The sequence below is a fragment of the Amia ocellicauda genome, chromosome 6 (assembly GCF_036373705.1).
Source record: "Amia ocellicauda isolate fAmiCal2 chromosome 6, fAmiCal2.hap1, whole genome shotgun sequence".
Taxonomy (NCBI): domain Eukaryota; kingdom Metazoa; phylum Chordata; class Actinopteri; order Amiiformes; family Amiidae; genus Amia; species Amia ocellicauda.
In genome coordinates, this window is record NC_089855.1 from 48,367,725 (window position 1) to 48,470,769 (window position 103,045).

At 45.1% G+C, this 103,045-nt stretch overlaps 3 protein-coding genes across 10 annotated transcripts; 1 reads left to right on the forward strand and 2 right to left on the reverse strand.

The window, feature by feature from the left end:
• Window positions 1–26,371: 26,371 nt before the first annotated feature.
• Window positions 26,372–32,953, forward strand: LOC136751629 (uncharacterized). Its single transcript, XM_066707389.1, has 4 exons — window positions 26,372–26,626; window positions 28,736–30,403; window positions 30,620–30,679; window positions 30,972–32,953. Exons 1-4 carry the CDS (start codon window positions 26,602–26,604, stop codon window positions 32,117–32,119), a joined length of 2,901 nt encoding a protein of 966 aa, XP_066563486.1. The 5' UTR covers window positions 26,372–26,601; the 3' UTR covers window positions 32,120–32,953.
• Window positions 32,954–33,592: 639 nt separating this feature from the next.
• ubn2a (ubinuclein 2a) lies at window positions 33,593–51,732 on the reverse strand. 4 transcript variants are annotated; one of them, XM_066707426.1, is made up of 17 exons: window positions 51,234–51,732; window positions 50,344–50,451; window positions 49,749–49,850; window positions 48,530–48,661; window positions 48,151–48,260; window positions 47,572–48,055; window positions 43,640–43,710; window positions 43,350–43,479; window positions 43,158–43,264; window positions 42,853–42,960; window positions 40,195–40,338; window positions 40,039–40,089; window positions 39,903–39,945; window positions 37,019–38,518; window positions 36,577–36,784; window positions 35,117–35,185; window positions 33,593–34,925 (listed from the first exon to the last, which is right to left on the reverse strand). In XM_066707426.1, the coding sequence occupies exons 1-17, from the start codon at window positions 51,504–51,506 to the stop codon at window positions 34,879–34,881; spliced, it is 3,687 nt and encodes a 1,228-aa protein (XP_066563523.1). In that variant the 5' UTR covers window positions 51,507–51,732; the 3' UTR covers window positions 33,593–34,878. The 4 variants fall into 4 exon arrangements, with proteins under 4 accessions (XP_066563523.1, XP_066563522.1, XP_066563525.1 ...); XM_066707425.1 differs by having other exon boundaries at window positions 48,151–48,263; XM_066707428.1 differs by lacking the exon at window positions 35,117–35,185 and having other exon boundaries at window positions 51,234–51,731.
• Window positions 51,733–62,787: 11,055 nt separating this feature from the next.
• On the reverse strand, window positions 62,788–102,727 carry LOC136751649 (GTPase IMAP family member 8). 5 transcript variants are annotated; one of them, XR_010817043.1, is made up of 9 exons: window positions 102,640–102,727; window positions 102,065–102,183; window positions 98,652–98,765; window positions 90,918–91,031; window positions 79,179–79,509; window positions 76,413–76,500; window positions 70,376–70,550; window positions 68,144–68,220; window positions 66,531–66,670 (listed from the first exon to the last, which is right to left on the reverse strand). XR_010817043.1 is itself a non-coding variant. In XM_066707430.1 (8 exons), the coding sequence occupies exons 2-8, from the start codon at window positions 102,121–102,123 to the stop codon at window positions 64,157–64,159; spliced, it is 2,229 nt and encodes a 742-aa protein (XP_066563527.1). In that variant the 5' UTR covers window positions 102,124–102,183; window positions 102,640–102,727; the 3' UTR covers window positions 62,788–64,156. The 5 variants fall into 5 exon arrangements, 3 of the variants coding, with proteins under 3 accessions (XP_066563527.1, XP_066563526.1, XP_066563528.1); XM_066707430.1 differs by lacking the exons at window positions 68,144–68,220; window positions 70,376–70,550 and adding an exon at window positions 62,788–65,088 and having other exon boundaries at window positions 66,041–66,670; window positions 79,179–79,470; XM_066707429.1 differs by lacking the exons at window positions 68,144–68,220; window positions 70,376–70,550 and adding an exon at window positions 62,788–65,088 and having other exon boundaries at window positions 66,041–66,670.
• Window positions 102,728–103,045: the final 318 nt, after the last annotated feature.

The window sequence follows — 103,045 nt, forward strand, 5'->3', positions numbered from 1 at the left end:
CGATACATGCCCGTCGCGCCGGGGAGCCACGCTTGCTGCGGGGACAGTAACTGGAATCAACAGGAGGCACGCACGAGGAGCGAAACCAAACCAGGAACCCACAGTGACTCACCAGTGCAGCGGCCACGTCCCTCACGAAGGACGGGAAGTCCAAGGTCTCCTGGCTCAGGTGCCTGTCGATCAGCTCCGTGAAAGTCGGGCAACCCAGCGCCGGTGCGCACTGCCGCAGGGTCCGCTGGCACGCCTGGGGGGACACCACAACACCGCACTGTTCATTCAGGCACTGGTCAGACCGCTGGGAAAGGGTTAACACTTTGAGGAAGACCACTTGAGCCGCCGTTGGGTTTCCTTCTTTCTGAGCTCATCAGCCGGCGTGTTCATATTCAATCTCCACACGGTGCCGTCCACAGAGAAACCACTCGTCCCTGTCCCGAGATCAAGTCGCCCTCTTTTTCACAGTTTACGCAGCAGAGATTAAGACCCTTTCCTTCCGATTCCTTTCACTCCACAGAGTTACGTTTGTGAACCTGTCAAGCTGACGACCCCACGATTTGCCCTGGAGCACGATTTTGAAGAACGACTGGCTACCAAAGCTTCCACCGAGATAAAGACACACGGTGGGTCTCTGCGGCCCGGTGCACTTACCTGGGAGACGGCCGGGCGCGGGTCCTGCAGGTGCAGCAGCAGCATGGCCAGTGAGCCGTGGCACTGCTTCTGGAGAGATCTGTTCACAGAAGCCACCTTCACCAGCTGCCCCAGCAGCAGCACGGTGGCCCCGCGGACCTCCGAGTCCGGCTGCAACAAGCACAGACCTGTCAATCTCAATGGCAGAAAGCTCGGGATTCGATCCGCTCCAGTGATGGAAACTCTGTATAAAATCCTCTTCTTTAATTGAGGATGCCGCATGAGTATATATTATAAACAGGCACGTCTTCCACATGGGATAGGACTGCAGTGTTCAATCCTGGAGATATTCCATTGTGTTTCACAAAGCTGTCAAAATACAAAAAAAAAGTTGGAGGTTCTAACAAACAACCTTTTTAACAAACTGTCAACTGTCACATTACAACATAGGAATCATTAACATACAACACTTCTTGACAAGAAACAGGTTTCATATTCTTGATAGAGCATCAGCAATAACATTATCCACTCCCTTGATATGCTTAACGATTAAATTATACGCCTGTAAAATTAAACTCCATCTTAACAACCTTTTCAAAACACTGAAAATATTGATCAACGTCTTTTTCTTGAAATGGTGGTACTAAATTTTGCATATCGTGTAACATCAAACCTCCGTGCTTGTGTCTCCTTTAGTTTAATTCTCTCCATTCCCAAATCCTTTTGTATATTCAGTTTCTCTCTCTCTAAACTCAGTCTCTTTATCAAATTCATTTTCAGAACTCTAACTTCTCTCTCTCTAACCCAATTTTAGATTCCTCGATAAAAGGCATTTCATGTAACACTGCTGTAGATAACATCTTTTGTTCAACATAGTGTTCAGCAAGAACCTTCAGAATTTCAGCCTTCTGTACGGCAATCCTAACATCCAACTCCAAAGGTCTGCCTACCGCTAAAAGGTCTGACTTCCTTAGGTTAGCCAAATCAAACTGGTTTATCTGAAAACACAGTTACAAACTGCTCAACAGTAAATTGGTGTGTCATTATAAAAGAAGCTGCCTGCTGACCTGCACACAACGAATAACATGACAGCAACCAACTAACTCAAACAACCAATACAAATCTTAGCACAATGAGATGCATTTGGAATAAGTTACAGCACATTTAAGAAGAGGAGAAAAAGATCATGAAAAGGGAGGACAAAAGTCATAACAAAACAGACACTATTACAAACTACGGCGTCACGGAAAGTCCAAAGTGAAGTTCCCCCAGTCCTTTACCAGTTCGTATCACAACCAAAGCAGAGGTGCCGTTGAAATCATGGGAGTGTTGATAACATGTCCATCTTGGGCAAAGCTTCCAAAGTGGGCGAAAGTTTCATTCAGCTGTCTTTTGCACACTCAATCCACAGTTGAATTATCCACCACCACGCCGTCTCCTCTCTCTCGTTCCTCTTCCCTTTCTCCTTTTATATCCATTCCATAAATGAGGTCCATCCATAAAGAGAGTCCACCACATCCTCACCTTGCACCATTTATGCACCACAGCGCCACCGGGGGATAGTGGTCACCACGATACACACCCATTAGACTCACGCTTGCCCATTTTTCCTGCTTCTAACACATCAACTTTGAGGACAAAATGTTCACTTGCTGCCTAATATATCCCACCCACTGACAGGTGTCATGATAACGAGATTATCAGTGTTATTCACTTCACCTGTCAGTGGTCAAAATGTTATGGCTGATCGGTGTATACTCACCTAAAGGATTATTAGGAACACCATACTAATACTGTGTTTGACCCCCTTTCGCCTTCAGAACTGCCTTAATTCTACATGGCATTGATTCAACAAGGTGCTGAAAGCATTCTTTAGAAATGTTGGCCCATATTGATAGGATAGCATCTTGCAGTTGATGGAGATTTGTGGGATGCACATCCAGGGAATGAAGCTCCCGTTCCACCACATCCCAAAGATGCTCTATTGGGTTGAGATCTGGTGACTGTGGGGGCCAGTTTAGTACAGTGAACTCATTGTCATGTTCAAGAAACCAATTTGAAATGATTCGACCTTTGTGACATGGTGCATTATCCTGCTGGAAGTAGCCATCAGAGGATGGGTACATGGTGGTCATAAAGGGATGGACATGGTCAGAAACAATGCTCAGGTAGGCCGTGGCATTTAAACGATGCCCAATTGGCACTAAGGGGCCTAAAGTGTGCCAAGAAAACATCCCCCACACCATTACACCACCACCACCAGCCTGCACAGTGGTAACAAGGCATGATGGATCCATGTTCTCATTCTGTTTACGCCAAATTCTGACTCTACCATCTGAATGTCTCAACAGAAATCGAGACTCATCAGACCAGGCAACATTTTTCCAGTCTTCAACTGTCCAATTTTGGTGAGCTTGTGCAAATTGTAGCCTCTTTTTCCTATTTGTAGTGGAGATGAGTGGTACCTGGTGGGGTCTTCTGCTGTTGTAGCCCATCCGCCTCAAGGTTGTACGTGTTGTGGCTTCACAAATGCTTTGCTGCATACCTCGGTTGTAACGAGTGGTTATTTCAGTCAAAGTTGCTCTTCTATCAGCTTGAATCAGTCGGCCCATTCTCCTCTGACCTCTAGCATCAACAAGGCATTTTCGCCCACAGGACTGCCGCATACTGGATGTTTTTCCCTTTTCACACCATTCTTTGTAAACCCTAGAAATGGTTGTGTGTGAAAATCCCAGTAACTGAGCAGATTGTGAAATACTCAGACCGGCCCGTCTGGCACCAACAACCATGCCACGCTCAAAATTGCTTAAATCACCTTTCTTTCCCATTCAGACATTCAGTTTGGAGTTCAGGAGATTGTCTTGACCAGGACCACACCCCTAAATGCATTGAAGCAACTGCCATGTGATTGGTTGGTTAGATAATTGCATTAATGAGAAATTGAACAGGTGTTCCTAATAATCCTTTAGGTGAGTGTATATGTTAGATAAACAATTGAATAACTGAAACAGTTATTTTTACGTAAACACAATAAAACATATATATCCTCAAAGATAAAATGATATTGTACACATATATACAAACTGTTGTCCAGGATTAAAACACAGTCAAATGATTTATTCCCATTCTGCTCCTCAAGAAAGCATCTGCTCAGATTACAGCCACGATGTTTCTGAGACAGAGCGAATCAGTCCAACACTTACATTCTCCAGGCACTCCTTGGCCGTGTGGTACAGCTTGGGGATGATCCTCTGGGCTGTGCTGTCCTCACAGAAGTGCAGGATGGTGCCCAGACTGGAGACAGCCTTCAGGATGACCGGCTTCCTTTCCACGGCCCACTGGGACAGGGCGCCGCTCAGCAGCTTCAGCTGCTCCTTGGCGTATCTGTGCATCTGAGCAGTGACAATGTAAGAGCACGGTGAAAGAGTGCATTAACAGCATCGATGTCAACACAGCACTGAGGCGGGAACGCCACACACCCAGTCAAAACCACATGGACACCAACAGGACAAGAATGAGCCTTGAAGCATGACGGGTGGATGAAAGACTCACAGCTTCTCCTCCTCTTGCACACAGATATGATCCCCAGAGAGAGGATCCATCGCTGGTCCGATTCTCTTTACCTCTGTGGGCTCAGCCTTCAGCCCCTGCATGGCCAGAAGGCGGATGTCCTCCAGGGGGTCCTCGCACATCTGCAGCATCAGGTTCCTGACCTCGGTCAGCAGACAGCGGTCGGTCAGCTGCGGCGGTCGCAGAAGCTGTGAAAGGGGGAGAAGACGGGTGAGTCTGGAGACACTCCGCAGATGGCGGGACATTCACAGGACACACGCATGACAGGATCACATGACAGTCCCGGGCCTGACACTCACTGCGGCGAAGAAGGCAGCTATGCAGATCCTCTGGCCTCGGTCTGCGCTGCCGTATCACTGCCAGAGAAGCCGCACCACCTCCGGCAGGATGGGGGCAGCGAACGTCTTCTGAGCCCTGTGGATCAACAGCACGAGGATCAGGGTCCGTTCACTGATTTTGCAAGTTTTCTCTCTAAAGATCAATGTCTCCCTGTTGGGGGTTGATTATGAAGGTGTGTATGCACAGTTATAAGCCTATTAATCTCACATTAATGAACGCCTGTGAAGAAGGTTTCTGGATCTGCTCTGGGCCTAACGCTCGGGCCCGGCTCCTCTTACCTGGTCAGCTGGAAGATGCCCTTGGGCTGCTGGCCTGGTTCCCAGATCAGGCTCCAGTCCTGTTGTAGACACACCTCATCCAGCTGTGCTCTGGACAGCAGAACCTTCAGCAACTCCACGACAAAGCTGGAGAGAGGGAGGGACAGCGTCAGCGGAGATAAAGGGAGACACGTGACACAGGGAGTGGTTCTCTTCTGGTGCGATGCTTTGGCTCCCCACACACACTCTTACCCCTGGACAGCGAAGCCTCCGTCTGAATCCTTGGCACCCAGGAGAGCCAGCAGGGCAGCAAAGACCTCACCAAATGTGACCACCTCCACTCTGAGCTTAGCCACCACGTTCTATACAGCACAGGTCTGGAAATGGAAAGACAAACAAATTGCTTCAGGGAGAGCGCTCTGTGTGTCCTCGTCATGTGCGGCTTTCTGGACACTTACCACGAGGGCTGACTTCTTGTCGCCGACTGGAGCTTCTCCACCAGCACCCTGAACGTACACAAACAGGTTATGTTACCACCACTGCTGGTACCAAATGGTGCTGGAAAACACAAACAGACACTCAGTGTGTGCTGACCCACACCATGACCGACCTCGCCTTTTGCCAGACCTCCTTTGTCCCCGTTTGCCATCCCCCGAACCCTTTGTTAGTACGACACTGCCTGATCTCTGCACCTGGGTCTTGTACCCCATCCCATGCAATAGGTGACAGAAACACAGACACACCCAGCCCTCGGCCTTTGACACGGCAGACCTAAAGGACTCAATATCGCTTGGGGTTGGACAACAATACGAGTACGACACAGACGCCCCTCAGTGCGTGACGCTGGGCTCTGTGGGAGGAAGACCGTGGTCCCGCTGTGGAGACGGCAGGGCTGGACGTAGGCCTCAACTGGACGAGAGCATCGCAGGACTCCGAGCCCGAGGACTCGTCCTTAACTTAGTCCTTCTTTTCCTTGTCAATGTGAGCACCTTTAAAGAAGAAAAAAATATTTAGCCGACAGACAAGGCTTTGTACGCGGTCAGGCGCGCACACACACACACGTACACACGCGCACACACATACGTGCACACACTGGTCACTTAATAGTAACCATTATGTCCAGTGCCATCTTTATGCTGTTCACAGCCTGTTGAGCGACCACCGGCGCAGGGTCCCAGCATCTTGGGACAAGCGAGGCCAGCAGACTGGCGACCGGGACCATCCCTGACCCCTGCAGGAAAGAACAGCCACCCGGAGATCAATGCCAACACCAGTTTGTTGTCCCAGTATCAACATGTGAACATAAGCCTTACTGCACCGCTTACTAACAAAAGCTCAATCTGACTCACCTGGGAGATTTCCTCCATCCTGTAGATGCCCAGGATAGCGCTCACCAGCCTCATGGCCGTCACTTTTGCCACGTCGCACGGAGAGGAACAGGCGAACTGCAGGGGCTGAGGAGGGAGTGATGCCAGAGAGAGGGAGTGAACACAAGCAGAACTACACCTGAATAAAGACTTTTAAAATCTCACCAGATTCATCTCGCATTCCTCTCATGTCAGGGTTCTTTATGGGACAGAGAAACACAAACGACGACTTCCACAGAGATGTGACATTGATCCAAAACGGTGCTGGAAAGCAAGAACACCACAGCGCCACTGAAGGAGTCAATCTCTGCAGTATCCATATTAGTCTTATAACATCACTGCCCCTCACTAAGCAATGGCATCTGTAGACACAGGGGTTTGTTCATCGATTGCTGTCCTATTGTAATGCGCACAGAACACAAGAGTCCAGTCTCTCGGACAGCCGACTGCGCGGCGGTCACTCTGCTGTGAGGTGAGGTGAAATGGCTGACCTCCAGCAGCTCCTCCAGTGTTACGAGGCAGACGTCCAGAGTCAGCGTGGCTGTGAGCAGCACAAAGAGGCTACATGTGTCACCTGAGAACACCTCGTACACAAGACAGACACAAGCTGTTAGATACAACCACAGCACAGTATTCGTGTGACACACGTTTAAGGAAGGTCCGTAGATTGAACACTTGTGATCATATTTAATGCCGTTATATCAATCTCATCATTTCTGTTACAACTCTGTGGCTGATCTCTCTTTCCTAGACTCCCATTTCTGGTCCATGTTTCTCACAGGAGTTACAGGACAAATGATTGAATAGCATTGTTCATTCAACATCACACTTATTATTGATGACTCACAAAAGTCATTGTCAGCTCTGGACGTATTTCAGTATTAAAGGATGAACAGAATGAGTGTAACAGGATGAAGTGTGCATGAGGATTTTCCCGCAGCTCCCCAGTCATCATGTCGAGACAGTCGGCACAGGCTCCACAGATCCTACTTCGGATTAAGCCTCGCTGAAGGCCTCAAGACACAGCCGCACAAGACGGGCCTGCTTCACATTGAAGGAGGGTCCCACTTGGCTGCGGAAACAAGAGCACAAACATCAAATCCACGTTGCTTTAAATTGATCATTTCAGCCACAACACTGAGCTGATGCCACCCATCAGACACTCATCACAGAAGAGCCACTGTGATTCAGGTCAGGTCTCTCTATGCAGCTACTTTGGGGCTGATCTGTCAACAGCACACATCCAGTGTTTTAACAGTCAGAGGTGTTTCCACTGGGTTCAGGCCCTGACCCGCAATGACCCATCAAGAGTCGAAACACATCTCAGCCATCTGCGGCACTGAGAGACGGACAGCTGCAATGAAGTTGCGTCTCTAAGGGAGAGTTACCTCAGACGGATGCAGGCGTGCAGGACCTGCTGGCAGTAGAGCGGGCTGGCAGCCACCATGGGACGATCCCTGATGTATTCCTGTGGGCGGGGGAAGAAAGCACCTTCGCTTTGTGAGGGAAGAACACCTCAGCGCTCTTGACTGCCTGGGCCATGATGCTCACGATGAAACACACACTGGCCCTGACGGTGAGGTCCTGCAGGAGAAGACACAGCATCTCAGTCTCTGACGGTCCTCACCAGCAATGAACAGGCAGGTGTGGACAATCACACTCTCTCGTTTAAGGCACATCATGCCCACCGGAAGAGAGGAAGGGTCGCAGTTTGGGCAGGATGTGGCACCTCAGGTACACCCGCCGTTGTTCTTCAGGTATCCGCCGGGTTACGAACCCATATCAGAGAATCACTCTCCTGTAGAGCTGGGTCTGCAGGAGAAAACCCAGCAGGTTATCCAAGATGGTGGCCGTGTTTTGCATGTGAGCATCCTTCGCTCTTTAGGGGGAAGGTCTGACCCACGGGCTCCATCCCTCAGGACTCAGGTCCATTTGGTCTTCGATAGTGGCAGCTGTGTTATGTATCAGCAAACAAACACAGTCTGTGTCCTGTGGGTGGGTGTGGACAGTGTGACCAGGCTGTGGATGATGTACCTGATCGGCGCAGCGGACACTCAGCTTCCTCAGAGACTTCCAGCGGGCAAGACAGCGGCTGTTTCCTGGCCACCGTCTCCACTGCCTTGCGTATGACTTGCCAATGCTCGAAAGGCACCAGTGTGAAGAGCAGATTCCTGTGCAGGTGTTCAGTGGGTGGAAAGAGCCGAGGAGAACTGAGCCAGGAGATGACTTCATTTGAACCCTATTCTTTAAAACAGTGAAGTGAAATTATACAGTGAGGTAAAAAAGTATTTGATTTTGTACTTTTGCCCACTGACAAAGAAATGATCAGTCTATAATTTTAATGGTAGGTGTATTTTAACAGTGAGAGACAGAATAATAATAAAAAAATCCAGAAAAACGCATTTCAAAAAAGTTATAAATTGATTTGCATGTTAATGAGGGAAATAAGTATTTGACCCCTTCGATTTAGTACTTGGTGGCAAAACCCTTGTTGGCAATCACAGAGGTCAGACGTTTCTTGTAGTTGGCCACCAGGTTTGCACACATCTCAGGAGGGATTTTGTCCCACTCCTCTTTGCAGATCCTCTCCAAGTCATTAAGGTTTCGAGGCTGACGTTTGGCAACTCGAACCTTCAGCTCCCTCCACAGATTTTCTATGGGATTAAGGTCTGGAGACTGGCTAGGCCACTCCAGGACCTTAATGTGCTTCTTCTTGAGCCACTCCTTTGTTGCCTTGGCTGTGTGTTTTGGTTCATTGTCATGCTGGAATACCCATCCACGACCCATTTTCAATGCCCTGGCTGAGGGAAGGAGGTTCTCACCCAAGATTTGATGCTACATGGCCCCGTCCATCGTCCCTTTGATGCAGTCCAGTTGTCCTGTCTCCTTAGCAGAAAAACACCCCCAAAGCATAATGTTTCCACCTCCATGTTTGATGGTGGGGATGGTGTTCTTGGGGTCATTCCTCCTCCTCCAAACACGGCGAGTTGAGTTGATGCCAAAGAGCTCGATTTTGGTCTCATCTGACCACAACACTTTCACCCAGTTCTCCTCTGAATCATTCAGATGTTCATTGGCGAACTTCAGACGGGCCTGTACATGTGCTTTCTTGAGCAGGGGGACCTTGCGGGCGCTGCAGGATTTCAGTCCTTCACGGTGTAGTGTGTTACCAGTTGTTTTCTTGGTGACTATGGTCCCAGCTGCCTTGAGATCATTAACAAGATCCTCCCGTGTAGTTCGGGGCTGATTCCTCACCGTTCTCATGATCATTGAAACTCCACGAGGTGAGATCTTGCATGGAGCCCCAGACCGAGGGAGACTGACAGTTATTTTGTGTTTCTTCCATTTGCGAATAATCGCACCAAATGTTGTCACCTTCTCACCAAGCTGCTTGGCGATGGTCTTGTAGCCCATTCCAGCCTTGTGTAGGTCTACAGTCTTGTCCCTGACATCCTTGGACAGCTCTTTGGTCTTGGCCATGGTGGATAGTTTGGAATCTGATTGATTGATTGCTTCTGTGGACCGGTGTCTTTTATACAGGTAACGAGCTGAGATTAGGAGAGTCCCTTTAAGAGAGTGCTCCTAATCTCAGCTCGTTACCTGTATAAAAGACACCTGGGGGCAGAAATCTTGCTGATTGATAGGGGATCAAATACTTATTTCCCTCATTAACATGCAAATCAATGTATAACTTTTTTGAAATGCGTTTTTCTGGATTTTTTTGTTGTTATTCTGTCTCTCACTGTTAAAATACACCTACCATTAAAATTATAGACTGATAATTTCTTTGTCAGTGGGAAAACGTACAAAATCAGCAGGGGATCAAATACTTTTTTCCCTCACTGTATATATGGACGTAGTAAAAAATATTACCCAATACCCATGACTGTCTGTATGTATGTAGGCTGTCTCACTGCAGGATCATGCATCATTTCAGCCACTGCCCCCATATTGCACCTTGCATACAATTAGTGGGTGAACGGCAGGGTTTTAAATATGGAAAATCATGGCATTAATGCACGATAGCCATATGCAACATGCCGTAGACCCCTCTGCGTGGCGCGCAAACACTTTGAATATCAGGCCCACAGTACGTTCTCCGGTAGGGTTCATTTCTGTCATTGTTTAATTCTTTCAATTCTTCTGCAGAATACAATAGAAAAAGACAGGTAAGCAAAGCAAACACAAACAGGTTATATTACCATGTAAACCAGCCGAATAATTGGTTAAGTCGTTTAGAACCCATGCAAATCAAGGTGATATACTCATTAACACAATGAATAACAAATTATAACTATGTTAAATGAAATGTAAATAAATATGTACGTGCTTTCTTCATTCAAATTGATTTTATATTTGGAATTTCATAGTGTGTAAAAACACATTTTAAATGCCTGCTGGTAATAGTAACGCCAGGGTTGCATCAGGCAAATTACACTATTAATCCTTTATTCCTATCTGGTTTTAGAAAATGCTTTGCACTCCAAACACACGAACACACTCCCCAACACCAATTGCGTGTTATGACACACATGCCTATATTAAGACCATAGTACATCAAAAAAACACCTGTAGATAACTCACAGGATTTACAGCGCAATCACCGCACCATGTAAAAAATATATTCTACGAGAAAGGGACAGTGCCTAAGACCACCTGTAGATAACTTATCATGCAGCATTTACAGCATCATCTCATAAATCTAATATTGCACCAGAACATCTCCAATAATATGCAACAACTGAGATCCACTATATTGAAGCAATAATAATAGCAAAACAAGTGCTTTGATGAAACACAGGAAATGTTCTGCCAAGTGTTCAGTAGTAATTCCTAATAGTAGGCTGTCCAATAAACCATAACCAGTGCAGGACAGTACACAGTGTCATATAGAAGTCTCTTCTTCCTGCTAGCAAACTCATCCACCGCTTCATGAAGTCAAGCTGTCAGACGAGGTGCGCTTCTCAGACAGCTGCTCATCTCTCACTCCGCAGCTGTCCATGCTCATCTGTCCCGTTGTTTTAAAAACACTCAGACGTTTCCATCAAAAAGAAAACCCCACTTGGGTTTATTGGATGTGTCTCTACACCTCCAGAAGATGAGCGGCAAGCGCAATTGCGCGGTTATAATCTAATGCACTTCAATGCGTTCAAGAGGGGTCCGTTTAGAGGAGAAATGGCCGGGCTACTGCTTAACATATAGATCCTGCAGGTCAGTTTAGAAATATATTACAATACCTGCTTTAATTAGGTAGCTAAAAGCACTGGACACTGACTGTTCAGGGTTGGCTACTTGTGTTTTGATCCCTTTGTAGTTTTCTTCAATTCCAGTCATGGACTAGATGCATTGTATTTGCATTGTCATTTAACTGCCAATTACCTATTTGTGTTGATTTGACCAATCTAACTGTGAGAGACCTTGCATTGGAAAACATGTGTCCAGGGTATTAAAGGTAAGAAAACATAGAATATGGGATGGTCAGAAGAATAAGTGACAAATCAATTTTAAGACAAATTTGGATAATCTCCAATGTGCATTTTCATTAGTAGTTATAAGACAAACATAATCCACAAAACAATGCTGTGGGGACTGCAATATTTGTATTGAAAACATTCTCATCCACTTACAGCCAAACCTTAACAAAGACAGGAGGTGTATGAACAGTTGTTATATCACGTTGACTGCTTTTCATCTTGAGAACCCCCTCTCCCTAAAAGTAACAACTTTTAAAGTTTAAGACTCTTAACAGAAAATAAGTGTAATCAATATATTAAAACCACACCGTTTAAATATATTGCTGGTAATCCATTTCAGACGTCAACCCAATGGCATTAGCCAATATATCTTTTCTAATAATTAGAATAAAATTTACCATAAATCTGTCAAAAGTCTTTGCATTAAACAAGAACATTTTGTAAAACATTTTGTACAGTAAAGCCATTAGAGAAATCCTCAGCATTCTATACTGTTGTTTCAAGTGGTGTTTTCTGAACAGCCACCCTTCAGAATAAACATTGCTTTAATTAGTTTAGGCATAAGTGAACCAAACAACCAAAAGTAAATGCCCTTAACAGCAAGACATTGTAAAAGAACTCAAATGTTTAAGTTATGTTGTTCTTGTAAGACATGCACAGTACAGTTGTGACGTCCTCAAGGACCAAAGGAAAGGATCCAAGTGCAGGCTTAGAGATGAAGCAGATAATCCGATAAGGGCAAAACAAGAAAGAGAGTAAACAGGGACAGTCCAAGGTCAACTGATCAGGCGAACAGGCTAGTGGGGAGATCCAGAAGGGGTAAACGAGAGAGGGTAGCAAGAGGTCAAAATAAACAGTACGGCAAACACAAAACAAGGCTCAGCATTGATCCAGGAGAGAATGCAAGACTTCACAATGAAGCTATGAAACAGAGGGTTTTAAATACTGTGTAGGAGAGAGGGTTTGAACGAGGTGAATGAATGATTAACCAATGAAAGGAGAGGAGGACAGAACAGGTGCACCTGGAAGGAAAGAATATGGAAAAACTGGTTGGACTGGACAAAGGAAAGGAAAAGCACTAGATTTAGTATTCGGGAGAGGGCGACCTCTGGTGGTGAACTAAGGTAGAAACAGGGGAGACCGTGACAACAGTACACTATCCTATGTGTTGAGGAGCATAACGTAATTAAAAAAAGGAATGTCCTTAAGAGACATTTTTGTAAAATAACCTTTTCCTTTAACATCACTACAAAACGTGACTACCAACTGCAGTTATATGCCACGTGCTCTGGAGCTAGAATGGCATCGCAATCACAACTTATCATGAGTTTTTCACAGAGGTTTTTACAAAAGAAAAAACAGATGACATGCCACAGGTTAACAAACCAGTCCAGTCAAACCCTAAGAGAGATCAGGATAAATGAGGAGGAGGTACTAAAGGGACGAGCAGAATTAAAAACAAACAAGTCACCTGGGCCAGATGGGATATTTCCAACAGTACTTAAAGAAATGAGGGAAATTATTTATAGGCTGCTAACTCAAATATTCCAAATGACACTTAGAACAGGGGATGTGCCCACTGACTGGAAGACAGCAAATGTCATACCAATCCACAAGAAAGGGGACAAAACTGAGCCAGGAAATTACAGACCAATCAGTCTCACCTGCATCAACTGTAAAATGTTGGGAAAAATTATTAGACAGAAAATAGAGGAGCATCTTAATGAAAACCATATTCTTGGAGATAGTCAACATGGGTTTAGACGAGGCAGATCATGTCTTACTAATTTATTGGAATTTGTTGAACATGCAACTGCAGCTGTAGATCTTGTGAAAGCATATGATATGATATACTTAGATTTCCAAAAAGCTTTTGATAAGGTTCCACACCAAAGACTGATCCTCAAATTGGAAGCTGTAGGCATTCAGGGTAATGTAAGTAGATGGATTATGAACTGGTTGATGTATAGGAAACAGAGGGTGTCGATTAGAGGAGTCGCTTCTAACTGGAGTGAGGTTGTTAGTGGAGTTCCACAGGGATCAGTACTAGGGCCTGTGCTTTTTCTAATCTATATTAATGATCTGGACTCTGGGATAGTTAGCAAACTTGTCAAATTTGCAGATGATACTGAAATAGGTGGCTCAGCAGATACAATCTCGGCAGCACAGGCTATTCATAGGGACTTAGATAATATTCAGTTGTGGGCGACACCTGGCAGATGAAATTCAATGTGGACAAGTGCAAGGTAATACATGCAGGTAACAAAAATGTCCACTATAATTACTCTATAGGAGGAATAGATCTAGATGAAGTAACGCATGAGAAAGACCTAGGAGTCTATGTGGACTCCTCACTTTCTCCATCGAAGCAATGTGGGGAAGCAATAAAAAAGGCAAACAGGATGTTAGTGTATATTGTCAAAAGTGTAGAATTGAGCACAAGGGCAGTGATGTTCAGACTGTACAATGCACTAGTTAGAGCTCATCTGGATACTGTGGACAGTTCTGGGCTCCACACTTCAAGAAAGATATCGCTGCTCTAGAGGCAGTTCAGAGGAGAGCAACCAGACTTATTACATTATTACTTATTTGTTATTTAGCTGACGCTCTTATTCAGGGCGACTTACATTTGTATCCATCTATACAGCTGGGCATTTTACTGGAGCAATCTAAGTGAACAGCACTGCCACACCCAGGATTTGAACTTTCCACTTATTAACCCAGAGCCCTAACCACTACTCCACAGTGCAGCCTATTCACTTTATTCCAGGTCTGAAGGGAACGTCCTACTGAGAGACTGAGGACCTGAACCTTTTTACCCTGGAACAGAGGAGACTACGTGGGGACTTGATTCAAGTCTTCACAACCATGAAAGGCATCGACCACATTAAACCAGAGGAGCTTTTCCAGATCAGCAGGGACACACGCACCCGGGGACAGGAATGGAAATTGGGCTTCAAGGCATTCAAGACAGAAAACAGGAGACACTTCTTCACACAGAGAGGCGTCACAATCTGAACAAACTCCCCAGCGATGTGGTAGAAGCTGAAAATTTGGGAACATTTAAAAATAAACTGGATAGGATCCTTGGATCACTTAGATATTAATGCACACCAAACGAGCACGATGGGTCGAATGGCCTCCTCTTATTTGTAAACTTTCTTATGTTCTTAAACAAAATGCATTAAACCTACAGAAAAATATAGTTCTAAGGAAACATGCACATACATTTCAGCATAGGTTGTGCATGAATGGAACATCCAAGATTTACAGACGGCATTCACAGTATGTCCATTCTGTCACAGTCACCATTCACAATATTTTGGAATTCACTCCGAATTTCCGGATAGGAATTATAGGTGCATGGCACTTCCAAAAGTGAGCCACAGGTATGTGTAATTGGCCTTCTCTCTAGGACTCTCAGGGTTGTAAATCACACTTCAATTCTCTCAACACATATAACTTCTGCTCCTGTTACAAAGCGCAAGAATTTGTGGAGTTGTCCATCATCAAATGAGCAAATGAACTGCTTTAGGAAACTAAATGCCTTGTTCTGGGCTGCAGTTTGAACATCTACTTCTATCAATTGTAGCAATCCCTTTACTGTGGGCTTTTTGGATTCATACATTTTTTCTAATTCTGAGATATCTGGAAAAAACATTTGCAGTGAGCTACATGTAACATAGGATATAATCTCCAAAGCATATTTGGGTTATTGTATCAGCTGCTTGTGGGCTACTTGCAAAATTGTGCTCTTCATATCATCAGGAGAGGGGACTGTGTGACAACCCAATCTTGACAGAATTTCCAGCAACTCATTTGGCACCTCTTCTTCAATGCTACCATTCATTGCAGCTTTGATTACATCTTTCTCAAACAAAGCGACGTAGCTGGAAAAAGAATCCAGGAGTACCTTTGGCATAACTGCAGACTCACCATGGACTACAGCAACCACAAATGCAAATGAAAGTTGTGCAGGGAAATAGAAATGGTCAACATATCCCTGTAATAATATCCTACCAAATGATTCCCATTCGTCTCTGCCACACTCTGGAAAGAGTGCCAGAACTCATTGCAACTCCCCTTCAGCATGGTTCTGCAGAAAACCAGCCCAAAAAGCAGCATATGCATCCCGCCAGACACCAGACGCATCAGCAGCTGCTTCATTAGCAAAGCAATTTTCAGAGAAGCATTCAAAATACTTGGATCTTTAAATGCTTGCATCATATCTTGAACTATGACAACCCTGTGTAAAGTCAGGTAGCACATATCTGAGTGTGGCAGTGGAGACGAGCTGCAGCAGCTTTGAGTTTGGTGGCAGCTGCTGCATCTCTTGCAGAGAACTGTTAGTTAGAGGTGTTGAGGTGTTGAAAGTGATTTGTTCTTGGCTTACAGGTGAGTTTGATGGCCTATGTTCATATGTAGAACATAGATGGTTATTGGGCTCAGCCAACTGGTCAAGGGAAGGAGAAACCAGTTTGTATGAATCAGGAATGGCTGGTGCCACCCAAGGCACAGTGTCATCACATATTGAACTTTTAACACATAATGGATAAAATTCAATTTCCAAATCAGGCTAATATACCACTTGCACAAGCAGCAGAATATATGTAACTATGTACATAGTTTTCAGCGCTGCTGAGACCTGAGTGACTTTTAGTTTCAGAGGAATCAATTGCAAAGCAGGTGTCGGGTATTTCTTTCAAAGATTCAGCTGTTAATGGTTTTGTGGAACTAGGTGGAGATATTGTCTTAATGCCATCTTTTCTGCTCAAGGGAATTCGTGAAAATGCTGTCATTTGAAGGTATACTGCAAGCTGCAGCACTTATCATTACATTGTTTCCAGGTGATTCAGGTCTTTCGGGAACTAGAGACGCCAAATAAAAATGAACAATTCCCATTTTTACTTTCTGATACACATCCCCTACAGTCACACCTGCTGGCAGTATGTTCTCTTTGAAATCCCAAATTTCAAAACTGAACTGATTTTCATTACATTTTGGACTCTCCATTAGGGACCATCATGTTCCATTGTCTTTGGGACCGAGATCTTGCGAGTTCCACCAGCCCCACGAACGCAGACTTGTCTCCCTTGATGTATGCAGCCCCTAATTTAGCCAGTCTAATCCAGTCTAATTTAGCTGCATGCTTTTTTCCAAACATTTTACATGTTTTTCTTTGTGAGATATTCTCCTCCTTGCTTGATTCAGAGCTTTGTGATGATGGCCTTAGCTTCATTTTTTTTCTGAGTTTCTCAAAAAGAACAGTCTTCCTTGCATGGGTTGTTGTCTGTACTTCAGGTAAATAACTGCCACTTTTTTGCAGTGATTTCGCAGTGCCACTCTGTCCCCTATAGCTGGCAGACACCTGGAGGGTCATCCTCAATCAGCAAGACGGTTGAAGCATCAATCTGTAAAAGACTTATCAATGAAGTGGTAAAATGAAAAATATAGTTATGCTTGTGTATTACTCTTCTGAACTCTGTATTTTTGAATATTCCCTGCTTTCTGTGGCTAAATGTGTTCTAGTGCTGTTGAAGGTGCACTGTAATGTCTTGATAGTAGATATTACTGTATTTCTTGATAAGTTGTGTAAGTCATTGTGGCTAAAGGTGTCTGCTTTCTAAATAATAACTATTTAATGCTTTCTTTAAATATTAAACATTCCTTGAAAAATTTACCTTCTGACTTTACATCTGCTGAATGACCTCATCATCAACTCTACGCTCCCGAAGAAAAACAAGTATGTCCTTTTGAGCCGCCATTCTCGTACATCATCTTAAACCTATAAAGGTATTTTTTTATTAAATTAATATAGGTCATACATTAATCAGAGTCAAACATCTGCATGGGTGATGTTCGGCTTTTCTTATTCATTGTGATGTTAAATGTAGATTTTGAATCTACAGTTTGCTTAGAGGATACAATCGATTACTAGAGTGAAGTAAACTACATTTATGCTACACGTATACTTGAAGTGGCATTGAAGTAATGCAAAAGGAAACCTATACTGCTATTTTACTTTAATTCAGCACTTCATACATACTTCGCTATACTACTTTGGTCCTAAATTGAACCATCTGAGAATGTGTACTTTAAGTTTACTTTAAGTATGTTAAAGCAAACTGTCAATATAGTTAACAATATCAAAATATACATGTATACTGTGTACAGCAATGTAAGATTACCATGCATGTAGTAGAACTTGTGCATAATATAGAAGTACAGTGAGGGAAAAAAGTATTTGATCCCCTGCTGATTTTGTACGTTTGCCCACTGACAAAGAAATGATCAGTCTATAATTTAGGTAGGTAGGTGTATTTTAACAGTGAGAGACAGAATAACAACAAAAAAATCCAGGAAAACGCATTTCAAACAAGTTATAAATTGATTTGCATGTTAATGAGGGAAATAAGTATTTGATCCCCTATCAATCAGCAAGATTTCTGCCCCCAGGTGTCTTTTATACAGGTAACGAGCTGAGATTAGGAGCACTCTCTTAAAGGGACTCTCCTAATCTCAGCTCGTTACCTGTATAAAAGACACCTGTCCACAGAAGCAATCAATCAATCAGATTCCAAACTCTCCACCATGGCCAAGACCAAAGAGCTGTCCAAGGATGTCAGGGACAAGATTGTAGACCTACACAAGGCTGGAATGGGCTACAAGACCATCGCCAAGCAGCTTGGTGAGAAGGTGATAACAGTTGGTGCGATTATTCGCAAATGGAAGAAACACAAAATAACTGTCAGTCTCCCTCGGTCTGGGGCTCCATGCAAGATCTCACCTCGTGGAGTTTCAATGATCATTAGAACGGTGAGGAATCAGCCCAGAATTACACGGTTAATGATCTTGTTAATGATCTCAAGGCAGCTGGGACCATAGTCACCAAGAAAACAATTGGTAACACAGTACGCCGTGAAGGACTGAAATCCTGCAGCGCCCGCAAGGTCCCCCTGCTCAAGAAAGCACATGTACAGGCCCGTCTGAAGTTTGCCAATGAACATCTGAATGATTCAGAGGAGAACTGGGTGAAAGTGTTGTGGTCAGATGAGACCAAAATCGAGCTCTTTGGCATCAACTCAACTCGCCGTGTTTGGAGGAGGAGGAATGACCCCAAGAACACCATCCCCACCGTCAAACATGGAGGTGGAAACATTATGCTTTGGGGGTGTTTTTCTGCTAAGGGGACAGGACAACTGTACCGCATCAAAGGGACGATGGATGGGGCCATGTAAATCTTGGGTGAGAACCTCCTTCCCTCAGCCAGGGCATTGAAAATGGGTCGTGGATGGTATTCCAGCATGACAATGACCCAAAACACACAGCCAAGGCAACAAAGGAGTGGCTCAAGAAGAAGCACATTAAGGTCCTGCAGTGGCCTAGCCAGTCTCCAGACCTTAATCCCATAGAAAATCTGTGGAGGGAGTTGAAGGTTCGAGTTGCCAAACGTCAGCCTCGCAACCTTCATGACTTGGAGAGGATCTGCAAAGAGGAGTGGGACAAAATCCCTCCTGAGATGTGTGCAAACCTGGTGGCCAACTACAAGAAACGTCTGACCTCTGTGATTGCCAACAAGGGTTTTGCCACCAAGTACTAAGTCGAAGGGGTCAAATACTTATTTCCCTCATTAACATGTAAATCAATGTATAACTTTTTTGAAATGCGTTTTTCTGGATTTTTTTGTTGTTTTTCTGGATTTTTTTGTTGTTATTCTGTCTCTCACTGTTAAAATACACCTACCATTAAAATTATAGACTGATCATTTCTTTGTCAGTGGGCAAACATACAAAATCAGCAGGGGATCAAATACTTTTTTCCCTCACTGTATACTTTTAAAAATATTTAAGTACTGACATTTTTCAGAAAGTATGTGCATAGTATTAAAACACACTTAAAGTATATAAACTCTGAAATACATGGAAACAGTATAAATACAATGCAGGCTAATATTAGTATCTATATATTTTAAGTACATTAATACTATACTTTAGAATAATACTTTTTACTAACAGTTTGTTTATCGTATTAACATATTGAAAAGGACTACGCTTGCACAATAGTTCAGTATATTTAGATATAAAATAAAACATCTGCAATACAGGCATACATTGTTGATTCTGGTACTGGAAACAGAAAGGGATAGCTTACGATGTGTTCGAGCGATTGAAAACATGCACCGTCGTCAATTAGTTCCACATTTTTAATTAATTGACATATACATTCTTAAGAGAGTCCATTTAGTTATGTAATTCAAGTAAACATGCAGCGGAACCCAAGTTCCTCAATAGCAGAAGTAGCAGAAATGTATGCTTAGCAAATGATGTGTAATGACGCAGAAGTGATGTGTCTTCAGTTTATTATCTCATTTGGCAGCAATACGCTTCCGTATTATGGTATCATCCTCCAAGCTAGAGCGGGCTATGAGAAATGGTGAGGAGAGGCGTCTGTGGTCAAATATGAAAGTGTCTTTCCTGGGGACAACCGAGCGCTCCTGGGATACTTCTGAGACACAAGCTCGGGCTGATTGTTCAGGGGTGAGACGACGACAAAACAAACAAAATCATGTGGAGGATGTGCCTAAACAACACATTTGATAATGATGCTATTATTATTGTATTAAGAATCATATTATGCCATATCATATCATATTATAGAACATTATTATTCAGCCCAGACTACACTGTGTGAAGGCCTGCCATTTCAAAATATACTTCTACAGAAACAATGGAGATGTTTTGCCCACTGTAATTTTGAATTAGTATTGCTATAGAAAAAAAAATAAAAACATATAAAATAATAAATCTGACATAATGTTGTTTTACAGTTTCAAATATAGATATTACTATCTGAATATTTGTTTTAATAATCACATAGAAAGGCATCCCTGTCTACTGTTTAAACACATATATTTTATTTTAATCTCAGTAAGAACAGACATATTTATTTCCCTCAAAATATGTTCTATGGAATTTTATGGCAATCTGTATCTTTTTGAGGTTGTATCCAATCTGCTACGTTTGTTTCCCCTGCAAAACCAATTCTACTTTTGGGAATGAGAAGGAAAAAAACTGCTATTTTACAAATAGGGAAGGGCATGTTATATTGGGATTATTGTTGTGCCAGTTTCACATCATATATTCAAATGCCCCAGATTCAGAATTGCATCTCCAGCATTTACAATTATCCATTACATTTACATTGAAATAACTTTGCTGGGGTGTAAAATGACTTATGAATAATTGTATACTGTATTGATCTGCACCTAGCATTAGGAGGAACTCCTTTCCTATGTATATAACATAACAGTCTTTTTTACCAGTTTATTTTTAAATCCACATGCATCAATACAGTTCAAACTCAGTGGAGAAAATATTCCCGGCGTTGTTGGGAATTTTAATTTGGGTGTAAAATAACTGATTTGAGTTTCTAGTTTGATTGGAATCCAAAATTACCATGATGCAATTTAAAATGTTCCAGTGCGGGTTTAAATGACATCCCATTATTTCTTCCCAGAAGCATCTGATTCCATTATCTTACCTATCGACACTAATATATATGTGTGAGTGTGTGTGTGTGTGTGTGTGTGTGTGTGTGTGTGTGTGAGAGAGAGAGAGAGAGAGAGAGAGAGAGAGTGTGTGTGTGTGTGTGTGTGTGTGTGTGTGTGTGTGTGTGTGTGTGTGTGGGCGGGTTTATGTGGTTTTAGGTTACAAACTGGTAATTACAATGTTATTATGCTATAAAGGTGGTTTATGAGGACATTGCCAATGTCTCCATAATTCAAATCGCTGAAAAACATAGTAAATGATGTTTTATTGAAAATGTAAAAATGCAGAAAGTTTGTGATTAGGGTTAGGGTTAGGGGATAGAATCTATACTTTGTACAGTATAAAAATCATTATGTCTATGGAGAATCCCCATAATGATAGCGGCACCAACATGTGTGTGTGAGTGTGTGTGTGTTAATGTGGAGCAGTGTGTGTGTGTGTTAATGTGGAGCTGTGTGTGTGTGTCTTAATGTGGAGCAGTGTGTGAGTGTGTGTGTGTTAATGTGGAGCAGTGTGTGAGTGTGTGTGTGTTAATGTGGAGCAGTGTGTGTGTGTGTTAATGTGGAGCAGTGTGTGAGTGTGTGTGTGTGTGTGTGTGTGTTAATGTGGAGCAGTGTGTAGGTGTGTGATGTGGGTGTACTGATTGCTCTGTAGTGATATGTGATATGTTATCTGAGTGTTAATTGACTGTGCAGAGCACCCTGCCTGCCTGAAGACCTGGGAGTGTCTTCAGTGCAGCTGGCAGGGGGGCCAGTGTGGGGTGGGAGGAGACTGCTGGCACCTAGGCTGTGGGGCCCCAGACACCTCTCTCCAGCGCTGCACCAGAGCAGCCCTCCTCCTGCATGGTGTCGGGTGAGGCAGCTGTGATTGCTGGGCTGCTCCACAGAGGAGCCGACCCTGGTAGCCATGGTGGCTGATCTGGTGCAGCTGTCCAGGGAGCGTCTCTGTGTTGACATTACCTCTGTGTTCTGATTGCTGGGGCTGTGAGACAACGAGACGCTGCAGACATCAAGAGGGACATGTTCATCTGAGTGAAAACTACTGTCTGCTGGTCTGCTGCTAGTGATAGCGGCACGCCTCCGTCGTCTTGTCCTGCAGCAGAAAACAGGCACCTCTGCAGAGAGCAGCCCAGTGAACAGCACGGACAGCGAGAGCGGAGGGATCCAGACATGGAAATCACCTTAGCTGCTTTCAATTTGAGATTTTGTAATTAGATTCAGTACATGAACTGTACTACTGTTTAAGCAAGAAAGGACATGCCATATACATCCATACCCTAACCCTCCCGCTGGTCAGATGTATGTGGTTCTGGTGCAGCAGCAGAAACCAGTCAGAGAGAGAGAGAGAGAGAGAGAGAGAGAGAGAGAGAGAGAGAGAGAGAGAGAGAGAGAGAGAGAGAGAGAGAGAGACGCTGTCACGTACATTTTTTTGAATCTTTAATTTACATAAAGAGAAGAATGCAAATTTAGCATTTACCTTTTGGCCAGCACCACAGTTCCTTCTGAGTGTTTTACTCTGTGTGACAATGTTGTACAACATCACGTCTCTAATCCAACACTGGCTATTATTGTTTTAGGTCAGACACAAGGCTCTTGTCTTCGCAAGGTTGTGTGATTAGTGTATTTAGCAGCTCCTCCTCTCTCTGTCTCACGCTCTCTTTACTTCTTTACAAGCTGCCCGTATTACCATCTCACACAAGTTCAAATGGGGCAGGGTTTCAAATTAAGACAAAATATGTTGAGCCTCCATTTAATGATACGGGTGTCCACGTCATATGGTGCCGAACAACACAGATATTGACACTGGCTGACACACAGTAATATCATGTCTATATCGTATGAAGAAGTCCAGTACAGTAACATTAGCATGATCAGGCAATGGGGATTCGGGGGAGAACATGTGACACGCAGTTGTCTGTCAGCAGTGTAGTCTCCCGCTGTGGGTAACACACTGCCACACTCACACACAACAGACAACTCCTCCCCGTGCAGAGCGCAGAATAAAGACAGAGCCTTCAACAGAGAACAAGTTTGACAATTTATAATGTCTATTATATTCATCACACCTGGATTTCAACCTTTATTTTACATTGAAAGCAAGTGTCTGAGGACAGTGCTGGACCATCTGACATGAACCTAAAAGGGGATAGTTTGATGAAAACCCTTTCAAAAAGGGTGCGGTCATGTGACACGATCAACCCTTATAAACAGGGCCCTTCTAAAGTATTGAGCCACTGGTCACGTTTGAGGCGTGTGTCCAGTGATCGTCTGTGTGTAACAGATGTTCAGTTACTGGGACGCTGCTGGGCACACAGGCAGGGTGTCCTCTGCTCTGCTGGTCCCAGTGATGCTGCGCTCAGAGCTGAGGGCAGCGGAGTGGCACAGAGTACTGCTGGCTCTGTGTGTAATAGTGATGAGCACAGGGAGGCCACACAGGCGCACTGTAGAGGGGGTTGTGTCTGCAGTTGTTGTGTTTGTACCGTTTGTCTTAAACAGGTTCTACAAGTGCTGGTCAGTGGACGTGGGTGGGTGGGTGTCTGAGTTGCTGACGAGTGATGCGGTCTGTATTGGGGGATTGAGCCCTGTCTGTGCTGTCTGTAAAACAAGCCACAGGTGTCCTGGTAAAACTCCACTCACAGCAGTCACAGTGTGTCCTGACCACGGACTGGGATTTGCAGTGTAAGGCACAGAGAAACTGATAAGGATGCAATGCGCGGATTCAGACAGCATGGCTGCAGTAAGTGAGTTTCATTCATGTAGCAGTATTTGTTGCATTGGCCATCAGTGGTCAGGAAAAACAGTCACGTCAAATCAGGGCCGGAGTGGGACCCATTTTCAGCCTGGGAGTCTAATGCCCAAGACCAGCCCATCCCCCAATCTCACCCCTGTCCCACCCCCTCCCACCGTGGTGGAACCTGGATAAATGAAGTGACAGATCTGTTCTTACTATCCTGTTATATTTATTTCTGACATGTTTCAACAAAAAATATGAATAATATAAATATGGCCATAAATATGAATAACAAATGACATACAGCGTTTTCTGCTACAAAGAGTCCAACTGTTACATTATGAAAAAAACAAATTGCAGTAAGAAATATACTTTTTTCACTATTGTTTTTATATTATTATTATTATTATTATTATTATTATTATTATTATTATTATTATGATAATATCAATATCAATTTCATAAATAAAATAATGAAATTAATTATATTAAACATTTCTGCTTCATCAAAAAAATGTTTGCATTCAAAAATGAAAACTGCAAAGCCGTCATCCATAACTAAATGGAAAACCTCCTACCAGCATCTCACTACCTGTCCTTACAAAGCTACCCTCCAGAGGGGACTCAGTCTCTCCTACTGCAATGCCAAGCCAGACAGCTAAGCATGCGGGGTGCCAGCAGGGCTCTGTCGTCAGATTTACGCAGACACTTGCTGATTTCTTGGAGAGCTGAGCGAGGGAGCCATTTACCAAGACAAGCAAAATCTGAGAAAAGTTCTGCATTTGCTGAACACCTTGTATGTATGCTACCTGCCAGTCTTTTAGTACTAGCCCCGGGTCTTTTGATCCAATTCAAAAATAATATTTGTACTCCGATTATTTACCATAACGGCATTGACCCCCCCCGGGGCTTTGGCCCCCTAAACCTGGAGTCTAGCGACGCCCTGCTATAGTCACTGGGCATCGAGTTGTCGGTTCCTGTGTGCTGGTTTGTCGTCTTGAAAACATATCTGTCCGTTTGGCACATTTGGCCGCGTCATGCTCCAATGCCTTTCTTTTTCTTAACCTGGCATTGTCAGCTCCTCCTGGATCATTTTACCCTCCATTTTACCCTCCACTCCCGCCACAGCACTGGCAAGGACCGGGCTACACGCGCTTGTGCTTGAGAGAGGGAGAGTGCATGCGCTTTTTAATGCACGATCCGATAATGCGCTGGTTTAAATTAAAATCTAGTGTAATTAGCTTAGTTATCAGTCAAACAGTAACTTAACACATACACGTTTTTCTGTGTGTGTGAAAAAACGAATAGAAAGCAGGCAAGTGTGCCGGCCCAATTAATGAGCGGGCAGAGCAGCCCCCCGGGAATTCTCCCGATTCTCCTGATGGCCACTCCGGGCCTGCGTCAAAGACTTCATGGGACGCAAACGTGTTTTAAAAACACATTTCACTCAGATTGGGGAATAAAAGCCCAGTGGCAATTTGCCACTGTGCACTGCAGTGCTGCAGGGGGCAGCGCTGAGCCTCCGAGGGGATTTGGGTCCAGGTGGAGGGTGTTCCTGTTCCACACTGCGGACAGACAGACTGGTGTGTCGTGTGTCCCTGGCTAGGCTAGGGACAAATGAGAGCATGCAGTTTGTCCCAATCATTTACACACTAAAACTCAATCTATCAAACCACACAATATCCCAAACCATTAGTTTCGGCACCAAAAGAATGACAATTTCAACACAACTAAGCGTGATTCACCTGTTTGCACACAGATTGAAGATTCAATAGAACATCCTTGCACAGCTCTCTATGTAAAGCACAGCCTTTGAAGAGAACACATTTCTGAGTCTCATTTCGTCTGAGAGCCCGGAGGTTTGGCCAGTGCGGTGTGGGCTTTCTGTTTTGTGTTTATAGTTTTGAGGAAATGGAGTATAATTTCAGGAAATGTGAGTTGAATGGTTGTGAAAACGAAAAATGATAAAGTTACCTCTGATAATAAATATTCTACTCGTTTTTTTTCATTGTTTGATTTCTTTCCCTTCAAGGACAACAACAACAACAACAACAACAACAATAATAATAATAATAATAATAATAATAATAATAATAATAATAATACAATTTTAGTGAGACTGCTACTATAAACTAGAGAAGAGAGCCAGAGAGAGAGACCATGAGCCTGTGAGCAAGTGAGTGACTGAGTGATGGATTGAATGAATGAATGAGAGAGATTGAGTGAGTGAGTGAATGAATGAGAGATTGAGTGAGTGAGTGAGTGAGTGGATTAATGATCGTGGGGGGGATTCCAGGGGAAATCCAGGTGGTGGAGGAATGTCACGGACTGGGTGCTGCAGGGTCAGGGATGAGTGAGTCACACGTCTTTCTCTCCGCCCAGGTCGGGAATGGACGGAATGCGAGAAAGAGGAGAGAAAATGAAAGAGAGGGAGGGTGAGAGAGGGAGGTAAGGAGGAGGAAGTGCAGGTGAGCGCTGGAGTGCTGGGTGCCACTCCCATAGCTGCGTGGCGAAGCAGAGAGAGAGAGAGAGGAGAGAGATAGAGACAACTGGAGAGAGAGAAAGAGGGAGAAATAGAGACTGGAAAAGACCAGCAACAGAGAGGAGACGAACAAACATTGAGAGAGGACAGGACAGTGACGCAGAGAAGAGGATAGGACCCTCACACAGCCAGAAAGAGAGAGAGAGAGGCATGTCGTTCATTAATTCAGACTCAGGTGAGTGAGCTGCAGGCACTGCTGTTGTGAGGTTAGGATATTGCTGTTGCTCTTGTGAGGTTCTGGGATTGTTGCTGTTGTTGTGATATTAAGGGGTTGTCATTACTGTTGTGTAGAAGAAACACAACAACATAAAAGCTGACAGAGACTGAACCAAAATATCTGCTGAGCTCTGTGTGTATCTGACTGACTGACTCACTGAATGGCTGACTGATACACTGACTGACACACTGATACACTGATACACTGACTGACACACTGATACACTGATACACTGACTGACACACTGATACACTGATACACTGACTGACACACTGATACACTGATACACTGACTGACACACTGATACACTGATACACTGACTGACACACTGATACACTGATACACTGATACACTGACTGATGACTGATACACTGACATGCTGACTGACTGATACGCTGAAACATTGACACGCTGACTGACTGATACACTGACTGACACACTGATACACTGAGTGACAAGTCAGTCTAGCAGACAGGTCGCTGGCACGGATTTAAAACTGTGCCCTTCGCAGTAACTCACAGTGAGAGCATGACTGAGAGCACAGCACACTGAAACACAGCCTGAGACACTGTGGAGGAGAGCCTACCGAGACACCCACTGTGCCTGGTACCGTGTCTGTTGAGTCTGAACGGGCCTGGCAAATGCACACACAGACTCTGTGTTAGCCCTGCTCCTGCGTGTGGCTGGGAGTCTGGCGCTGGCTGCCGAGCTGCAGAATGCAGTCTGACGGGTCAGGCAGGCTGGGGTGGGGCAGGAACCAGGAGGGAGAGGGAGAGGGAGAGAGGGAGGCGATGGCAGCCACAGTATAGGAATGTGAGCCAGCGGGACAGGGCTCCCCGCCCCACACTCCAGTCTGCTCTGTCACAATACACACACTGCACACTGCGCAGCCAGAGCTAGGCTGGCTGTGTAATCTGTTTCTCTGTCTCTCCCTGCCTCTCTCAGTCTCTTCTCTCTGTGTCTCAGTCTCCTGGGTCTCAGGTATCACAGTGTGTGCGTCTCGGGGAGGTGGGGGGGCTGTGGTGATGGTGAAGGTGGAGCAGTGCGGAGAGAGGAGATCGTACAGCCGTGACAGACAGAGGAATGTCTGAGAAATGACCGAGAGGAGTGACAGAGAGAGAGTCACATTCCTGAGGCTGTTCATGGAGCAGGAATGCTGTTTATTCTCATCACACCAGGCTCAGTGTGTATGGAAAATAAGGAAATGGTTCAGTTTTGCCTGCAAATATGGTTCTTTGGTGTCAGGTTTTAAGTTTCCTTAAACCAGAAAAGCTGCTCTCAGCTGAAGCGGATGAGCCAAGTGAAACCCGTCAGATCTGAGGTGTAACACACACTGTGATAAGTGCACGTGTGTCAAGATAATCGAGGCTTGATACAAACGGCACAAAACTCTGTCTCAGTCTCAGGTGTGTTTGTCAAAGACAGAGCACTTCCAATCTGTTTCATATTGCAGTTTCTAAAGGTCTCTAAAGTCAGGTTCTGTCTTATTCTCGTCATTTTAATCAGCCTCATTTTGCCCGCTTCCCTCCCAATGCTGCTTCTCGCCTCAATCAGTATTTTTATTAATTTACCGACCGCCTGTTTGTGCTAACAGGTTAATAAATATAGCATTCGTTTTATGTGCATTATTTTATTTGTATAATATTTCTTACATGTTTAAAATCCTGCCCATCCATGTCAGGTCATTAAATATTAGATCATCAGTCTTCTCCACCACTGCCTGTTTAAGTCAATCGGTTAATAAATGAATATAAAATCCTGTCGATTCGCGTGATTTCTTTTTTATAGATGTCATCATGTAACATGACAGGGACGAATAGATTTCTGCACAACATTATTGCACGCGAACACTAGTTACAAATGTGTTTTTTTAAATAATCATTATGTTGATTACCAATTATTTTTTTCAGTTATCAGTGACCAAAAATAGGGGGGACAAATAGTTTTCTCCCCTTCAAATTAAAAGTGGGTGGTGTCCTGTGGTGTCAGCCTATGCCTCCCTCTCTCTCTGATGATGGTGAGCAGTGTGTTGAGTATTAACTCTCTCTCTCTCCCTCCCTCTCTCAGGTCATGGCTCCTCCGAGCTGCGGCTGCTGCTGCTGGGCACCATGAGCTCCGGCAAGAACTGCTCAGCCGCTACCCTGCTGGACCGCCCGGCCATCCAGGGCACCTGGGGGGAGGGGTCTGGGGCGGAGCAGCTGGGGCGGAGGCGGGGCCAGTGCCTACGAGGCATGACAGAGGGCCGGCGGCTGACGGTGGCAGTGGGGCCACGCTGGTTCTGGAGCGTGGGGCGGCTGGAGGAGGGCGTAGCGCGGGAGACAGAAAGGACTCTGCAGCTGTGCCACCCGGGCCCCCATGCCCTGCTGCTGGCGGTGCCCGTGGGCCAGTTCACACCTGTGGAGGCCCAAGCGGCGGCAGAGGTGCGGCGGCTGTTCGGGGAGGGGGCTCTGCTGCGGCACGGCCTGCTGCTGTTCACCTGTGGGGATTATCTGGGCGGACGCAGCGTGGATGACTATATCGCCCGTGAGGACCCTGGCCTACGGGAGCTGCTGGCACACTGCGGGGGGCGCTATGCCGTGCTCAACAACCGGCGGCCCCAGGAGCGGCTGCAGGTGCGGGGCCTGCTGGAGGCGGTGGAGGGGATGGTGGCGCGCAATGGAGGGGCCTGTCTGCATTGTGCCATGCCCAGGGAGGAAGAGGAGGAGTGGCAGGAGGAGAGGAAGGTCGTGGTTGTGGAGAGAGTGATGGAGGAGAGGAAGATGGGGGTAGTGGAGACAGTGAGGGAGGGAGTGGAGGGTTTGAGAGAGAGGGAGATGCGGGCAGAGATGGAAATGAGAGAGAGGGAGGCGAGGGAACGGATGGAGGGAGAGGAGCGGGTGTTCAGGGACAGAGCGCTGGAGAGAGAGATGCGACCGAGCAGGGATTTGGAGGTGGAGAGGGTGAGGGCGGAGAATGAGCGGAAAGAGAGGGAGTTCCAGGAGCTGAGGGAGCAGAGGAAGAGGGAGATGAGGGAGCTGATCGAGCGAGAGAGAGCAATGGAGAGGGAGAGGATGAGGCTGGAGTCGGAGGGAGAGATGGAGAGGGAGGTAGACACCCGCAGACGTCAGTTCCAGCTGGAGGAAGAGAGGGAGAAGCTGAAGGAGATGCAGAGAGAGAGGGAGAGTAAAGAGCGAGAGCTGGAGGAGCGTAGGTTCATGCAGGAGAGGGAGATGCAGATAGTGAGGGAGCGAGAGACAAGGCAGAGGGAGACAGAGATGGAGAGGGAGGCACAGAGGGAGAGGGACAGAAGACAGAGGGAGGCAGAGAGAGAGGCGCAGGCCCAGAGGCAGAGGCTGGCAGAGAAAGAAGCTCTGGTCCAGAGGCAGAGGATGGCAGAGAGAGAGGCTCAGGTCCCGAGGCAGAGACAGGTGCAGATGAGGAGAGACAGCGAGGGGAAGACGGGCCCTCAGGGGCTCCAGCAGGTGCGGGAGGAAGAGAGGGATGAGGGGGAGGTGGTGGAGGGGGAGAGCAGGCGGAGGAGCAGCCGGGAGGCGGAGGCGCTGCTGCTGCGCCAGGGGAACTCCGCTCAGCATTCCCGGAGGTCAGAGCCACTGAGACAGGGGTCCCGGCCCCTGGAGGGCGAGGGCCGGGTGTCCCAGCGTCTGCAGCAGCAGAGGGAGGTGGAGGAGAGTGTGCAGCAGCTGCAGAAGAACGGCCTGCAGGCCCAGCTGCCCCAGACTGGCACAAACACAGCAGGTGAGCAACAATGACTGTTACGGTGTCATTATTACTGCTAGTAGCAGCAGTTGGACACTTGTTGTTGTTGTTCTTATTGTTATTATATCTTTTTGATTATGACTTATTATGATTATTGTTATGATCATTTCCCTTGTTGTTGTTACTGTATATTATTATAAGATGTAATAATCTAGTGATAGTATAATCAGAGCAGCGCTGTTCTCTGTCCTGTAGATGGTGCTCTGCAGTCCCTGCTGTCTGAGAACAAACCCAGCGACGGCCTCATCAGCAGATGTAAGATCTCCCGCCTCCCTGTAGCTGCTTTACAGCACAGCACAGCACACAATACAGTACAGCACAACATAACGCAAACAAACACAGCACAGTACACTACTCTATAGTTTACCACAGCAAACTACAGTAGAATGCACTATAATGAACTACATGAAGATACAGTACAGCGTATGTGGCAATGCACGTGTGTTCAGTAGAACAGTACAGTGCAACAGTCTGGTGCAGTGTTCTATCAAAGCTCCTCACCTCCCTCCCTCTCTCTCTCTCAACCTCCCTCTCTCACCCTCCCCAGTGTTCCAGCGCATCTCCCCACTCTTCTCCTCGCAGACAGAGGCACAGGCAGACCCCTGCGCGCCCCTCCCCGGCCCCCTGCTGGAGGCCCAGGACCCAATGGAGTTGCGGCTGGTGCTGCTGGGCAGCTCGGGTGCGGGAAAGACCTGGGTGGCCAACTTGCTGATGGGGGCGGGCTCAGAGGCCTTCCCGGGGGAGGGGGTACCCACACAGGCCTGCGCCAAGAGGCGGGGGGGGGCCTGCGGGAGGCGGCTGGCAGTAGTGGACACGCCTGACTGGTTCCGGTCTGAGCACCCCGCCGCGGAGGTCAGGGACCAGGTGGGGCGCTGCGCGGTGCTCTGTGCCCCGGGGCCCCATGCCTTCCTGCTCTGCGTGCCGCTGGACCGCCCCCCCCACCAGGAGCTGGCCGCCTTGGATGCCCTGACCGCCGCTTTTGGGTTGGGGGTGCCCCGGCACACACTGGTGTTGCTGACGCGCGTCGAGGGACTCCCGGCGGGCTCGGGCAGCGTGGAGGATTACATCATCAAGGAGCGCCCCGACCTGCAGGAGCTGGTGCACCGCTGCGGGGACCGCTACCACGCGCTGGGGCAGAGAGGGGTGGTGGGGGACTGGGCGCAGCTGCAGGAGCTGCTGGAGAAGGTGGAGCAGCTGGTGGCTGAGAACAGAGGGCAGTGCCACACCTGCCGGCTGTTCCAGGAGGCCGAAGCCAAGATCCGCCAGCGGCAGAAGGAGATCCTGAGGCAGAGGGGGCAGGGCGAGGAGCGGGGCGGGGGGAGCAGGGAGACGCTGCTGAGGGAGACCCGGACCAGCGGGGTGCTCCTGGAAGAGGAGGAGGGTCTGCAGCGGCGCAAGAGCAGGCTGGAGGAGGAGAGGGCCCGGGCCGAGGCGGAGGCCTGCGAGTACCAGCTGTCCGTGCCGCCCCTCGCCAGCCCCTCCGCTCTGGCCGCCGCCCCCGCCACGCTGGCCGCCAGGGTCGGCGCCCTGCTGGTGGCCCTGCTGAGACGCATCCCCCAGGTCACGGGCGCGGCGGGGGTGCTGGGGGGGCTGACGGGGCTGTTCGTGGGCGGGCCAATGGGAGGGGCGGTGGGGGCCACGGTGGGATCAGTGCTGACGGAGGTGGGCAGACGGAAATACAGAGTGGAGCAGTGAGAGAAACGCCCGTTCCACTCCTCATCCCTCTCCTCGTCCTTCTTTCAACCTCCACCCCAACCCATCCTTTCCTCTTCCTCCTGTCTCTCCTCCCCCTTCCTCCTATGCCATCTCTTCCCTCTCCCTCTCCTGTTATTCAGGTAACATTACAGAATCATAGGAAAATGTAAATTTTTGTAAATAAAACTTCTCAGCGCTGCCTGCACGGTCACGCCTGCACCAGCTCATTACTTGTTAGGAACAAGTGATGGGAATGTGGGTCTCAGTGCCTCCTGGGTTTGACCAAGCACAAACCTGGACTCTGCACTATATTTCTATTATTATTCATTGTCTTCATTGTTGTCATTATTGTTCCCATTGTTGCGGTTGTTGTGCTGTATTTTGATGGGGTCTAACTCTGGGAAATCTACACACCCTGTATCACACCGACACACACAGGCATGCACTACACACTGGTGTTTTATCAGGTGGAAAATAAAGAGTACATTAATACAAATCAGTCCCGTCTATTGTAACCGGACTGAGAGTTGTATTGTTGACCAGGAGCTACAAAATAGTTGTATGTTTCCACCTGCTCTGAAGGAACTTCAGCTCTTTACTGCAGTCAGTAATAGACAAGTCACTCAAGAGTAAATAAACCAGGAGTGTTCAGATACATTATAGACATGCATGTGTGTGGATAAAATACTGCAGAGGGCAGTGTGCAGATTTCACTCTGGAGTTTATGTATGCATGTAATATACAGTATTAGACATAGCTGTGTATCAGTGGGCTGTGGCCACGATGTGAAGAGACTGTGGTCTCACATGACCAATAAAATAGGTTTAAAAGGGACTGGGTGCTTCTATTAAAGGACCTCATTCTGAGACTCGCATAATAAATACAAAGCTCTGAATTAGTATTAGTTCCTATATATGCCTATAAATTATATTACAGCTTTTGATATATTTATTGATTATATATATATATATATATATATATATATATATATATATATATATATATATATATATTATACATACATACACACACACACACAGCTAAGAATGGCTTCTAATAAAATGATGTAAACACATCTAATTGCATGAACACATTGATGCACCCATGCAGATATCGATGCCCATGTAATCCACATCCACACATGGGAACATACAGTGGTCATACCCTGCATCGACAGAGGAAAGGGAAGAAATGCAAGTGTGCAAATCTTCCACACCCGGCCCAGAGCAATGGTTTTGTAAATACCCCACCCCAATGAAGTTATTCACACCTGTAACCATCGGTCAATATAATCCTGCATCAACCTGCTGTTCGTCTGGAAGTCAACAGGAAACATCTATGGATTGTCTACCGGGTCCATGTATCGGGCTGTGAGTATGCGTGGGAGCCCCTGTACCCCTATAGGCTGTACGAGTACCCGGTGTGTCCAGATCCGCAGCAGCTCAGGGCTGACAGAGACTCGGATGCACCTGCGGCCTTTAACTCATTTTATTAAGAAACAAAAGAACCAACAGAACTAAAATAACACAAAAACAAACAAACAAAAAAAAAAAAACAATTTTAAAAACAAAACAAAACTCAAACAGCTACAGTCCCATTACCCCCCGCATCTCACACACAGATATCCACCCCTCACTCACTCTCTCTCGCTCACACACAGCGGTGGCAGCACTCGTCACCATCGACGGGGGCATCCGCAGACACCGGAAGCATCGCTTTTATGATCCCAGACAATCACACCATCCTCCCAGAGCAAACGCTAAAATCATCAGAAGAGTAATAACAGTATTCTGGCAGCAGCAGCACCTGCTGCAGTAACAGTCAGCGACCGCGATCAGAGGGTCAAGTAAGAAGGAGTGTGGAGACTCCGCCCAGCACTGAGAGACTACAGCTCCAACGATGCACTGCGCTCTCACCCACCGGAGAGGGCCAGACCATCTCCGCACCTAAGAGGGGAGGGCCGGCTGGGTCTGCTGTGTTGGAGCTCTGAAATTCATTGGGTTTAAAAGAAGAAACAGACCAGATGGCAATTTCTCCTGCTGCTGACCCACAGTAAACCCTCAACTAACCCCGTCTGGCATTAAAATCACTTCATTTCATTGAGTTTTTATTTTGAATTAAGAATCACCCCACCACCCCCTGAAGCTACACTGACACCTGCTGGACAGAGAGGTCCCTCCCCTGCACCGCGAGTGAACTGGCCTGGGGTGCGACTAGCCGCACTGTGCCATTTTGTGTTTGCGTGTCCGACTGCGTGTGTGAGCGATTGCATGCGTGTGTGTGTGTGAGATTACGTGTGTGTGTGTGTACGTTTGTGTATGTCTGTGATTGCATGCGTGTTCGTGAGATTGTGTGTGTGTGTGTGTGTGTGTGTGTACACATGTATGTGCCTGCAGTGCAGACCCCTCTCGGCCCCCTCTCTGTAATAAACCCATTGCCAGACCGCCACCTCCCGCTGAAGGAATTCCCTGGCGACAGTGCCCCTTTGCACAGTGTTGGGGTCTCGTGTGTGTAAACACAGCCTGGAGACAGACAGCGCCGCCTCCACAGCCACACATACAATAATAATAATAATAATAATAATTAGAACAGTAATATTCATGTTATTAACTGGTGTTCATTCCTGTACGACCAGCAGACAGCTGACCAATCAGAGTAGGGAACACCTGCCCCCAACCCCGTTCCCCGCCTCGTCCCTGATTCGTACAGGCAGTCCTCCCTGGGGGCGGGCTCTGTCACCATGTCTGCATGTTGATTGGTCAGTGAGTTTTCCTCTTCACCTCTCCTCCCTGGCTTTGGCTCGAGTCTGTGGCACAGGAAGCAGAAAGGAGGGGAACAGGCAGTTAGCACAGCCTGAGGGAAAGAGTGGAGGGGGACATGTGGGGACCTGTCAAGACAGAGACAGACAGACAGACAGCATGCTAGGACACGCAGGCAAGCAGGCAAGACAGACAGACCGACCAGGCAGACAGGCAGGTGAGGGGGAGGGGAGGTTACCTGTAAACATGTGCTGCAAGTGAGGAGGAAGAGCCGCTGGAGACCCTGACTGCAGACTCTTTAACAGATCTGCAGAGACGGAGGAGAGAGGAGAGGAGGAGGGGAGGGATGTAAGAGGAAGTAAAGAGATGGACAGAGGAGGGAAGAGAAGGGGTGGGGGGTGAAAGGAACAGATGGCAAGAGATTGAAAGGATTGAGATGGAGGGAGGAGAGGAGTGCAGTGGAAAACAGGGACAGAGGGAGAGGAGGAAAAGAGAAGGAATAAAAGGAGAGAAACATGAGGCAGACTGCAAACTGGACAGACAGACATTGCAATGACAGTGCAGCAGCAGAAACTATCAGAGGAGCGACAGACAGACAGACAGGCAGGCAGGCAGTCACTATCTACAGTTGCAGGATCAGCATCTCTACAGTGCAGGATCAGTGTGATCAGTGTGTCTACTGTGCGGCTGTGTATCGTTCCCCCTGACCATTCGATAGGCATCTAGATATATGGTCACCGATAACATTCAGGAAAGATGCGGTTAGAAAAATTTACGATTTGATAGAAACGTACAAAGCTCTCAGTCAGTGCAGAGACGCAGCGCTGCCCCGGGGACTCTGCGCAGAGCCGAGCAGCCATTCAGTGCTTGGGATTTACAGTGAGGGAAACAAGTATTTGATCCCCTGCCCCCTTAGCATTAACATGCAAATCAATTTTTTGAAATGCGTTTTTCTGGATTTTGTTGTTGTTATTCTGTTTCTCACTGTTAAAATACACCTACCATTAAAATTATAGACTGATCATTTCTTTGTCAGTGGGCAAACGTACAAAATCAGCAGGGGATAAAATTCTTTTTTCCCCTCACTGTACATGGGATTGCTTTGTGTTTTAATCCCAGTTACAAATATTTTACAAATAAAATGGAGATGGTTCAGATTAAGTTATTTTCCATAAATGCAAAAATGTAAAGTTGCTTTATGTTGCAAATCAATATTTAGTCCACAATACATCCGTATGAAGATCCCAAGACTAGCTTAGACTAGTTTTTGGCAACACCATCCCATTTCCTCGTAAACCCACCTTGTACCTCTTCATCGGCCAGTCATGCACATGCTCAGCAAGACAGACAGGCGTCTCCGATTTTTGATCACAAATCACTTGGCTTAACCCCCCCCCACCACAGCACTGCTGCTGGGTCAAAAGTATCATCAGGAGAAGCCAGCGACACATTATGATCCAATCTGCAATTGCTGTATCGGTTTGTGACGAGCAGATCGATATTTAACAGATTCATTAATAAATATGGACCAGACTGGGGAATTTGAATCGGTGCAGTCGTATCTCAAACAGCTGGACTAGCGCATCGCTTTGAGTTGGTGAATCGTTACACCCCTAGTATACAGTGAAGTGTGTCAGTGCGTACTCTTTGTGCCAGTGTGTCAGTCTATACACAGTGCAGTGTCAGTGCCGTACTCACTCTGTGCCAGTGTATATCCTGAGTTGGGTGAGGCAGAGGGCGTGCTGGCACCGCTGGGGGAGAAGTTCAGCAGGTCCAGGGGGAACTGGAAGGGCAGAGAGACGGGCACCAGCCCCCCCAGCATGCCGAACGCCCCCAGCCCACCCCCCCCCGCAGACAGCAGGGGCAGAGAGGGAGGGCTGCCCAAGAGACTGGCGGCTGAGGTCACCTGAAGAGAGAGAGAGACTAGTATTGAGACCAACTTACTTACTCTTACCACCTTACACCCCAATCGATTTACAATCACACGCTTTACACCCACACACATAGCCATCCCATACTTACACACACACCCACCCCAGACTTACACACACACATACCCCCTAGACTAACACGCGCGCACGCACGCACACCAGATTCACATACACACACCCACCCACACCAGATTGACACTCCCACTCACCTGAGTTAGTGTTGTCTGCGTGCTGGGGGCCGTGCTGGCCACTCTGCTCGGAATGGGCTTGACCCCCGACCCCACGATCCCCGACGACCTCTGGGCCGGAGAGGGGCAGGAGCGCCTGTGATTGGCCGAGGGGGACTGGGAAGGGGCGGGGCGAAGCGGGGAGGGGGTGGGGTTACTGCTGGTATTGCTACTAGTGTTGCTGCTGCTGCTGGGGGGTGCACACTTAGGCCCCCCCACAATGAGACCGGAGCCCTGCCCGGCTTTCCCTGCCACCCCCTGCACTGCATAAGGGGGCCGGAAATTGGGCTTGCAGGAGGAGGAGCTCACTGCCGTCACCTGCGCCCGGGGGAGAGAGAGAGAGGGGGAGGAGGTGGTCTGGGAGGGCACGGAGGACGGGGGGGGGGCGGGGGCAGAGGTGGCGGGGGGGGGGCGGGGCGTCTGCAGGGCGTTGGTGAGCTTGACGATAGGGGGAAGGCTGCGTGACGCCTTGGTGAGGGTGGCCTGCATGGGGGTGATGAAATTGGACTGGTGGTGGTGGGGGGGCCGGGCAGAGGGAGAAGGGGGGGTGTTCTTGGGGTGGCCTTGGGGGGGCCGCGAGGGTGTGCTGGGCAGTTGCTGGGCCTTGTGTGCAGGGGGGGTCAGTCTGTGTTGCAGGGGAGGGGTGGTGCCATGGCCGGCCTTGGCTCCTCCGCCTCCAGTGGGGGTCAAGCTCTTGCCCGAGGGTGGGGGGTACAACTTGCTCTGAGCGCCGCTTGGGGGCAGCAGGGGGGAAGCGGTGGGGGGGGGGCGGGGCTTCTGCAGGGCGGAGGGGGATGCGGCGGAGGCGGCAGGGGAGGAGTGGGGGTGGTGCAGCAGCAGCTTGGGGGTGGGGTTGGCAGAAGTGGCGGGGCGCTGGAGGTGGGGGTGGGCGTGCCGGTGCTGCCCATGGGCGCTCGCCGTGGCCACAGTGGCCGCCATCGTGCTGGCTGTCGTCCGGACCAGCGAGAAGCAGTCAGTGCGCGTCGCCCCCGAAACACCGGAGATGGAAAGAGAGGAGGTGGGGGGGCGGGCAGAGGGAGAGGAGGCGGGGGGGCGGGCAGAGGGAGAGGGGGAGGAGACTGAGGGAGAGGTGGAGGTGGCGGGAGGTGTGGGGGCCTCTCTCTTCACAGCGTAGGAGGGCGAGGGGGTGGGGGGTCGTGGCCTCTTGGCAGGGGGGGCAGCGGGGGGCTGCGGGGCCGGGGGCGACGGGGGGCTGCTGTCGCTCTGGACCAGCCCCCGGGCCGCGCTGCTCAGCAGGGCCAGCGCGTGGGAGATGGAGTCCAGGGAGGGGGCCGCCAGGGCCTCGTCCAGGGAGTCGTCCAGGCAGATGGTCTCAGGGGGTGAGGAGGAGGTTGGGCGGCGGGGCTGGGACTGGGAGGGGGCCGGCGCAGCAGCAGACACACCCAGGGGCTGGGGGGTGGAGCAAGCAACAGGGGGCGTGTGGGGGGGCTGCTGGGGTGTCCGCTGCATCCACATCCCATCCTATGGGGAAGAGAGGGGTGAGAGATTGAGCAATTAGTACATGTTACATATTGACACTCCTACTGAGCACTGAGACTGAGAGAGAGAGGGAGAGAGGGATGCCCCGTTTCCACTGGCGGACGCATCCGTGTATTGTGGAGGGTTAACAATCTGGTGCTAGACGCGTCCGTCCCTACTGAGGACATGATTCGCTTTCAGCTGTGGAGGTGTGTGTTTGACTTGTAGACAGAGAGGGAGGAGATCAGATGCATTGTGTCGGAAGATATAATCTCAAGTGTAGTGTGCGATCACGAAGAAATTAGTTTTATTAGCAGCATGGAGTGAAATCCACGTACAGAAACAATGAAATGTTTTACTGCTTACAGTTAATATCCGAGTGCATTAAAAACTTGGATTTCGTAGGACCAGTGCAGGATACTGAAGGATAATGATCGGATGGTAGCAGCCGATTTTATTAATATTTCATGAACAGCTGGCCGGTGTTTCAGGCTGTGTTGTGTGAATGGTGTGCAGGACAATCCACAGAGACAATCAGTATGAAGGCGAAGACGATTAGTTAACATGTCCATTTACAAGTTAAATTAATGAATAAATAAATACAGCAGATCTGGGTTTCCCTCTAAAACATTAAGGACTGGTTTAATAAATGCGTCCATAAACGCCATGACCGAGACACGCGCTTTAGTTCAATTATAACCGGCTATATTGTATCTGGATGATTCATCGTGAAACGTGTGTATTGTGTTTCAACTGTAACTTGCCCTGGTTAAGGACGTCTGATAAGTAAATTATAAATAATACAGCAAAAAGTGTTGTTACAAATCTGCAGAAAGAGTAATAAGTTAAGGGAGTCATGCTGTGCCATTTAAAATACATATATACTCGCACAAATGATGACGATAATAATAACAAAACATTCGCTATTTAGTATTATTGCTGCACATGGAAACGTATTCTTATGGGAACATGCTTGTCTGAATATAATGTCTCTACACGTTTAGCTCTTCCAAATATCTCTGAACAGAAACGTGTTTATTACACTTTTAAATCATGTAAAGCACAAATAATAAAATGGACAAAGTCCTCTCCATGTCAGGCTGTATCACTCGTAGTGTTTCCTATCTCTGTTTAACACAAACACAAACCAAACCCTCAGTCGCTGCTCCTCCTATCAGAGGGACGGACGTCACAACGGCCTGGTTTTGCAAAAAAAGGTCTGGGACGCGTCTGAGGATGGACGCGTCCGGCACAGCATGGCACGACACAGACACTTAAGCCAGTGGAACCGAGGCAAGAGAGTGCTGGGGAGGGAAAGCAGGAGACAAGGAGTGTGAAGAGGAGTAGGGCAAGTGAGAGTGAAGAGGGGGAGTGTGACAGTTCTTACCCTGGGTTTAGTTTTGGGTGTGGGGACAATCTTCTTCTTGGCTCTACAGGAGAGAGAGAGCAACATTGAATGTGTGTTTTTAAGTGTAGCATGACAGAGAGGAGATTGTCATTGTGGGACAGTGCGAAAGACTCACAGGTTTCCAGTGAGGTGACTGTGCACAGAGCGACTCTCTTTAAACAGCATCCTGAGGGAGGGAGAGAAAGAATATTGATTCATATCAAAAACACTAAAGGAGAAATTGGCAAAGACAGTGTTGCGGAAAGAAAGAGACAGAGAGACGCACACTGACCTGGCCTGCATCCAGCCCTTTGGCCACAGGGGTTTGACCTCGGCCTCCATGAAGCTTTTGAGGTAGTCCTCCGGAGACAGGGTGCACTGCGACTCCAGCGCATAGCAGCCCAGCTTCACCCTCACCAGGTTACACAGCAGCGTCCTACAACCACACACAGGAATTCATTACCACTAACACTGTAATAACAGGACTATTACCGATGTAACATTGTTGTATCACCACTATAACACTAATAACACACACATACTGTAATACAAGGGGAGCATTATGGTTCCTGGACATAGCGGCCCAGCTTCCCCCTAACTAGTTTACACAGCAGCACTTGTAACCACACAGGCATCTATCACCACTGTAATAACACCATACTATTACCACAAGCACCGTAATAACAGAGCTATTACCACTATAACAACACCATACTATTACCATAAGCACTGTAATAACATAGCTATTACCACTGTAACAACACTAATCCAACTGTTGTACCACTAACACACAGGACTATATTACCACTGTACCACAAATAACATGACTATTACCATTGTAACACTAATAACAGGACTATTACCACTGTAACACTAATAAAACCTGGCCATTACCACTACAACCCTGTAATAACAGGGCCATTACCACTGTAATAACACAGGGCTATTACCACTGTCAATTGTAATAAATAACACTAATAACACATTACTGTAATAAACGGGTAGCACTGCGGCTCCAGGGCATAGCAGCCCAGCTTCACCCTCATCGGGTTACACAGCAATGCCCTGGGGCACAGCACTAATAAAGCATTCGATATTCTAATAGACTAGTATCTGATTACTTGTGAGAGTAGGGAATCAATCTGGGAGATTGCGAGGTGGCACAGCTAGAGCAGCCCATTTAGAAGGAGGAGCAGCTCTTTTCAAGGTCATCCTTTTTGGCAGAGGCCACTTCCTAATACTATGGATAAAGGATGGATGGATGTGATAATGACCTGCATATAATCACTTAATGTGAATGCAGTTTAATGTAGAAAATGCTTAACGCGGACTGATGTAATTAAAAATACAGCAACCCAATGTGCACAACTCTTAACACACAATGACAAACGTGGTAAGATGCATCCATCTAAACATTTTTCCATGCTACCATACAACATGCATAACTGTAAATCTCTTCCAAGTCATAACGTTGCCCTGTCAGCCATTAGGACTCGTGTCAAATGCCAACACGGTAGATAACTATCTGATCACCTGGTAACACTTGAGCCTCATAATTGAAAATAGCTTTCTCCATGTGAATGAAATATAGTGTGATTGGTCATTCATTCATCACTACATAAAGCTCTGAGGAAATAAACTGTGATGTTGATGAAAATCTTTGGCCAAATGCAGAGCAGAGAACAGATCTCCGATGTCAATATCACTGAATCACTATCTAATTGTCTATAGTTACTGTAAGCACTTCGTGTTCATTTGTAATTTTGATTTTATGTATTCTACATTGCACAACAAAATGCCAGCATACTTTACTGTAGGTTTCCATTAGTGTACTGTAGTGCGTTTTCCACCAGCAGGATTCATTACTGTTACTGTAAGACATTTACTTTTGGAGGACTACATAAGAGATGATACAATTGTGTAGAATATCACTGAATGCTTACTACACATTAGTGAGAATAGTTTTCCACTTGTCATTTTGCTCAGGGTAATCTTGATCAGTAGCAAATTACACTTTTAGACTGTATGGATTTGAATGATTGTGTGCATTATTTTTTAACGGCTGCTACTACACAGCGCTTCGATGATTAAACTTCAGTGATCAGCGCATCTGATATGTTGGTACCATTTGCGATGTATCTCACTTGACACAGCAGTATGTATCTTGCACTCTGCGTGGGATTTTGACCCCAAAAATGAGCTGCATCTTGTGTTAAGAGATGAACACATTGGGTTGCGAGTCAAAGCAATTGTAAAAAATATTTATACACAAACATTCTTCATTAAAAATACTACATTCAAGAGAGTAAGTCTTTATGGTTATATTAAAAGCATAATCATCACGTTAAGCCCTAATAACATTAAGTGAAATTGGTTACAATAGGAAAACCCTTTATAATGCTGTGGAAGGAAAGTTAGAGTTAGAAAATCCTCTCTCAAACCTGTTTTCTTCATTGTACACTTAAGAAAGATAAGGTCAAGCTAGAAGGTCAGGCCAGAAGGTAGTTTGATCTCCGTTTGTTATTTACGATGAACATCTTGGAGACAATTACAAACAGTATGATTTGAGTGTCTGCTCCCTAAACCATGTACTGACCTATGAACTCTGTCCTATAATGATATATATTCTGCATAGTTAGCCTTTAAGATAACATAGTAATGACTTTCTAATTATAACCAGATCTTTGACTTCTGTGTGTATAAAAGCCTCTGACTTTTACTATGGAGTCAGAGCAACTTTGGAATCTCATGATGCTCTGTTCTTCTCCAGGCTGCGTGTAATAAAGGCATTGCAACAAACGCTCCAACCTGATTGAAGACTGAGTTTCTTCCACAATGTCCATTTCTAGCGGTCACGTCTGTAATAATGTAACACGCATGTCACTGCAAGAGGAGTGACCCTGTCATAGCAAAGAGCACAACGGAGAACCACAGCAGCTGCCCCTCGTACCGTAGACCGTCGTCCCAGACGAATTTCTTGCGCGGCCCCATGACCCTGCGGCCCGGCCTCTCCTCGTCATCGTCCTCCGAGCCGACCTTCTCGCCCTCCTCACTCTGTCTGTTCACACACAACAATACACTGTTAACACACATACACGAGCCGTTCTTCTCACCCTCATCACTCTCTGTACACACACAATACACTTCACACACACCATTCTTCTTGTCCTCCTCACTTTCTATATACAGACAACAATACACTTAACATACACACAGTTCACATAGCCATACACCCCTGTCCCGCTCCGTGCGTACTTGGCTGCGTGTGCCTGGCAGTGCAGGTTGTAGCGGGCGATCTGCTCGGGCATCACGCTGCACACCGCCAGCTTGAGCTTCAGTAGGGGGGTCCTGAGACGGTCGTCCTGGGGGAGAGAGAGGTCAGTACAGTGCGGCGCAGCACGCGGCGCAGCACGCTGCGCAGGAGCGCAGCGCGGCTCGCTCCACTACCTGAATGTTGAGGTTGAGCTTCTTGAGTCTCTTCAGTAGCGTGTCCTTGTTGCAGGGCACGAAGGCCTCCAGGTGGGAGTACACGGCCGCACGCACCTCCGCCGACTGCTCCTGCACCTGCAGCTCAATACTGAGAGAGAGAGGGGGGGGGGTTCATACACACGCATGCACACACTGTACAAGGACAGAGAGGGATTGATGCACCATCGCAGAGAGGGAGAGACAGGCACACACAGATGCATAGAGAAACAGGGAGGGAGACGCACAGACGCAGAGAGGAAGACACTCACTCCAGCAGGATGTTGTTCATGTCCAGGGTGAAGAACTTCTTCCTTCCCTCCTCATCGAACTGACGAGATGCCTGAGGGGGTGGGGGGGGGGGTTGGACAGCATCAGTAAAACACTATTAAACTCCTCCAAAACATACTCGCACACACTTCTCTTTCTTTTCCTGGTCACTGACCTGGAACATAAACCTGCTTCTCTCCATCTCTCCCTCTCTTTCTCTCTCTGAGATCTATCAGCTGCCTCTCTCTCTCCCTCCTCTCTTCCCTCAATATCTCCTGCTGGAAAACACGCTGCAGACAGCAGTCGGCATTCACCATGTTTGGCTGTGCTTAATACTCTGCAGCTGCGATACAAACTAAACCCTTCATGGCGAGACAGTGGACCGCGGTCCGGCAGGTGCATCACAGCTGTAGCCTCCACATGTTGCTATAAGGACTCTTCAGACGACCCTGTTTGAAGCTGTGTGGCTGCAGCGACTGACGCGTCAATCACAGGCAGCAAAGCGCCTCACACTCAGCATCTCAGTTACTCGCAGGAGTGCAACACGCCTTTTCCATGGCAACATGATGCTCTGCAGCAGTCTGTCCCCCCCAGCACTGCTACCGAGCACCAGAGGCCAGGCCAGCACTGCTACTTTTTTGTAAACCAAAAAACAAAACAATGTATCGAAAGCAAAAAAACTAAAACTTGAAAGCAAAAAATGTTAAAATCGAGAGCAAAACTCTGACACTCTCGTCTGCAGTTACTGTCTTTGCTTGCGATGCTGCGATCTTTGCTTTTGCCGCCAGTTTCTTTGCTTTCGATTTATTTATTTTTGTTTACGAGTTTTGGCGCTGTTTTGTCGTGAGGGCGGGATTTACAGGGAGGCGTGGATCCTGGGTCTCCATTGGTCCAGCAGGTTTGAGTGACAGTTCTTCCTGACCCAATCAGTGAGCAGGTGGGCTGGTCTGACAGTCACTCTGCAACACATCTGACTTCAGCACCGACTGACCCAGACTGAGTGGAGCAACTACATGGCTTTGGAATTTAATTATAAACAAAGCATGCTTTTTATAAAAGTTGTGGACAATCGCTTTCTACATATTACATGTGTTTATTTTATACAGTCTCTTTATCGATGGACCTGTAATTTTGTAGGTGACTGTTCATATATAGTGTGCATGTGTGCGTGTATGTTTCTTACCTAAACAAACTGGGACATCACATGCTCTTAATGAATACGATGCCCCTTAATTTGCCTCTTGCTAAATGCTGTGATCTCCATCAGTCTGGCGCTCTGTTAACTGAGCAGCTGAATTAAAGTGCTCTGCAGGTGACATTAATATGAACATGATATTAAACATGTTACTGTGCACGTAGCAGGTGGATCCTGTGTTTTGTTTCAGTGCTGTATGTTGGGCTCAAATGGCGGTGGGATCCAGTGATTGTGCAGTTCTTGACTGCAGGTCTCTGCGCACACAGGGGGTTTAATGAGTCACTGAATCGGCGCTGCTGTTGAAACCGAGACAGTCGATACCATCCCACACAGAGATCACCAGACCAGCCCACCTGCTCACTGATTGGGTTAGGAAGAACCGTCACTCAAACCTGTTGGACCAATGGAGACCCAGGATCCACGCCTCCCTGTAAATCCCACCCTCAAGACAAAACCGCGCCAAAACTCAAAACGAAAAAAAAAAAATCAAATCAAAAGCAAAGAAACCGGTGGCAAAAGCAAAAATTGCAGCATCGCAAGCAAAGACAGGAACTGCAGGCGAGCACAGCAGAGGTTTGCTCTCGATTTAACATTTTTTGTTTTAAAGTTTTTTTTTTTTTTGCTTTTGATACATTTTTTTGTTTTGTTTACAATTCTATAAATTCGATTCTTCGATTTTTTTATTTTTGATCTCAACATCAAATTTTATCAAGTGCTTTATTTTTTTTTGGTTTACAATACATATATTTTTTAATGCGATACTTATGGCGCTAAGGGTCCACCTGCAGCAGGACGACCCGCAGGCACACCCCCACACAGCACTGCGCAGCCTGCAGACACCACCACACAGACCTGCACAGCTGTGCACACCCTGCAGACACCACCACACAGCGCACAGCCTGCGGGAGAGAGCCCCCTCAGTAGCACAGTGCTGGAGCTCAGCCAGTTGATCCAAATGAACATCAGTGATCTCCAGAACAGCACCAGCAAAAAACTCCCAGCAAACACAATGAAAACTATTAATATCAATCTTAGGGCTATATGAAATCCAAAAACACACACAGCATATCAGCATACCAAATAACTGCTATTATTAAGTCATTATTTACATGTTATGAAGTTAAAAAACAAAACATGACAAGTTGAATCTGATGCCACCACAGTGTTGAAAGAGATTGTTGTGATGGGACATTGAAAACGACTGGTATGTATGCATGTAATAAATAATAACATTATTATTAATACTACTACTACTACAATGTATCCAAGGTGACAAACATAATTCATTATTTAAATAGAGTTAAGCAATTCATAATTAGTTAGAAATTCAACCTTTTTTCCTGCGTGGCTGCATCTCGGTAACTGTGGGTAAAAAGGGCGAGGAGCACAGCGGCGCACCGCAGACTCGCACTGTCCCTCTTCCTTACAGACTTCGTTTTGTTAGATTTTTTTTCTCTTCTCATATTGTACAGACAGGTTTTAATCTGCGTTTCTTGTTAAACCACATCGCCACCACATCGAAAAGCTGTCGGGGTGAAGTGAGTCCGACAAATAACAGAATGATCGTTTTCAAAAACGTGTCATGTATATGTCATGTCAGATACACAAAGCAGAGACAGATCCTGACCAGTACAGGCTCGGTGACCACAGCCTGGCCATAGAGACGGGCCGACAAGAACACCTGATTGCCAAGAGAAGCGTCTGTGAGTCACTGATCTGGAGAGCTGGACACAAGCTGCACTTCCTGCTGTACTGCCCTAAATACGTTACAGTCAGGGAGAACTACTACACTCAAGTAAACAATAAAATCCCTGAATTCGCTCAGCTCCCCAAGAGCTGCAAACCACCCGTCCTGCTGGGCCATCTCAGCAGCACAGTTCCAGTCCACTGCCGCAGCCTGAGCGACGCCACTGAAAACACAGTCCTGTTCCCAACTGTTATTCAGTTTCACAACCTTTTTGTTGTCATGACTGGTTTTGTTTTCATTTCTTATTACTACTATGATTAATATAGATGTATTAGCTTTAGCAAAACATGGCATGCCAATAAAGCAAATCTGAATCTGAGAGAGAGACAGGGACACAGAGAGAGTACAGGGCTCTAGACTATCGTTTTCCACTAGTGACTCTGGCGCTGGTCACATCTTCAGCTGGCGGCACCAGCACATGATTTGGTCGCACCGGTTTTCACCCCCGCCTTACAATAATGAACCTAATGTCCCAATGCTGCAGGCAAAACAGAACCAGGACAGTGACTTATCCACTGATTCAGGCAGATATACGGAGATGCTCAGTGTGAGGCGCCAGAGTCGCAGCAGCCACACAGCGTCACAAACAGGGTTGTTCCAGGAGTCCTTATGGCCACGTGTGGAGGCTACAGCGGTGATCCGCCTGCTGGACCGCGGTCCACTCTCTCGCCATGAAGGGTTTAGTTTCTATCGCAGCTGCAGGGTATTAAGCGCAGCTTTATAGAAGGAAGAAACCGTTTATTGATAAATCATTTGTCACCGTAGTGAGGCAGCGCACCGCTCACGGCACAGCCCCAGTCTATCAGATCCCATCGCAAGCAAACTGTCAACCAAAGACTAGAGCGACCGGCTTCCATTTTGTCACTGGCGGCCTTGCAACCTTCATCATGAAGTTGTCTCGCACTGCCAGAACAAAGGGTCTCAAACGTGAGCAGCAGCGTCAAGCCACAGACAGACAGAGAGGGAGGGAGGGAGGGAGGGAAGAGACTGACCGCACGCAGGTCCTCGATGCGCTTGATGAGCGGGGCGGGCAGGCCATCGGGGAGGGGCGGCGGGGTGAGCAGCATGGGCGCCTGCCTCTGAGACAGACCCGCTTTCTGGCCCCCGGCGGGAACCACAGCCCCCAGCAGGCCGTTTTCGGAAGCCTCGGCCTCAGAGTCCAGCAGCTGCTCCAGGTCCAGGTCGCCCAGCAGGTCCTGCAGCATGTCGCTCTCGTTGGTGGAGCCCAGCAGGGAGATCACCGAGGGGTCGGCGAAGTCGTGGAGGTCTCCGGCGGCAGGGGGTGCGGCCGCAGCGGTGGGGGGCACGGGGGGCGCAGCGGGCGGGCGGGGGGGGTTGGAGGGCGTGGCGTTGGGCAGGTGCTTTCGGGGCATCTCCTCCTTCTCCCGCGTGAAGCGGCGCAGCATGGCCGCCAGGGACAGAGAGTCCTTCAGCAGCTTCTTCCTCTTCTTCTTGTCCGGGCGCAGAGAGGAGACCCTGCAGAGAGAGAGGAGAGGAGTGTTAGGGGTTATACACGCTCTGGGCTCCTCTGCACATCAGGTGTGTGTGTGCGTCTGCGTGTCCAGTCTCACCCCAGCTGTTTGGGCACTCGGTTCTTCCGGGGCTTCTTCTCCTTCTCCAGGCTGCTGCCCTCCTCCTTCCTCTTGCGTTTCTTTATCCCTCGTTCCTCGCCATCCTTCATCTTCTGAGAGAGGGATGAGTTAAAACACATACTCCCACTGCATAATGAGTAAGTGCAGTATAGTCTCTCTGGAGCGCAGTGTGAGTAAGTGCACTGTAGTCAGTGTGGTGTGAGTAAGTGCAGTGAAGTCACTCTGGAGCACAGTGTGAGTAAGTGCAGTGTAGTCTCTCTGGAGTGCACTGTGAGTAAGTGCAGTGTAGTCTCTCTGGAGTGCAGTGCAAGTAAGTGTAGTGTAGTCAGTGTGGTGTGAGTAAGTGCAGTGTACTCACTCTGAAGTGCTTGCTCTTCCTCTCCCCCTCCTCGCCCTCAGACTCGGAGGCCTGTCTGAACTGCAGGGTCCCAGTGTTGATGTAGAATCCGCCCAGCTTGGTGGTGAGAGAGGCGGGGACCAGCTCGTCATACTGCAACACACCGGCAGAAACCAGTAGAGACCAGTCAGTCATACTGTAACACTGCAGCAGAAACCAGCAGAGCTCCAGTCCTAGCAGCACAGGGCTCTACTGAGCACCCAGCTCCCACAGACGTGCACCCAGGGCCAGCTGGCTCGGAGGCTGACAGGGCCCAAACACACAATGGTCACAAAAACAACAAATCGGGAAAATTGACATAAATCTGAAAAAAAATACACAGAAAAATGGAGCCAGGAATTAGAGCTACAAGCCAAACTGCAATGCTGCCGGGCCCTGAACAGAAACATTAACTTGGTTAAACAAGTTAATGGAAGCCTGGCCGTTGAAAAAGGCGGCTAAGAAACCTCTGGCCAGAGAGGAGTGTCTGTGCAGCCATGTGACCTGGGGAGCTCGACACAGACGCACTTCCTGCTGTCCTGCTCCCAGCAGAGACACATACGGGAGACTTCCCTCCACAAATGTCACACTCAGGTGGCTCTCTGACAGTGATAAACTGCCCACTGTACGGGGGACAGGGGGTGCGAGTCTGTCTACACAACCTGAGGGACAGTGTGTAGACACACATGCATCTTCATTCGAATACATTTTCCATCAAGTACAGTATGTCCCATCCTCCATTCCCAGGGTGGTTTCTGTAAACTGGGAACAATACCAAAAAAACTAACAAAAAAAAAAGGTATTAGCCCAGCCAAAGTGACAGAATAATTCATTTGTTACAAAACAGCAGCATTGTTTTTCCACACTAAGGAATCCCACATACTGAAGCATCACTCCTTCCTGCCCTTTTCATTTTGTAAACCATTTGTAATAGATATATTTTATTGTCTTCACAAATGTCTGTTTTGACCGAGCTCATTTCAACACATATAAGCCCAGTCATTAGGATACTCTAATCTACACTTACATGCTTGTAGATATGCTGTACACTGCATTTCTGTGTGTAACAAACTATAGAATCGAACCTTTGTTTGTATGCGTTTTCTAAGTATCGAATCACATCTTCGGTACACAGCGCTACACTACGCACTCCAGGAGCACTGCCATCATGCCAGTAAAGCTCATCTGGAATTTGACTCACAGCCTCCGAGTTGTCTATGAAGGGGTCGGTCTCGTCGTAGCCGAAGCCGATGTCAATGAGGTCCTGCAGTCTGTCCTTCCGCTTCTTCTTCCCAGAGCAGCCCTAACACACAGGAGGACAGAGGGAGTGAGACACACACAGACAGAGATCTGTCTCAAAATGTCCCAATCAATAATCTAGCCAATCACCAATGAGGTGTGTGGTCCCCTCACAAATCCCAACTGCACAATCTGGTAAATACAATAATGCAATATTCCCCCTGCTGGTCCCCGTGCAGGTGAGGGCAGTGAAGTTCTGGTCCCACCTAAAGCAGGTGGAGCCCCCGTCATACCACCAGCCTACCTTCCTTCTTTTTATATTTATCATGTTATTTTTAATCTATTGAAATGTATTTACTTACTATGACACATTGCTGGACAATCTGTTAGTTATTACTAATGATCTATTATTCATGTATATTCATTATTATTTTATAAATGATTTAACTATTTATAATTTTTTATGCATCACCTGTATCACACAGGAAGAGCTCATGCCAATAAAGCTCAGAGAGAGAGAGAGAGAGAGAGAGAGAGAGAGAGAGAGAGACACTCACATATTTGGCCTCAAACTTCTTGGCCAGAGCTTCCACTTGCTGTCTGTCTCGCTCGTCATCGTTGAAGGGGTCTGCTGGGTCCGCCGGGATGGGGTCAGGCTTCTTCACCTGGGAGGGAGGGGCAGGAGTTAATGCACAGTGTGAGGCGCCGCGCCACCCAGACCCACACACTCCCCCCCGGTACCCGTGCCACACCACACCACCCCACCCCACGCCACACACACACACTCCCCCACCGTACCCATGCCAAGCACACACACACACAGTGCCCCACCGTACCCATGCCGTGTCTCACACACACTCCCCAACCATACCCAGGCTGTGCCACACACACTCATTCCTCAACAGTACCAGCTGCGTGCCACACACTACACTGTGAATGTGCACAGAGGCACCACACTGTGAATGTATGCAGTGCCACTGTGAGTGTTGCTTTACACCTGAATACAAGCATCGTCTAGAAAAGGGTTTAATGTTGTTCAATAACAGGCACACGAATGGAGGCGCCACATTACAGCGGGCAGAGCTGCAGACTGCAGGGAGAGACGAGCTCTCCATTGCACGGTATGAGGGCGCAAAGCATAATAAGAAGCGTATTTGGAAATGACTATCCTATTGCAAAGTGTAACCGCGCCTGCACAGCGGAGAGCTGGGCTGACGGCGCTGCGCTCCGGAGAGGGACGCGGGCGGGCGGTGCAGCCCCGACTCAACTTTGTGTTACTGCGAGGCCGTGGCGCACAGTGCTCAGCCCGGCAGCTCACCGCACACGCAGCCCTGCTGAGGACCCGCACTGCCGACAGCGGTGCCAGGACACAGCTGCCCCGACCCTGCAGCGCGTTCAGCCCGACCGCCCGGCCCGCCAGCCCCCGGCGCCGGGCCTGCGCTCTCACCTGCAGGGACTGCAGCAGCTCGCTGTAGTTGAACTCGGCCGAGGCTTGGTCGCTGGGCTCGGACAGGCGCAGGTTCAGCCGCACGGTGATGCCCCGCTGCCCCCCATTCGCATCGGCTGCCGCCACCGCCGCCTCGCCGCCGGCCTCCTTCCCGAACCGGGCCGCCGCGCCGGGCTCCGAGTCCCCGGGGCTGGCCGTGTCGTCCTCCCGCCGGCGCTTCCTGGGCTCCGGGGAGGACAGGGTGACGAAGGGGACCTTCCTCGGCTCGGCCATGGCGGCGCGCCTCGCTGTCCCTGCCGCTCGAGGGGTGCTTTACTCTCGGGGGTGAAGGTTTGGGGTCCGGGGGCGGCGGCGGGTCTCCGCCTGCTCGCTCGCTCCGTGCGGGTTGTGGGCGCTGTGAGTGAAGCTCCCTGTTCCTCTGCGCTCTCCGGTCAGGGTCCTGCTGGATCCAGGGCGGCCATCTTGCTTTGGGGGTAAATACAACTCCTCCAGTTTCGGCGAGGAAGCCCACTGCGCCTGCGCCAGGGAGGGGCGTGGAAAGAAAGCAGGAAGCACGTGCCCCCGGCCGAGCCCACAGCCAATCAGAAGCCGCCGCTGTGTAGCCCCTCCCCCAGCCAGCCGAGCAGTTCTCAAAAGAGAAGCCGGAGTCAGAGGTTTGCAGACGGGATGTGAAAGGGTCGCCATTTTGGCTCAAATGAGGAATCACTGCAGCACATGGTTTCGAGGGGAGGGGGTTTGAGCCTAAATGGCGGAGAAGGTGTCTCAGTTTCCTAACCTCCACATTATGAAATGCTGACTCCCGACATTTTTATGTAATGACGATAATTAAACCCGGAAAGGAAGAGCATTGTTTACACTGACAATCAGCACAGAGAGGCTCAGACCGGCCTGCACCACTGTCACTGCAGGGGGACAGGAGCACTGAGAGACACTGGGGCCACACTGAGAAACTGGGGGTTACTGAGACACACTGGGGACACACTGAGAGTAGTATTGGTCAATACCACAATTTTGCTCCATGATACCAATACTAGTTTTAGTATCACGGTACTCAATACTACCATGATACCACCAGAAAAGAACCTTTAGCAATACAGTTATAAAACAAATTGAGTTTCTGATCATTTTGAAATACTTATACTCATTAATATTTTGCACCATATTCTACTAAAACAGCAAATCATGTTTACTATTCTGTTTCGTTTCTTCAAGAAATAGTGTCAACATGCCTATCTTCTTGAAGTTTGTAAAATAACTTTCTTATGCTGTTAAAACATCAATTGAGAAAGCAAACCGCACTTTTAAATTAAGTGAACTAACAAATAATTTAAAGTGCAAAATAATAGTCAGCAAATTGACAAATAAAAAAGAGGACTCTAGTCTCCACACTTTAAAGTAACTTTCAAATGGAGAGTGTACTTACAACTCCTGAGAAAACATTTTATCATTTGTGTTTGATAATGTTTCCCTTCCAAATAAAATATGGATAGGCAGATAGATAGTAATACTAGCATGTCCACATTGTTCTGTTTGTTTTGTTTCAGCTGGCTGCATCTGGACATCTGGGACTTTGATATCATCTTAAATTGTAAGGACATTCCTACATTGTCTTTATTTTAGTCTTGGTTCAATTTTAATACTTACCTTTGCATCCCAACTACGTAATTTCAGGTTTACTGTCCCCAGACACTTGTGTTGTGTACTGCAGGTACAGGAGCCGATTTAAATTATTATTTTCACTAGTGAATAAACATTTTCATATTATAACATAGGGCCTGTATATGGTATAGAAACAATGCAGCACATATATTCTGGTTGTATTGGTAAATATATCGAGCAATTTATATGAATAAATAACTTTTGGAGGAAAGCACATTTTGTTGTTGTTTTGTTTTGCCGTGTCGTTCTGCCGAGCTTCTAGACAGCTGCGCTCCTGGCAAAACTCATGATCTCTCTTGAATGGTTATTTGTAAACTTCTGTTCTTTGTTTCTTGTGATGTATAGGTTTCATATGATCATTATATTTGTTGATGTAAACTTAAGTAATTTGCTGCTCTGTAGCAAGCACTGAGGTTTTTGTGAGACGCTGTAGTCCTGACGCTCACTGTGAGGTTACTATTCTGAGGGTAAATAAAGGAGAAAGCTTCATAATCTTTGACTTCAGTTTGCAAACATGCGAAAGTCGATCTGATAAATGTTCAAACAAATTGGACGTATTGCCTACTTTTACCTGAATTTCTTTTAGACATTGTCTGCGTTTTGGCTTAAATAATCCCAAATCAAAGTGGTAGCATGGCTTTTTCATTTTACAAGTTGAGCAACATTTTGGTCGTTCAGACGGCATGCGCGATGGCATGATTGTCCACCGGTACCATCTTTCACAGTGGAACCGGTACTCCTGTAAGTCCACTGTATCAGAACCGCTACATTTAGGTACCGCGGTGCACCTAGGTACGCTGTACTACCACCCAACACTGGGGCTCTGAACTGCAGTGACAGAGTGAGAGTGTATAGAAAGAGCCAAGAAGAGTACATATCAGAGATGAAAATCAAGGCAGACAGACAGACATGAAAACAAGAGAAAGAACCAGGAGAAATAGAAAAGTACCACACAATAGAATACACTGAATCACTGACCCCCCCCCCCCCACACACACACACACACAAAAATGACTCCAGACACTGTAGCTCATCCAGCTTTTTAATGACAGGGGCTCTGAACAGGGGCCTCAGACACAGCAGGGTAGGAGCCAATATATACACAATTCAACACTATACAACTATATACTATATGTGTCTGTGTGTGTGTGTGTGTGGTATAGTGTTGGTCAGTGTCCCAGTGATACTGTTGGGTGTGTGTGTTATTGCATGTGTGTATGTGCTGTTGGCTGTGTGTGTTTGTCAGTGTCAGAGTGACACTTTTGTGTGTGTGTGTGTGTGTCAGTGTCCCAGTGACACTGTTGGTGTGTGTGTGTGTGTGTCAGTGTCACTGTGTAAAGAGTACAGTATAGTACAGTGAGTGTAGAGTACAGTGCAGTACAGTGAGTGTAGAGTACAGTGTGTAACAGTGTGTATCGAGTACAGTGTAGTACAGTGAGTGTAGAGTAAGTGAGTGTAGAGTACACTGTAGTACAGTGAGTGTAGAGTACAGTGAGTGTAAAGTACAGTGTGTATCGAGTACAGTGCAGTACAGTGAGTGTAGAGTACAGTGTGTAACAGTGTGTATCGAGTACAGTGTAGTACAGTGAGTGTAGAGTAAGTGAGTGTAGAGTACACTGTAGTACAGTGAGTGTAAAGAGTACAGTGAGTGTAAAGTACAGTGTGTATCGAGTACAGTGCAGTACAGTGAGTGTAGAGTACAGTGCAGTACAGTGAGTGTAGAGTACAGTGTGTAACAAATACAGCGTGTATACAGTAGGGTGCGTAACAGTACAGTGTGTATCTGGGCACAGGGACTCACAGCAGCGGGCCAGCCAGCTCAGGTAGGTGTAGTCATTCTTGATCTTCTCACTCTGGATCAACAAGAACACCTGAACACACAGTCACCACACTGAGCACACAGTCAACACACTGCGCACACAGTCAACACACTGCGCACACAGTCAACACACTGAACACACAGTCACCACACTGAGCACACAGTCAACACACAGAGCACACTGCACACACAGTCAACACACTGAACACACAGTCACCACACTGAGCACACAGTCAACACACTGCGCACACTGCGCACACAGTCAACACACTGAGCACACTGCACACACAGTCAACACACTGAACACACAGTCACCACACTGAGCACACTGAACACACTGAGCACAGTCAACACACTGAGCACGCTGAGCACACAGTCAACACACTGAGCACACTGAACACACTGAGCACACAGTCAACACACTGAGCACACTGTGCACACAGTCAACATACTGAGCACACAGTCAACACACTGAGTACACTGCGCACACAGTCAACATACTGAGCACACAGAGCACACTGAGCACACAGTCAACACACTGAGCACACTGTGCACACTGCACACACAGTCAACACACTGAGCACACAGTCACCACACTGAGCACACTGCACACACAGTCAACACACTGAACACACAGTCACCACACTGAGCACACAGTCAACACACTGAGCACACTGCACACACAGTCAACACACTGAACACACAGTCACCACACTGAGCACACTGAACACACAGTCAACACACTGAGCACACTGAGCACACAGTCAACACACTGAGCACACTGAACACACTGAGCACACAGTCAACACACTGAGCACACAGTCAACATACTGAGCACACAGTCAACACACTGAGCACACTGTGCACACTGCGCACACAGTCAACACACTGAGCAAACAGTCAACACACTGAGCACACAGTCAACACTCTGAGCACACAGTCAACACTGAGCACATTGAACACACAGTCAACACACTGAGCATACAGTCAGAGAAATACATCTTTGCACCATCAATATTATAATTATTGTTATTATTATACCTCCATAGCCTCTGTGTATTTGCCCACAGCAGCCTTGGACTGCGCATAGTTGAAGTTGAAGGTGTCGTCATTGTAGAAATAACTCTGGAGGGAGAGACAGAAATACACCCTATATAATCAAGATTGAAAATACAAAAGAAAGACCAACATTGACAAAGTACAGACTCAGTGACCACAGCCTGGCCATCGAAACTGGCCGACACAGCAAGTCGTGGGCAGCCAGAGAGGCGCGGCTGTGCCTCCACTGTCGGGGGAAGTAGAAACAGAGATGCACTTCCTGCTGTCCTGCTCCAAATACACACACACACAGCAGATATACACGCCTGAATTTAAAAACCTAATTCCAGAATTTAACCTCCTGTCTGACCACAATAAAATACGACTGGGAGAGGAGGAGTGGACCGCCAGGCTGCCAGCACAATATGTATCTGCTGGTGTGTGACACCCTGCCTGCCACAGTCTGAGGGACAGTGTGTGACACCCTGCCTGCCTTCAGTACACTGTCATTGTCGAGGGGGCGCTCTGCACAGCGCTGCACCAGGCACTGGTTATCACCTCCTTATTACCACTGTGGTTCTGTTACTCCTGCTGGACTTACTAGTCTTGACACAGATGTATATGTTTAATTTAAATAGATTTTCACTGTGCATACCCGTTCGTGACTTTTCCTAAATATATGGAAAAGTTCATAAATAAAACTTCAGCATTTTATACAATCGTTTGCATTTCATTCGCATTTCAGCTGCAAAATGCAAAAATAAATAAGTTATAAACACGGTTACCAGAATTGCCAAAATCAGGTTATATTGACCGGTCATTTAAATACATAATAACTCAAATATAACGCATAATCCTGCCTGCCCTTTACAAGACGGTCAGTCTGGCGCTCCAGTGGTGATCTCTACCTGTCTACAGTCTTTCATGTGCTTGAAAAACACACGCATTGTACAGCATTACTTCCAATCTCTCTTTGAATCCACTATCAACAACCCCTGCAAACTCTTCTCCACCTTCTCCTCCCTCCTTGCCCCCCCTCCCCCTCCTCCTCCCTCATCTCTCACTGCTGATGATTTCGCCTCCTTCTTCTCCTCCAAAATTGCAGACATCCACAGGCTCTTCAACAGTCCCCCCTCCTCTCCCATCACACCCAAACCTCCCACCGATCAAGCTTCCTTTTCTTCATTCTCACTTCTCTCAGATGCTGAAGTTTCTGCTCTCCTCCTACATCACAAACCCTCAATGTGTGCCCTGGACCCTCTCCCTTCTCGCCTCTTCTAAGCAACCGCTCCTGATCTTCTCCCCTTCATCTCCTCCCTCCTCAACTCCTCACTCCTCTCTGGCTGTTTCCCCTCTGCATTTAAACAAGCTGCCATCATCCCACTCCTCAAGAAACCAACCCTTGATGCCACCTCTCCTCAGAACTACCACGCTGTCTCCCTGCTCCCCTTCCACTCAAAGAAACGCAAGCAGAAGGTCCACCGTCAGCTCTCGGACTTTCTGTCCCAACACTCACTCCTAGATCCTTTGCAATCTGGCTCCCGCACAGCTCACTCCACTGAGACGGCTCTCCTGGCTGTCACTGACTCCCTCAGCTGTGCTCGGGCGGCCTCCCTCTCCTCAGTCCTCATCCTCCTTGACCTCTCCGCAGCATTTGACACCGTCGATCACTCTATCCTCCTCTCCTGTCTCGCTGACCTTGGAATCTCTGGGACTGCTCTCACCTGGTTCTCCTACCTCAGTGACCGGACCTACGAAGTGACATGGCGAGGCTCCTCATCCACCCCTTAACCTCTCCTCACAGGCGTTCCCCAAGGCTTCGTCCTGGGCCCGCTCCTGTTCTCTCTCTACACTCACTCCCTGGGCCCCCTCATCACTTCCCATGGTTTCTCCGACCACTTCTACGCTGATGATACCCAGATCTTCCTGTCTTTTCCCTCTTCTGACCCTCTCATCCCCTCACGCATCTCTTCCTGCTTGTCTGCCATTTCCACCTGGATGCACTCACACCACCTCAAGCTCAACCTCTCCAAATCGGATCTTCTGTTTTTCCCCCACTCTTCCTCACCTTCTGCTGACCTCCCCATCCCGATCCCCTTGGAATCCACCACACTCTCTCCTTCTTCTTCTGCTAAAAATCTAGGAGTCACCCTCGATCCTGCGCTCTCCTACACCCAGCATATCACCACGCTGACACGCACCTGCAGATTCTTCCTGAGCAACATACGCCGGATCCGTCCCTTCCTCACCGACTACTCGACTCAGTTGCTCGTCCAGTCACTGGTCCTCTCCCGCCTGGATACTGCAACTCCCTCCTGGCCGGCGTGCCTGCATCCACTACCCGCCACTCCAGCTCATCCAGAACTCTGCGGCTCGTCTGGTATTCTCTCTGCCCCGATTCGCACACGCTAATCCACTCCGCTCCCTCCACTGGCTCCCGATAGCGGCACACATCCAGTTCAAGACTTTGAACCTCACCTACCGCTGTCTCGACCACACTGCACCAAGCTACCTTCAGTCACTCGTCTCTCCATACATCCCCTCCAGACCACTGCGCTCCTCCAGTGCCAGAAGACTAACTCTGCCTCCTCTCCACTCTCCTTCCTCCAGAGCTGCTCCTTCTCATCCCTGAACCCTAAATGGTGGAACGACCTGCCCACCGAAGTCAAAACTGCAGAGTCCTTGACCTCATTCCGGCGCTTACTCAAGACGCATCTCTTCCGACAGCACTTGTAATATTAGTCCTCTATCCCTGCTAGATTGCACTTCAGCTTATTATGCTCCTCTTGTCCTTGATTGTTTTCCTCTTTGCTCCCTTTCCCGTAGCCCTCGTCTGTAACCCTACATCTTGACAGCACTTAGCTTTCACCGTCCAAGATGTAGGACCTCTCTTACTGTACTTGTGTAAATTGTAAATTGGAATTTGTAAAATGTATTTTGAATTGCTATGTTTTAGTTAAATTGAATTTGTAATGATTGATGCCTTGTACTTAACTGTATTATTGCACTTTGTTTTGCACTTATGTTGTAAGTCTGCCAAGAAATAAAATAAATAAATAATAATAATAATAACATTACAGGTGTTTTCTTGCAGCTGTATTCACATAGTGGACATTGAGTGGACACTGAGAGATTACACCACAAATGAACATGGATCAGAGACGCAGATTGAACAGCACGTTGTGGAAATGTTGTGTATATGAACATGACTCAGCAGTGAAACAGCAGTGACACAGTGACACTGGGATTGATACATCATTCGTGGGTTTGTGCCAGTGTTGTGTAAACATTGTTTTATTTATTTATTTATTATTTATTTTGACTGCAGTGTATGCATTTGGGAAACAAAAAGTGCCTCGTAGGTCTCCCAGGGGGTGTCTCCTTTATAGCGGGCCGCCGTGATCAGCACAGAGGGGTGCATCGGCTGTGAGTAGTGCCGAGGTCTAGTCTCCCTGGGTATCGGAATTGATCGATTGGCTGGCGCAGGCATCGGATCTGGTCTCTGCTTTGAAATGACCCACAACTGTTCAGCTAAAGAAAAGGCTCGGTCTCCCGCTGGCTGCCAGCTGCTCCCCGCAGGAGGCAGCGGGTCATGGCAAGGTCGGCTGCAGTCCGGGGCGGGCTCCAGAAGGGATTATTTCCGTCTCCTTCTTCCCCACATCGTGACATTCTGCGAAGTGACGATGGAGGCGTTCCCTTAGCTCATCCTTGACGCTGCTTGCCTTTGCTTCACTGAGTCAGCCATCTCACTAGAGGTGCTCTATACTCCCCACTTCTAACACCAGTGTAACACTTTCAGGGGTTTTCAGGTCCCAGTGAGATGGGGGATGGAACCCCAGTCTCCTGCACCACAGTACAACGATCTTACCGCATCCCTAACAGGCCCAGGCCTCTTAGCGAGGCTCGAGATCACTACATTATTAATACTTGCAAGCCATCTTGAGGTAAATCAACAAACTGACCTATAATAATAATTATTACTAGTATTAATAATTGTGATACACCTATGCGCAAGACATTTATGTATTGATATTATTATTATTTCTTAGCAGACGCCCTTGTCCATACAATATATTAAATTTAATTTGATTAATCGTGTTGCACTTAGCTTTACTTTCCAGGATGTATGTCCGCACTTACTGTACTCAACTGTATAAATTGGAAGTGTAAATGTATTATATCTTGAATTGCTTTGTTTAATGTAAATTTGAATTTGTAATGATTGATGCCTTGTACTTAAATGTATTCTTGCACTTTGTATTGCACTTATGTTGTAAATCACCCTGGATTAGGGCGTCTGCCAAGAAATACAAAAAAATAAATAAAAAGGGAAAAGGACATCTTCAGTGCCCAGCCAATGGGATCATTACTGACTGAGGTAATCAGTCCTGACCAGAACAAAAACCTACAACCCCAATCGAGAAAGAGCACTGAATCCTGATGATGGCCGGGGTCGGCCTCACCCTTCTGATCACCGCCCTGACGGCTCTACTGGAGCGATCCAGCTCGATTGAATGCCAACAACTCAACCACTGTCCCACGGCGGGACACAAATAACAGCCGTTCCACCTCCCTGACGAGAGAGAACACCGATCTCCAACTGTCCTATCAGTTTACTAAAAGACTTGAATATGTCATGATCCCTGTCCCTCTCACAGTTGAAGATGTCTGATAAAACAGCGGACTCTGTTGATAACGTAACAGCTGAAATGGTTGCCATATGCACTAAGTTCTTTTAAAAGATTTCTATCTGATAGCAAGTGGAGGGTGTGTGTGCTCATTGGTAAAGAATGTTGTACCTATATACCTGACAACTCTGAACAGATTCATGAGCTTACAGATCACATTCGTAGAGAAGTAACTAAGTAACTAAAATTCACCAGACCCCGGAGCGGTCTCTGTGGAGCTGGATAAGTGGCTCCCTAGGAAACCTTGGTGCTCTTATAGACTGCTTTTATTCTTGGAATATTCATTTTTCTCTGTTTGTTTTGTGTTGATCAAGTGTTGCTATACCCTGCATAATTATCATTTTGCTCTTATTGTGCCTTGTTCCCTGTATATGTGCGCGTTTACAAGAATGTTTGGCTCGCTCGGTGTCTTCATCCATGGACGCTCTGAACTCTAAGCGCTTCAATGCCCACCGGGCTCAACTGATGAAACAACGACAAAATTACACATAATGAACACTGGAAATCGACTTGGTCTTGCTGACCAATTGATGAGCGCCGATGGACCACAATGAAAGAACAATCACCAGAGACATTAACAAATTTTGGGATACCCTGAAGGACAATACTACTTCAAGAAGTCGTTTCTTCAAATTACCTACTGGGACCATGGAATGAGAACTGTCCTCTCAACTCTATCTTGGAAATGTCAAACCACAATCTGCCTATATTTATATTATGTTTTGAGGAACAGCTCAGAGCTGACAACATAAACAATATACATGCTGCTCTTCAGACAAACCAGAAATAAGATAAGAGTCCCACGTCATCTAGTACTAGGCAAACCGTGCAGATATGTCAACCGAAACTGTTGAGTGTGTCAGGGGTTATAATACTGGACACATTCCATTCTAGCAACTAGATCTGTATATATGTCCTGCCCCAGAACTCTGACTTCTGACATGGATAAAACTGTGTGCTGTGGCAGAAATAAGACAAACGATCAACACAATGCCAGGTGACTTTTTTCTTCCCGAGCTCGTCTCCTGCGGAGGATCCACCATCCTGCACTGATGGCGCTGGGTTATCCTAGTCCAGGGAACCTGACGGGTTTACTTCTGGTGAAGTGGTTGTACCTTAACAATTAAAAATAAATAAATAAATAAAATAAAATAATAATAAATAATGTTAATGCTTCAAACTGTTGTCGTCTCCGGGATTTTAATTAAACCCAGTCAAATATAGACTTTTCCTAGCTGATGTGCTGTGCTGTGAATGACTCGTTCTTTCCGGTTCAAGTCTATCTAACCCGTCCTGATTTGGGCTGCATAGGTTCGAGTCATTGAATCAGTGAACGAAATGAACAAATGAACGAAATGAATCGATTCACCAAACTGAACTGAATCAAATGAATCAAGTCACCAAATAGAATCAAACCGCCCATGACTACGCAATGAATTGTGACAGCACTAACCGTACAACACGTGACAGCTTTGATACAGCTGTAAGGGTTATGATTGGATCGTTTACAAAAGCACAAACTTCTTCACGGATCTAGCATCTTTTCCTCTCAAAGTGCACCAGATTGATGCATTTAACTGTTAACATTTTCAAAATTTCTCCCGGGGGGGCATGCCCCCGGACCCCACTAGAGGATGTGGGTTCCCCCCACCACAGTTTCACAAAATCCTGTGGGGAAACACTTTGCACTTTGTATGTATAATGCACACTGCATTATACATTTGATGTTGGTATGATACAGTGTTTTTGCTACTGAGACAAGTACAACACAAATCAGTTGAATGAAAGTAGGAAAGACTGTGTTCTCTAGTAGTCAGAGTGTTTGACTCATTTTTCAGCAAACAGATGTAAAGAGTGAGAATCTTATGTATTCAAAGTATGTCAGACAAATCAAATGATCTCTTCTTTGTTTTAAGATTCAAGATGGATATATGTAAGTTTTTCAAAATGCTGAGATTGCACTAAATGCTATATTTGAGGGTCTAATTTTCTAAATGTTTGGGGGGTGGAATCATTACTCTTTCACTTCAGTCAATGTTGTATGGCAAGCCAAATTATCATTTAGAGATATCTCTAAATGCATTTCAAGATATCTTCAAATATTTAAAGATATCTCTAAATCATTTAAAGATATCTTCAAATGATTTAGAGATATCTTCAAATGACTTCCTGTGGGTCCATGACAATTCATCATCCCCATATGTTCTCCACTTTTGTAAGCATTTGTAAGCATGAGTGCATTCACTTATTGTAGAGCCATAGAACACACATATGTGTATATATAGTATTATTATTATTATTATTATTATTTATTATATTATATTTATATAAATACACACACACACACAACTATTTTGTATCATTTATTATAATGTATATTTTTAATCAATACATTAATTTGAGACAAAAACCCCAATAATACAATTTTATACAATTAGTCACGACAGCTGGCAGTGACCACTGCAGGTGACATAAAATACATTGTACATCAGGTGGTGCAGTGGTTAGGGAACAGCACAGTGAACCTAGTGATCTGGGTTTGATTCCCAATCAGTACATGTTATTTTCTTATGTGTACATTATTATTATTTTGGAGTTAAATGGTATCAGAGTACAACGAACAATTAGAAGGCTTTTGAAAATACAGTGCTTCTATGGAGGGTCAGTTCTTTTGACAAATGTAATGTATTCATGTGCATATGTGGATGCCTTATTATTATTATTATTATTACTGATTTCTTACATTAAGTTTGGCTGAATTCGAATAATGATCCACTCTAACTGGATATTAATGAGTGAATTTGCCTTTCTGTCTGATTTGCTACTAGATTATGTTCCCTGAACTGTTATTGAAACGCAATTCTAATTAGGAGAATTTAAAATTCGTATTAATCGCCTTCTAATTGTTATTGTTGCAAACCCTAATCTGGTCTTCCTGTTTTTGGGGCTTACCAATGGTTCCATCTTGTGGTAAGCCCTCTGTATTTACTGGTGAAGTCTTCTCTTGATTGTTGACTGACAAAGATACGTCTATCTCCTGGAGGGTGTTCTTCATCTGGCCAACTGTTGTTAAGGGGTTTTTCTTCACCAGGGAAAGAATTCTTCTGTCATCCACCACAGTTGTTGTCCGTGGTCTTCCGGGCATTTTGATATTCCTGAGCTCACCAGCGCGTTCTTTCTTTTTAAGGATGTACCAAATAGTTGATTTGGTCACACCTAATGTTTTTGCGATCTCTCTGATGCCCCAAGAACAAGCAGGCACTAAAGACAGCTGCAGTGCAGGCCTGGCAGAGCATCACCAGGGAAGAAACACAGCATCTGGTGATGTCTATGGGTTCAGACTTCAGGCAGTCATTGACTGCAAAGGATTTGCAACCAAGTATTGAAACTCACAATTAAATTAATGATTATGTTTGTTTTTCCTAATACTTTTGAGCCCCTAAAATTGGGGGACCACATATACAAATGGGTGTAATTTGTACACCGTTCACCCAATTTGAATGCAACTACCCTCAAATTAAAATGTAAGTCTACACTTAAGCAGATCTTGATTGTTTCCTTTCAAATCCACTGTGGTGACATACAGAGCCAAAATGATGACCATTGTGTCACTGTCCAAATATTTATGGACCTAACTGTACTTAGATTACCGATTTTATTATTTATTATTTTATGGCTGTGCTCTTAGCAGATTGGCAGTACTTGCATTTGTATTTTTTTTAACAAGCAAGATGAATATCATTTTCTGCATCGTCAGCTGCCCCTGATCCCTCTGCTGATGCTGCTCTTGTACTTTCAAAGAGCGGAACTGCTTCCCCTCCCAGCATTGAGCGAACAGTACTTCTCCGGTCCATTCTTTCATAACGGTGTCTCCTACTGATATGTAATTTAATTGCTAGGTTTCTTGCTGCTCTGCGTAGCCACTGTCTAAATCGTCTTGCCAATCTCTGCAATATGTTTCCTGAAGGTCTTTGACTTGTGTTTTCATTCATGAAAAGTTCAGCCTCACTTACAATCCTCTCCTGCTCTTCTGCAATGCCTGATTCTGCCTCCTGGAACATTTCATTAGAGTAAAAGTCTCCATTGCTCCTAAGCATGCTCTCTATCTTTTCTAGTAGCTCTCTGACCTGAGGATGGCTGCAAAGGTTGTTGTTAAAAAGGTGATATCTCTTCCCACACTTCTCTACAAGCTCTTTTAGATGGTCATTTTTCTCAACAAACTCCTCAATAGTCTGGTTTCCCAGCTCGTCACCTCTGGTGAAAAGAACCAGACTGAACCTCAGAGCCTGTGCACCAAACATCTCCAGGAACTGCTCGACTGCTTTAATTTCTTCATTTGTCTGTCGTCCAAGCTGTTTGACCAGCAGGAATGTATGTGGTCCAGGGGCAGACAGAACAATACATCTAAAAATCTCCTGCTTTAAACTGTCGTCTGAAAGCTCTGTGTCAAAAAACCCTGGTGTGTCAACCACAGTGACCTCTCTACCTTCAATTATTTTCCTTCTACTTGCACACTCCTGTGTAAGTGAATTAGGAGACATTGAATATTCAAACACATCTTCATTCAGGATAGTGTTCCCTGTTCGACTTTTTCCACTTCCGGTTTTTCCAAGCAGCACAATCCTGATCTTTCTTAAGGTGTCGGATGATTCTGTGAACAACATTATTATTATTTGCCTGCAGATAATTGCATACTCCATTTATTGTATAGCAAACAACACTGTTTCTAAATGGAAACATGCATATCATTTTAATGCATTATTTGTGCATAAAGTTGTGTGGTCCCATTCAATTTCACAATGCATTTTACACCTGATAATTGCATAGTGCTCTCCACTTCAGTAAAGTTCAGACTTCAAAGACATTTTACATTCTTGGCAGAAGAAGAACAAGCAATCAATAGATAGGTAACCAGCTATGCACTATATTTTCATTAACCTTAGAGTAGTTTGAACTATTTTAATTGACTCATTATTAACCTCTACTTTTTTCTAGGATGATGTGAACTAGCAAAATGCATCAGTAAATTTGAGGACATATAGCTAGCTAGATACAATAAAGAGTGAAATGAAAACAGTCTAGATCAGGTGTTGGCAACACGATTTGGCCTCGGGGTGACAGGCAGTGCCGACTGTGTTTTTCCCGGTAAGAGCAGGGGGGGCATTTTGAGGGCAATTAAATAAGTTCCTACTGATTTCTGTCTATTCTTGTAATCAAAAGGGTCTACAGTTACTAATTTGATAATTTTAGGCTTTTGTCTGAACTGATATAGTAGCTGAGGCCTACTGTGCTCTGTACTAGGATGAATATGATTTACACATGTAGACATATAGACATATATAGACATGTATGTACATGTGCACATAGACTTTATTGTCTTTGTATTATATTTTAATAACTTGATTAATGGATACTCCGGTTAAGCGCATAACATCACGATCCGGTCCGGAGCCTATGCAATTATCTGGAGTGATCTATTAAACTTCACTCATCTTTAAAAACTATTATTAATATTTGAGGATCATGGAATTACAGGAATAAAACCGTAAAAGTGAGCCATTTATTTGTGAAACTTAGATGTTGTTATTAATTATGTGGCTAACCTTCAATATCGATGGATGCTCCATTCCCTGTCACCATGCCGTCTATCTTGTTCAGCAGCTGTGTGACCTGAGTGCGGTCAGCAGTGTCCCTGTTCCTGAACACGTGGGTCCGGCCCCCACAGGCCTTTATGAGCTGCTGCAGCCCCCTGCCCTGGCTCTCAGTGTACTCCTGCAGGGTCTTGTCCTCCAGGTCCTCCCCCCTGGTGAACAGCACTAGGGTGAATCTCAGAGCATCCTGCCCAAAAACCTCCCTGAAATCCTCCAGCAGCCCCTGCAGTGCATCTGTGGGGGCTCCCACAGGAAGCACCAGGAGGAAGGCGTGGGGTCCCAGGGCAGAGAGAATTTTACATCTATATTTCTCTTTTATGAGCTCTTCTTCAGGGAGCCCTGGACTGAACAGGTCTGGAGTGTCGATCACACACAGCCGCCTCCCTGCAGCATCCCCTCTGCCCTCCTCGCACTGCCTGGTCACCAGCTGGGCCAGGGGCCTGGATGTGAACTGCTTCCTGCCCAGGATGGTGTTCCCAGAGACGCTCTTCCCCACTGCAGTTCTGCCCAGCAGGACCACCCTGAGCTCAGAGCAGCCCTGAGGGTTGGGGGCCTCAGTGGACAGTGAGGAAGGGTTAGCACCTGTGGTGGAAATTAAAAATGTGTAATTAAGGCAATATTAACTAACAAAGGCAAACTAAGACTTGTGTGCTAAAAATGATCTTGCACATTATGCCAGTGACACCATGTATGAATGGACAATATTATTGAGGCTAAATAAAATATACACCTGCAGCCCACGCAGGTTCAAACAGACCAGCCCACTGGGGATTCTCCCACACTACCTGATTGCCAGTGGGCCCCTGATCACAACATATATTAGAAACATTAAGAATTCAACAGTGAACTTTATAACTGTATGTACTGTTACATTACAAGTCCATTGTAACATAACGTATCAATAACTTTTAGTTTTTTTAAATGCTGTCACACACAGACACGTAGTAAAGCAGCCGATCACAACAGCGCTGTCGCAAACACAAAGCAACTGACCACAAGCAATGACCTACAGGCCAAACAATAATAGATTGTAACCTGGATTTTTTTTAAGTATTTTGGCAATTACAGTGCAGATACGATGCACGACACTATTCAGGAAGACTGATAAATCAATTATTATTGAGTCCTACCAATGATTGTGTTTTACAGAAAAGAAAAAAATACTGAGGTGTGGGAAATTGTTTTGTGTGTATTGGGGGGGGGGGGTATTCTATTAATTATATAATAATAATATTATTATTATTATTATTATTAATAATAATATGAATAGTATATTATTATTATTATTATTAATAATATGAATAGTATATTATTATTATTATTATTATTATTATTTATTTTATCAGTGATAAATTCATGGATTCCACCAAAGAAGATTATGTAACACAGAAACTAGAAGAATGGAACCTTTAATTGAAACATTGAAACATTTAGGTAAAAAACTATTTAAAATGTTTACCCTAGTTGTTTGCAAATATTTGTAATATAGTAGTTTGCATAATAACCCTGTTTATTACAGTATATAATCTAATTGTGTCTCTCACATAAGTATAAACATGTGTGTGTTTATGAGACACAAATACAACAAATACAATATTTGCAGCAAAAATGAATTAAATGTAAGTTATACACTACCGGTCAAAAGTTTTAGAACACCCCCATTTTTCCAGTTTTTATTGAAATTAAAGCAGTTCAAGTCAGGTGAATAACCTGAAATGCTACAAAGGTAAGCGATACACTGCCAGAGGTTATAAAAAGAGGTTTATGTTACAAAAAACTGAAAGATAATGTACATTTCAGAGTTATATACTGTGTTACTTCACCCTCTTAAGCATCATTTAGCTGCATATCTCCCATTTGAACAAAATAAGGAATAAGTTATTTCTCTTTAGATTAGACAAGAATAAACCAAACTGTCCTTCCTCTTGAACAGCATAAATGGGAGATCAAAAAGTGCCAGGTTTTTCCACTACTCTAAAGGGCATCATGTCTTTAGCAATGCAATAAGCTACAGCATGATTCAATTCTTTGGCTTGTTTGGATGTAGGATCTAACTTGATTCCTTTTGCAAGTGACTGTGTGACAGTTGGTTGAGCTGGATCAGGAAGCGTCTTTGCAGAGGTAGCTTGACCCTAAAAAAATAACAGAATTATAAACATGATAAAAAAAATAGCATGTAACTACATATAACCACATAATGAACGAACAACATGGATGTAAATGGGAACTGAAATGTGGGATATAACTTAGATGGGGCAAACTAATTCAAATGTTTATAATCAAAAACATGTCTAATTAATTGAATTCACAAAACCTTGTTTTTATTCTTAATTTATTAATTAATATGAAATTATTTTATTTCCTCAGAAATTCTGGGTTGTCTGATATAATTTGTCTGGATTCTATGATTTAATACAAATATATTATTGAAAATGCAATCAGATGAAATTTAACAACTTGATTGTCTGCACAACAGAGGTTTACTAAATTAAAACATGGACAAAAAACTATATATTCCTTAAATTATGCTTAAATAAACTTTATTATTATTGTTGTTGTTGTTATAACTTTAAGTAGGCGACATTCTATTGTACAATAGTAATATACACTCACCTAAAGGATTATTAGGAACACCTGTTCAATTTCTCATTAATGCAATTATCTAACCAACCAATCACATGGCAGTTGCTTCAATGCATTTAGGGGTGTGGTCCTGGTCAAGACAATCTCCTGAACTCCAAACTGAATGTCTGAATGGGAAAGAAAGGTGATTTAAGCAATTTTGAGCGTGGCATGGTTGTTGGTGCCAGACGGCCGGTCTGAGTATTTCACAATCTGCTCAGTTACTGGGATTTTCACGCACAACCATTTCTAGGGTTTACAAAGAATGGTGTGAAAAGGGAAAAACATCCAATATGCGGCAGTCCTGTGGGGGTGAAAATGCCTTGTTGATGCTAGAGGTCAGAGGAGAATGGGCCGACTGATTCAAGCTGATAGAAGAGCAACTTTGACTGAAATCGTTACAACCGAGGTATGCAGCAAAGCATTTGTGAAGCCACAACACGTACAACCTAGAGGGGGATGGGCTACAACAGCAGAAGACCCCACCGGGTACCACTCATCTCCACTACAAATAGGAAAAAGAGGCTACAATTTGCACAAGCTCACCAAAATTGGACAGTTGAAGACTGGAAAAATGTTGCCTGGTCTGATGAGTCTGTCAGAATTTGGCGTAAACAGAATGAGAACATGGATCCATCATGCCTTGTTACCACTGTGCAGGCTGGTGGTGGTGGTGTAATGGTGTGGGGGATGTTTTCTTGGCACACTTTAGGCCCCTTAGTGCCAATTGGGCATCGTTTAAATGCCACGGCCTACCTGAGCATTGTTTCTGACCATGTCCATCCCTTTATGACCACCATGTACCCATCCTCTGATGGCTACTTCCAGCAGGATAATGCACCATGTCACAAAGGTCGAATCATTTCAAATTGGTTTCTTGAACATGACAATGAGTTCACTGTACTAAACTGGCCCCCACAGTCACCAGATCTCAACCCAATAGAGCATCTTTGGGATGTGGTGGAACGGGAACTTCGTGCCCTGGATGTGCATCCCACAAATCTCCATCAACTGCAAGATGCTATCCTATCAATATGGGCCAACATTTCTAAAGAATGCTTTCAGCACCTTGTTGAATCAATGCCACGTAGAATTAAGGCAGTTCTGAAGGCGAAAGGGGGTCAAACACAGTATTAGTATGGTGTTCCTAATAATCCTTTAGGTGAGTGTATTTCAGTCATTATTTCTTCAAGCTAAACCGAACTTTTATTTTGACAGGTTGTACTAAACAACTTTGAGTTTCAGTCAGAGTGTATTTGACGATGATTCTTTTAAATAAAATTATGAAATGCTCATTAAGTTTTCTCTCAGAGCAGCTCTGGGTATGTTCATGTGTTCATGTGCTCTTATAGTGAGTGAGACGGCAGACGCTTTAAACACCATGAGCATCACACGTACTTGAGTATGTACTACTATACGAAACGGCGCTGCTCATTCTCACAGAGACACGCAGAATATAGATTTACAGTATATAGCAGTCTTTTTGCGCTGTATATTCATAGACACGCATATCGTGATTTGATTCATTGCACAGCTTTATTTTTTATTTATTCATCCATCTCTATCTATCCATCTATCGCGCATTTTAAGTGACATCTGCATTATATTGCAAATTCCCTCTGCATCACGGAAGTAATACGGCCTTAAGTTATAAACGGAACATACCTTTATCTGCACGGAGGGATGGTGTTCGCGAATATGGAAGAACATGTTCAACGTATTTCCTCCTTTTTGCAGCCAGTCTTCGTCCACATTTCTTGCAAACTGGATATCCATCTTCAAGGACAGCCCCGCGTTCATTTTTCGGACACCCAAAGTATTCCCATACTGCAGATTTCAACTTTTTTTTTCGGCGGGGGATAGAGATTAGAATTAGCAGCCTCTGTCTCGGAGATTTTCTCCGATGTACATGTATGGATGGAGTCTAAGCAGTCAAGTGGAAAGAAGTTGCATATGCGCAGCAGCGCAGGTGAGATCTGTTTTAATTTTTTTTTTCCAAAACCGTGGATAAGCAAATATTCACGATATGATAATCGTACATGTCAATATCGAGATAAACCGCCATACTGTTACAATCCTAGTCTTTATGTGAATTACTACAAGAGAAGTTTAAAAATGTTAAACTTAAAATGGTAAAGACAGAGTGGGATCCTGACTGGACTCCCAGGTAAGAACAAGATAAAAACTGAAAAAGTCTGAATAATAAGAATTTAGAGAAGAAATTGATCACTATGGATCAAGAAAACACCAAAGTAGTGAAATAATTGAGAGATAATTTTACATGTTATTCTAAATAATAAGAAGCTTCATAAATAAACAAATAAATTATAAGGGCTGTTTGAGACACTGCAGGGTCAACAAAACAAATTTGATATCTGAATTATGTGTGGATATCAATGTGTATCTGCTTTGTGTGTTTATGTATATGTATAGTCTGAAGATTGTGTAAGGTAAGTGTCTGTTTTGTATTGTGGTGTAAGAAAGTTTTAGAGTCGAGAGTTCTAGTCAGAATTTTTAACAACAGATTCATGAGGATTTAAACATGTAATTGTATACAGAGTGCCTAAGGCATCAGAAATAAGACATAAATAATATATTCTATTACAAGAATAATGTTAAAGTAATACATAATAAATCAAAACTAAATAAATAGATGATAAATAAATAGTCATGGTGTCCTCTAAGACCCAGAAGGACAAGGATTTGTTTGTTAAAAATCATATTATGGACAAATTCTGTAAAGTCAAATGAAAGAAAACTAAAGGCTGGGATTCACATGAGCAGCACCAAGCAGAGAGACTGACAGCCCTGACAGCCTGTGAAAACTGCCCAAGTGCAATAGCTGCCCAAGTGCACCCTTCACTTCATTTTGCTCGCATTATTTATAGCTTTGCCCACGGCAATTTGACAAATCCAACCCCAGGTCTCGAACCATTTTTAATACACATTCTGTGAGTCTTGCACCTGTAGCGTTATGGGGGGTGTATTTTGATAAGAGCATTTTAGCTCTGAGCTGAAGCACTGATCTAAAGAAGACCTCTTCCCCCCAAAGTTATCAGATTTCCTTAAAGCGTGGGACTGGTTTGCATCAAAATGACAGTCTTGGGAGGATGGCACTGAGAATGGGTCAAAAGTCTTGGAATCCTGCTGTGAGATGTCTGGGGAAGGGGGGCCTTTAGGTAATAAAAACTCTTTGAAATGGACGAGAGCCGAAATCCCGACACAGAGCTACGAACCCGGGCCAACCGGCATTTCCAAAAGATGGCATGGATTGACATCAGTCATAAATCAGGCCCCCCTCCAATAGGACACTGGGGGCTGAAACCGAAACCCAATCTCACAAACTCAAGAACCAATCATCTATTGATCTGACAGGCGTATAAAGGGTAGCGCACGGCATCTCTCTCTCTCTCACCTGAACCAGTAACTCGCTGCCACAGCTCAACCTGTAGCTCTGTTGCCAGAACCGGAACCAGAAACCAAGAGTTAAACTGGGAGAAGGAGATTGAGCCGTACGAAGAATTCTTTAAAGAACTTTATTCAGTTAAAGAACTGAATACGCTGAGAAATATCTTCTCATTCCTGTTTAACGGTTTAGTCTGAAATTGACACAAGTTAATAGACACCAGATTATAGGTGGCCCTGCCTATCCTTAATCATTGAATAATAATCAGTTAAGGGAAATTGTGGTAACAAGTAATGATAGGATCTTTCTCGGCACCTAAACGTAAATGAGACTGATATATATATATAACGAGAAGTTACCTGACATAAATACTAACCTGCGTAGTTATTTAATGTCTGACTAACAATACTAATGAGAGACTCGCCTTCGTCTTACTAACCGGTATTGTAGTCAATGTGTTTATAACCTTTTTTGTTTAACGATTTGTGTTATCATATGCGATCCCATGGTCTTTGATTTGGTCACGGAAGTGATTTGTCTTTGATTTGTTGATCTAGAGTTGAATTTTAATTAGTTTTCCCTTTTTGTATAATTAGTGTAGTGCTACATTTAGTCTCTGTTTTTAAATAAATTTGACAATTTATATCTTTGGAATTGGTGTCTGTGTCCAATTATTACGGAAATTGAGTTCTACAAGATTCCAGGATTCGTGATAAGGTGAAACTATAAATTCACTTCTTTAATTTAAATTTATAAGTGTACCTTACGCTACACATCCGTGTGGCTATGCAGGGGCTTAAATCCAAGGAATCACTCGACTACTTTGCCCTCAGCACTGACGTATCTAAAAATAAATGTCAGCTGGTCTACATGCGATAGATCTGGTGTTGAATCTACTATTACAGAGAAATATGTGGCCTGTTGGATTTCAGCTGCAATGATGTTCTTAGTTTTATTGCCCATTAATGAGATAAACTCTTCACATATTCCAGAGGACAGGTAAGAGGGCTTACCTTTACCCTTCTGTCCATGCTTCTTGATGTGTTCTTGTAAAAAAGGGTCAAACTCAACTATCAGTTCAAGCAAACCCAGGTAATTCCCATTGTGTGGGGATCCCAGTATTTCTTCACGTCCTCGGAATGGAAGCCCCCTCTCTCCCAAGAACTTGACAACAGCTACTACATGCCTCAAGAACTTCTAATAGTTTTGTTCCGCCTCTATCTGCCGGCAAAGCAAAGCATCCACTGTAGATGGAAGTGCTGCCAGCCTCATGCTGCTGTCCGTGGTCCTGTTGACCAGAATGGAGAGAAACCGAGCAGCACATAGTAGTCATCTATGACCCGCCTGTCCATCCTGCTACAATAGTAATAATACAAATCTATCAATATAACTTGAATTTTCTTGTAAGAAATTAGGAATAGGAGAAAGAACAGCTGTTAGGATGCAGAGCGATGTTAACCAAACAATTGTGCTGCCACTTCAGCACGAGAGTTTCTGATGGTGATTGAATGGAATATGAGAGACAATAAGGAAGTTGCTGAAGGTATAACATAATGTAAAATAAATAAATAATTGAATGAGACATAGACTTGGCAAGTTAAAGTAATGGAACTGTATAGAAATAGTCCTTTCACTAATTGAAAAACCCTATCAATCAGGAAGGGATCCACCCCCCAGAAAGGGGGGGTGGGGGCGGGAGTAGGGGTGTGAAACTGTCGGTGGCCTGAGCTTTTCCTGCTCGTCTCACAAAAAAAAAGTTTAAAAGACTGAGAGAGAGATAAGAGAGCTGCCTTGTAAGTAAATGCAAGTGTTTTACTACAAACAGAGCAGAAGCGTCAACAGTAATGTCCAGAAATAAATAAGTATAGCTACATTACTAATGCTAATAATATTGATGCTGATACAGATGAATAGAAAAATAACTACTATTATCAGTCTTCACAGGAACCAGCAAAAATTAATATCTCTCACATTTATTCCACAGGGTCCCTACCTACATGCCATGACATAGCAAAGTGCATATTCTCCCCTCTCACATTGGCCTCCGCTCTTAGTGCTGCGGCCCGTAATCCGTCCTCATTGCCACTGATGCCAGGGTGTGAGGACGGAGAGGAGGGAGGGGGATGGTGGAAGCATACGATGCTTACCATACTCTGGTAAAAGTAATAAAGAAACTAACTCTGCTGATTCCAACAGGCAACAGGAGGGTAGTGACGCCCAAGAATAGACTGACAGAGCATTAACGATTAAGGTGCTGAAAATAACAATTTTATCTTTCAGGAAAAATTGGAGAAAGGCCTGAAGAAATCTCAGAAAAAGACAATACATTGAAAAGGGAATTGCTGTGTATGCAAACAAATAATTATGGAAATTGATTACAACGGAAACACGAATAGTCATACAACTCCATCCTCTTTTAAATCTAAGCACAACTGAAGGATACAGAGTCTGGAGGGACTATGGGCATTTCATTAACTATCCATAGTTTAATAGAGTGACTACTGGATTTAAAGAATTGTGCTGTTTGGCTGTGTGACAGAAGTGTGAAATTATATGTAACGTTTCAATGCAACTGTGAGTGAGTACACACTGAATAATATTACTTCAGGGGTAGCATCAGGCTAATGGGCAGGTACAGGAAATCCAAGAATCAGGTGTCAAAGGAGAAGCAAAGGTCTGGAACACAGGGAGGCAGAACTCAGAAATAAAGGCTCAGAAATGTCAAGGGAGTAGTAAGGGAGCAGTGGGGTGTAAATGCAGGAGCAGATTAGCTGGGAGATGAGAGACAGGTGAGGTAATTGATAAATGACAATAATAATTCAATAATTGAGTGACTGAAGAGAAAGGCTGCATCCCAAATCACACACTTGTTCTCTCATCCCCTTCCCTTGTGGGGCGGAAGTACTATGGTCGCCATGTTAAGGGGTGTCCCAATCCCTTAGGGAGCGAGTGAAAGGAGCCTAATCGAGCTGTTTGTCCTTCAATGCTCCCTTTGGCGGAGTATACAGAAGAGCACACTGATGCGGAAGTGTTGTAGTGCTGAAGTCTCAGAACTCTGTGAGTTAAATCAATTGGGAAAATATGGCAGCGACGGGTGCATATAAATGTCATCAATGCCTTCGTCATTCAGGAACTGCCTACACACTCTGGCCACATGAGGCCGGGCATTGTCCTGCACCAGGAGGAACCCAGGGCCCACTGCACCAGCGTAAGGTCTGACGATGGGTCTGAGGATTTCATCCCAGTACCTAACAGCAGTCAGGGTACCGTTGGCTAGCACGTGGAGGTCTGTGCGACCCTTCAAGGACGTGCCTCCCCAGACCATCACTGACCCACCGCCAAACCGGTCATGCTGGATGATGTTGCAGGCAGCATAACATTCACCACGGCATCTACAGACTCTTTCACGTCTGTCACATGTGCTCAGTGTGAACCTTCTCTCATCTGTGAGGAGAACGGGGCACCAATGGCAGACCTGCCAATTGTGGTGTTCTCTGGTGAATGCCAATCGAGCTGCATGGTGCTGGGCTGTGAGCACAGGTCCCACTAGAGGACGTCGGGCCCTCATGGAGTCTGTTTCTGACAGTTTGGTCAGAAACATGCACACCAGTAGTTCGCTTTAGGTCATTTTGTAGGGCTCTGGTAGTGCTCCTCCTGTTCCTCCTTGCACAAAGGAGCAGATACCGGTCCTGCTGCTGGGTTGATGCCCTTCTATGGCTCTGTCCAGCTCTACTCGTGTAATGGCCCATCTCTTGGTATCTCCTCCATGCTCTTGAGACTGTACTGGGAGACACAGCAAACCTTGCGATGGCACATATGGATGTGACATCCTGGAGGAGCTGGACTACCTGTGCAACCTAAATGGGCTGCAGGTACTGCCTCATGCTACCAGTAGTGACAAGGACACTAGGAAAATGCAAAACTAGAGAAGAATCAGTCAGGAAGGATAAGGAGAGAGCAATTGTCTGTGGCCACCACCTGCAAAACCATTTCCTTTTTAGGGGTTGTCTTGCTGTTGCCTCTCCAGTGCACCTGCTGTCATTTGCAGCAAAACAGGTGACATTGATTCACAATCGCTTAGGCTTCCTAATTGGACAGATTGATATCCCTGAAGTTTAATTGACTTGGTGTTATACTGTGATGATTACGTGTTCCCTTATTTTTTTGAGCAGTGTAAATATATATGGAACTGCAGCTGTTAAGGCTAATGAACCAGCCCACACAAACGCAGTACCTGAATCAGGGAGTCCTGCACTGTCTCTACAGGCACAAAGCCAGAGAATCTGAGACGCTCACCTGTTCTGGGCGTCTCTGTGTTCGGGAGTCCTGTTGTGTGGAAATCCTCAGGATGATCTGACAGCACAGTCACAGCTTTCTGCACAGCCTGGACACAGACAGCAGGGACACTGGGTCAGGCCGTGGATTTATAATGTCACTGTGACAGAGCCCTCTGTCACTGTCCGGGACAGCACTCTTACATGATTGATTTCCCTACACACATCAATACACATTAGCTAATATATGAACCATACTAGTAATCTTCGTGGGTGCACACTCGGAGCTTCACCAGCATTCCCAATTCATACATGCAATACACCTCCACGCAATAGGCACATGTATTCTAGTTACAGATAACCCCACAAAGATCACACGCATACACAAAGCAATTAGTTTTCATTGGTTTTCATGAACGTTTTATTTTTGTTATTTGTACTTACCTGTTGTGGGGCACTCTTGTCTGTCTGTTTGAATCCGTGTTTGTTTGTCATCACTGACTTCCGGGTATGGCGTTCATACAGGGTCAAACCGTGCGTCAGCTTCTGTGCTGACTTAATCGTGTTTTCCTCGCACTGTGCATGGGCGGTGCAACCGGGGTCAGAAGATACCATTGGTGTTTATGGAATGGGCACTACTGTTTGTGGTTGAGGCATAAACATGTAATGCTATGTTTTGATGAACTCATTATACATCTGTACTATGATTAATTATTATGCCTGTTTATATAAAGTGTGTACATGACTTTGTTGTTTTAAGGTAATTATGTAATTACGGTATCCACTAGCGTTCATGAAATGTCTTGCTCAGTTGCTGGTATGACAATGGTATGGATCAAGTGGGCGGGGCTACCCTTAGAAGAAGAGCCCACAGAGCAATAAGAAAAGAGCTATACTGAATCTAGTTGGAGTGGGACCTCAGTTTGAGCTATTGAGGACATTCAATGTTATTATTATTATTATTATTATTATTATTATTATTATTTACTTTGTTGTATTTTTTATTTGTCTTGTTATATCTTTACACATTGGGTGTTTGGGACACGTACAGAGTAGCACTGTAAATAAACGAACTAAGTGCTACTGTGGTTGAGCCATCATTGTTTACCAGTCAGAGTAGTGCAGCCTCACATTATGTGACCTGAACAAACAATAGCTGAAGCACATTAATACTTTGTTCATATTCAGGTGCTGAAGCTGTGTTTGTTAACTGTATAGATTAACACTGCAATCATTAATTAAGACTGAAGTTCATCTTAATATTAATAGCATGTTCTATTGTCTACTAGATTTGATTGATATAAAAACATTAATTTAATATTTAATGATATTGTATATATTATTATTAAAATAATAAAAGACTCCATGGCATGTCATTTTCAAATATTACATTATATTGCATATAAATTAACCTCATTATCGCTCATGTTGGGCTCAGATCTAATACGTACATCTATAAGATCAGGGGTCGGCAAACTTCGGCTCTTAAGACCTAGGTTAACATGCAACTCCTGACAGTAATCTATGTATTATTATTATTATTATTATTATTATTATTATTATTATTATTATTAATGCCGGCATACATTTAGTTAGCAGTTTTTTTATTGTCTTTTAATTTAGAATCAGATGTCTAAAACTTGTTAATGGGTGGATTTAATACTAGAAGTGCTGACGTTTCAAATTAGGCTACCTAGTACAAGCAACAAAACCGGTCAAAAGCATCAATATATTAAATATGTTAATTGAAATCAATTTAATTCTCACTAATAAATCAGCTGCAAACTGTAAATTCCAATGCAGTTTACACACAAATTCGAGAGTGCATTGTGACACTGAAACAACCGAGCAATAATAATTAGGCTTATACTATACCTATACATAAAAAAGAATAATATTTTGACAAATATTATTCAGTAAAGTCTTGCTAGTGAAATAAATGCAAAGTTTGTGTCAAGCTGTTTGTGTGAAGAAATGCAGATAGAGAGACATGGCACTGCAGCTAGAAGTATAATGTCACCTTACTGCTCAGAAATCACTTTTTATTTTGGTTTGATTTGTATTCATTATGTAAAATTTTTAATACAAACTGGAAGAATTAATTTTTCAAGAATGCGCTGCACAGGAAAGTTAGTTTCTTCAAGTATAAACAAAAGACTATGCTCAATTCAGAGTGTTTTAAAGTCTCAAAATGTTTAACACATCAAATAAAAAAACATTGTATATCACACAGAAAAATATGGGATTGACAGGATTTTTTAAACCCTGATATTAGGTATCGTATAATTTTTTTATCAGGATATTGTGATATCCCGAAATACCACTGAACACTAGTTATCTTAAGTGTAATAGAGGTGCATGAAAATAGACTGTCTGAGTAAGGCATATTGTCACATGTCCATTGTTTGCTATGTGATAATGCTGCCCGAGTTGCGCCAGTTTCTCGGGTATCTCAAGGGACTACTTTATGTGTTTATACATGTGTGTATATTTGTAGCAACCTTATGATTTATTTGTATAACACAACAAAACAAAACAAAACAAAACAATGTTAGAATAATGTTTGGTCTCCAATTAAAAACATTTTGCAAGTTTGCATTAGGTAGCAAACAAAATCTTGAACTTGAGTTCAACCAGCTGAACAAAACTTCTCATCTTAATAAACCCTGCAATGGTGGTCATAGAGCAGCTCCAAACCAGCAGCATTACAATGTGAATCGGACAGAAACAGTAAATACTCAGTGTAGTTCTGCTCTTCTGTTGCAGGTGAGAGACTGTAGCCGCCTACCTGATCCACATCATTATGATGGCCGTTGTGCTCCTGCACGGCACACAGGCTGCAGATCCAGGTCTGGTCGGTCTGACAGAACACCTCCAGAGCTCTGCGGTGCTGCTGGCACAGTCTGGTCTCCAGGTCTCCAGTCGTGTCCTCCAGTCTGTGTGTCTGCAGGGCTGGCGCTGTGTAGTGCTGCTGCACGTGTGTCTCACAGTAGGAGGCAGCGCAGGTCAGACAGGATTTCACAGCTCTGCTCTTCCTCCCAGTGCACACATCACAGGCCACGTCTGCAGGCCTGGCAGAGCTGTGAACAGGGATTTCCACATCAGTGCTCTCCAGAGATCTTTGTGTAAGTGTGATGAGTGAATTAAAGAAATCAGGTAAGTCAGTAATTTGTCAGTAATATTACTGTATTGGTGCACAACTATTATTCCCATGCAGCTTAATCTGTTTGCATGTAACTATTACGGATGACAGTTCTGCACTTTACTGCATGATGGTTTGTATTTTGTTTCCACTTCATAACGCATAACCAGATGATAGATGAATAAATCCTCACTAAGTATTTAAGTATATAGTTTAATACAAAATACAGAAATTTAACTTTAAATCCAAGTGCTATAACTGCTGATGTTGACTTGTTTACTACAGAAGCTGGTTCAGATGGTCTACACCTGGGGTTCCCACCCTGTGGTCTGTGAGGCGACTGCAGGTGGCAGCCAGACAGAAACATGATATCCTCACCAAAGACAAGTACAATTTCAAATAATACAATTAATTCATAGAGTTTACAAAACCTACTACTGTACTTAATTTATTATTCTTTTTCTGTATCCATCTATCTATTTATTTATTATATTATATTAGAATTATTAGTTCTCCTCAGAACTACCGCCCTGTCTCCCTATTCCCCTTCCTCTAAAAGACCCTTCAGTGAGGTGTCACTTCTAGATCCTCTGCAATCCAGCTTCTGCACAGCTCACTCCACTGAGACGGCTCTCCTGGCTGTCACTGACTCCCTCAGCTGTGCTTGGGCACCTCCCTCCCCTCAGTCCTCATCCTCCTTTACCTCTCCACAGTGTTTGACACTGTTGATCATTTCATCCTCTTCTCCTGCCTCCCTGAACTTGGAATCTCTGGGACTGCTCTCACCTGGTTCTCCTCCTACTTCAACGACGGACCTACCAAGTGACATGGCGAGGTTTCTCATCCACCCCCCAACCTCTCCTCACAGGCGTTCCCCAAGGCTCTGTGCTGGGCCCGCTCCTGTTCTCTCTCTACACTCACTCCCTGGGCCCCTTCATCGCATCCCATGGTTTCTCCTACCACTTCTATGCTGATGATGCTCAGATCTTCCTGTCTTCTCTCTCCTCTGACCCTCTCATCCCCTCTCACATCTCTTCCTGTTTGTCTGCTTTCTCCACCTGGATGCACTCGTACCACCTAAAGCTCAACCTTTTTCATCCACTCCTCCTCACCTTCTGGTGACTTCTCTATCTCAATCCCCTTGGAATCTATGACAGTCTCTCCCTCTTCTTTTGCCAAGAACCTAGGAATCACCATTTTGGCCAATTTGTTTTGGTCCTCAATTTGCTAGGTTTTGGTAAAAATTTCTCCTGAGCCTCAATTAGTATATTCTGAAAATATAACCATTCACTTTCAACTGAATCTGTATCCAGTGTGCTCCAGTCTACCTCTTCTAAGTGCCGCCTCATACCTTCAGTGTTTGCTTTTCTAAAATAGTAGACCATTATTTTACATTACATTACATCTGTGGGATGTTCTGGACAAACAAGTCCGATCCATGAAGGCCCACCTCGCAACTTACAGGACTTAAAGGATCTGCTGCTAATGTCTTGGTGCCAGATACCACAGCACACCTTCAGAGGTCTAGTGGAGTCCATGCCTCGACGGGCCAGGGCTGTTTTGGGACCACAATATTAGGCAGGTGGTCATAATGTTATGGTTGATCGGTGTATATATATATATATATATATATATATGATCAACTTAATGTATTAAAAAATAATTCCATATGAATAAGAGCATTTAAATCACTATGAATTCACATACTTGAATTACAAATTAGTTCACAAGAATTACATAATTCATGTGTTTTTTCTGTGTTGTACTATTGGAATCATGAGGAATGAATGCCTATTATTGACACTGTCAGTTTCTTGATTTCAATTTATACATAAGGCTAACAATCAGTGTAATCACATATTTTTAAAATACACTGTTTAAATGTAATCTGGTCCAATGCCTGCTGACACGACAGTGGCGATTCAGTGGCTTTTTATGATGGTTTTGAACTTTGTTATATCCAACAACTCTTATTTAAGTAAAATACAAATCAAATGTTTTATTTTAGATAGGCTATGTGGGACATCAGAAGTGTGGTTTAGTATTGTAATGCTTGTGGGGGTTTCCACAGAGTCGACCCAACTCATCATTGAGGTTGCAACAACAAATGGTTTTATTTACTATTACTGCAGCACTCACAGGTCTCAGGGACCGCACTAATTCGTTCTTCAACCTCCCTTCACTGTTTATGCCCTCTAGCTGTGCTCCTGCCCACTGCACCGCCTTTACCCCATGAACTTGACAGGAGTGAGGAGCACAGGGAAGTACTCTAGGAAAGACTGGCTATGAGGCCAAAAGGAGCTTTTCACCAGGTAAACAGTGAGAGGCATGTTCTCTGCAGAGGGGGTTACTAGGGAACAGGTGCTTGATGTCCCAGGGTCAGAGGTGGAATGCAATCTGGGCGGACCCGCTATCGCCACCCCACCACCACTGCCAGCACAGGAGGAGGCAATGTGCTTTGCTGCATCCTGGTCGGACATTTCAGACCTCCCTCTTTTTGTGGGAGAAACAGAGGAGGCAGGCTCTGTGGCAGAGCCCTTTTTGTGCCCAATTGCTCATACACTGAGCCAACAATGGCAGTGGACATCCACTGGTCCCCCTGCAATGAGACCTCCAGGATCATGTGGGACAAGCCAGGAAAGACTACAGAAGCACTGCCGTTTTTTGATGACTTCATCGAGGTCCTGCAGTCTTCCTGGACGGGGCCAGCCTTGGCACCTACAACATCACACCAGGTGGACACTGTGTGTGTCACTGCGGGGGCGGAGCAGAAGGACCCATCGGTGACTCCGTGACCAGGCTTGTGCAGGCCAATGCACTAGTGGGCAAGGAGCCTCTCTCCCCGAATAAACAATGCCACACCACTGACACCATGCTCAAGAAGGCGTACGCGTCTGAGACAGAGGCAGTCAGGGCAGCAAATGCACAGGCCATACTGGTGCTATATATGGGGCACCTGGCCAGGAAGCAGGCGGAGTGTACTACAAAATGTACTACAGTATTCTACATATTTGATCATGATTTGACAAACTATATTGCACTACTACCAAGTTTTTTCCACAAAACAGAAATTGTTTACCTTTTCCTCCATTAATATCTATAGGAAATTTGTATATGAAAATGTTTTGTTGAAATAGTACTCATAATGAAATGTGTAGAAGTTAAGTGACAATAGCATAATAAATGAAGGAATAATGTGCATTTGAAAGAACCTACCCTATGCAGAAAAGTTTTGAGAAAAATCTGTACCACAAAATGCACACAAAACTGTGCCCCTTCAATCATAAGGGCCACAAGCATGTAGGACCACTCAAAAGAAAGCATACAAACTGCAGAATAAGTTTCTGCATTGTTAATTATGAATTGACACACTATTATTGCAACACTACCACATTTTTTTCCAAGCATAATTATGAATTAAGAAAATTATGATTTTTAAAAAACAAAAATGTAATTTAAACTTATATTTCAAAAAATGTTCCACTGAAGTCCTAGTCAAAATATGAATAAGACTAACTGGGTGAAAAATTGATACAAATTTAAGGAGTTATGATCATTTATTTTAAATATCAATCCTCGAGCCAAACCAAAATGTTTTCCAATATCTCCACACAGCAAAGTCAGATCTCATCATTTGAAAGCCCCAAGTTTCTAGTTTCCAGTGAAACTGGCTATGATAATGCCATATTTATTAGTACACATATCTCAAACCATTGGCGGGTTGAAAACAATGGTGCTGATATACTTGTCTGTACATTTAATGTACATGACAATAAACTAATACTAAATATAATGTTTGTGAAATTGTGTATAGAGACCATATACCGGTGCATTCTTTAACAGTAAATATGAATTGTATTTTAATAACGACTGCTAAAGTGACCAGTATTCAAGGATTTCATGTTAACCTTCAGACCAAAATAGTTTCAACTCCCATAAAATTGCAATATTTTACAAAAAGAAAATGCATTTCAAAAAACAGGCCAGGATCCTTTATTAATATATAATCTTAATAGCAGGAAATATTAATTATGAAAAATTATCATGACATTTTAAATTACATTTACACTCACCTAAAGGATTATTAGGAACACCTGTTCAATTTCTCATTAATGCAATTATCTAACCAACCAATCACATGGCAGTTGCTTCAATGCATTTAGGGGTGTGGTCCTGGTCAAGACAATCTCCTGAACTCCAAACTGAATGTCTGAATGGGAAAGAAAGGTGATTTAAGCAATTTTGAGCGTGGCATGGTTGTTGGTGCCAGATGGGCCGGTCTGAGTATTTCACAATCTGCTCAGTTACTGGGATTTTCACGCACAACCATTTCTAGGGTTTACAAAGAATGGTGTGAAAAGGGAAAAACATCCAGTATGCGGCAGTCCTGTGGGCGAAAATGCCTTGTTGATGCTAGAGGTCAGAGGAGAATGGGCCGACTGATTCAAGCTGATAGAAGAGCAACTTTGACTGAAATCGTTACAACCGAGGTATGCAGCAAAGCATTTGTGAAGCCACAACACGTACAACCTAGAGGGGGATGGGCTACAACAGCAGAAGACCCCACCGGGTACCACTCTTCTCCACTACAAATAGGAAAAAGAGGCTACAATTTGCACAAGCTCACCAAAATTGGACAGTTGAAGACTGGAAAAATGTTGCCTGGTCTGATGAGTCTCGATTTCTGTTGAGACATTCAGATGGTAGAGTCAGAATTTGGCGTAAACAGAATGAGAACATGGATCCATCATGCCTTGTTACCACTGTGCAGGCTGGTGGTGGTGGTGTAATGGTGTGGGGGATGTTTTCTTGGCACACTTTAGGCCCCTTAGTGCCAATTGGGCATCGTTTAAATGCCACGGCCTACCTGAGCATTGTTTCTGACCATGTCCATCCCTTTATGACCACCATGTACCCATCCTCTGATGGCTACTTCCAGCAGGATAATGCACCATGTCACAAAGGTCGAATCATTTCAAATTGGTTTCTTGAACATGACAATGAGTTCACTGTACTAAACTGGCCCCCACAGTCACCAGATCTCAACCCAATAGAGCATCTTTGGGATGTGGTGGAACGGGAGCTTCGTGCCCTGGATGTGCATCCCACAAATCTCCATCAACTGCAAGATGCTATCCTATCAATATGGGCCAACATTTCTAAAGAATGCTTTCAGCACCTTGTTGAATCAATGCCAGGTAGAATTAAGGCAGTTCTGAAGGCGAAAGGGGGTCAAACACAGTATTAGTATGGTGTTCCTAATAATCCTTTAGGTGAGTGTATAAATTAATACAACTACTTCTCAATAAATCAGTCTTGTTGAAGACAAAGCGATATATAGTATGCAAGAAAAATTGTGATCCAATACAGTATACAAGAAGACCGATATAGTACGCACACAAACCATTGTAGTATGCACATAAACAATACAGCACCAACACAAACCAATATAGTATGCAAGCAATCTGATGAACTATGGCCTGTTTGGTCCCCCATACTGCCCTGCTAATGTTTTAGATCCTATGCTGACACTATAAAAGTCTATGAAGCTGAGGGGACATCAGTCTACACGTGTTATGTTCATTTCTGTTGTAAAAATGATGAGGATTCTACATTTTTGAGCAACTCAGTTTGGACAGATAAGACTCTCTCTTTTCAACATCTAAATGTATACAAATGAAAACATGCAATTAAAACAACATTGTGAAACATAATTAAAATAATAATACAAGGATGAACTCTCTGCTGACAGCACACATGAGGACTACAGCTCTCCCACAAATCACAGTGCTTGGTATAGCGCAGCAAATTACTTAAGTTTACATAAATACATAAATAATGATCATATGAAACCTAGATGCACAAGAAAAGGAAGACTTTTACATTTTTCATTCTTTCTTTCATTCTTTTATTTTGAGAATTAATACAGAAATGTGCATTAGCTAAGAAACTTAAGTTATACAGATGGGCCTACTATTTTTAATTTCAAAACAATATTGTTTTCAAAATTAATGTATAAACACTTACAAAAATTATATATACAGTGAGGGAAAAAAGCATTTGATCCCCTGCTGATTTTGTACGTTTGCCCACTGACAAAGAAATGATCCGTCTATAATTTTAATGGTAGGTGTATTTTAACAGTGAGAGACAGAATAACATCAAAAAAATCCAGAAAAACACATTTCAAAAAAGTTATCAATTGATTTGCATGTTAATGAGGGAAATAAGTATTTGACCCTTTCGACTTAGTACTTGGTGGCAAAACCCTTGTTGGCAATCACAGAGGTCAGACGTTTCTTGTAGTTGGCCACCAGGTTTGCACACATCTCAGGAGGGATTTTGTCCCACTCCTCTTTGCAGATCCTCTCCAAGTCATTATGGTTTCAAGGCTGACGTTTGGCAACTCGAACCTTCAGCTCCCTCCACAGATTTTCTATGGGATTAAGGCTGGAGACTGGCTAGGCCACTCCAGGACCTTAATGTGCTTCTTCTTGAGCCACTCCTTTGTTGCCTTGGCTGTGTGTTTTGGGTCATTGTCATGCTGGAATACCCATCCACAACCCATTTTCAGTGCCCTGGCTGAGGGAAGGAGGTTCTCACCCAAGATTTGATGCTACATGGCCCCGTCCATCATCCCTTTGATGCAGTGCAGTTGTCCTGTCCCCTTACCAGAAAAACACCCCCAAAGCATAATGTTTCCACCTCCATGTTTGACGGTGGGGATGGTGTTCTTGGGGTCATTCCTCCTCCTCCAAACACGGCGAGTTGAGTTGATGCCAAAGAGCTCGATTTTGGTTTCATCTGACCACAACACTTTCACCCAGTTCTCCTCTGAATCATTCAGATGTTCATTGGCAAACTTCAGACGGGCCTGTACATGTGCTTTCTTGAGCAGGGGGCCTTGCGGGCACTGCAGGATTTCAGTCCTTCATGGCGTAGTGTGTTACCAATTGTTTTCTTGGTGGCTATGGTCCCAGCTGCCTTGAGATCATTAACAAGATCCTCCCGTGTAGTTCTGGGCTGATTCCTCACCGTTCTCATGATCATTGAAACTCCACGAGGTGAGATCTTGCATGGAGCCCCAGACCGAGGGAGACTGACAGTTATTTTGTGTTTCTTCCATTTGCGAATAATCGCACCAACTGTTGTCACCTTCTCACCAAGCTGCTTGGCGATGGTCTTGTAGCCCATTCCAGCCTTGTGTAGGTCTACAATCTTGTCCCTGACATCCTTGGACAGCTCTTTGGTCTTGGCCATGGTGGAGAGTTTGGAATCTGATTGATTGATTGCTTCTGTGGACAGGTGTCTTTAATACAGGTAACGAGCTGAGATTAGTAGAGTCCCTTTAAGAGAGTGCTCCTAATCTCAGCTCGTTACCTGTATAAAAGACACCTGGGAGCCAGAAATCTTACTGATTGATAGGGGATCAAATACTTATTTCCCTCATTAACATGCAAATCAATTTATAACTTTTTTGAAATGCGTTTTGCTGGATTTTTTTGTTGTTATTCTGTTAAAATACTTTTAAAATACACCTACCATTAAAATTATAGACTGATCATTTCTTTGTCAGTGGGCAAACATACAAAATCAGCAGGGGATCAAATACTTTTTTCCTCACTGTATGAATCCCCATAATGTTCTATTTAAAATACAAAAAACCACAGATGTTTACAAATAACTGTTCAAGAGATATTATCAGTTTTGCAAGGAGCGCAGCTGTCTAGAAGCCCGTCAGAAATACACGGCAAAACGAACTCATTGGGCCATCGGTTCCACCATGGTGGAACCTGGATAAATGAAGTGACAGATCTGTTCTTACTATCCTGTTATATTTATTTCTGACATGTTTCAACAAGAAATGTGAATAATATAAATATGGCATAAATATGAATAACAAATCACATACTGAGTTTTCTGCTACAAAGAGTCCAACTGTTACATTATGAAAAAAAAAAATGATGGTTTGCATTAAAAAAACTAAGTATTGCATTGAAATATGCTTTTTGCACTATTATTTATTATTATTATTATTATGATGATTATTATTATTATTAACTCACGCCACAGCATTGGCAACGACATGGGTACACACGCTAGTTTGAGAAAGAGAGAGAGCGCAAGGGGGAGGGGGTTTCTGTGCACTTCCGCGGGAACCCGGTCGTCACTCTATCAAAGCTGCCATTGGCCCCTGTGCTTGTCACTCAGAACAGGTCCCTTCCCACTTCCTGTTCTATAAAACGTGACTAAGGTTCGTCCTCTTTTGCCGGGAGCCTGGACTCCCGCGCGACCTTGCAACCCTTGGGCAGTGCTTCCTTTTTCAGATAACCGGGGTTGCATTCGCAACCTATCGTTATCTTTCAAGTCGGAAGCACTGCCCAAGGGGGAGGGGTTACTGTAAAACAAAACCGTCGCAAGGGAGGAGGCAGTCAGAATATATATAGCACTATATAAACACGACTATTATTTTTAAAAGGCTCTTCTTGTGAATGAAACTGAAACCGAAAGCGCAGCCGGACCTCCGGTGCGCGGACGGGACAGAATCGGGATTAGCTATCAATAATAACTAAACACACACAAGACAGAGATGATGTGTAGCGAAAACGGTGGTGAACAACACTATGAAGTGAGCCAGCCAGCCGAAATACGCAGTTTGAATGTTTATTACAAACACAGACACAGAGAGCTCACGTTCCTGAGTCCAGCGAAGAGGCAAAAGAGGACGAACCTGCGCGGATGTCACGTTTTATAGAACAAAAAATGGGAAGGGACCTGTTCTGAGTGATGAGCGCAGGGGCCGATGGCAGCTTTGATAGAGTGACGTTTCGATCAGGTTCCCGCGGAAGTGTGCAGAAACCCCTCCCCCTTGGGCAGTGCTTCTGACTTGAAAGATAACGGCACTTTTTAATGCACGGTCTGATCATGCGCTGATTTAAATTCAAATCCAGTGTAATTAGCTTAGTTATCAGTCAAACAGTAACTTAACACATACGCGTTTTTCTGTGTGGAAGAGAAAGCAGGCGAGTCTTCCGGCCCAATTTATGACCGGGCAGAGAAGCCCACCGGGAATTCTCCCGATTCTCTCGATTGCCACTCTGGGCCTGGTGTCAGTCCCACAATTTAATAATGTGTGCACAGACCAGTTTTTATAGTATTGTGGAAGTGTTATGGCCATGTTTTCATTATAGATATCTTTTCGATCTTCATCAAATTGACAAGATCAGCACTGCATCTCTATTGCATCTCTATTGCATCTATGGAAAGTAAACTATAGTTTAGTTGAACTATAAAACATATTTTAAGTTCCTACTTTGAATTGTGATTATGTCTGTTTGTGTATATAACTTGTGTTTATCCTAGGAGAACACATGGTGCGTGACTAATATCTAATTTATTGCCTTGTTTAATGATAGTACTGTAGAATACATGGTTTTAAACTTCTTCCTATTAACAGTTAGGTTCATTAACACATTTAATTGCTCAATAATATTAATTACTAAATTAATATTATATATTTTATAAAATTATAAAATTATTACTAAATAAAGAGAAACATTGAGTATACATATTCAATATTTAATTGTTAATAATATAATGGTCTAATGTCTACCCATAAGCATTCAATCTGCACTTTCTACACAATGTAGACTGCTGTCCTCTGAAGCACAAATGTAGGAGCAGCGAGTCTCATTCCACGTTCTCTAGGTAATTTACAATGGTGTCCCCGGTGAACTTTATTCACTTTTTCAGGTGAGTTCATCTCATGATGTAACTGCAAAATCCCATGGAAATACTTCACTAAAAGGCCCACCCCACTAAATATGCCACTGCTGATATCTATATCTAACTGTACATAACACTCAATTTGCACTCCAGGTGTACATATCCCTGATATTTATAATTCAAACTTTTTATTGCACATATCTTTCATTTGATCCTTCTTGTATTTATCATTGTGTTTTGTATATTATATATTCTTCTTATATTTCTTCCTTATGTTACTATAATTTAATGTTGACACCTGCACCAAGACAAATTCCTGGTACATCTTGTATGTTGGTGATTCTGAATCTGAATTATTTCCTCCAAAAATATACTACAAACAACACTCCTCCAAAAAACTTAAGTATCTTCAATAACGGCACTCGGCACTCTTTTTGCAACAACCAATCCATGACAACCCACAAAGTAAGGGGGGTTTCATTTACTTATATCTGTGTCATCCTCATTCACCCATTCCCCTGTTCACCACCAGAGGTCGTTATGTCCCAAACCATTCTGTCCATTCCATTTGCATCAATCACTTCAGTTACATTCCACAGAACCATGTGCACATGCTATCTTCTATCTTCAACATTATTGGCCCCGCACCTCATCCCTGTCCTCTGCTTCACCTAGGTCTCTATTTAAACCCCTGCATCTCCACAAAGCAATGTGCAATTTGTTCTTCCTTGTTTAGTCAATTGTAAGTATTCCAGATATCTCTTCTTGCTCCTTGTTCTCGACTCTTGTTTGATTCCTCAACCACCGCCTCTTGGATTTTCCCTAAGGACCTGTTTGCTCATTCGCCTGACTCATCGCCTGCCTTTTGACTACTCTCTTGCCTGTCTCTTTGGATCCTGTTTGCCTGCCCTAGACCCTCGCCTGTCTCGATACTTCTCCTTCTCTCTGCGCCTGGGTTCTCCAGTCTGGTGTACCGGACACCCGTGACAATATACAACCTGACACTCAACGCAAACCGATCATGTGGTTCTACAGAAAGTGAGGCCTTGTTTGTCATCAGTCACGTACTTCTCTGAAAACAATACAAGCCTTGAGGCGGGAGTGCCCTACATACTCAACACATGCTTTGAGACTTCTGTATTGAACATAACATCACTAATACTCTGACCTCTGGATTGTCCTCTGACTTCTTGTTCACCTGACCGACCACCCCTTTGCCTGCTAACCCAATGAAGCTTCTTTCCATGCCTCCATTACCTGGTTCGTCCCGCACTTGAGTTCTCTATGTCCCTGGCTGCTTGTCAAGGCAGTCATTACACACATCTAATGTAAATGTTTCATGTCATTTTGACATGCAATGATATAGGTGATTAATCATGATTAATCATTGACGAATTGTGATTCATTACGATTAAAATAATTAATAATTTGACAGGCCTAATTTTAAATGAGATCCCCAATCAAGACAAGAACAATGTAGTGTTGGAGAGTTGTATAAGTGCCACAGGATCATCAGTGACAACACTGTTATTCTGTGTCTTGTATATAGATCCACACACACAATACCCATCTCATGTCTGAAAAATGACCAACAGTGCAACACACTCCCATCTCTCAGTGCTGGTAGAGATGGATGTGCAATATAAACTGTAACCTCACCTTGGGTCAGGGGGGAAGGGGTCTTGTGTGGAGGAAATTTGGCTATCCATTGAGTCTTCACTCCTCATGGACACACAGCTCGGCATCCTTGACTTTGCTCTCTGCAGTAAAACCCTGTGAACACACATGGACACAGGCCTTCATTTAACTCTGTCTACACAGCTGGACAATTGGTTCAAATGAGAGGATAACAATGTAGGGCCTCAATAAAACAGCAAGGCCACCGTGCTGCTGTAAACCAGGCTGACCCTTTCAATCTGTCACTTGAAGCACAACTTTGGGCTCTGCTGACACTCTCATACCAACACAGACAGACAGGATCACTTGCATTGCTGTTCTTGCTAAAAAAAAGGCTGTGCAACAGGTTAACAGGTTGCCCCCCCAATCCATCCCACTGCCGTGTCAATTCAACACGCCTTTGTGCACGTGTTGCCACAGCGTTTTCACATTTTCGTATACAGTCTCTCCCGCACCATGCTGCCCTCCATCGCACCTACCTTGCCCCACCCAGCCTACTTTCCCATCTGGCCTCCTGTGTCCACTCTATAACAATTATTCTGCTTTACTCTATTATTAAATATCAGTCAGTTCCTCCCAGCCTCTCTGTTCCCGAGACTGTCCCATTCAGTGCCTCGATAGCTTTTCAACCCCTTCTTCCGCCTCCACATTCAAGGCTTCCTTCCTTACCCCATGAATTCCTAATTTAGCCTTTAAACAAATGAAATGGACCCAGCAGAAAATTTCAAACCAAACTCGACTCATTCCCAATGAGACCTCTCACCCCTTTCATGCAACTCCATTACTTCCAGGAGTCACTCGTTCAATGATAAAATGGATGCATAATAACTCGACATGAGTTCATCATCTTAATGAAATATCCATCTTCTTCGGCGGCACACAAAGGAATACCAGATCACCTGATGAATTCTTGGACGTCGGTCATCCGAAGCTTACCAAAAATTACATCCAATCTGACATCCCAGACATTCAAGCTAGACTTTGCTCCTAAATTCTGCGTAGGTGGCACAGGGAGCCGTTTCGCACTTTTTGGGGTTAGGCTTCAGGCTGTCATTCCTGTAGCCAAGAGAATAAGCCAAATCAAATCACCTTCCCCCCACGTGCAAACTGAGGAGTCTTGACACAATGCACAGTGGAAACTACACCATATGCTTCAGAACAGCTGGGTTTGCTGCAGTCTTTTGAAACCAGGAGCAGCAGCTCCAAGTAAGTAAGAGCTGCATTATGTTCTGAAAATATTAAGACTAGTTTGTCTGAGCGACTGGCTCAGTGAGAAGAAACAGGCGACCTGCACTTCTAACGTTTTAGTTCTTATACTGACTCTATGCCTTTAAAAGTCTATGAAGCTGAAGGGACACCAGTCTACATGTTGCTAAAAGTTGAAGAGCCGGTATGAATGTTTTATACAAACTGTAGTATGTTTTATATTAATAATAGTATGGAGACCGAGCAAATTAGATTTATCGAGCTAGCGACAGGCAGTTGTACAGGGCATATCCTCTGGACATTGTTCTCTCCACTTTGAATTCTGTTCATTATGAACAGACGGGGGATGACCGTCTGGACGACCTGAGAGCCAACTGGGACCGTCCAGCAACGGCCCCAGCCCAGGCTCAGGCAGGGGAGGCCTATGCCAGAACCCAGGGTGTGGCTGAAGCAGGCCTGGTGGGCTTCCCCTGAGTGAACTCCACCATCGCTGCTCTGGTCTCCTTAACCCCGCGGAGTCATGTGACTTGGCCTGTCCTGACAATATCAGAGGGCCTACGAGGCTGGAGCCCAAGCGGTTCACCTGTGTAACACTGAAAGCCTGCTGGCCCTACACCTGGCCCAGCTGGCTGAGGCCTCGGACCCAGCCAGTGCAGGCCCCGCCCCCTATCAGAGAGATAGCGGTGGTGGTCGACCTGCTGGTCAATGTGATGCGTCACAGTGCGAAGGCAAATGGATGCTCCTTGGCAGCCATTGTGGCAGCTCGCTTACAGCTCTGGCTGTCACAGGCAAGACGGGTGCCTGTCACGAACATGACCTGCCTCATAGATGTGCCCATATCGCCGGGCTTTACTTTTGGCCCCTCCATGGAGGAGATGCTGACGCGCACTCCCCAGGAGGGGGAACAGTTCCTGCAGCAAGCCAGGGTCTACCTTATTACACCCTCGGCCCAGCCTCACAGGCACCCTTCAGGAGCTCGATGTCTCCCAACCTCGGCTCCTGGGCAGCAGGATCTGTGGATCTTTGAACCTGGCAGGCAGGCACCCCCCACAGCAGCTCGGCACCAGTCCTTACGTTTTGTTCCCCGGCGGTCCGGCATGACATGTGTCAGGAGGACGGCTGGCTAACCTCAGGCCCCTTCCCCTCCTGCGCTTCGGCCCTGTGACATTCCAGCAGTCTCTGGCCCATGCATAGACCTCCCAGCAACTCCAAACTATAACTGTTGGTTACTCCCTGTAGTTTCAGGCCCATCCACCTCCCTTTTGAGCCGTGGGGTGGCCGCAAATGAGGGACCCATTGTAGTGTGTGGCACTTTGCGTCAAAATTGCCACTCTCCTGGAGAAGCAATTTGCGAAGCACCCCCACTGGGGCAGCATGGGGGATTCTAATCCCAGGCCATCAGGCCCGGTGATTGGTTCATTACGGTGGATCTGAAAGTCGCTTACTTTCACATCCCTATTGCAGAGGTACACAGAAAGTTCCTCCGATTCGCCAACGAGGGCCAAGCGTTGGAATTTGCCGTTGCTCCCTTCAGCCTGTCGCTAGCCCAATGCACTTTTTCCAAGTGCATGGACATCGTGTTCGACCCCTTGCATTGCCAGGGGGTCTATGTCTTTAGAGAGATTTGCCTCTATACACGCATGTCTCTCCCTCTTCTGACAGAGTTCGCATCAGGGTGTCCCCTGGCCAGAGGCTGCTGGGCCTCCTAGCGGTAGCATCACAGACCCTCCCCCTCAGCCTCTTCTGATTGAGGACGCTGCAGTGGTGGTTCGAGTCATTACAGATGCATCCTCGCTGCGATTAAGCATGCCGAGTCACAGTCACTCTGGCCTGTTGGAAAGCGCTCCGTTGGTGGCTGAGCCCTCACAATTTGACCCTCGGTGTGCCCCTGGGGCCAGTCTACCACCTAGCAGTCATGATGACAGACGCCTCCAAGTGTAACGTGGCTCATTTGTGTTAGAATGAGCCCGTTACAAAGTGACGTAACCCCTCAGTAAAAAGTAGTACAGTGTTTAGCCTCCCGTGGAAGGTGGCCCGGCCTTTTAGCGTACTGTACTGTACTGCGCTGGAGCTGCTGCAGTGTGGAGCGCCTGGAGGGGCACCGGTGGTGCGCGGTTCGAGTCCCAGGCAGGGAGCTCTGACCTGCATCGGCTACACAAGCAAGGTTGGGGAGCAGTCTGCAACGGATGTTGAGTCCGAGACAGGTGGACGGAGCCCGCATGGGCCCTCCATATCAACATCCTGGAGTTATGAGCAGTACTCCTTGGACTGTCTCATTTCCTGCTGGTCCTACGGGACAGACTTGTGCTGGTTCGGTCGGACAACACAGCGGTGGTTGCCTATATCAATGGTTGAGGAGGTCTCCAGTCTCCGATCGCACAGACTGTACGGTCTAGCACGCCGTCTGCTTCTGCTTCTGCTTCTGCCATGATTCCGCTCCATCTGAGCAGTTCACCTCCCAGGCCTGTTCAACACGGTGGTGGACCTCCTCTCTCTGGGAGGCCCCCAGTCTCGGAATGGGGCCTCCACCCGCTTGTGATAGGTTCCCCCTTCTCCCGGTGGTCCTGGAGAAGGTCAGGAGAGAACGAGCAATAGTTCTGCTGATAGACCCACGGTGGCCTCGCAGATTTCGGTTTGCAGACCTGATCGCCCTCCTCCACGGAGAGCCTTGGCAGGTGCAGGGCACACTTTTCACCCCAATCTTGGCCTCCTCCAGCTCTGGGCCTGGCCCCTAAGCGGGAGCAATTAATTGCCTGGGGTCTGTCAGACACAGTGGTAGCCACTATTCAGTTGACGAGAGCTCCCTCTACGAGGTCGCAGTATTCCTACCGCTGGCAGACGTTTGGCATCTGGTGCCAAGACGGCAGTCAAGACTCAATTAATTGCCCCATCGGGGTCATATTACAATTTCTACAGGAGCTGTTTGACCAGGACAAGTCCTCGTCCACACTCAAAGTGTATCTGGCAGCCATCTCCACATGTCATATCTGGATTGATGGCAAACCTCCTGGGTCTCATTTCTTTGCTGTGCAGTTTCTAAAAGGAGCTTGACGGCTGCGGCCTCCTTGCACCCCTTCACTGCCCGCATGGCGTCTTGATGTAGTGTTGGACGCTGAGCTGAAGCTGAAGCTGGTGTTACTTAAGACTGCGTTTTTGCTGGCAATCACCTCTGCAAAACGCGTGAGTGAGTTGCACGCCCTGTCCGTACACCCATCGTGTGTCTGTTTTGCGGGAGATGGCCCCAGGGTCACGCTACGGCCTAACTCTGCATTCCTTACGATAGTGCTGTCTTCATTCCATGTCAACAGGCTTATTGAGTTAATGGCTTTTCATCCTCCACCCTTCGCTTCAGAGCAAGAGAGTTGGCTTCACCTGCTCTGCCCTGTGCGGGCCCTCAGGTGCTATTTGTAATGCACTAAGGACATTTGGCGCTCAGACCAATTGTTTGTGTCTTATGGAGCATGGACACGCCAGGTGCTTTCAAAGCAGCGCCTCTCACATTTGATTGTGGACACCATTACCATGGCCTACGAGTCCACTGGGACCCTGGTGCCTGAATACCTGGTGGTATATTCGACTCAAGGCGTTGCCACATCGTGGACCCTTTTTCAAGGCGCCCCCTTGGCAGACATTTGTGTAGCTGCAGCTTGGGTCTCGCCACTTACAGTTGCCCAGTTCTTCAGGTTGGACGTGACGAGACTGGCCCCTTCCATTGGGAATCTGGCGTTGGCTGCAGTCGAGCCCCAGTAGCCTACTGGCTTTGGCTCCTGCCTTTCCTCTCCCAGTCTGCCCCTGTTAAGTGCATCCTGATGGAGCTACTTGAACTTCCCTTCCACCGGACTATGCCTTGCAGTCGAGCACCCGTGCAAGCTGCTCCTGGATTTACTGACAGCCCTGTCGATGTGTTCTCAGGGTCTGTCATACCTCCAGGTACGTTGCTTTATGAGGCCGCCCTGTATATAGTTAGTTCATTATGCATTGTGTTGCGGTGGTGCATGTGTCTGGACTTTACCCCGCTATATACAGCATGTGTAAACAGATGGACTGTGGCTCCATTCTAGCTTATGTAGACTGGTGCTCACTGCCGCAGTTCCCAGATGGCACTTGAGTTGTTCTTGCTGCCTTGATGTGTATATAGTTCCTTGGTCAGCAGGTCTGTAGCCCATTCTGGCTGTGTGCCATAGAGCAAGAGACCACTGCTGTTGTCCTCAGCGGTAAGCACTTGAGCAGTCTCTTGTGTTCCGCTGTGTACATAGTTCATTAGTCTGCACAGTAGGGCTAATGTCGCCCTGCGTTAGCTGGTCTAATCAGCAGGCTTCAACTGCTCCTGTGCTGGCACATTAGTTGGTTCCTGCGCCCCATGTGCATATAGTCCATTTGTATGACATTTAAGTTGTCAGCACAGTGGAGCTCTCCACTCTGTACTGTTCAGTTAAGTAGGATGCTCCTGTGCTGCGCGGAGGCAGCAAGAATTTTCCTGCTGCCACGCGATATATATTGTTTTTCATTTGTACAACATTGTAGATCTGGTGTTGCCTCACTCCTAGCTGGGCTAGTGGAGCAAGCGGCCAATGCTCCCATGTTATGCGAAGAATGCATGAACGGTGTTCCTGCACACCGCAATGTTTATGGTTTGATTGTCATGGTAGAGCCTGCTCTTGTCTTGCATCAGCTGTGCTAATAGGTGACAACTGCTCCCGTGTCACATGGTTATTAGAAAATATAAGAAACTTTCCAGTAAGTTACTAGTTAAAACTTGCACATATTATTTTTTCTTTGCTAAGACTTATTTGTGCGGTAGATGGAAACATTTTCTGCTGCCGTGACCGTTCTTTGAGTAGCAAGCCGAAACTATCCATAACATGTTTTTCTCAGCACAGTGTGTACTGCGTCCTTAATATCATTGCCTCCCTTTCTGTACTAATTACAAAGAATACCTTATGAAATTTTGTTTCCCATGCTGTGTACTGTGTCCCTGATATCAACGACTCCATGCTTGAACTAATTACAAAGTAAATATCATCCAGGTTCGGGACAGCCCCGAAACTCCTGTGAAATACTGCTTGTAAATCTATAAAAGACTGTGTGAAACTTTTCAATAAACTGAAGAGAAACGATTTGACTTCAGTGTTGGTGACTTTCCTTCCCAAGCACTCATCTCCTGCTGAAAAGTCTCCACTGTTGCTGGAAGAGCTGACTGGGGTGTCTGATTCACTGGGACCCGAAGGGTTGCTTCAACTGAAGCGTTGTACCTTAACAGTGGTGGTGCATGATTTGCTTCCTGCACCCCGCAATGTGTATAGTGGTTAGTACAGCACAGTGGAGCTGGATGCACTATACCGTTCAGTGAACATGATTTTTCCTGTGCTGCACGGAGGCAGCATGAATGTTCCTGCTGCCATGATGTTTATACTGTTATGTCCAGCTGTGGCTATTCAGATGACTAGCCAGCTGTGTGTTATTCAGTGGTCTGCAGGATCAGGGGTTAACTGCCACGTTAATGCGTGGAAGGCACACAAGCTGCTTGATTGCCTGCGCCATATATTGTGCAAGTAGATATATGGCCTAGATGCACTAGTAGAGCAGCCAGCCTTGCTATTGTAAGTGGGGGGCATTTGTACACTGGTGTCCCCTCAGCTTAAGATGCAGTGCAGATTGTCTTTAAACTTTATTCACTTTTTCAGTTTAGTTCAATTCATCCTATGATCTAACTGCATGATCTCAAGGAAATACTTCACTCATATTGATCGCCTCCAGAAGTCATTCTAACCCTGTCTCTCACACTCCCCAGCATCATGAGCAATCATCCAATTAACATGCCTCAGCACCATGTACACTGCTTCCCTCTGCTCTGCATTTAAACCCCCTGTTAGTGCAATTCATCAATGCTCAGTCTTGTTTGTTTCCAGTAACATTGTGGTGTGTTATTCCTGCTGATGATATGCCTGTGTGCTTGACCTTTGCTAGTTCTATATACTCTGACCTCTGGATTGTCCTCTGACTTCTTGTTTGCCTGCCTGCCTGCCTGCCTGCCTGACTGACTGACTGACTGACCGACTGACCGACCCTTTGTATGCAACTATACCTACTATACCTACAACTACTCTTTTGTTGCCTCCATTACCTGCTTCGTCCCGCACTTGAGTTCTCTACGTTCCTGGCTGCTTGTCAAGGTAGTCATTTTAACATGCAATAAAATGGGTGATTAATCATTGACAAATTGTGATTAATTATGATTAAAATAGTCATTTGACAGCCCTAATTTTAAATTATATCCCCAATCAAGACTAGAACAATGTAGTTTTGGAGAGTTGTATAAGTGCCACAGGATCATCAGTGACAACACTGTTATTCTGAGTCTTGTATGCAGATCATGAAGCCACACACACAATACCCACTGATATTTTCATTTCTGACAAATGAGCAACAGTGCAACACATAGTGCCCTGAACACACTCCCATCTCTCAGTGCTGGTAGAGATGGATGTGCAATATAAACTGTAACCTCACCTTGGGTCAGGGGGGAAGGGGTCTTGTGTGGAGGAAATTTGGCTATCCATTGAGTCCTCACTCCTCATGGACACACAGCTGGGCACCGGTGACTCTGCTCTCTGCAGTGGGACCCTGCGAACACACATGGACACAGGCCTTCATTTAACTCTGTCTACACAGCTAGACAATCGGTTCAAATGAGAGGATAACAATACCGTCATAACCGTGATAACAATGTGAAGCACTGCTGCTGTAAACCGGACTGACCACTTCAATCTGTCACATGAAGCACAACATTGAAGACAGACAGGATCACTTGCATTGCTGTTCTTGCTAAAAATAGGCTGTACAACAGGTTAACAGGTGCCCCATCCCACTTCACTCACGTGTTGCCACAACGTTTTCACATTTTTGGATACAGGTGTTGTGTTCATTTCTGTTGTAAAAATGATGAGGATTCTACATTTTTGAGCAACTCAGTTTGGACAGATAAGACTCTCTTTTCAACAACAAAATGTATACAGATTAAAACATGCAATGAAAACAAAACGGTCAAAAAAAAGTAAAATAATAATAAAAGAAAACTCAGCTGACAGCGCACATCAGGACTACAGCTCACACAAATCACAGTGCTTGGTATTGTGCAGCAAATTACTAAAGTTTACATAAATATAATGATCATATGAAACCTAGATATCACAAGAAATGAAAGACTTTTACATTTTTCATTCTTTCTTTCATTCTTTTATTTTGAAAATTAATACAGAAATGTGCATTAGCTAAGAAACTTAAGTTATACAGATGGGCCTACTATTTTTATTTTCAAAACAATATTGTTTTCAAAATTAATTTATAAACACTTACAAAAATTATATATATGAATCCCCATAATGTTCTATTTAAAATACCAAAACACACAGATGTTTACAAATAACTGTTCAAGAGATATTGTCAGTTTTGCAAGGAGCGCAGCTGTCCAGAAGCCCGTCAGAAATACACGGCAAAACAAACTCAATGGGCCATTGAGCTGAGTTGTGCTGTGTTCAATACATATAAAAGCATCTTCAAATGTACTTATTATTGTTGTTGTTGTCCTTATTACTACCAGTAACATTTAATCATAATTAAGTTGAACTGACACTGATTGGACAGAATGTGTTTTGTATGTATTAATTAACTTAACGTGGAGCTCGGATTTATATCGACACATACATTTTTAACAACAACGGCACAAGAAACAGCGCACATCTCTATTGCATCTATGGAAAATAAACTAGAGTTTAGTCGAACTATAAAACTTATTTTAAGTTCCAACTTTGTATTGCTGATGATGTCTCTGTTTGTCTGTGTATATAACTTGTGTATATCCTAGGAGAACACATGGTGCACAACGATAACTCATTCTTACCTTGTTGAATGATGGTACTGTAGAAAACACAGTTTGAAACTGCTTCCTATTAACAGTTAGGTTCATTAACACGTTTAATTGCTCAATAATAGGAATTATTATTATAATGGTAGCCTAATAATGAAGAAACAAAGACATGGAGTATACTATTCAATACTGAATTGTTAATAATATAATGGTCTCATGTCTACCCATCAGCGTTCAATCTACACTCTCTACACAATGTAGACTTCTGTCCTCTGAAAGCAGAAGCACAAATGTAGGAGCAACGCGTCTCATTCCACGTCCTCTAGGTAATTGTACACCGGTGTTCCCTCAGCTTAAGACACAGTGCAGATTTTCTGAACTTTATTCACTTTTTCAGTTTAGTTCAATTCATCTCATAATCCCAAGGAAATTCTTCACTCATATTGATCGCCTCCAGAAGTCATCATCACCTGCATTCTAACCCTGTCTCTCACATTCCCCAGCATCATGAGCAATCATCCAATTAACATGCCCCAGCTCCATGTGCACTTGCACCATGAACACTCTGCTCCCATAGGACCAGCACTACACAGCCCTGTCTCCTGCTTCCCTCTGTTCTGCATTTAACCCCCCTCCCAACCTTTAAACCAATTTGGATGTAACTACCCTCAAGTTAAAGATGAAAGTTTACACTTCAAGCACATCTTGATTGTTTCCTTTCAAATCCATTGTGGTGGCATACAGAGCCAAAATTATGACAATTGTGCACTGTCCAAATATTTATGGACCTAACTATTTGTCACTGTTGTATCCCACACATCCCGCAATTCACAAGCTCTCCACCAGAGGTCATCATGAGTGGATTACTATACCCTCACATTCCCCAGCAATCAGCCACTTAACATTCCTCGGCACCATGTGCACTTGTTCTTTCATCCTTAAACTCCCACTGGCCCAGCACTCTCCTTCACTGCCCTCTACTACACACACATAAACCCCTCTGTAACTTCCATTCACTGTAAATTCTTGTCTTTGTTCTTCAAAATCATGAAAGGCATTGAGCACATCAAACCAGAGGAGCTTTTCCAGAACAGCAGGGACACACGCACCCGGGGACACAAATGGAAATTGGGCTCCAAGGCATTCAAGACAGAAAACAGGAGACACTTCTTCACACAGAGAGGCGTCACAATCTGAACAAACTCCCCAGCGATGTGGTAGAAGCTGAAAGTTTGGGAACATTTAAAAACAGACTGGATAGGATCCTTGGATCACTCAGTTATTAATGGACACCAAACCAAACCGGTCAAATGGCCTCCTCTCGTTTGTAAACTTTCTTATGTTCCTGTTGCATTTCTAATTTGTTATTGATTGCCTGTTTACAACCTCCACATGTACTTTGACCACCGATTCCCGGATTCTCCATACCAACCTGTTTGCCTGAGCCCCTGCTTGCCTTATCGACCATGATTTCTGGATTTCCCTGGACATTACTGTTTGCCGGCATTGACCCCAGCCTGTTCCAGACCACCTCTCACTCTGCACCTGGGTTCCCCGCCACGGCAGTCCTTTGTTTTTACTCAATTTCTTAGCAGACACCCTTATCCAGGGTGACTTACAATTGTTACAGTATATCACAATATTTTTATATTTTACCTATTTATACAGCTGGGCATTTACTGGAGCAATCTAGGTAAAGTACGTTGCTCAAGGGTACAACAGCAGTGTCCCCCACCTTGTTACAATATCGCACCTGAGAAAATGTTAGGCTTGCAATTACAAAGGGTATAAATACCTTTTTTGATTTGATAATTTCCTTTTCTAACTTGTAGTAAATTGTTGAAAACTTCTGGGATTTTTCTTTTGATTTGACATGGTGCTCAAGACTTTGAAGATCAGTGGGGAAAAAACCTAATTTAATCTATTTCAAATTCTGAAACAAACTGGTGAAAAACTGTTGGGGGGGAATACTTTTCAAGGCCCTGCAGATGCTCTATCAGACTGACAGATACCCTTATATATTCAGAGACACTCTGCCCCTCACATCTCCTCTCACCTCTTGGTCTCAGGGCCCATAACTCCATCACCAGCCTCAGGCTCCCCAGAGAGACTCATCTCAGAGGCAGCTCCCCTCCTCAGCAGCTGACAGAGGAGTCCTGATCCGGATCAGTGGACCTGGACACACAAAGCACAGCCACAGCGAGACACACTGATCACACAACAACAGCATCCATTACAACAGCGCTGCCATGTGACACAGAGCTCTCAAGTGTTCAAAACGTCAATGCGTGAGATTAGTCACGGTGACAGAAAACGCTCCTGCTGGCTGAAGGCTGTGCGCTTTTGTGTTTAACAAACAGAAACATGTGGGCCAATGAGTGAGATTTTAGCAGCAATTCTTGAGAGCGTGAGATGAGTCGTGAAACCTTCAACATTGGCTCAGTGTTGTGTTAAAAACATAATAAGACTGACTATAGAACAAAAAACCCTTTAAAAATAAAAGTTTGCACACACAAAACTTTCTGTTGTTGATTTACAGCAGCAGATTGTGTTTAAAATCAAGTGTCTTAGTTGACCAGGATCCTAGATCCATCGACATGCTCGTACAATTTGAATATTTAAAGTACTTACCGGATTATTGATTTACTAGGGAATCCAATATTCTGTCCCCTCAGCTCGTTTAATGGCAGCAGTATATCTGTTCTACATTTTACCTGTACTTTCGATTTCACTCAAAGAATGATAAACATTGTTCAGGGATTCTTGAAAAACAGGACAAACCAGTTTTGTTTTGTTTTTGTTAAGTAGTTAAATTATTTCCTGTTAAGGCGTCATGGAATAAAGTGTTTAAATACAGGGACTGAGTAAAACCGCCACGCCGGAACAGTGGAAAGATTTACAAAGCTGTTTAAAACTGAAAAATACTTATGCTCGTCTTTAAGAAACTTGTGATTTAATTGAACATATTGTATTACATAGTGTAAATAGTATTAATACTTTAATACTAACAACAACAGCAACAACAACAACAATAATA

Excerpts from the sequence above, each read along its gene's own strand:
- LOC136751629 (XM_066707389.1), top strand. The coding sequence starts at position 26,602 with ATGTCGTTCATTAATTCAGACTCAG. Across the intron at positions 26,627-28,735 it reads GTTCATTAATTCAGACTCAG|GTCATGGCTCCTCCGAGCTG; the intron begins GTGAGTGAGCTG and ends TCCCTCTCTCAG. Across the intron at positions 30,680-30,971 it reads CGACGGCCTCATCAGCAGAT|TGTTCCAGCGCATCTCCCCA; the intron begins GTAAGATCTCCC and ends CACCCTCCCCAG.
- ubn2a (XM_066707425.1), bottom strand. The coding sequence starts at position 51,506 with ATGGCCGAGCCGAGGAAGGTCCCCTTCGTCACCCTGTCCTCCCCGGAG. Across the intron at positions 48,264-48,529 it reads GGAAGAGCAAGCACTTCAGA|AAGATGAAGGATGGCGAGGA; the intron begins GTGAGTACACTG and ends TCCCTCTCTCAG. Across the intron at positions 43,265-43,349 it reads AGCTCAACCTCAACATTCAG|GACGACCGTCTCAGGACCCC; the intron begins GTAGTGGAGCGA and ends TCTCTCCCCCAG.
- LOC136751649 (XM_066707429.1), bottom strand. The coding sequence starts at position 102,123 with ATGAGTCTCTCTGGGGAGCCTGAGGCTGGTGATGGAGTTATGGGCCCT. Across the intron at positions 98,766-102,064 it reads ATGGGCCCTGAGACCAAGAG|GGTCCCACTGCAGAGAGCAG; the intron begins GTGAGAGGAGAT and ends GTGTGTTCGCAG. Across the intron at positions 65,089-66,040 it reads AGCATCCATCGATATTGAAG|AATCATCCGACACCTTAAGA; the intron begins GTTAGCCACATA and ends TGTTGTTCACAG.